This window comes from Hippopotamus amphibius, chromosome 8 (assembly GCF_030028045.1).
Source record: "Hippopotamus amphibius kiboko isolate mHipAmp2 chromosome 8, mHipAmp2.hap2, whole genome shotgun sequence".
Taxonomy (NCBI): Eukaryota; Metazoa; Chordata; class Mammalia; order Artiodactyla; family Hippopotamidae; genus Hippopotamus; species Hippopotamus amphibius.
The window spans coordinates 50,250,427-50,354,410 of NC_080193.1; the positions used below are offsets into that span (position 1 = coordinate 50,250,427).

General features: G+C 37.1%; 1 protein-coding gene, 1 long non-coding RNA gene and 1 other non-coding gene across 4 annotated transcripts; 2 read left to right on the top strand and 1 right to left on the bottom strand.

Moving 5' to 3' along the window:
• Window positions 1-18,959: 18,959 nt before the first annotated feature.
• On the bottom strand, window positions 18,960-81,197 carry ACTR3 (actin related protein 3). 2 transcript variants are annotated; one of them, XM_057747219.1, is made up of 12 exons: window positions 80,838-81,197; window positions 54,680-54,735; window positions 49,213-49,337; window positions 44,314-44,424; window positions 41,037-41,132; window positions 39,069-39,176; window positions 36,349-36,492; window positions 33,935-34,108; window positions 25,705-25,797; window positions 25,403-25,528; window positions 21,306-21,389; window positions 18,960-20,191 (listed from the first exon to the last, which is right to left on the bottom strand). In XM_057747219.1, exons 1-12 carry the CDS (start codon window positions 80,879-80,881, stop codon window positions 20,096-20,098), a joined length of 1,257 nt encoding a protein of 418 aa, XP_057603202.1. In that variant the 5' UTR covers window positions 80,882-81,197; the 3' UTR covers window positions 18,960-20,095. The 2 variants fall into 2 exon arrangements, with proteins under 2 accessions (XP_057603202.1, XP_057603203.1); XM_057747220.1 differs by lacking the exons at window positions 49,213-49,337; window positions 54,680-54,735; window positions 80,838-81,197 and adding an exon at window positions 45,977-46,131.
• LOC130859637 (uncharacterized) lies at window positions 81,191-102,843 on the top strand. The gene is made up of 3 exons (XR_009055234.1): window positions 81,191-81,364; window positions 99,852-99,954; window positions 102,253-102,843. It is a non-coding gene; the product is annotated as an uncharacterized LOC130859637 (long non-coding RNA).
• Window positions 87,223-87,306, top strand: LOC130859710 (small nucleolar RNA Z195/SNORD33/SNORD32 family). The gene has a single exon (XR_009055268.1). It is a non-coding gene; the product is annotated as a small nucleolar RNA Z195/SNORD33/SNORD32 family (small nucleolar RNA).
• Window positions 102,844-103,984: the final 1,141 nt, after the last annotated feature.

The window sequence follows — 103,984 nt, forward strand, 5'->3', positions numbered from 1 at the left end:
AGGTAGGGGCGCGTAGATGGAGAACTGAGCTGTGATGCGGCCCAAGACTAGCCTCTGCCGCCCCCACAGGGAGCTCTGCAGTGTAGACGGCCTGTCGGGGTTGCCCACGTTGGGCCAAGACATCCCGGCCTTTATACCCTCATATCAGTCAGTCACTGGGTGTGGGTCGCCTAGCAAAGGCAGGCTCGCGGAGGAGGAGGCCCTCTACAGCTGAAGGCTGTCCCCGGCAGGCCTCCCAGCAAGGGGGCAACAAGTCCTTCCCTGGGGGTGTCCCCAGTCCCTGAAAAACAGCTGGGCTTGTAACGTGATGCTTATTCCCTTGTTAAGGTCTCATTCCCCGTAGGAGACCACATCTTTCTCCCTCTGTTCTTTCTTACCTTCAGGCAATGAGAAATTGACATGGGCATTTACCTAAAGAAAATTAAACCATCCCCAAAGACCAGGACCTATATGTAAGAAATGTGGGGGAAGCCACCAGCATTTGTTCCCTTTCCACTTTGCCCCTTCTCTTTACAGTACTATTTCTCCCGTTTTTTTGGTTCTCCACCTTCTCTCCATTCCCTCCTTCTACAGGTCAGCGTTTTGTTTTCTAAAAGGATAAGCAGCAAGACAGGCTGATTCATACTATGCGGTGAGTGATGGCTAACTAATCACTCCTGTCCAATGCAGTCTTCTCTATTCCTGCTGTAGTCCAGATGTACATTTCAACTGTGTCTAAACAATCTTTTACTTGGTCTCCCTTCTCCGTTTCTTCCCTAGTCTACCCTCCACTAAAGCCACATGAATCAACTTTAAATATCACTTTGTCACGTCACTGCCTTGCTCAGTGTCTCCTCAACCCCTTACATGCCCAGTCCAAGGACAGGGAGCACTGGGTGAGGAGGACTGGACTGAGGAGCCATGTAGCTCAGAAATGAAGAGCACGTGCTCTGGAGCCCAGCTGTCTGCGATGAATCTCATTTCCAACACTTTCTGGCTCTATGGCTTTGGGCAAGCTACTTGCACTCTCCTGCCTTGATTTTTCCATCTATGATATGGAGCTGTGAGTATTCAATTGGAGAATATACCCAAAGCACTTAGAATAGTGGCTGGTACACAGTAAATTATAATCTTAGCTATTAGTAGCACTGTTAGTACTATTATTACCATCCTCATTCATTATTAGTACTATTATTTGTACTATTAGTACTATTATTTGTTGTATCATTAGTACTAGTAGTAGTAATAGTGCTATTAATCACTGAGTACCAAATAGCTGAGTGACCTTGACCTTGAACAAACCACTTTATCTTACTGAAGATGGGCTTTGGTTTCCCCACCTTTCAATTGAGGGGATTTCCAAATGGCCCTTCCAGCCCCGGAATTTCATTTCTCCCCTACTCTTCGTGTCATTCAAGACCTACCCATCCACACAGGTTACCACATTATTGTACGGTGGTTACAATTTTCAGTTCATCCTTACAGAAGCCTTTGTTCCTCCTTCTGCCCAGCCTAGAGTTGTCCCTGCGCCCTTCTGTGTGGTTTCAGTCTTACTAGATAGAGGACAAAATGTGGTCTCTGTGATCTCTGTGTTTGCCTATAGCATCTGGAGGAGCTCCTCTGACACAGGCATTCAGGAAGTGTCTGTTGGCCAGGTTGATGCCGAACACCAGACGTTTTTGGCCACCTTCCAGCTGTTTGTCTTCCCTGCCTCTCCCCCTCCGGAACCACTCCCCCAGCAGAGAGCCTGGAAACACTCTGGCTTTTTTCAATTGCCAGTTTAATTTGCCACCATCTGTCACAGGACAAGTTCCCAGAGGCCCGGAGCACATCTTCCAGGGGCTCAGCGTGGGGGCCCATCCACCTCCAGGCAGAGGGAGTTTACATACAACAAACAACCAAGACCACAGTGGGCGGGAGGTGGGAGGTGGAGGCTGCTGGAGACACACTATTGCAGCCTCCAGTTTTGAGCTCTCCCCACTCTGTGGGCGCTGATAGAATTTTAGTAGTTGATTTCTAAACATTTAGAAAAACTAGTGTCCTTGAGTACAGATGTCTTCCAGAAAGCTAGCCTCCTATTCTTCATAGGTTAATGCCTGCAGCACCCACCACGAGTAGTTTAAGATTAGGCACTGGTTACAGAAGGAATTGACAAAAAGTCATAAGGTCCACAGGTGTGGGTAATGGAAATGGGAAATGCCTTTGTTCTAGAATAGAAGTATCAATGAAAAAATCCGTAATATCGGACGAGGAAGCCACCACAGTGTGAATGAGCCTTGGACCAGTATCCTCTGCCTAGAAGGTCAAAAATATACTTATGTATATTTCAGTCTGTGTATTTTGGGGCCTGTTGACTGGCCATACTGAGAACACTTGCTAGGGTTTTAAAAAATATACATCCCTTTTAAGATGTAGCCAGATTTCTGGCAACTTCAACCCTCCAGAACACAACCAGGATCCTGGGGTCAATTAAAAACATCACAGCATCACTGCCTCCCTGTACCAACAACTAGTGTGCAGGGGTACAAAAGCACTCTGGCCTGAGTGACCTGTATGCTCACAGCATCACGTTCATTGTCAAGCCCATTCAATCTCTGGGAGCCCCTTTTGTACTGTAGATACAATTCTGAAAATGAATACAAACCAGAAAGACTCCTGAATCCAAAGTCTGGCATTTCCCAGATTCATCTTGTCAGCCTCCGCAGCCAGTGCTAACTAATCTCAATTGGTAGTGCCAGGTAATTCCATCCCTGATTAATCTGATCAGAGGACGTGTGCCCAGTGTCTCTTGTTAATGCACCATGGTGTGGCTCCTAACCTAGAGCTTGCTGCCATCTGCCACAACACGAGGGAGGGGTTGCAGACTGACTCTTGGGAGAGTGATCGCTACCATCTAGCCTTGGGCAGTTGGGAGAGGCCTCCTCTATATGTGCTGCATTGAAATCCAACCTCCTGAACCCTAAGGGAGACGTTTTATAAACTTCACATGTTCAGAGTAAATAGAACAAAAAAAATCTCTTAAGAAGCCATGTCATGCTGAGGACAGGCCACATGCTGGATCATCCTAACCCAGGAATGTCTCACTCACCCTCTCCTCCTCTACTGCTTTCCAAGAAGAGGACCGACCTGCTCCCTCTCACTTTCCATCCCACTATCTCTTACCTCTTCTGGGAACTTGAGTCAGAAACCTCTTGCCCTGCCTCCTTTGCCCAGCCCTCGGGTATGCTCCATACTTCCTGGGGCAAATAAGCCTGCCCAACCTGTCCTCCAACCCCTCCTTCTGCCACTCTGCTACCACGGAACCCTTTTTTACTCCTTAAGGTGCACATTTCTTGAAAAAAGCTATTGAGAATCATTGGGTCTGTCTCGGGACCCTCTCCTACTCCATAGCGCCTCGCAACCTGCTGCAGTTCCCACTGCTCTTCTGAAGTTGATCCTGAGAAGCCACCAGTGATCTTCTAGTTGGGAAATTTAATGACCTTTTATTCAGACTTCATTTTGGTCAGCTCTGCAGCTTTTGGCTTTCCTGCCAGCCATTTCCTTAATGTCCTTGGCTCTCCTGGTTCCCAAGACAGTCCACTCTCCAAGATTCTCATGCTAATACGTGACCACCTCTCCTTCCTCCTTTGACTCCTCTTCCTCCTTGAGCCCTCTTCATGGCATTCTCCAAAGCCCCATCCTTGCCTTGTTTCTCTCCTTTAACTTTCCTTTTTCAAGATTTTAGTGTTCACCTCTTTGTCTATAACTCTTGATCTTCACTTTCAGTTCTGAAGGTGCTACTGACCTGGAAATCTCTATTTACACCTGCCTCATGGATGTTTCTGTTGTTCCCTTCCATACACTCCTCACAATCAATGGGTACCAAAGGGAACTCATCCCTTTCCAGCCTAAACTTACTATATTCCTATTTCTGCTACTGGCACCGACATCCATCCTCACCCTCCACCCAGGCTAAACAACTCAGCTTTGTCCTTCCTCCACCTCTGCCCAGGTCTAATGATGCAGTGAACTCCGTCGACACCCCCTCTGCACCGGCTTTCTCACACCTACTCCCCTGACCCTGTTCCACTCTCAACTCTTAACTCAGGCCCACACTGTCTCTTTTCCGGAGAATTAAGCGGTAGGCTAACTTACTGAGATTAATTTGTGTGTTTTCATGTTACCATTTCCCTCCTCTAATCCATGAAGACAGCTGAACACTTTGTGCATCCTTGCCTCTCATAAAATCCTTTCTGGCTTTTATGGGAGAAAGCACACTTAATGCCTTTGAGGGCAACAAAGGGATGAAAGAGATGCTTTTAAGGAAAGAGGTGGAGAGACAGGGCAAGACTTATGAAATAAAAGAGGTGAATACTGTTCAACAACACAAAAGTAATACTAAGCACCAAAAGTGAATATTGATGTACACAACAATGTGGAGGAGTCTCATATATACAGCGTTGAGTGAAAGCTGAAGGATTCTATTTATATGAAATTCTAGAACAGGTACACTAATTTATAGGGATAGAACTCAGAAGAGTGGCTGCCTTGGGGTATGGGGAGGATTGACTGGAAGGGGGCACAAGGGAACTTTCTAGAGTGAGAGGAATGTTCCGTATCTTTAGTGGGGTGTGGTTGTATGGATATTCTATGTATCCAAACACATCGAACTCTACACGTGACATCTACACATTTCATTGATTGCAAAGTATAAAAAGAGGTCATAGATTGGGAGTCACCTGAGTATTACTGATGGTAGCACTCTGAAGAGGAAACGCCACTCAGAGGAGAAGGCTGTGTGGTCTTTAGGGAACCTGGACCTCGGGTTCCAAGGGTCCTAGACTTAGGAAAGCTCCCCATACATACCCTAGGCCACAGGAGGCCACTCGGCTTTACAGATGTCTGTACAACTGTGATGAAGTAGAAGGTAGGAGTCCTTCCCAAGCTTTTCAGGCACCTCATTAACTTTCCAGATTTGAGAGCATCCTTGGGAAGGCAGAAGTGCCAAACAATGATTGAGACAGAATTTCCTATCAGCCCAGCAGAATGAAGCTGGAAACTCAACCTGAAGAAAAGAAGGAAATGGGTCTTTCTTTTACACTAGACTTGATGGACTGAGAGTCATACCTCCCACAAAGGGGAAGGACCTCTGATTTTTCCCTCAATCAGTTCTCTTCATCCATTCTGATGTCTTGCTAAATCACAGTTGGGGGTCATTTTTTTTCTGGCTAAAGTCTTCAATGACTCCATATTCCTTAGAGAAAATGAAAGTCTATATCCCTTGGCCTGAAATTCAAGGGCCTCCTCAATCTGTCTGCCTTCCCAAACTCATTAGCCCCAACTACTCCTCAGTAAGGAGAGAGTGAGAGGGATGCTATTTACGAAGAGACTGTTAACACCAGTCAGAGGAGTTAAGTTGTCTTGTTGCTAGGAAATGACACTCTTAAAGGCCATGGTTGCTCTACACACCATTTGGCCAATGTTCAGAGAAAGTGAACAAATGTTAATACTTATCCAACCCAAATATAATTACAAGTGTAAATCTCTCAAACATTGGGATCTGTTCCACTCACATTTTTCATAAAAGCCACACACAGTAAGCGTTTATGCACATGTGAGCTTGGGGAGTGCGTGAGGCAAGCCCAGGCTTTGGGATGAATTCCTGCTCTGCTCCGAGGGGAGCAGACATTGTCGGCTGTGTATCCAACATGCACACACGCACCCCTTCCAAGCAGCCCGTTTGTCTCAGTAAGACATGCTCTTCCGCTTGCGCTCACTAAACCAGACACTGAAACCCACTCAACTTAGCATGGACACGTGTTGTAATTCTGACCATGGAGACATAAGGAGGACTCTTCTGGGAGGTGTGTAGGAAATTGCCCTTTATTTTTAAAAAAGATCATCCAGGAGGAGATGTCTCTTCTGCTGCTGGACATGATGATGTCTGGATAGGAGGCCTGAAACAGCAACCTTTCACTGTCAACTGTGGGAAGAGACAGCCCGAACACAGAGCCTCCATGCTGAGAGTGGCACGGCAGAAAGATGGGGAAAATGGGCTCCCTGATGAGGCCAGTGGACCATCAGATTAATCAAGCCTGGAGCGCCCTACGTATGGACTGCTTCCATACAGGATGACATTCTTATCTATTTAGTTAATCCATTTGAATTGGACTTTTCTGTTACTTGTATCCAAATGGATCCTACCTTGGTCAAGTCTTTCATCCTTGCTAAGCTTCATTCTCCTCTGTAAATGGAGTTAGTGATGCCCCATTCATGGGATGATTGTAAGGGTTAAGTGTCCAGTATCTAAAACACTGCCTAGCACAGAGTATGTGCTCAATAGATAATGGTTCTCTTTTGTTTTGTATTGTTTTGTATTGTTTTAACTTGGCCACACCACGCGGCTTGCAGGATCTTAGTTCCGCGGCTAGGGTTTGAACCTGTGCCCTTGGCAGTGAAAGCGCAGTCATAACCACTGGACCGCCAAGAAATTCCCAGTAGTTATATTTTTAAGTACTTGTCAACCTCATTTTCCAGGTGGCAAAAAGTAGAGTCCTTTATAAACTTTCTTTTTTCAACTTTTTTAAATATTTATTGAACAGAATTGAATCTTTCTGTGGAGAAATTATCAACACCAAGGCTTAGGATCATGACTGGGAATCTCTGTTATTTTCTGCATACACGGTACATTCAGGCCATGCTGACGTGTGGAGATTCTTCCTGTCAAATATCAGAAGATGAGCTGAAGACACAATTCAGAGACTCTGGCTACACACGTAGGCCTGAAATGAAACCCGCTCCTGGAGTGATACTGGGGTGGCAGGACTTGGTACTAGGTGTGGAGAGAGCCAACCAGGAAGAACAACCTGGAGACATTCGGTTCAGCATCAGGAAACTCCATGAGGAGCCACCTAAGACAGTGATCTGTGAAGCGGTAGTGGTCAGCCGGGGGGACAAAGATGGGATAAAGGGGGCAGGGGGTTACCACCTCACACAATTTTCTTCTTGAGGACGTGGCTTCTCTCTCTCCTTCCCATGGACAAAGGGACGTGTCCCCAAACTCTCACCCAGGCGGGGGTAACAACTCTAAAGAGAATGTTTCCTGATGTTTGGAGATGTCTGCATCTTATCCTCCAGATGGAGGTTGGACTCAGCTCGTTGTTGGGGACATGGAAGGTGCATGCGGTGGGGTCGGCAGCGCGTCGGGGCCAGCAGCGCGTCGGGGCTGCCACAGCAGGAGTGAGCCCCAGAGAACTGTGCGCAGGAGGCCTCCAGGAACAAGATGCAGCAGACTCCCCAGGAAGTTCACTGCTCGGCAGAGCCTAGGCTGGCCTGCCGGTCCCCCGTCTGGCCACAGTGACTCTGTAGGATTAGAAACCTGATTGGCAGCAACAACTCAAGGAGAGAACAGCAAACTCCCCAGCCTCCCACCCCTCGTGGAGCAGGTGCAGGGGAAGGGGTCCAGGGGAGAGGGCTCAGGCCCTGGTCCAGCATCACGTTGCTGGAGCAGCCCTGGCCAAGCTGAGCTGTGGTAAAGGAAAGGAGCTTTGAAATGACTTGAGACTGCAATGGTAGTAACACGACTAAACCACGAAACAGAAGATCTTGAGGAGTGTAACAGTACACACTGAGACTGACTCTCTCCTGGTTCCTTCATGTGTGTTTGGTGGGGAAAAATAAAACTGTTGCAGGTGTACAGCACTGAAGTGCTCGGGCTTCATCAAACCACTTAGTACATCCAGAGGAACGTGGGGACAGGCACACAGGTAAGTCCCTTGTCACTAGCTCAATATCTAATATACTGACATTCACTAGGGAGCAAACACTTTCAGAGCTTTCAGAACTGCTTTATCAGGCGAGCATGAACTGAGGGGCACAATGTGAGCAAGGAACACGGATTATTCAGAATGCAGGCTTTTACCAAATCCTTTCTGGTTACCCAAAAGGCTTTCTCTATTACTTCCTATTTCTGCTGGCTTTATGAATCCCTGCATACCTAAGTTTCAAAGAAAAGCGTTATTTTAGGCAAAAGATGATCAACTACACAGATCCTGGCGGCCACAGAAAGGCAGAGACTTCGGCTTCTCCACCATCCTCTACAGAAAGGGCAGGGCCTGCCTAGAAGTCAGTTCAGTGAATTGAGACGGCTGTTGTGATGCTGCTGTATTCAGATCTATTAATGTCGTCAGTGGTTTTCCTGGGCTGTTTTTAATTAATAGTTTATTTCAACCAAAGTGGTGAATGAACAAAAGTAAACACGTGAAGATTTGAAAAACAAATCAGGTTGGAGTGAGGAATTGTGCATTTACTTCTGCACATTTTCAGCTACAAGTGACATTCTGTATTTCCTTAGAGTGTAATCTGACAGCTTATCACCTCTGAGTTCCTGTGCATCTATTTTATCTCTACTGATATTACTAACGGGGGGCTTCTTTGCACTTACTTCACATTATGACAAATACATCTCTCCACTGATATTTAGGTGACTGCAGACAGACAGAGCCATAAAAAGCTTCAACTGCACAGCACCTCATTGCCTGGGTAACTTGTACTTTATTAGGCAGAGGTAGAATTGTGAGGAAGAGGATACCAGAATCCCTTAGGTTTCAAACTTGGGGAAAGTCTCAAGGAAATAGCTAAGATGTGAAACTTAAAGCTTTGATTCAATGTGGAAAGTGTTTATTTTTACGTTTTATTTTTAATTTTTATTTTATCTTGGAGTATAGTTGATTTACAATGTTGTGTTAGTTTCAGGTGTACAGCAAAGTGATTCAGTTATGCATATACATGTATCTATTCTTTTTCACATTCTTTTCCCACTTAGGTTGTTATAGAATAATATTGGGCAGAGTTCCCTGTGTTGCAAGCAGGTCTTTCTTGTTTAGCTGTTTTATAAATGGTAGTGTGTATATGTCAATCTCAAACTCCCAGTTTACCCCTCCCCACCAGCTTTCCCCTTTGGTAACCATAAGTTTGTTTTCTAAGTCTGTGAGCCTGTTTCTGTTTTGTAAATAAGTTCAATTGCATCTTTTTTTAAAGATTTTGCATATAAGCGATATCATATGATATTTGTCTTTGAAGGTGTTTATTGAACATCTACTGTATACACAATGCTGGTAAAAAATCAGATGGAATTTTAAGCACAGACTCCACTCTTCCGGAAGAGATATTACTTTGTGGAAGAAAAGTTACCTACACACAAAACCATTAAAAGTAAAAAAAACAAAAAAACCCAAGATATATGTAATTTATATATTATGTAGATACATCACACACACATATATTTAATGCTAAATTGAGAATTGTCAAAAAGGAAAAATCAATTCGGTTTACTTGGTCTCATATCTGTCATATCAAACTGTTAAAAAGTGACATCTAATAAATTATTAATGCAACTGCCTTCTTGAAGCGATTCTGAACAGTCAGTTAAAATCAGTTTCTCTATCCTTTTGTGATTTATACTTGGAATGGACTTCAGTCTTAGCCCAATCAGCCTAATAAGACTTCCAGGAGCCAACCAACAGTCTGACAGAGTCAGTAGTCTGACAACACCCATTACTATGAAGTACCTGCACATGTATTGCACATGGAGGAAATGTGGAAATTACAATTTTGGGGGGAAGGGTGAAATTTAAATAAATCAACATTGTGATAGGCTCAGAGCAGGGCAGGGCTTTGTGTAAAGGGCTGAACATCAGGTCTGGACAACAAACTGGACCTAGGGTTCTGTGTCCTTTGAAATTAAAGTTGACATGTGCCGTGTTGTGTTCCCAAACCCCTTATTTGAAGCTCTGCCCCTCATTTGGAAGCCAAGGCAACTTCTATGTCCAAGTAAACTGCATAAAAGTGGGATATTTCATCTTACTGATATAATTTCAAACAGCAAAACTTCTGACAGTCTATGATATTTAAAAAAGAAAGTTTCTCAGTAAGAAAGCAGCAGTCACTTGAAGAGAGTTATGACACATTACCGCTGCAGCATGTCCATGGGAGAAATACTGTTTCCTGTTAACTCTGAGGCTGGTTTTATCTGTGTCTCATGAAAGGCAATGCAGATTTATATTTTCTGTCTGAGCTAATTTTCGCTCTCTCACCCCCTCTACAACCCGAAACACACACGGCCCTGCATTTCGTTAGTAATGCTCAGGGCTGTCTCCAAGCTAAGCTGTAAATACAAAGTGCCCTGTATCCCTGCCAAGCTCTAGCACAGTGCCTACTATGTGGTGGAGGCTCAAAAACATTTTCTGGACTGAATTTGATTACAAAGAAATAGCAGTGTTTCAAGTGCATCAAAAATGGCACATCAACCCCAAGCAAAGGCAAGATTAGGTTGAGTTAAGCAGTAGGTTAGGGAGCGCTTCTACAACCCAAAGACCTCCCCACGTGCAAAACTGAAGGCAGTCCATTCTTCCTCAGAGGGCAGAAACAATAGTTTCACAGGACGTCAATAGGAATCCATTCAGCAAAGGTGCACCTACAAAAAGGAACTCTGCAGCCATGATGTGGATTAGCCTTCTGTGTAAATCCTACTCACATGAATTATATGATACTCTCAAACCTACATTTTTCACATTTTGCTCTTTTTATGAATGGGAACAGTAATCAGCCTTTTCTTTCTCATCCTACCCTAGGCATACATTAATTGCTTAAAATGGCATAGCCTATCAAGTTTTTACTGCTCAAATGATGTATGTCCCATCATCTCAGCTCAAATATGTCATCACTAGATAATCATGCCCATTATAGAGAACATGACCAGACCATGTGGAGTGGAAACTTGGAAGCAGCTCTTAAGCAAAGGGCTTTTGTGTCATAAAAACACTTTCCACTCACTGCATCATGAAATGTTAACACACTGCTAGGACTTGTCCGTAAATTGGTCTGGTGGGTGTAAACCAGAGATCAGACAGTACAGAAAGCTGTTGTTCACAAGACTAAAGACATGACACTAGAATTTCTCTATGCGTTTAATAATTCTAGGGTAAACTTACTAGAATGTGGTGAACACAAGACTTCCCAGCTGATAAAGCAGTTCTGCTCTGCACCAAATTGCACTCAGGAGTTCATCGGTCAACATTTAGATTACTAAATGAAAACTAGATTGAGACCACTAAGTGAAAACCATTCTTCAAAGAACATTACTTACTGAGCATTCTACCACATCCTGTCAATCAGCCACATCTGGGGGAACTGGCCCTCATCTCAGGATGGACACAGGGAAGGAGCGGTGATGACAGATGTCAGCAAGTCCTCTCTATATAAAAGATGCTTGTTTTCAGTCACTGTGTAGAGGCCCCTCTTGAAACCAGGAGTGACATGATACATGTATTACTACAACTCTGTCATAGAGCCAAGGGCCTCCTGCCTGGTGTAATGGGAAAGTTCCCTCACTCCAGAGTCTCTCAAGGTCACCTATAATACTTAGGCACTGTCAAAACAATACACAAGACATTTGTTCCACTTTTCAAAACATTTGTGTTTTAACCTCAGGCAGCTCTGAACTCAATCTGAAGTGCCAGCCCTCAAACTCACAATAGCCTTAGGCAGCGCAAGGTGGGGGAGACATTCTGTGAGAGTTAGCTAGGCTTGTGCTATTTGAGTCCACTCTGCAGGTTTTATGAGGAAGCTCTAGGAGAACATAACAGCACACTGAGGAAATAAAAATGTTTGCTTCTTTGATAAAGTATAACTTCAGTTCATTTCTTTGCTACTTAGGCTAAAATGGCCCGAGGCCACTTACTTAAGGAACTTTAATCACTTCCTTCTGCTACTGTTGCTCATTTTAGGAATATAAAGGGCCCAAGCAGGAAAGCTGCTTGGGAATGGGAAAGTATCTAGCCAAGAATGTGGGTGACGCAGAGCACACAACCCCTGGTCTCAGAACACCATAAATTCTCAGTTCTTGTTATAATTCTATGACTTCGGTCAATTAAAAAAAACAGTTGAGATTTTCTGTGGGAAATAACTAACCGATTTAAATTATAGAACAGAAGAGGGTATGTGTAGTCCTGAATAAATATACTCTGGAATATAAAACTGAAATCACAATTCTCTACAATGCCAAAGCTCAAGTATCTCAGGATCAGGACATCTATGGTTGGTTCTATGCTAAAATAGGAAGCACGACTAGCCAAACCAATCCATGCTGTCACCTCAGGTTCAGTTTGATATGTGAAAACACACCACTCAGGGAGCTCTTGATCACATGTTGCAAAATGGAAGTAGTTTTGAACTTTTTCTCTGGGTAAGAAACCTTCATTTACCCTTTAGATATTAACCTTAGAAAAATGTGGAACTTAAGTTGATGGGTGTCTCAAATCCATGTGAATTACGGACAGTTATCAAATCATGTCTTTGTAACTTAAGAGACGAAACCGATCTTAGATTTGTTGACTTTGCAATTAACTTGGCATCTTTCCAATGATCCACATCCCTAAAGAGAAATTGTGCAAAGCCTAATAACCTTAAAGAAGTCTCAGGTAGCAAACACCATTTCTGTTTTGCTATTACAGCCCCTGTATCTTCAATAGTATTTAGCATATAGAATGTTCCAAATTGATACTAAAGAGTAAATCACACTGTGAATTACTGAAACAGCCTAAGGAACATTTCATTTTTACTGAAGTCAAGGGTACACTGCTGAAAATGGCATCCTTTAAATGAGAAAGTGAAATGTGTTATTTCTATAACCCAGATCCAAATTGCTCCTGAAAGCAGCAAATCTAATTGAAATATATTCATTTATGAATGGAGAAAAGAGAAACATCTTCCAGTGGATGGACTGAAAGATTAAACTCTGCCACTCCTTCCATCTCTTCCTAAATGTCTTTGAAAAAGTCATTTGTCTTCTTTGCGAAATAGGTCAAAAGCAAGTAGTTACTTCAATTTCAAGAATACTAAAATGCTAACCTTTGAATGCAGTCTTCTACTTGGGATTTAAGAAGTCATATCTTTCTTCTTGGGGGGGGGGGGTGTACTTAAAACCATTTAATTCATTCTTCCAGTGCCCTAAGGATTAATGTCCATAGTTGCAACTTCCATTTTATAAAGGTGAAGAAAGAGAAATAGGTAGGAAGAGAGAGCACTGCTCAGATCAAATAATCATATTTCTTTTGCGATATATCAGGGACAGGTGAATTCAGACATACAACTCAAATGTAATCCAAATGTGAGATCATTAGCAGATCCTTGAAGGTATTAAAATATACATACATATAAGTGTTGAACAACTTTTTCAATGGACCATCTTGCATGGGATGAATTTAATTTGTGCCAAATATGTGAGCTATGTTTAAAACAGACATCACCCTGCCTGCATCATAAGTATTCTTTATAATTACTGAATCAAAACAGTGACAGGATCAGAAATACCATTTCCACAAGTCCATTTTGATCCAGATCTTTTTTCAAGAAATATTTGAGCACTTCCCACATGCCAAGGATTGTATTTCATAACATTATTACAAACTTCACTTGTATTTGTAGCCTAAAAATGCTTTCCCAGTTTTTAAAACCAGTTGAGGTACTTTCTAATTCACAAAAATCCAGTTACATCACTTACAAATTTAAATTTCAGTATTAGTGAGAGCTGAAATATGGTATATAAACTTAGCACCAATTTAGAGACACATGGCCAAAATGTGTCAGAGCTCAAATATGCCACTTGGCCTAGATCAGGACAGTTTAAGGTTCCAATGGTTGTTCTGTATTCGAAGTGTCCTTTACTTTCTTTTTAAAGATCATTGCCTCATAACATCCAATTCAGTCTCAAATAGACTTGCTGAGTTTTAGGCTCTTGCTATTCATTCAGCCATTCAGCCTGGTAATGACAGACATCATGCATGACTTGGTAGGCATATTTTTAGGTCATTTGGTACCTCCCTCTTATCAGCAGCATCCAGCACAATAATGCAGGTATGAGCTCTCCCAACAGGATGGGTCTGAGAGGCTAAGAAATGTTGCCAAGTAAATTTTGGAAAAAAAAAAAAAAATTAATAAACCACATGCTGTTCAGTGTAAACAAAACATAAAAACAATCATTATCGGGCTTCCCTGGTGGTGCAGTGGTTAAGAATCCGCCTGCCAATGCAGGGGACATGGGTTTGAACCCTGGTCCGGGAAGATCCCACATGCCCCGGGGCAACTAAGCCCATGCGCCACAACTACTGAGACTGTGCTCTAGAGCCCTCAAGCCACAACTATTGAGCCCACATGCTGCAGCTACTGAAGCCCATGCACCTAGAGCCTGTGCTCTACAACAAGAGAAGCCACCGCAATGAGAAGCCCACGCGCTGCAACGAAGAGTAGCCTCCGCTCACCACAACTAGAGAAAGCCCGTGTGCAGCAACGAAGACCCAACACAGCCAATAAATAAATAAATAAAATTTATTAAAAAAAAAATTCCACAACAGACCATATGCTTACATACAATATAAATAAATAAGCAAATAAATAAAATCACTAGAAGGAAACAAAATGAAAAACAAAAACAATCTATCAAGTCCTATTCTGCCACTAACTACTTAAGTGGCCTCACATAGCGAGTGTGTTCCCTCATCTGTAAAGTGTGAACTGAACTAGACCAAACTCTGAAAGTCCACAATGTTACTGATATCAATTGTGTGCATGTGTGATTTCAACCTTAACTGCATCAATTTTTAACTCAGTCAGCGTTTGAAGGTAGCAGACATCTTTATCTTATGCCCCATGCTTCAAACTTGTCTACAATCACAACATGCTCACCCCTCTCCCAACTAGTAATTGTTAGACAGGCTGTTTCTTCCATAACCAAAACATCTTCCCCACCTACTCTCCATCCACCAAAATCTTATTCTTCTTTCAAGGTCTCAGGAAAGACCAGTAGTATATCAGTAGAAACTGCCCTGTGAAGCACTACCATCATCTTATAAATGTACATGACATCCCAGCTAAGCATTATGGTACCAAACAAGAAGTCTCAGGTTTTCTTATTGCCCAAGCCTTTGTACAGTGGATTCTTAAGAATTTGTTTGGGAAAGATACCATATACGCCCAGTAAGAGAAAGAATGTATGGTTCTAATTGCAATATCAACTTTCCAATAAACCTCGAAGAGATTAACAATCTACCACACTACTGACTCATTCATTGAAAATGGAGGCAATTTTGAAGTCATCACCTCTAAATTAACTGGTTTAAAATGGGATTTGAACAAAAGAATCAAAATTGATCAATAAAAACCCAGAGCTAGAAATTAGTGGTGTTTCTAGTGTTGATAATGAATGTTACAAAACATTTCAGGGCATTTCAATTAGCCTTGTACAATGCTATGATTTCGAGACACGGTCATTTGCACCATGGAGATTTCAAATTGATCAAAGACCTAGTTAAGAAACTATTGAAGACTGACTTCAGAAAATTTATGATCTCTTAAATAATGCCCCACTGTTTTATGTAAAATGTCACTGTTTTATTTTTAAGACAAAAACTACTAGAATAGAAAAACATAATAATTCTAACTTAGGTTTCTGATATAGATATTTTAAAAGAAAAAAGTTATATACTCAAGTAATTCAAAGTTTTAATTTCAAAGTGAAAAATGGATTTTATTCACGCATCTATCAAACACATTCACCTAACCACTACCATGTGCAGACAATATGTAAGGCACTAGAAATACCAAATGAATAAAACACCCGATTGACTATTGTTGGGTAGCATTTATCAATATTTTAAGTAAGAATTTCAGGCTCACACAAAAGACTAAATTTAAACCATAGCCACACTTTATAACTTTCACCTTTACCTAGCTGAGTTTTTTCCCCTAAAAACCGCTACCACCACCACCACCTTCATGAAAAGAAATGAGACATCATCCTAAGCTAGGATGATGTCTCTCAGAACTCTGGGCAAGATACCCCTCCTCTGAGAGCATCTTTAGTAATGCATTTGCCTCTAAGCTGAGGGCAGACTGTTTTATCCACCTTCATGTAGTGCCTGAACCATAGTATGTAGTCGAGAAATGCCTCTAGGGTTAGAAGCCCCAAACTTGATGCACTATATAGGTCGTATAAATGAGTTGTAGTGTGTGAATAAAACTATTTTAACTCAGCATCTTAGTTTTAATGTAATATATAAAAGTCACCAACAGTGAAGGAACACTGGAAAACAGTAAAGAATAACTATTTGCTAAATCAAAATAAGAGAAAAATACCTCTTCTTCCTAATTTTTAATGTCCTTATTTTCTTCTTTCAGGTTTTTTTCCCCCAAGTTGCCATTTTCTCTAGATCATTCATGTCTATTTTTGTTCTGTTTTTACTGTTCCTGTGACCACTAAAGCAATGTTAATGCAATTCTGAATTCAAATAGGTGTTATTTCATTTCAGCTCCAAGTTTCAAATGCATCAGTTAAACTGGGTTATGGCAAGGAGAATACCAAAGACAACCACAGATTTTAACTTGTTTTTGCTAAGATCTTATCAGGATCAACCAGGTTATAAAGAAAGTTCTGGTATGCTGAAAAACAAATTATGTAGAAGAGGGATGAACATGTTACAGTCTTGAGGAGTTATGAACCATGAGTAGCAGAAATCCATTTCCACTCAAGTCTAAAACCTTGCCATACTCACACGCAGAACCCAGACCTTCTTGCTTAAAAGTCAACTTAGATGTAGTAATGGACCTAGTTACAAAAATAAAGTACTTGTTTTCAGAATTTGCTGTGAAAGTTTTTTTATAAATTCCCGTTCACAATTCTGTCCTTAGCCAACTATATAGACTAAGTGCTATTACACAGAAATGTGTTCTAAGACACAAGATTCCAATATGAATGGGAGAATGTTTTACTCCTACAGTTTGTATGTTAGCTAATATTTAGTGCCCATTAACCTAAGCGGGGATTCTGGGTGCTAACAGTTAACGAAGAGACTGCAAAGGGCTATCCAAGGCACTCAAGTCTATTGATGATGAATTACAAAACATCAGGGGGGTCACAGGAGTCAGACCTGGGGTGGTAAGAAAATCAGAAATACACTGGACTTTATTACTGACTAATCAGTCCAGTATTTAAAGAAGCAACAGCCCCCCTTATTATGACACAAAGGAGCTTTTACATTACAAATAATTTCCTCAATATTGTTACAGGTACTCTGGTACCACCTTTACGGTTATCTGAAATAAAGTTTCTATTTATATAGATATATTCTCTAGGACTTCTCTAGAAATTAAGTAAAGAATAAAGAACATAATAGCCTATTATCCCTATAGTTCATTTTATTATTTCTGAAGATATTTCTAGAAATTGCAAGAATAATTCATTTCCATCTGTTAAAGTAGCTATGAAAACAAACCAAAAAATTGTATTGAGGAACCTAAATAGATAACTGCCTTATCTCTTATCAGAAAAGAAGACAAATCAGAAGAGGATGATTACTTGCAGTGTACACCATTTACTAATGTTTAAGGGTGAAGTTGTATTTACTGAAGAGTAGGCATCAAGTTAGATAGCCACCATCTGTTTTATTTCTGTCCATGAATATCTCCCAATTGATCAAAGCCCTGCCTGTTAAAAAGGAGACCTTCTATAACATCTTTACTACCACAAATGAATTAACTGAAAAAGCTATGCTATATTCTCACGACTCATAAAAATTGCATTGTTAATCCAGATAACACTATTACCTTATACATAAATTGAATTAAGGTCCAGAAAGTTCAAACAATATGTCCATGATTATACAAATATATTTTTCATGTGTTAACAATAACAGAAAAATCAAATTTGGAGGAGTTGTATTATAAATTTGTAGAACCAGAATAAAAATTTCAGCCTCTGGCCTCAGTCTGGTGCTTTTCCAATGTAGCATGCTCCTGCAGTCTGACATCGAATCAGTGTTATAGATTTTAATTCATCTTGGCCAACCTCTACACATATAAAACCAAAGGTGCTATAAATTGAAGAAATGATATACAGAGACAGGAAAGATGTAAAGAAATAAGAGCACTGTTTCTATCATATTATATATCAGGAAACATACAGGAAAGGTTAGTCTTCTTGTTCCCCCAAATAAGTTTAAGCAAAATTTCTGGCCTTCACATTTTCATATCAAATAGTTAAGAACATCTTTATAAAAGAATGCATGAGACTGTAATCTGCAGCTTTGTAAACAATGTCTTTCAAGCTTATTTATTTACTATTCAACCATCCTAGATGGAAAAGACATTTATGACGATACTAATACTACTTTGTTAGGCTAGAAGGATGAAATCTTTAATGCTTATCAATTTAGTTCCATATCAAAAGATCTTTGAAAAAACACAGTGCAGAACAGTATATATAGTAAGCTCCTATTTGTGTTAAATAAGGGAACTATATTCATTTCTATATGCACAGAAAATTACAAGGACATATAAGATAGTCTAACAGTGTAATGATAAGAAAAGGAGACACTAAGGTGGGAAAGAAATCTACTTTCACTATATACTCTTTGGTACTGCTTGAAAAAAAATTTTTTACAATGTTCATTGAATACTTTTTCAAGTAAAAAAAAAAGATCTTTGATCCTGATATTATTACTACAGGACATACAGTATATTCTTGACTTCCACACTCAAAGAATTAAGAGTCACATAAATGATTAATATAACTTTAAATATCCAGATTCACTCTAAATAAAAACTAAAGTTTACTCCCCAATTCTATCTTTATATTAAAAACAAACAACAAAAACACTTAAATTGTTCTTTAACCCTTGGATAGAGGTATATATTAATCCTGTGTGTTATTTTCATGGATAATCAAGTTCAAGTGTTCACTGGTGTTACTGCTTAAGTTCTAAAAGCCTATAAAACATCTCCCATTTTAGTCTTCTACAAATAACTGGTAAAATTTCAAGTTCACAAGAAATTTTCTACCATATACATTATAGAGATTTCAATGAATACTATTTCAACAGAAATAAAAAGCATATTAATATATAAACACTGTAGAATGACACTGCTTCTTAAAAAAAAAAAACATTAGAAAAGGTAATTCAGTTTTAATTTATTTTCATCACTTGTTCTTCATGATCCAGATATTTTAAAATGCAATGAAAATTAACTTCCAATGGTATGTCAGGGACTGGCACTAAAAAAATTTTCAGACTGCAAATGAGTTATACAAATGAAAATATCAAATGGAGATCCAGTTATCAAAATGAAAGCACTCAACATATTAAAAGTTCACAATTATTTGTTTAGAGCACATAAAAAAGTCAGCTTGCTAACCAACTGTTGTGATTTTTAAAGAACTACTGCAGAGGTCTGAAGAAAATAGATTTATTAGTTAACTTATAAAGAGATTAAAGAGCTTGAAACAAGTATTAAAAAGAAATTTGTGCCTTTATTAGAATGGTGTTAGGCTTTAATATACCAATTTGGGTAATCAAATTATTCATTTTTTAATAAGAAATGACACTACAGAACTGCAATACTGGTCCAACAATCTTAGCTTTACTTTTCCTTTAAAGCAAGAAACAGAATGCGAGTAATCAGAAAGCACTAGCAGGCATCGGTTAATCCAAGATACTAGCTTCTTAGTTCCAAAAGCACTTGCAAAGAAAACCACTGGGGGGCACAGGAGGATGGAAGCACTTCGTAATAACTGGAATCCCAAGAGTGTGTGTGTACGCCAAGTCTCATAGGCTATTTTTTGTATTTATCCTTTACTTGGTCACTTTTTTTCCCTCAAATACTAGTTTTTCTTTGACTTTTTTTTCCTCAAAGTATAAAAAGTATGAAATATAAACAAGCTCTTGCATTGCACACTTCGAAGTGTACAATTCAAGCATTATAGAGCTATCTACATACCGATAAATCCCATCAAATCTTGGATAATTCAATAATATACAAAATACCAGGGCACAGAAAGAACTAAAACCCACTTCTTTTTGTTACACATAAGATTCAAATATTCAATCTAAAGAAAAACACAATCATTTTGGCTCTCCTCTACATTCGCATGTTGATATACTTATTAAAATATTCCTGTATAATTATGTTTGGTCTTATTATTTCAAGTCAGGTTTAAAACCTCAAAACCAGCCATCCAGACAAAACAGGTAATCAGAAAGATTATTTCTTCCCCACCTCCCTAACCCCAATAACTATGAAGCCAATTTTACGACATTACTCCAAACACTGGATTGTGACGACAAATGCTAGGTCCAATTTCTTCATAATCCTTTTTGGTGTGGCATACTTGGTAGAACTCAGGCTGAAAATAAAAACGTATTATTTTTGTAAAGGTTAAAAATGTACCACTTTTCCACATGCTTTAAAACATATTTGTTAAATCTAAGCCGTTTATTATTAGTCCATTCATGGTATCTGAACAAAGCACAGAAATTCTGACAACCATGACTCAGAATCAGCTACAAGTCTATAACCAAAACTGAAAAGAAGCATTTAACGCAAGTCCCTCCACCCCCCTCCTCAACACCTGTTTCTCCTGGGATTTTGAAATTTTGAGGAATGGAAGACTGAATCTCACGTGCCCAGACTATTCTGCTAAGGCTTTCCCACATTGTACAATGAATCAAGAAAAGCAGCAGCATTAATCTAAATTAGAGATAAACTACTCCTAGGCATGCTACAAAAACTTCTAGAAGAACCTCCTTTCCTCACTCAAAGCCTGATATAGACAGATTATTCCGTGCTTATTATCTCACTTCTCAAAGGGCAAAGTCACACACTCAACTAGGTTATATGGCACAAAGACAATTTAAATTAAGGAAGAAAATAACTTTTACCTCTTATTTTAAATGGTTTTAAATGCAAAGCTGTATAGTTTTCAATAATTCAGATAAAAGTTCTTACATTTTATTTAATACTCCGTGTACTATAGGATAAAGCACCATTATTTACTAGGCTAATGATGTTAAAATACCCTTTAAAGGGGCTTTAAGATGTTTTCATTTGGCAAGAGGGATCTTAGTAATTCCCTTTATTCAGCTTAGAACATCATACTTCCTCTGTGATGATACATAACTTAGTGCTTTTAAATATTTGCACAGAAAAAACAATGACCTTCTTGTATCTGTATTATCACAGGGTTAAAAGATTTTTCCCTATAGATAAATTTTAAAACTTTAAATGCTCACTCTAAAAAAATGTCTAGCAAGACAAAATAAATAAAGAAATCCAAATCCAAATGAATTCCACTTTTTAAAATACTGTGTACATTTGTATTCAGTTTTAAAACATCTCTGTGCAATATTATATAAAAATTTAAGAAATGTCTCCTGTTTCTTTAAATTGTGTAAGTACTGATAAATTCTTTTCTCTTAAAAAAAAAGATCAAATTTTAAAGTAAGCTCCATCTCACTTACTGTGGAAGCCAGCATGGATCCTCCAAACCAAACAGCATATCGCTGCATGTGGTGTGTAATGACTTGTACATCAATAGGTTTTGGCTATAAAAGACACAGTAAGATCATTTCAAAGGTAAATTCATATAACAATTTCTGTATCATTTAACCTTAGATGTACATACTCAAAAATAAATAAAACTTTAAAAGATGCAGAGGGAGGGGTACACAGGGCAAAACAGAATACAACAGAAACAAATTTAGCTAATTTTATTATTTTTAAAAAAACATAACCAGGGACTTCACAGGTGACACAGTGGTTAACAATCTGCCTGCCAATGCAGGGGACACGGGTTCGATCCCTGCTCCAGGAAGATACCACATGCCGCAGAACAACTAAGTCCATGTGCCACAACTATCGAGCCTGTGGTCTAGAGCCTGCGAACCACAACTATTGAGATCACATGCTGCAACTACTGAAACCCATGTGCCCAGAGTCCATGCTCCGCAACAAGAGAAGCCACCACAATGAGGAGCCCGCACACCACAATGAAGAGAAGCCCCTGCTCACCGCAACTAGAGAAAGCCTGTGTGCAGCAACAAAAACCCAATGCAGCCAATAAGTAAGATACATAAAAACAAAACAAAACAAAAAATTAAAAAAACAAAACAAACCCATAACCACACCAAAGTGAGGGAAAGGAACTAACCCAGGTAACCTGTGAATACAATCTTATGACTATGCCCTCAGGCTTAAGGTAAAAACTAAGCAAACACTGAACCCTAGTTAGTGGGGTCTACATGGTGGTATGGATTAATAATTCTGAAACTATTATATATGTATTCTAGGACTGAGCAAAAACAAATGTGTTATAGAAAATGGAAGCCAGGTTTCTTACTGTCAGGGAAGAACATTACAAATATGGGAAGGTAGAAGGCTAGAATGAACCTTACAATATTCTGGAATTTGCATTATCAGTATGAATCCATAGTTTTTAATTTATATAAACAGAGAACTAGATATAGATGTATACACATACACAACCTAGCTCTGACTTCCAACAAGGCCTAGAAGCAGTGACGACCCCTCAGTAACAATGAACATACTTAGTGTCCAAATCTTGGTTTTTTGTTAATTGAAGTATAGTTGATTTACAATATTGTGTTAATTTCAGGTGTACAGTAAAGTGATTCATATTTTTTGTTCACATTATTTTCCATCAGAGGTTATTATAAGATATTGAATATAGTTCCCTGTGCTATACAGTAACTCCTTGTTGCTTATCTACTTTATGTACAGTATAAAACTTTGTTTCTTAACAGCATTCTCCACCAAAAGGAACAAGGGTACCTTGAAACAAAATGGTTGATTCCAAGACTGGAGAAGAGAAAGTACAAGATGAACCTGCAATACCTTGCTGTTTCAGAAAGTAAAGAACTACCTGAAGAACACTGGGGCCACAACAAAAGGAATAAAAGCCAACTTTGAGTGATTTCTACTGGCCAAATCTGAGAAAATTTGAGCATCAAAGTTAATAATAGTGGGACTTCCGTGGTGGCGCAGTGGTTAAGAATCCACCTGCCAATGCAGGGGACACACAGGTTCGAGCTCTGGTCCAGGAAGATCCCACATGCCGCAGAGCAACTAAGCCTGTGTGCCACAACTACTGAGTCTGCACTCTAGAGCCTGTGTGCCACAGCTACTGAAGCCCGCATGCCTAGAGCCCATGCTCCACAACCAGAGAAGCCACCACAATGAGAAGCCTACGCATTGCAACGAAGAGTAGCCCCGGCTCGTCACAACTACGGAAAGCCCGTGCACAGCAATGAAGACCCAATGCAGCCAAAAGTAAATAAATTTATTTTAAAAAATTAATAATAGTATTAATGATATGTAGATATTATATCACAATATTAATGATACAGAATAACTAAGAAATCAGGAGTCCATAGATATTACCAATTGAATGAATGAAGCAGAAGGAAATACTCTTCCTTATAGCAAAATGAGACTACAAAACATAATATAAAGGATGGAATTTGCAAAATACCATTTGGCAACTACCAAAGTAATAACTATTTTAGGAAAGAAAAATGGGTGTTAAAGCCAGTGGTTAAGAGTTTGATGAAAAACAGGATAGTTACATAGTCTGAAAGTATCTGCCCATCAGATTCTTATTAAATATAAAGGAAAAAACAATAACTTTATAATAGAAAAATCTGACAGACACTTAACCAGTTGATCAAAGTTAGTATATGGGACAAATCATATCATGGGTCTAGTGATACAATGCACTAAAAAGAATACAATATCACTTCTGTGGTATTACTAACAAAAATGCATAATCGGAACCTAATCATAAGGAAACATCAGACAATCCCAAACTGAGAAAGATTCTGCTAAATAAATTACCTGTACTCTTCAAAAATATTAAGATTATAAAAGATAAAAAACACTAGTACTTTTTCTAGATTAAAGAGAAATGATACTTAATTCAAACATGTGGAATGAATCCTAGACCAAAAAAAAAAATGTATTTTTTTCCTTCTGCTATAAAGAACAATAATGGGAGAAATCTGAATCAGGTCTATAACTAGATAATATATTGTGTATCAAGGTTAACTGTGTGATTTTGATAATTGTAATGGCCTATTTTTATGAAACATATACTAAAATATTTAGGTGTAATGGGCCATCATTATTTGCAACTCATTCTCAAATAGTTCAGAAAAAAGGTATATGTGTATATCTGTGTATATACAAATATTTATAAAAACAGAATAATAAAGCAAATATAAAATGCTAAAATTTGGGGAATCTAGAACAATATATAGGAATCTTCTAGATTTTGCCCACCTTTTTAAAGTATGAAATTATTTCAAAATAAAGAATTTTAAAACTTACATGTCATAAAAAGATACGGCTTTTGTTGTTGTTCAAAAAAAGCTATTTGGCTGCCATTTAAAACTGGAAATAAAGCCAGATTTAAATACAGATACATAAAGATGTTATAGAGATCTATAAAAATGACTATTGAGTAAAATAAAAGGGAAGGAGGCAGAGTACTCTAGTAAACAGGGTTTTTCCTGTATCATTAGATATGTCAGCATAATGCTGACATCACTGAGGTGAAAAAAATCTCATTTCTTATTTAGAAATGTACAAGCTTAAAAATATTTTAAACATTTTTACTTTATTGAAATGCATTCAAAAACAGCATTTCTTTTCTCATTTCATGTATCTGTAACGAGTCGTTACAAACTACACAACTACTTTTTACTGTATTCCAAGGGATAAGTTTAATATAATCAAAATTTAGGGGTGAAAACACTCAGCTGTCATATAATTTCTCAACAAGCAGCAAACCCTAAAGTGTTGAAGTTTACTTTTAAGTAATTCTGAGTGACTGTGGTAGTCTCAGATGGAGACCTCATTCTTGGTAACTTTCCAAGTTGAATAAAAGGTGTTTTACTTAGCAACATATATTCTGAATTAATGTTTTGCTTCCATGTCCTATATTTAATGAAAATGAAACATAAAATTTACTGAAAATTTGTCTTATAAATAAATAAAGCAGTCTTCTGAGAATTTAAAGTTAATTGTGATTTTTTGACAGTAAGCCCACAATTATAGGACATATAATAGAAAGGTTATTTTGCTGAGCCACCAAACTGATTTCACACTATGAGGCTGTTTTGGGAAAGGCTAACAACAGTCTGTGAAAGCAGGCCTGACCACACAACAGCCTCTCTCTCTCACCTCTGCTTTGCTGTCCTGCTGTAAAAGGTATTTAAAATTTTATGGACCCATAAAGAATATTATCCCTGGAATATGCAAGGAATCTACAATATATAAATTATCTGTTTGAGACAGATATCAAAAAAACTCTCTCTCATAGTTATAACCAAGAATATTTTCCAGAAATGTAGGTAATATCCTAGAGGAATGGAATGACCAAAAATGTCATGAATACAACTCTATAAAATTAACCACTTTCCATTAGAATACCTAAGGTTCCTCTTAGCTTTCTAAATAAAAAAGTTGGCAGACATTCTGCATTCCTAATACAATAGTCAAGGCACCCTCAACCTTCCCACCAATAACTCAGAAAACCAACCTTCAATCTACCACCGCTCAATTCCTCACTTAATTTCAGCCTGGCATCTACAGTTCTTTTCAAATCTCTTTGCAGGCGACGTCCAAAGTCCCTGAACATGGTTGAACCTCCAGAGAGGACGATATTCTGTATTAGAGGAAAAAAATAAATAAATACAACTTTTATATAAAGAGAAACAAAAAGTTTAGAGATATAAGAAACGGTACTAAAGAGGTGTGTTAAAATTTACATTCACCAATAGAGAGAAAATAAAGTTTTTAAAAAGTATGACCTAGAATAACAATTCTGCTATTAATACTGACCTTGTAGAGCGGACGTCTGACATCAATAGGACAATTCTGAATTACTTCATCTACAACTTCTGAGATAGGCTGAGTAAAATCTGGATTAGCAAACTGAAAAGTAAGTGGGACATATGATACAGATTAGACTACTACTGACAAATATCACAATAAAAAATTAAGAAAATTTTCAGTTCAAAAATAAAAGGACTTCTAGAAACCATAATTTCTGGTCTCTGATCAAATTAAAGACAATGAAATCAGAGATTTCAGAAGAAATCAAAGTAATGATCATATATACCACTTCATAATCATCAGAATAGCAAAAATGTAAAGCCAAACATATACTATGAGCTGGCAAAAATCTGTGTAAATGGTAACACTTTACAATGCTGATGAGAATATACATCGATGTAAATAAACACTTTGGAGAACAATTTGGCAACATCTAATAAAATTTAATATGTACACACTACTAACTCCACTTCTTATAACAAACCCCAAAGAAACTCCCACACATGTGCTGTTACATAAAGGCATATTGAAAGCAGCTTTGCTTTTAAGAGTGAAAACAACCCAGAAGTCCACCAGTAGGGTATGAAATAAACAAAATGCTGTGCCATCAATTCTCGGTATTCACGGATTTGGTATTTGCAAATCCGCCTACTTGCTAGAGTTAATTTTGTAACCCGAAATCAGTACTTGCAGTGCTTTCACAGTCACTCATGGACATGTGCATGTGCAAAGATGTGAAAAATTGAGCTGACTGACATTCACATTCACCACTCAGGTGGAACAAGGCAATGCTCTGCCTTCCTGTTTCAGCTTTTATACTACAAATAAGTGTCCTCTCCATGATCTCTAAGTGCCACCGTTTTCCCACTTTTGTGGATGATTTTGCTACTTAAAATGACCCCTAAGCATAAAGTACTGTCTACTGCTCCTAAAAGCACAAGAAGGCCGTGATGTGCCTTATGAAGAAAATACAGTGTTAGATAAGCTTCATTCAGGCACGACTTATAGTGCTGTTGACCCTGAGATCGATGTTAATAAATCAACAATATATATTTTAAAATGTGTAAACAGAAACACATAAAACAAGGTTACGTTTCAGTGACAAAAATTTTGTAGCCTGAGACTCACAGGAATCTAGCTCCGCACTTCCCCAGGAGCAATGGTTCAGTATTCACTAATTCAGTGTTTACAGCAACTTTATATAACATCTACTGTGAATAACAAGAATGAACTCTATATTCACAAGATGATATAGTCAAAACAAACAATTTCCTAATAGTGACTTATTTTTTTAAAAAAGGTAACATCAAAAAACCTGAATGATTCCATTTATGCAAATTTTTAGAAATATATTTTAATGGATACATGTACATTTAAAACAAAGACTGGATATACACTAAATTCCTGATTGTGATTACCTCAGGAGGAAGAAATGATGAAAAGGAAGTAGAGAAAGGAAAGGATCTGGGGAAGGTACTCTTTCTGTAGTATTTTATTTCATTTAAAAAAAAACCTCAATACGAAAAATGTTAAAATATTAGTATGTGTTTACTTAAGGTGGTTAAGTATGTGTGTTACACAATATACTTTTCAGAATATTTTTTTTTATCAGACTGGTTAGACAGGTAGGTTTGAGACGGAACATTGACAATTTAAACCATTACAGATAATGGAATGGGGTTAAAAATAATAAAAAATTTAACATTTATTTTTATATATAACAAAGAGATCTGATACAAGGAGAAACAATATTAAGGAAAGCTTCCTTTTTACCTATCATTTATTTTTATATGTATGCCTATAGCCCTCTTAAATCAGGCTGTATTTTCCTGAGAGGAAGCACAAAAAAGAAAAACATAAAAATATTTTCAAACACTGGATCTCAGAATTAAACTTGTATTCTGAAACAAAAATCTTATTTTACCAAAACTTTTCAAAAATATGTGCAAGTGGCCATGTTATTATAACTGGAAAGGAAATGCTAGATGAGATTTTTCCTAGATTAAAATAAGAGGTCAGAATCTCGCTCTAATTTGTCAAAAATAATTAGGTTTACTTTATTAAAATGAATACAATTTAAAATATTGTCTAGAAGATGAGCTGCCAACAACTCTCTTGGCCTCTCATTTTTAGAATTAGGTTGTTCTAATGGGAGAGACAATATTCCTTTGTTCGTTAAATTGATTCCATAACTTGATTGTCAATTATTAGGCATGTGTCAATTTTTTACAGTTTTTAAAATTAGTTTTAAGTTATTTAGAGGGTGGGTACACAATGGAGAGATTTAATGTTACCTGAGTAAATGAAGCATAATGATAGAAAATATTTTAATTTACATAAAGTAAAATGCCACTAACAAAGATTCTACTGACCTCTATTACCACAGTAAGAAAAAAGAAACTGGAAGTCAAAATCATATTTTTTGAAGCATGCTGATGAGTGTACACAAGAAACCCTAACAGGGATATACAGCGGTTATAGAAATTTGGCTCATGCTGAGTCTCAAGAACCCAACCTACAGACTAGGGAATGTTTTATCTGTCAGAGGTAGTCTATATTGTATTCTGTGGAAAAATAGAACATAGCTCAACTTGGCTGCCTTTCTATGCCATTTACAGACAAACTCAGGTTACAGGCAGGGAATGGCTTAGTTGATGGTTAACTGGAATGAGGGGCAGAATTGGAATCCTGAAAATTTTATCTTATCAACTTGCTGATATAATGTGGTTCTTTGTAAGCCATTCTCTTCAGTATTTACCTAAAACAATAATACACACACACACACACACACACACACACACACACACACACATACATGAGAGGAACCTTCCTATAATTATTCTTCTATCTTTAAGACAGTTTATCTGCTATACCATGAGCAAGCAAACGGCAGGGACAGGGTCATTCATTCTGTGCTATGTACCTCTGTGCCCTTCTCACAGTAATTTTTAATCAGGATTATACAAAAGAAAAAATTTATAAACCTTTAAGTATTCACATACCTTGGGAAATTTTGATTTAGAGAGAAATGAAGTCTGATTTGAAAAAGCTTTTTAAAAAGCTCACAGACTACTGTGCTGCAGAACCCCAGGTGAGAACAAGTAGAATAATATGTAGTAAGGCAGCAAGCAATGAATATTTATTAAATAAATTTAGGAAAAAAGAAAGAATTAACAATAAACAATAAATTGTTGGAGGTTATTCAATGCTTTAATACTGACAGGCTCAAGCTAAGGTCCCTATTAATATTTTTAGGCCTTTTCTTTCACTTTCAGCAAAAGGATTAGTCCTGCCTCCAAGTGCTCCTTGATCAGGTCTTAATATTAGTGCAAGTAGCTTTCATGGAAGAAATATCTTTTTTCTCTTCTGAAAAATTTATAGGGAATATACCCAACTAAAACACAGCAGCCCAGAGAGGTTTCTCAAAAAAATTTTTAATTTCCTCTTTAAAAAAAAAAAAACAACAAAGTGCTAAACCCACCATTCCTTCTAAAACAGTTCTTTCTACTATTTGTGTTAAATTTAGCGTTCAAAGATAAATATCCCCTTATTCTTTTCACACATTTTATCTTCAGTGTTCAATCAAGTTCAAATGTCCACACTTTCATCTAACCAAAACAAAACAAACTGAGCAAATCCTTCAAATGACAGAAATATCTAAAATTTCAGAAGAAAGAATCTTAAAAAATTAAGTTGGTAAGTGACACAGTTCACCCAATACAAAAAAACAGGTCTATTCTCGGAAAACATAGTGAACTGAATACACGTTATCTTATCTTGCTCTTTCTCTATTAAAAGCACCAATAAAGGAAATTTTTTTTAAAGTATGGAGAGAACAGAACAGGAAACAGCAACAAAATCTGGTAAAACAGAATCTGGAAAGCAGATGGATAACACCATGCACTCCCTCTAAAACACTTAATAAGTCATCAATAGAAAAAGCCCAGAATCAAGCTGTACCACAAATCCCCCAAAGAACTAGCTGTACCTGTTAGCGCTGACACTGAGGTAGAAGGAGGGCAGGGAGGAAGACTGGCTGAAAGTCTCTCTGAGGAGCAGTTAAAGCCCCAGATCCCCTCCAAAGAAGTCTATCAAATATCTCATCATACAAGGAGAAAACTGGCTAACCTATTCTCTAAAGGGAATAAAGCAGAGTGCCAGGACTCTTACACACAGCTGAAAAGAATGAAAGAAGCAGGATTTTAAATGAAGGTATGTACGCAGCCTATTGCTAACAAATAAATACCAACCCCCTTCCCCAATCTGGCTGCCAATCTTTACTGTCTAAGCAGGAGTCTTCTCTGGGAACTGACCTGAAGATACACACACAGCATTTCTCCAAAGAAAAGGCCATAGTCAACAAGTCCTATCCACAAAGCTCAGATTTCCAGCAGGTTTAGTGTCCCTGTCTTAAATGAGTGATCCCCTAGATTCTCTACCATGTTAAATATAGGAATCAAAACAAAGAGAAAAGGCAACTTGAAAGAAGCAGAAACAAGAAAACTTAAAAAAAATTAATTAAAAAGAAAAACCCAAAACAAACAAACAAACAAAACCCCTATGACTAATATCCTCAGAGAGCCATAAGATATGCAACCATGAAACAAGTACAGGGTAGCATAAAAAAGGAATATCAAAAGCAGAGGTAAGGGAAGTTCTTGAAAATTAAGTTTGTTACCAGAAATAAAATTCAATAGAAGGTTCAGAAGGCAAAGTTGGAGAACTCACCTAGAGATCAGAACAAAAGACCAAAGAGCAACTAGAAGAGGATGCTAAGGGACAAACGGAAGATCTATAAGCATCTACCTGGAGAGAAAAAAAACAAGTCCTATACAAGGTTTAGAAATCAGAGCAGTTTTTCAATTATAACTTCAAGTTATAATGGAATGCAATCAAGCAGTAGATTCAAAATACTAAAGAAAAATAATTTCCAATCTAGAATTCTACACTCAAACTATCAAACAAGTGTGAAGATAAAATGAATACATTTTCAGACATGCAAGGTCCATTTCCCATGCACCCTTTTTATCAGGAACTCTACTGGCAGATGATCTCCACCAAAACAAAGAAGTGGACAGTAAGAAAGAGAAAGACACAGTATAGGGGAAAGAGGAATCTAACACAAGAGAGAGGCAAAGGGAATCCCCAGAAAGATGGTGAACTCTATCAGGCGCAGAAGGAAACAAGTTCAGGTTGGGACACATCAGATGCTCTGGAAAATTAAACCGACAAAAAAACCCTATGCATCTGAATATCCTGAGAAGACAGATTCAAACTGAATTAATGACAATTATTTTAAAACTAAGTGTTCAACTTACCAATGACTCTGTGGGAAAACAAAATACTAGACAGGAAAATATTTCATGGTAAACTACATGGCTCAGATCTAAATAAAATTTGTGTTCACCAACATTAGAAGCACTGAATTTTTACCTAACTGAAATTACAATCTAACTATTGGGACAAAAGGTTATGAAAAGGTACATTTGTGGTGGAGACAAAAGGAGAAAAGAAAAGGTAATCCTCCTCTTCCACAGCTAGAAGTTGAAAGAAAAATGCCTAAAACTGAAAAAACCTGAAGTTGCAATATAACCAAAGCAATTTGCAGCTATGGATGCAATCACCAAAAGACTCAACTAATAAAAATATACCTCTAGGAAAAAAATTGGAGAGATATATACAGGGGACTCCTACATTTTGCTAAAATTTAAACAACCAGAACTTTTAAACAATGTGCATATACATAACTGATTAAAAAAATAACTTTAAAAAAGACAAAACATGTCTCATAGAAGAAATTACGAAGAGAATAAAGCTACGGAGACGATGTTTGAAAGTTTTAAAAAACAATGAAGAAAACTTCATATATCAAACAATAAAGATTACTTAAATTAACGGAAAAATTATATATGAAACCTTAAGCAGCAAGATAAATTTTCATCCAGACAACTATCCCTTTCCTAAGCAATATGAGAAAACCAAAACACATTTTATTTACATATCTAACATTTCAAGGTTTTTAAGAGAGTCAAGATGTTAGGTAAAGATATCTGTAAAAAATATTTCACTCAAACACTTCTACTTTTGAAATCCAAGATATTTGCTATCTTCCATGCTATTATCTACCTTGTGGATTCTGTTCATCTAAGACTGGTTCAGAATCTTCCACAATACTCTAATTCCTGCCCTCAACTTGGGGTTTTAACATCTCTCTCCAACATTTCAACTTCAAAACAACTGATGTTCCTCAAGCGACCTTTAATCCACTTCTACTTCAGCCATTCACATATACAGGGCCCCATTGGAAAATCCACCCCACTGGAAAATTTCTGTATTCTTCAGTTTCCTCTGCAGGCTCTGCCTGTCTGTAAAGTGTCACTGTGCAGCAGCAGGGCCCCATTCTTCCACTCCACATTCTCTTCCTGGCCAGTCTCCTCCTTGGCACCATGTATGGAGATGACTTTACATTTAACCTCACTCCAGGATACATGCCCCAGTTCAAAATCCTTAGATCTTGTGTTCATTTTCAAACTTTTTAAAAAGATGCATAGTAAACTCATCTCTTTCTACTTTATCTTCTCCTTCAGTTTTCCTGACTTCAGTGATGGCAAAACATCAAGCTGCTCAAGTCACAAACCTGGGAATCATCACAGATTCTTCATATTCTTACTTCCCTCACATCTATTCAATCAGTAAATCATGTCGATTCTATTCTTTCCCTCACCTCCTTTCTCATTCTCATTGACCTAATGACTTTTCTTCATCTGGGACATTGCAATAAACTCACCTGTTTCCAACACAATTCATTCTGTTCCTATCTATCTAACCCAGTGCAACCAGAGTGACCTTTCTCATACCATACATAAATCTGTGTCATTTCCATGCTGAACCTTTCTGCACAACCACACAATCCAGTAAACTCCTTTGCATAGCACGTTAGTCTCTCATTAACACCTATCTGAATCCATCTCCTACCACTCTCTTCCTTTATACTTTATTATCTAGCTCTCTCAAATCCCAGACCTCACCCAGCTTTTATATACATATTTCTCTGCCAGAAATACACTCCTCTAACATACCTGCCTGAGAAATACCCATTCATCCTTTTTCAGTTCAACTGTTATCTCCTCTTAAGAAGCTTCCCTGATTCTCCCAAGCAGACTTAGATGCTCTCTCTTCCTACGTCCTCACCAGATACATGCATCCATTAAGTAACTACACCATTTTTTAGATATTCACCTCTCATTCTTTCAGTTTGATAAGAGCAAGATAAATAATTTTTCATCTTTAAATATACAATACTTAAACTGAGATCATGAAAATTTTATTTACTATTTCCTGACTGAATAAACAATAAACTATTCTTACTGCTGAAAAGGCAGAATAGGCATTTAATGTTAGTAATTCTACTAATAAAGTTCTTATACTAATTTACTAGAAGAATTTTTCATTATTAAAAGCACATATTTTGGACTTCCCTGGTGGTGCAGCAGTTAAAAATCCGCCGGCCAATGCAGAGGACATGGGTTTGATCCCTGGTCTAGGAAGATCCCACATGCCGCAGAGCAATTAAGCCTGGGCGCCACAACTACTGAAGCCTGTGTGCCTAGAGCCCGTGCTCCGCAACAAGAGAAGCTACTGCAACGAGAAGCCCGTGCACCGCAACAAAGAGTAATCCCCGCTCACCGCAACTAGAGAAAGCCGGTGTGTAGGAACAAAGACCCAACGCAGCCAATAAACAAACAAATAAATAAATATTTAGAAATTTAAAAATAAAATCAAAAGCACATATTTCATTAATTTAATATTGCCTATATGTTGCTAACATTTCATAAAGAAAGAAGACTATTTTGCTAATAGTTAAATATTCTGTTATGATAAGTCAACTGAGGGTTCTTTGTATAATGGTCATTTTACATGGGAAGGTAAAGAGAGAGTTCTAGAAAATCTCCTAAAATATTTTATTTAAATGATCATGAATTTAAGGGCTCCCCTCCCTTCATGACCCAAGTAAGTCACAAATATTAAAGAGACAGAAGTTTCATTTTTCTAAATGTATGAAAACTAGTAACTGTTTACCCAGTTTTAACACAAAGGCAATTTTTTTCTTAAAAAATATGACTCACTATAGCATTTTATGTATAAAAAAGAAAGTTCCTGAGATTAAATCTGACAAAGCTGACTGATATTTTCTGCTGAATATTTTAAAACAATTCCATCTAAAAAAAAAACTTACCTCTGGATGAAAAAAAATTTCAGGTCCCAAGAATCTCTCATATCCAACATCAATGGAAAATTCTTTCTTTGAGATAGCATTGATTCCAGTATACTGTTTAATCCACTTTGATCCATCTGTATCATACTTGTTAAATTCTTTTACTAAATCTGGGCAGACATAACTATAGCGCTCCTAGAAAAAGAAATGAGTAATTGTTTCCTCTCGTTTTAGGAAAAGCAAAACAGAATGGCATATTTTCAGTAAACTAAAATCAAATGAAAAAACATCTTCAGAAAATAAAATAAGGAAATTAAGCTAAAGAAAGTTTTATGTTAGCATGCATCATGTGTAAACAGCTCATTTCCTATACACAACAAGGTTATTCTCACATATGAAGAGAATAAGACAAACTAAAAAGCCCATTTCTACTATTTCAGTGCTAGTTCATGAAAGCACTCATTAATGTCATACAAAATTTCACACTGTTTCAATAAATAAAGGAGTTTATATTTTAGAAAAGAGAAAAAAAATACACAAAACACTAGAGAATAAATAGTTGATGTAGCCACACAAATTAATATTGTAAGAGGTACAAATTATTAGGTATAAAATAACCTTAAGGATATATTGTACAGCATGGGGAATATAGCCAATATTTTAAATGAAGTACAACCTTTAAAAATTGTGAATCACTATACTGTACACCTATAATATAGGTGTATGTATTATATAATATTATGCAACAACTATATTTCAGCAACTAAATTTTTTTTAACATATTATATATCTTTAATACCTATCTGGAACAAAAGATTATGGGCTAAGTGAGCAAAAAAGAAAAGCTGAAAATATAAACTATTCTTTTCCACTATATCACCTGCAAGGCTAAATGCTGCATATTTGGATATATGTCCTAAGTAAAAGTTTCCATCAAAAAAGCAATTCAAAAATGTTATAAGTTATAACTTTCTATCTGCAATTTGTGGACTCCTGATTGCCAGTCTATTTTTTTTTTTTTGGAAGAAAAACACACATTCCACATATCTGTATATATCAAAGAGTCTATCCAAGATAGGTACAAATACTATTACTGATAATCAATACACATGAAGGGAAAGAATACTGGAAAACAAAATATAATTTGAGTTTGTCATATTAGGTCTTCTTTCTCCCAATCTTGGAAGTAGGAATTACATGGAAATGATGAACCTTAAAAGATATAAAAACTGAGCATTAGTATGCTCTAGAACAAATCCTTGGTGTTTTTCTTAATTTTTAAACTCCAGAAATTTCCCAAAGATGTTGAAACACTAGTGTCCATATTAATTTTTTACATATCTAATTTTGATGCCACCTACCTGAGGTGACTTTTGGCAACCATTTACAAATTCCTTTACTACCTAGGAAGTAGTAAATTCATTTTCATTCCTAACCTTCGATAAGCAAGGAAAACATGATAATCATGCAGAGACTGTCAAATATATGGAGTTATTTTTACCTGGAAAGTTTTGCTTTTACATATTCAAAACATATGTGAGACCCGATGACATTTTCTAGGTATGTTACAAATGATAAATTTAAAAAGCAATGCTAAATATTTTGGTATTTTGCATGAAGCCCTGGTGGAGCATACAAATTATTAAAATACCTTACACCGCCCTCACATTTTTCTTCCATCTGCCATATCACTTGAGCCAACCATTGCTTCTATTCTACAGCCAAATGAATCAATGACATCAAAAATTTTGTTGTCAACACAAAACTGTTAGAATTAAAAATAAAGAAGTCAGCGAAAACTGAAATGTGAGGACTCTGAAGTCAGCTAAATTACAGGCACTCCATTTTACCGTGCTTCGCCAATAACGTGTTTTTTACAAATTGAAGGTTTCTGGCATCTCTGCATCATCAGATGATGGTTAGCATTTTTTAGCAATAAGTATTTTTTAAATAAAGTATGTACACTTTTTAATAGACATAATGCTATTGCCACTTAATAGACTACAGTATAGTGTAAACATAATTTTCAAATGCACTGGGAAACCAAAAAGTTTATGTCTTGCTTTATTGCCATATTTGCTTTATTGCAGTGGTCTGGAATAGAACTCACAGTACCTCCAAGGCATGCTACATTTATTTTTACTAAAGAGAATAATCACAAAAATGTATGCTGAAGTCAGTTGGTATAAATGTTCTTATATGTTAGTCCTCTCAAATGTGAAATGTGGTGAGAGCAAGCAAACAGTTGATAATCCCCCAAAATTTCCTACAAGAAATACAGAGAAAGAATACATATAATTAAGAGTAGTGGTTTGCAACTGGTTAACAAAAGCTTTTTTAAAGTACTGTTCTTGAGTTAAGAATTTTTCACATTTATATTATAAACGTGATTTTAATTTCTAACTGAATTATATTCTTAACATTATTTTTTTTACCTTTACTGCCTTAGCAGTTTCCAAGGATTGCTCTGGAGGAATTCCTACTTCTCGGTCTCTCAGCAATTGCTGAATAAAATATGTTATATCTCGTCCTGCAATTGGAATGTGCTTAATACAGCTGCCAATCACATACCCTTCAGCCTAGATGGGAAAAAAAAGTGTCACATTTACTTTCAACATTCTCAAAAATCAGTTATCACCTAAATTAATCATTAAAGACCAATTTCTCAGATTACTGCATATAAGAATTCTAGTCTTTATTCCTAAACTGCATTCCTCACAGTTAACTTAGCATAGAATTTTTAATACTGTACAGATATTATGAACAAGAACGGCCAGCAACTTAGATTTATTCTCCCACTAATAAGTGTTTATAACCAAGACTGAAGTGACTCAAAAACAGTGAATTTCAGAAGTATTAAAGGTTTTAGATAACAGACTTCAAATAGGATATTACTTTTAAATCTTCTATAATTTCAGCAAACAATTTAGATTGCATTGTAGAAAATCTGATCATTAACCCACAAGCCAGCTATCATTTTCCTAATGAAGGAGATATCAACTTCACAAGCCTGAGGTGGTCCATGCACCATCATAATTCCAAATAATTTAATTCTGCAGAATGAACTCACAAATATACTGATACAACTCAGAAGTACAAAAATAATGTAGCAAAATTAAATTTCATTAACATGTTCTTATTTATGAAATGGTAGAATATTATTTGTAGTTAGACTGTAATAAATTAGAGATGTTTACTATAAACCCTAGAGCAAAAACCACCAAAAAACAAATGATAATAACAAAGTATATAGCGTAGCTAATAAGTCAATAAAAAAGATGAAATTATAAGAAACTCCATTAATTCAAAAGATGGCAGGAAAATAACAGGAATACCCAATTCTTAATATTCTTACTAAAACTCTTTCTTTTCCAAGTAGGTAACTTCTTTTTGCAAATCACCTATTCTGATATTAATTACCAAGATAATAATATCACTGCTTAATTGTGTAGATGCTAAAAAAAGATTGTGGTCAGGAAGAACAAGTTCAAATCCTAGCCCCATGACCTATTATTTGGTTATCTTGAGGAATTCAGTTATTTGTATTTTATAAATGAGTAAACTGAGGTCCTCAAAGAGTAATATAATCTACAGCATAGATCTTGAGGTTTAAATGAGAATTTTAAACGAACATTTTAGGAATCTTTATGTATCTCTAAGCAACACACACGTATGCATTATTTAATCCTCAAAACAGTTCTATGACATAGATCACTATTATTGTTCCCATTTTGGGGGAAGAAAAATGGAAAAGAATATGCAGCACAAAGAAAGAAAAATATGCCAACTAAATTATAAAAAGCCATCAAAATGTTGGACACATCCTAATTTCCAAGATATTAAAATATCCCCCAATGGCAACAAAATAAAATGTCGAATATACATACAATGAAATATTATTTGGCAAAAATAAAAAATGAAGTACTATACATGCTACAACATGGATAAATTCTGAAACATTGGGCTATGTGAAAAAGGACAGTCATAAGAGTGTATGACTCCATTTATATGAAATATCCAGAACAAGCAAATCTATACAGACAGAAAGTAGATTAGTGGTTGTCAGGGGCTAAAGTTATGGGGGAGGAGTGAATGCTAAAAGATATAAGGTTTCTTTTTAGAGTGATAAAAATATTTTAAAGCTGACTTTGGAAATGGATGCACTTTCTGAATACACAAAAATACAGTGAATGGTACACTCTGAGTGAACTGTATGGTGTGTGAATAATATCGCAAGAAAGTTTTTATTTTTTTAAAAAAGGGCAATTATTACTATTATGATATCAGAAGGGTAAATTATGACATTTAATTCAAAAGCAGTCACTCTGAGGATGCAATCTTCAACAGAGGTTGCCTGATGCATTAAAAAGAGGAATAAGAATAATGAAGAAATAAAAGTTCAAAATAATTTCATTCCTTACATGATATTTAATATAACATAAACATTATTTTCAAAGATAAACCTTTCTATACATACCCACCCAATAATGATTAGTATGAATTCGAGTAGTCATTTTGAATCTATTAGACACAATAAGAAATCTAATTTGTCATTAAAAATTGGAAGCAGAAAAGTGCTCTCTTTTAAAAATAATCCAACCTGATGCATTTTTCTTAACGTGCTTGATTAAATGCAAACCATAAAGCACAATCACAACTTGAGCTTTTTAATTCAAAAATGCAATTCTCCAAAAGTCATTAATGGTTATGTGTGTTCAACTAACTGCTATTTAGTAGTTAACCTATCACCAGTATGAAATCTGTTAATTAAGGTTAAGAAAAACTATCAACTGGCTAACACACAAACACATCCAAACTGGAAAATTGAGTTCCATGTTTAAGAAAAGAAAGGTATATTTCCATTCCAGATACTCTAATTCATCATTTCCTAATTGTGAATTAGAAACTATGTCTAATAATTTTCTAACTATTTTTAACTGTAGTATAAACCTACAGCAAAAAAAAAAAAAAAATGGAATTTGTTTACAAAATTCTAATAATCTGAGCAAAACACAGCTATAGCTGAACAATGGCCAAATTACAGCAAATTTTTAAGTGCAATATTTAAAATTTTTAAAAGGTGGAATTCATATAATTAAACTTTGGTAGATGTCATCTGATACCCTGTTCGGTAATTTTAAAACATAATCCTTACCACAGGGATGACATGAGTGACACCGTCTCCACTGTCTATTACCGTACCGGTCAACGTCCGTTCTCCTACTTGCCTGGAGGTCCAGGATGCAGCTAAGGCAAGAACAGCCTTGAACAAAAAGAAATATGATGGGCAAAAAAATAACAACAAAGAGTTAATAGAAAAAAAATTTTACTAGAGTACTTTATTCAATTTTAAATATAGTATCTTTGGAAAGAAAATACACAAAATTAATTTGTATTATACAATAAAACTGTTCATATCCTACATATTATTAAGACATCCTAAAGGCTTACATTAGTTTTTAGGGGCATTTTTATAAATTTTCCATATTTTAGTGAGGGCCATCTTCCTCCTATAAAATGTGGAAGACTAACATGAGTAGTACAGTACTAAACATGTGGAAAACTAACATGAGATAATACAGTACAGGACTTAAACTATGTCTATATGGCCTAGCCTGTAACAAACCACAAAGGTGAAGGTAATGTAGAGAAACACAACCACCAATCATCAGTTATTCAATACACAGATGGCTATACACAAGCATCACTCTTATAATTCCAAATTTTCTAACTGCAACATGCATTTAGGAATATGTAACAAGGTATTTAACCAGAAAAGGCCACTGCACACTTCCAAATACTTATGACTTAATGAGGAAAGCAAAGTTGATGAAATAACATCTTTCTACAAAAATCTTGGCATAGGCAATAAAGTATAATTTTTTCTATTAAAAGAAAAAAATTAAGCAAATTAAGAAATTAATGCAGCTAGTTCATTTGAAAAACACCTAAATTTCATACAAATCCAAGCTTCAGGGCTTCCTAGGTTGCGCAGTGGTTAAGAATCTGCCTGTCAATGCAGGGGACACAAGTTTGATCCCTGCTCCAGGAAGATCCCACATGCCGTGGAGCAACTAAGCCCATGCGCCACAACTATTGAGCCTGCGCTTTAGGGCTCGTGCACCACAACTATTGAGCCTGAGCTTTAGAGCTCAAGAGCCACAACTATTGAGCCCATGTGCTGCAACTACTGAAGTCCACACGCCTAGAGCCCATGCTCCACAACAAGAGAAGCCATGGCAATGAGGAACCCGCGCACTACAACAAAGAGTAGCCCCCACTCACTGCAACTAAAGAAAGCCTGCGCACAGAAAAAAAAGACCCAACACAGCCAATCAAATAAATAAAAAAAAGAAAAACAAAAACAAAACCACTACTACAAAAAAAAAAAAAATCCAAGCTTCAAACAAGATAAATAATTAGAAAATAGATTAACCTGGCTTTATTTTACTTGCTTGCAATATAATAGCTGAAAGGGACCTAGAAAGGCAACTAGGCCAACCTATTTTAACATAGGATCACACTATAACTGTGGGCTAACAGAACTACACAATAATTTATATACTTATTAAGCAATTGTGATATGCCAGGTATCACATTTGCTACAGGGCTAAAAAACAAGTTAAGAAGTAAGCTCTGATCCTGAGGGATGGGAGAGAAGCTGTTCCATACAGATAATATATACAAATTAAATGCAATAAAATATTATGGGGATTTGTGACATACAGGATACAGAGGGGCACAAAGGAGACAGTGGTCAAATATATGTAGTGGTAAGTCATTCAAAACAGACTACAAAAAAAGGACACAATGAACATTACAAGGGTAAATGAATGTGTATATATAGTTCCTGACATAGAGTAAATTCTCAATAAATTAGTTCCCTTATTTCTGTTCTATGAAAGGTCTTAATTTATCCAAAAACTATTAACTTACTTCCTTTAACATTTCTCTTTTACTGATTAAATAGCTCCATTCCTCTAATATGATTTCTAAATTATCAATTCAGTAGAAAACTATGATACACTTTGAGGTTAAGAAAAATATACAAATATTTTAAGAGTGAATTAAACCAGATTAAAATTTAAGAGTCAAGCTTATTTTCACTTAAAAACTTGCTTACCTGTACAGCAATGTACAAGCCCGGAACATTGAAGGACTCAAACATTATTTCAGCAGTATATTCCCTGTTTTCTGGAGTATTCAGTGGAGGTTCAGTCTATTAAATTGAATATGATTTTAAATAGGCAATATCAAATTATTTTGATAACTTTACAGACAATTTTTAAGTGGGAAATAATGTATTTCAAACACTGTATTTAAGTCATTAAACTTAGAGGTACAAAAATAAAGTCACACAAACCAAAAAAAACCGTAGAGAATTCAAACAGATCTATATGTAGATATGACTGCAAGAGTATAAAATGGAGATGTTTACACAGTTCTCTTCAGTTTAACTTATGTGACTGCACACATCACATCACTTAGAAACCTGTAGGTTAAGTCTGGGCCAGAACACACCCCAATGAGGCAAGAAAGGACCTAAGGAACAGCACTCAAAACCCTGGATTTAATGTTTCACCTATGCCTCAGGAATACCTATATCATTTTATATTACCAAAGCTTGAAACTATGTAAGACATAGCTCTTATGAATCTGATTTCACGATCCAATCCTTTTTTGTTATCTCAAATATTTAAACTTGAAATGCAACATTTAAACTTAATACAGAAGAATTACCTTTTCAACCTTGAGGTAAGGAATGATTGCTTAAATTTAATGAGCATAAATTCCAAAAGGAAAGACAGATAAAACTTAAATTCATTACAAATAAAATCATTTTTTTAAAATTTTAAGACACCATAAAATTTTTTTGAAAAAATTAACGAGGATTAGACTTTTTCCATACGTAAAACCTTTAACTTCTAAACTACTCGATGTGTTTAAACTTATTTAGGAGGGTTCTGGACTAATGTTCAAGAGTTTGAAGATAATTTAGTAACAGTTACATACAAAATTAAGCAAACTGAAAACTCTAAGAAAAACAGAAATTCTATACAAAATAAAATATAATCAGAAGACCTCAAAAGGAAAATATACAAACAGCTAATAAGCACATGAAAAAGTATTCAACATCAACAGTCATCAGAAAAATTAAAACCAAAATGAGAAAGCTTACATACCCCCCAGAACAGCTAAAATTAAAAAGACTGACACATCAAATGCTGGACAGAACATAAAGTAATCAGATCACTAACATGCAGCTGGTGGGTGTACAAAAAGGGACAACCCCTTGGAAAAAGTTCTGAAAGTTTCCTATAAAATCAATTATGCATCTACCCTGTGACACAGCAACTCCACATCTAGGTATTTACATAAGAGAAATAAAAACATGTCCACAAAAAGACTTAAGAATGTTCGCAATACCCAAAATATTCACAATAATCAAAAACTTGAAACAGCCCTGGTGATTATCAACAGGAAAATGGACAGTGAGGCATATTCATACCATGGAATACAACCAAGCAACAAAAAGCAACCAATTACTTGTATATGCAACAACATGGATGAATCTCAAGATTATGATGAGTGAAGCCTTACCAAAGAGCACATCTTGTACAATTTCATTTACATGAAACTCAAATATAAGCAAAACATATATGTGCTGGAAAAAATTTGAACAAGGGTTGCCTCCAGCGCATGGGGGCAGGGATTAACTAGAAAAGGGCATGAGATAACTTTCCAGGTTAACAGAAAAGCTCTATATCTTGATAAGCGTTTAGGTTACCCAGACCTATACATCTGTCAAAACCAGGGGATGGGCAAACTACATCATGCATCCTGCAGGCCAATCTAGTCCACCACTTCTTTTTGTAAATAGAATTTTATTAGAACACATTCATAGCTACTCATTTAAGTATTGCCTATGGCTGCTTTCCTACTTCAACAGCAGAGCTAACTAAGCAGCTGCGACAGAGACCACATAGTCCACAAAGCCAAAAATATTTGCTATCTAGCTATAAAGAAAGCTTGCCAATGCCCAGTCAGACCCATAAAATGGTATGGTTAAGATGTGTGATTTTATAGAATGTAAGCTTTATACAAAAGAAAAAATGTAAACAATACAGTCTAGTTAATGATAATGTATGTTAAAGTTTTAGGGGTGAAACGACTCCACCTGCAACTCATTTTGAAGTGATTAAAAAAATAAGATGGCATGACAGAAGGATAACCCAATAGACAGACGTCCTAAAACAATTATAGTAAAATTAATTGCTGAGTCTAGGTTATGGGTATATGGAGTGTTCATTGCAAGGTTCTTTCAACTTTATGTTTATGGTCCAACCATAAACAATATTCACAATCACCATAATAAAACACAAAATATTAATTTAACCCAAAATTATGACATAACTATATCACAGAAAGAGGGAGAAGAGGGCTTCCTAGGTGGCACAGTGGTTGAGAATCCGCATTGCCAATGCAGGGGACACGGGCTCGATCCCTGCTCTGGGAAGATCCCACATGCCACGGAGCAACTAAGCCCGTGTGCTACAACTATTGAGCCTGAGCTTTAGAGCCTGTGAGCCACAACTATTGAGCCCATGTGCTGCAACTACTAAAGCCCACACACCTAGAGCCCACGCTCCACAACAAGAGAAGCCATGGCAATGAGGAGCCCGCACACCACAAAGAAGAGTAGCCCGCACTCACCACAACTGAAAGAAAGCCCGCACACAGCAAAAAAGACCAATCACAGCAGTAGAATAAATAATAAATAATAAAATTAAAAAAAAAAAAAAAGAAAGAGGGAGAAGATAAGGATTTTGTGTTAAGGAGGGGGGATAAAAGGAAAAGAACAAAATACTCATCTTTCCTAGTAGGAAGTTAATAGTGTCTAACATTTAAAAACAAACAACAACAACAAAAATAGTAGAAATACATGAGATAACTATGAAGAAAAACTTTTTAAAAATTTAAAGTGTTTGTCTCTGGGGAATCAAGGGTTCAAGGGTAGGGAGAGGTGAGGAAGGAAAGTGCTGGGTTTTTTTTAATTTAAATAACACTTGATTTCTTAAAGTTATGAACATGCATTGCTTTGGTAAAAAAAAAAAAAAAAAGAAAAAAGTTTAAAAATTGAACTATATTGTATTTTGTTACCAAGAATTACAAATGAAATAATAAACAGACTAGTTATTTTTTTAAAAAAAGAAAATGGCATATTTCCAACTTTTTTCCCTAAAACTTACTGTTAAAGATATTTAAGATAATACAGCTTTAAAAGTCTTTAGATACATGACAATTTAATAAAGTATGCCCTATTGAGTACAGATATGATGAAAACATTCTCATTAAATTTCTTCAAAAATTTCCTCACAGAAATTATAATTTGTACTTACCAAAAGAAAATAATGGTCTTCAGGTTCCGCCCTTAAATATTTAAAGATCACTTGTTCCATAAACCTTTCCATCAAGTCCCAATCTTCAACTATACCATGGCGGATTGGCCACTATAAAAACAGAAAATAAAACAGGAATTCAACCTTCACTAATATCAAAAGCAATAAAAAATAACAGATCATTAGTGAATGTTAGATGAGGATAGCATTTCTTAGGTGTGCTAATGACATGCAGATCATTAGAAGATGCCTACTTTATTTAGAGATAAAGGAAATTATTTCTACAACATATTTTCAGATGTTTCAATTAAAAAAACAATGCAAATCTGTCAAAATGTTAAAAACTGTTCAATCTAGATGGAAGGTCACTGTACCAGTCTTTCTGGACTTCTGAAAATTCTGTAATAATGGAAACAGTAACCCACTGAAATTCAGCCTGTGAAAATTACAAGTTATGGCAGTTTGCTAATCTTGAATTTACTAGCTCTTTCACAAATATTTGTTGTGTGCCCAATATATAAAATACAGTTGGTAAGTACAGAGCAAAAATAAACAAAAATCAAGCAAGCAAAATTTTATGACAAGTCATATATCTGTATAGAACCAAACAACCAAAACTGAGCCCCAGGGTACCACAGCAAATTCACGACTCCTCAAATATTTTAAATCTTCCAGGGAAACTTGGTGATACTCAGAATCAGTCTGACACTGCATATCTACTAGTTTAAAGTAGTTCAGTTTCAACATCAGATCATACTATATTCCTCCAGTAACATCACTTCTTTGAAAAGCTTGGTTGCCAGCAGTTGCTATGATGAAAACTAAATACCTCCCCCAAAGAACCTACGTAAAATAAGAAATGAGGATGGTGATGTGCAATCTGATTCCAGGTGTGAGAAACTGTGAAGTGCATGACATGCAACCTAATAGTAACTGTGATTATTTAACAATTAAACAAAAATATTCTCCTTTCAAATAAGTGTCTTATTCTTTTCAAGTGGCTATTAAGTTGCTACTTAACAAACAGAACTGTTAGGAATTTCTGACACTGTAAAAAATTTTACTGAGACACTATGGACACTGAGAAAGTTTGTGAATCTCTGCAATAAAATAGTTTCACAACACATACAACTAAACAAAAGATTAGTATTCTGAATATATGAAGAATTCCTTAAGTAAAGTAAAAACTTAGGCAAAAAACTTCAAAAAAATATACAAAAGAAAAACAAAAAAAATACAGTTCCATGCACATAATACAAATACACTCAGTACCTAAGGCTGAATGCATTACTGAAATAAATATCCCATAGTCATCTACTCAATTATTAAACCTCTTATCTATTAATTCCTAATACCCACATTTCACCATAGATTTCTAGATACTTTTTAAGGCATTATATTTAATAATTTTTATTCCTCACTTTGCTTTAGAGAAGGAAAAAAATGTACTTTACTATATCGTTCATTTTATAACATTACTGGAAGTTTACATATTTTAATGTTCTATGTGTTATTTATTCATTTATTCCTCATTTATTATTGTGCACCTACTATGAACCATTGGCACAAATGCTAAGGACATGAACATCCTGCCACAAGAAGCTGTCTAGTGAAAGAAACAGATACAAACATTACACTATAAGTTTTTAAAGAAATAAAGTACCTAGGACAAGATGATCAACTTGGCTTCAGAGGGAAAATTGGAGGTTCCTATTCCTCTATGAGCTTAAAGGAACAACCTTGTTAATTGTTTGGGGGGGGAGGGGTAAAAGAAAATGTAAATAGAGAATAGAAAAAAATATATACAAACATTGCATAATATACAGACATGACAGTTATCAATGAAAAATATGTGTGCCTTTAGGGAAAGGGGTGTAGATAGATCAGTTCTAGACGAAGGGGACCAGGTTCTCAAAAACTACTATTTGCCTCTATTTGGGTTTTGTTCTATAAGAAACAGGACATCAGTAGAAATTTTCAAGCAGGGTACAACAAGAATAGCTTCGATTTTTAAGATTATTATAGCAGCACGGGGAAAGCTGAAATGAACCTTAAAAGAACCAAGCAAGAAAGAATAAAAGCTGCCAGTTGTGCTGTAAATAATGTTAGGCCAGATTCAAGGCTCCTGTCACTATGAGGAAAAACTCAAAGATATCAATAGGTTTCTAGCTATGAGGTCAGGATGGAAAGGATCTATTAATCAAGACACACAAAAGTTGTGTTTTGTCTTATCTTGGAATAAGCAAGGGTGAAGTATATATAATAAATTTTGCTTTGTATATACTAAATTCAAGACCAGGTAGTAGGTAGGCAACATAGGTAGCTGGAAAACGAATGGAAGGAACTGGAAGTGGAGATCTAGGCTGTGGCTGTAGACGAAGGTGTGAATGAGATTACCTAGAGTAAGTCTTTAACAAAGAAATAAAAGAGAATCGAGGACAGTACCCAGGAAATACTGACATTTGAGCAACAGGCAAAGGAGGAAGAACCAGTGACAGTAGAAGAAAAAAATAAACAGTAACAAATAAAAGCAAAAGTCCACATTAGAAAGAGAACCAGCACAGTATCTTATGAAAGAAAGACCAATCAAGGAGGATGAAGATAGTCACAAATAATTGGATTTAACAAAAAGCTTATCAAATAATGAGTCTAAATAAGAAGTTTGGTTTTAAATGGAAAGAGGAAAATAAAACAATAACTAAAATGCTGAGGAAAGAAGGTAGGATTGAAAGAAGTTTTGTCGTTTGGGTGTGTTTTTTGCATTTGGAAGACTTGAAAACGTGTTTAAGAGAATAGAATCAATCCAGAGGAACTCTGGCCTCTTGGCTCACTAACTTCACCACCTCTGAAGGTGTCTTTTCCATTCTGGCCACAGTGTAGATCATCACTATCATCTCTAAACCCCTGAAATGCAAGTACGCCCTGCTCTGATCACTACTTCTCTCTCTAGCATACTCCAGCGCCTCACTGTATTTCCCTCAATCACAATTAGACTTGCAATCCACTGGCTGTTGTAATTCTTCCCTAGCCAAAAACCATCTCCCTCACAACACACATAAACACACACACAGAGTTTAGATTTTAGGCCCCATCACATTGACTATTCATACTCCCTTTCGTTGCTCCATCTACCAAAAGCCAACTCAGCATGATCCTACCCTAAACTTGCCTATACCCAGAATGCTGATCATACAAATCACACATAACTGGTTGATAAAACTAAGAATTAATAATTGCTCTTCCCAAATGGACCTAAATTTACCTGGCAAGCTTTTGTTTCTCTCTCCGTTCATTTTTTACTCTCCACAGGGATGACTTTAAATATTCTCCCTATCACTCAGATTTCACTTTCTCCCCCTATTCCCTGGGCATCAGAGATAACGTCACCATGTACTTCACAAGGAAAGCAGAAGTCAGGAATCCAATCTTTCTTCACCAAATCTATAAAACTGATTCCATACTTACCTCTTTTTTCTTGTTCACTTTTTTATAATTTAAGAGATCCTCCGTATATCAATTAGATCATCTGTGCTCTGGATTCCACCCCTCTAGCTTTGTCAGAGACCTGTATTATACTCCATCTTTCCTGTTACTTTAATCTCTTTCTCTAATTACTCTTTCACATTAGCATTTAAACATCTCTTCCATCTTAAGCCCACAATTTGTCTCATCTTTCCTTCCCAATCAAAGCCAAACCCTACTGAATATTAGTCATTTTTCCCTCATCATTCACAATCCAATCTACTTTAATCCAGCCTCACTGCTCTTCTAAAACTATTCTTATTAAGGTTATAAATGACATTCATGTAGCTAAAGATAGCAAATAACCCATGGGCTCCAGCTTACTTGATACACTGTTTATCACTCCCTGTTTACCCAGTCTAACTATGCCTTCTACAGTCTCCTCTGTAGGCTTTCCTCCTCCATCCAAACCTAAATGGTGCATTGATCAGGCTCTGTCCTAGGCCTACCCCTAGGGAATCTTACCCCTTCCAGAGGTAACTAATACCTTCCAAATATTTATCTCTAGTTCTGTCTTGTTTCTAAGCTCCAAAAGCCAAATATTTGTATAACTACAAACCACTTATAATTATTTCTTCATGGTTTCCTTTCCACCACATTATAATAGCCTTGAAGTCAGGAAAGCCATTTTTCTTATTTAATCTCAACACTTAGTAAATTATTTATACTTGGTAATTGTTTGTTGAATAAATTACAAGAAGGGAAGAAAAGAGGCACAAAGGGAGAAATGTGCAAATTAGGTAAAGTCTTTTTGAATAGTGTTTACCTTTTGGTGCAGGTGGGGGAAGTGACTGTGGGAGTAGACACAAGAAAAGCATCTGGGTTACTCGATTTGTTCTATATCCTGAACTTTTATGATTACAGTCACAAAAATTTTTAAACTGTATAAGTAAGCCTTACCTATTTTACTGTATATAAAGTATACCTCAATAAAAAGGGAGAGGGAGGAAGAAGGGTAGGGAACAAATAAGAAAGGGGAAAAGATAAAAAGGAGAAAGAAAAAAGAGTGGCACTTCCAGATGACATAGGCTTCAAAAGGGGAGAAATAGTTAGGTCTGAATAAAGATGGGAGGGAAATATCTCTAGGTATGGTGATGTGGAGGCAAAAGAAAGCCAATCACATTGATGATTCTAAGATCAAAAAAGTAAACACCACTCAGTTGAAGGGACTAAAATAAAATCTTCCTCTTGGGGAAAAAAATCAGTACATTTAAAGCAAGGTTGGGAGGAGCCACAGAAAAGAAGAAATTTCTATTGTGAAGAGGTTGAGGGTATTAGGCCTGTAACTGAGTGAAATTCCAGGTGGCACAATTATTGAACAAACTAATTTTTTGAAAGAAAACGTTATTTATATGTATACAAACCATAAAAATATACCTTTGTTGCATATGTAGGTTTTTCTATTGCTTCATCACCAATGAAGAAGTCTAGGTCATCAACACCTTTCATCACCCTCCTTTGAGCTTGATCACCCACTTTTGCTGACTCCTTAATAGCAATACCTTTAAAACAGAAGTTATTTATACATGTCAAAAATTGTATTTTTTTCAAGTTGAGAAGAATTTTTCACTTGTATTTCTTCCGTAATACTTATTAAACAGAACATAATCTAGTATATTTAAAATGTCAAATTAAAGCAAAAAGGTCATTACAAAATTCATTTAACACAATGAAATTTCAACTTTCACCCAGAGACAAGGCAACAAGTGCAAAAAGCCAAAAAAAATAAAAAATAAAAATAAAAAAATAAAAATAAAAAACAAGTACTGCCGTGGGAATGTTTCAGTTATGTTTTTAAAAACTAGGTAAGATCTGAGTAAAATTGTTAACTCCACCAAGTCAACATATGCTTGATGGACAATCAGAAAGAAAAAAAAAGCAGTAATAAATAAAAGTAGGAAAATTGCACAGGGAAATTTTTTTTAAAGCTTTCTTCACATTTCTATCCTATTTGCACTATTATGAACTAGTAATTTAGTTATAACACTGGCATAAGGACGTTAAACTTAAATCACAAATTCAAAAGGAAACTTCAAATAATTTAGGTAAAACCCACAACAATCTCCTTACATAATTTCAGAAATCCAGCATATAGTTCTAGACCTAAAACTTGTATATTTCTTATTTAAATTATAAATTTCTGAATGCTTCAAGTTAAACAGTTCTTCATTCAAAATATTTGCATGGGGACTTCACTGACAGTCAGTGGTTAAGAGTACGCACTTTCACTGAAGGAGGCTTGGGTTCGCTCCCTGATAGGGGAACTAATATTCTACATGGAACAAGGCACAGCCAAAAATTTTTTTTGAAAAACTGAACTGCATTGCACTTAAGCTGATGCAGCATTCAACTGTTACACTGTCATTTAATAACAATTTATATCCTTAATAAGGTGGGTAGAAAATACTGAAGGAAATTTTAAATTCAATCTACTTCTACATGATAGAAAGTTTCTCTAGCAATTTATTTATAATGTACATAGACATCCAGATGGCTCACTATAAATTTCCTAGAAAACAAAGATTATGAAAATAACTTTGAACCATAACCACAGGTTTTTCCAGATCAAATATCCATGCTCATCAGTGGCAATGATTATATCTGCTCATTAAGAAACTACACCTGCAGCATTAAAACAGGCTGGGTGAAAAAACACTCCAAATCAAAAACGTTCTTTCAGTATGTAAATGGATTTTTAACATGCTGCAACTTCTCATAAGAAAGACAATGAAGACTAAAACTGCAAATTTTGGCAGAAAGATGAAACAGAGAAAGGATACAATGGTGATGAGAACCCAAGGTTCAAAAGATCAAAATTATATGGGCTGGGCTTCCCTGGTGGCACAGTGGTTAAGAATCTGCCTGCCAATGCAGGGCACACGGGTTCGATCCCTGGGTAGGGAAGATCCCACATGCCGAGGGGCAACTAAGCCTGTGCACCACAACTACTGAGCCTGTGCTCTAAAGCCCATGAGCCACAACTACTGAAGCCCACACACCTAGAGCTCATGCTCTGCAACACGAGAAGCCACCGCAGTGAGAAGCCCACGCACCATAACAGAGTGGCCCCTGCTCTCCACCACGAGAGAAAGCCCACGAACAGCAAAGAGGACCCAACACAGCCAATAAATAAATAAATTAATTAAAAAAAAAAATATATGGGCTTCCAACAAAGACTTAACACAGCCACTTAAGAACATTAAGCAAAACCAAATTTTGCAAGGATGAGAGTTAACACATCAGTAATCTCCTGAAATAAATGTTTAATCACAACATAATGCCTTATAAAAGATTACAAACTAAGAGATTACAAAATCAGCATTTTATGGGTTGAATTGTGTACCCTCATAAAGATATGTTTAGGTCTACCTCAGAGTGTGACCTTATTTGGAAATAGAGTCTTTCAACTTAAAATGAGGTTAGCAGGATGGGCTATATCCAATGACTGATGTTCTTATAAAAATAGGAAACTTGGACATATCCATGCACAGAAGAAAAACGGTGTGAAGACACACAGGGACAGCCATGTGACTGGAGTGATGCATATACAAGCCAAGGAACATCAAGGATTGTCAGAAAACACCAGAAGCTTCAAAAGACATGAAAGATTTCTCCCCTAGAGCTGTCAGCAAGATGATGGCCCTGCTGACAGCTTGATTTTGGACTTCTAGACTCCAGGACTAAAAGTTTCTGTTATTTTAAGACACCTGGCTTTTGGTACTTTGCTTCGACAGCCTTTGGAAACTAATACAACCACACACAATGGTATAATACTAAACTCAAATATAACTAATATCAGGTACTAGTTCACAAAAATACTTCTATTTTAGTCAGCAACAGAGCCAATATTTGTCATCAAAGTCTTAAAACAACAAACTATCAATATATTTATATGTAAATGTGAGACAAAAGTTTAAAAAAAAAGCAAATCTGTCCCTTAGTGTAGATAATAAATATGCATGAATAAAACATAAGGAAAAAGACAACAGTACTACAAATTAAGACTACTATAGTCCTATGAATGAGCTATTTCATCCGTGTCACCTAAAATCCATTTCAGGTATTAAGGTATTAGACTTAGGTAATAACCTAAATTCTTTTTTTTTGTTTTTAATTTATTTTATTTATTGGCTTTGTTGGGTCTTCGTTGCTGCACACGGGTTTTCTCTAGTTGCTGAGAGTGGGTGCTACTCTTCATTATGGTGCACGGGCTCCTCATTGTAATGGCTTCTCTTGTTGTGGAGCATGGGCCCTAGGCGTGTGGGCTTCAATAGTTGTGGCACATGGGCTCAGTAGTTGTGGCTCACGGGCTCTAGAGCACAGGCTCAATAGTTACGGTGCACGAGCTTAGTTGCTCCGCAGCATGTGGAATCTTCCCAGGGCAGGGCTCGAATCTGTGTCCCCTGCATTGGCAGGTGGATTCTTTACCACTGCGCCACCTAGGAAGTCCCCAGTAACCTGAATTCTTGAGATAATCAATCCCTAGAAAAGTATACCAAAACTATTGGGTGGGCCAAAAGGTTTGTTCGGGTTTTTTCCATAAGATGGCTCTGGTAGCACTTAGTTGTCTTTAACTTCATTCAAAACAATTTTGTTAGATTGTATGTGACAGCTGTCATATCAGCATGCATTTAAAAAAAACATCAAAACCGGTGAATTTTTCTGTGGCCATTTTAATACTGAAGATGGAAGAAAAAAAGCAACAATTCTGGCATATTATGCTTTATTATTTCAAGAAAAGTAAAAATCAACTGAAACGCAAAAAAAGATCTGTACAGTGTATGTAGAAGGTGCTGTGATGGATCAAATGTGTCAAAAGTGAAGTTTCGTGCTGGAGATTTCTCGCTGGATGATGTCCACAGTAAGGTAGACCAGTTGATGCTGACAGTGATCAAATCGAAACAATAACTGAGAACAATCAATGTTATACCATGGGGGACACAGCCGGCATACTCAAAATATCCAAATCAAGCACTGAAAATCATTTGCACCCGCTTGGTTATAAGAATCGTTTTGATGTTTGGGTTCCACATAAATAAAGTGAAAAAAAATCTTCTTGATCATATTTCCACATGTGATTTTCTATTGAAAAGTAATGAAAATGTTCCATTTTTAAAACAAATTTTGATGGGTGATGAAAAGTGGATACTGTACAACAATGTGGAATGGAAGAGATCATGGGGCAAGTGAAATGAATCGCTACCAACCACACCAAAGGTTGGTCTTCATCTAAAGAAGGTGATGTTGTGTATGTGGTGGGATTGGAAGGGAGCCTCCTATTATGAGCTCCTTCCGCAAAACCAAACAAGCAACAAATACTACTTCCAATTAGACCAAGTGAAAAGCATCCAGAATTATTCAACAGAAAATGCATTATCTCGCATCAGGATAATGCAAGACTGCATGTTTCTCTGATGACCAGCAAAAACTGTTACAGCTTGGTGGGGAAGTTCTGATTCATCCGCCATAGTCATCAGACATTGCACCTTCGAATCTCTATTTATTTCAGTCTTTATAAAATTCTCTTAACAGAAAAAATTTCAATTCCCTGAAAGAGTATAAAAGGCACATAGAACAGTTCTTTGCTCAAAAAGGTAAAAAGTTTTGGGAAGATGGAAATATGAAGTTGCCTAAAAATGGCAGAAGGTAGTGGAACAAAAGAGTGAATACGTTGTTCAATAAAGTTCTTGGTGAAAATGAAAAATGTCTTTTATTTTTACTTAGAAAACTGAAGGCACTTTCTGGCCCACCCAATATATCAGAAGTGTAAAAGTCAAATAGGTTTCTAGAGAGTGAAAAAAATATATAATTCCTCCCCTTTAAAGACAATTTTGACACTTCAAATATTTTAGTTTTGTTCTTGCTTTATATAAATGACAAAACATTCAACCTAATCATGTCTGATGAGTACTAACTGAGACTAAAGAGCTGCAGTTTTGGGCAAGCACAGTAATTTCTACCTTGCTCTCAACTTCACAGATTTTTGAATCCTGAGCTGCTTTCACTATTTCTGCATGTTTCTTTTTCCATTTCCTTCTTTGTGTATAAGAATACACAAAAATATTCAAACAGTCACACAAATACTAGTGATGCTTCCAAATTAAACTGTCTAGGAGTTTTAGCGCCACCAAGGAATGGCTCAAAAGGTTTGCCATCAGATATGCTAAAGTCTTAACTTGGCGTAGGTCAGGTAGTTCAGAAATGTTACTATATAATGTACAAAAGGTGAACTGTCTAAAAGTCAGAAGCCCAAAACAGGTCTATCAAGGACCAGATACATAGCCCAGACTAACAAATAAGAGCACTAATAAACCAAGTGTGAGAGTACTTTTTAAAAACTTCTGAAAGACAAACTCTTGAAAGTGGATGGTCAGCTAAAGTGAAGTTAACAAAAAGAAAACAAAAACAATGTAAGTATGGTTATAAGATATTAGAAAACAGCTGAAGTCAACATCTCCAAAGATGAGATGCCATCCTTATTTTGAAACATGGGCTCTTGTCAGGGATGTCAACAGCCACAAGCCCTGCAAATAGCAATCACGTCCACAAACCAAGGGACAGTCTTTGTAGGTGTGTGATGGGGAATGCACTACTTATAGTAAGACACACATTATTAACAGCAATATACTCAGAAAACTGTTTAATTATCAGCTCATTTATTTAAACAGATATTTGGTAGGTTTGGTATATGAAGAGCTAAACAGAGATCTGAAAAGAGGCCACACTTAGAACTTGGTAAACCATGTTTTTAAAGGACTAAATCTTACAGAGTATCAAAAATGATTATTTATTTTAAGAAAAAGATATTAAACCACCTTATTTGTGACTTAAAAGAAATACTTACAGGAAGGGATAATAAACTGTGGTTCCGTATTTCCAGCATATCCTAGCTTTGTATACCTGAAAAGCAAAAATAATTTTATAAGGATTTCACTAATATCTTAGCAATTATGAATTTAATTCTTAGATTTCCATTTGCTATAAAGTGAGATTCCCTTCTGGGTAAATAATATACAAAATTCCATAGTTTCCATTCATTTAAACATCTCTACTTTCAAAATTATATCAAAATTATAAACACCCATAGCTTTTAACCAGAAATTGTACTTCTAGAAACTGATCCTCTAGGGATATTCATATATGTACAAAATAACATATAACAGGGCCTTTTGTGACTATCCTGCTTATAATAGGGAAAGACTAGAAATAAACAATCATCAAATGAGAAACTAGTTAAATATGCTATGTTTATACTATAGAATATTATGCAGCTATTAAAAAATAGATTGAAGCTCTTTATGTACAGATATGGAACAATCTCCAAAATATATTGCTAAATGAACAAAAACAAGGTACAGAACAATGATTCAACTATGTGATATTTATAAAAAAATAAAGCATAGGGGTAAAACATACAAAATATATTTGGTTGTACAGGCACAGATTATCTCTGGAAGCGTACAGATTTTGGTTGTCTCTAGAGATGAGAATTAGGTAGGTGACAGGCAAGGGTGAGGAGATTTCTTTATTGTGTATCATTTCATATCATTTGAATGTATTGTTATTCAAAAAAGGTATAAATTTTAAAATGTTTTGCCACAATAGATTCAGCCTACAGCCTTAAAATAACAAAATAACAACAACAACAACAACGGATGAATACATAAGCTGAGCTTTGACAAGCAGCATGTTGAGGGCTACTTAGGAGACAACTAGACACTTCAGCTATGAGGGAAAACCTATTATCTATGAGCAGGATTTAAAAAGTAAGTATTTATACTATAATATTTTATATTACTCCATATTCAAACCATATTACAATATTTTATATTACTCCATATTGAAACCCGTTAAATAGTAGGCAGGTAAATTGCTGTGATATTCCTGGATTCTAATAATATCAGCAGAAATATTTTTCTAAAATGAAAGGGGGAGGATCTCTCTTTTGAGTATATTTTAGTCCTGAAATTAAGTTCAAGAACTGAGTGCTAAAGAGACTAAATCATCAAAAAAATAAGGGGAGAATGTAAACTGTTCAAAACGTTATACTGCTCCACTGACTAAATCTCTACAAAGATTCCACACTGTACATGTTTTAAAAATAAACATAACTTCTTCGCAGGACATACAAAAGAGCCCCTTTAATATTTGATTCCTGACAACCTCTTCCAACACCCCTGACACCACACCACACTCCCTAAACCATAACAACTGCTAACAATTTCCAAAGACCAACTCTTTTCATGCCACAGAGCTACTATTAACACTGTTGCAGGTTAAATATCACTGCCTCTATGCAAATTTTCATAACTTCCCACATAGTTGATTACCTCTGCCCTTGTGAGTACAAGTATTATTTAATAATAATTCCTAAGTCTTGAGTCCTTCATTTGTTAAATAAGGAGCAGTAGCTCAAGATTGTTCAGAGTATTAACTAAGAGAACAAGGTAAAGCACTAAGCACAGCACCTGGCACAGAGTATATGCTTAATACATGTCAACTCTAGTTACTCTTTTCATGCATTCCCTCAAATTTACCATTCCTCCAATAATCAAATGAAGGCCATGTATATAACTAAACTTTTAAATGCTTATCATTATGATACAAACGATCCCTATATCCATAAACCAAAGTCAGTCTGTAGAAGATTTTCAGATTATAGCTTATATCTGATATCTTTTTTTCCACCCACTCGCTGCCAAATTTTTTTATTCTTCCAAACCAGAGTCTCTTCTTAATGTAAAATCTTCAAATGTGGTAGGTCAGAATTCCTGTAATAGATGGATATCAGCATGACTGAACCGCTCACACCCTCCCTGGTTTGGGTACAGAAAAATGAGAATTAACTCAAATGCACAAAACCACCAACTGATATGAATCTGTTCCCACTGAATTCACTGAAACTAACTGTAACCTACCTGAATTAAAAGTATAGGATCAGTTAGAACAGCACTGGTAAAAGTAGAGGCTACAGTGACACTGAGAGGAAGAGGGCCAACAGTATGCATCACCCCACCCCACCACCAGTGGACAAAAGAAATTATTTCTACGTTATCAAAACAAAGACCTGGTTAAAACAAGAGAGTCTAAAGCCTGAGCCACAGCACCCTAAGAGTCTACTGTCTTTCCAACACTTAGTGGAAAAATTAATACCTCATTATTCCTTCAACTAATCCCTTCCCTTTTATGTCCAAAGCTATTCAAGCAATTATACACAACAGTACCCTAACAGAACAGAATGTCTCGCTTCCAATTCTATGACCCTACAAAGGAGAATAATCTCCCTAAAAATCATCGCCTAACTCAAAAATCTTCAAATGAGGGTCTATTGCCCACAAGATTAAGAACAATCTTGTTCCCATTTCTATAAAATGGTTCATTGTAAACAGTTCAAAAAGTGCCTTTCAGATAAAAAATTATGATTCTGATTCCTTCAGCTAAATATTAAGATTCTTCATAAGCCTCAATTTAACTTTACGTGTCTCCCATCATTTGCTTCCATGAACCCAACTCAAAGCCCACTGCACTTGCTACCCATTCTCCCCTACATGATTTGCACATTGCCCCTTCACACATCATCTGTACTTCCACTGCACCCCCTCAAAAAGCTCTTATCACAGCTTAGGACTCCTCCATGAAGTCTTTCCTGATCATTTTAATTATGAGTCATCCTTCCCTTCAATAAACTCTTTCTCTCAACCACTTGGGAAACATGTATATGTGCCTATATTGTTATTTTTATGTGTGATAAATATATGACAAGCATGATGCTTGAAGTATAAATCACATTAGCATGAAACTCTCTTAAGAAAACTCCATTTAACAAGTTCACCAGATTAACCAATACCTCATTCCCAGTCAAAATAAATTTCCCTAGGTTGAGCATATTCAGCAATAAACTACTCTCACAACAAACTCCAAAAGAAGGATCTAATAAACTTAATACAAAAGTCAAGACATAATCAAAACAAGTATGTTCTTCCCCCAAACACGGAGATAACTACAGACAATATATTAACTATATGGATATAACATTTAACCATTTCTACTATATTTAAAACACACTAGCAAAAAACTTTTCTAAATTAGGGTGGGGGGGGACAGTCAAATACATCTACTAATGTTCTACTGCCTTGGACTTAAAATATAAGTAATATCCTCAAAGAACAAAATCATGTGAAGTCTAGATACACTAGATACAGATCACTAAATTATAATATTTGATGGTTATCAAAGAGAACAATATTTTCACCAATTTTAAAGAAATATTAGGGGAAATGTCCTAGTTTAACTTTACAAGCTGCTTAGCCTCTAAAAATTCAGTTCCCAGCTCAAAGAACAATGTTTGTGGTAAAGAATGTAATCTAAAAAATAGAGAAAGTCATATCCTAAAATCTGGAAAAGACTTGCTGAATTAGGCTGAATCCCCCAAAAAGTCATACCTTCTCTAGTGGAGAGAGAGCAAAGCGCTAGATGACAAAATAAGAATTTGACCTTTTTTTTTTTGGCAGCACAGCTTGTGGGATTTTAGTTCCCCAACAGGGAATGAACCTGGGCCCTCGTCAATGAGAGCACAAAGTCCTAACCACTGGACCACCAGGGAATTCCCAAGAATTTGACTTTTTAAAACCACTTTCTTTTACTACTAGCAAACTTTAAAAAAAATTTTGAAATTGAGCTTTGGAATTAAAAAAATTCACAAGAGTCAAAGTTCAGAAAATATACAGAAAATGTCATAAGAATAAAACAAATCAATATAGGATTACAGAATTCTCACACGTAAAAGACAGTTTAATGCTCATATAAAAAACATCTTAATGTTCATATACAAGCAGAAAAGGGAAGCAATTAAGTAGGGAAAAGAGGAGAGATGAGGAAGAGTCTAAGAAAATCTGAAGGAACTGTTGAGCTAATTTTAAAAGGATGAGCTACAACAGCAGGTACATCTCCAACACTTTACATATCAATGCACACAAAATATGGTAATATTTGAAGAGCACATAAAAATAAACTGGAGGAGATTTGAGAGTATAGCTATAAGAGGTTTGCTTTAAAATGTCATTTAAACGTTCTTTATATAAATATTAAAAAAGAAATTAGGAAAAACTACTAAATTTGTTTAGAGCTTTCAAATAAAAACTTTTCAAATATAAACTAGCTTTCATTAATCTCACTTAATTATGTCAGGTTTTACACCTGAAATGGCTAACTTGTTTAAAACATATTTATAAGGAGCTCTCAAAATTCTTAATAGTCACCATAGAGAAGAAACTGTACAAGCAGAGGGCAAAAGAGCTTCTCTCTTTTTTATTCTGACTAAAAGAAACTCCTTTCTCACAATTAATTGGCATTTGGCAACTTGAACACTATGGATTATAATTTAAGGATGCAATCACTTCATTTAAACTAAAAAGTTCTTGGTTTTCACTGCTATAAAGTTCAATTTTTACAGTAATGCAAACATTTTCAAATCAAACTTTTTCATATTAAGAATTTCTCTACGCATACAAACATGTTCCCCTCTTGGTTATAATACTATTCTTTAGAATTAAAAACTAATATTGACCAAACATCATAGTGAACCATTTTTAACTTTATTTTTCCAAAGTGAATTTTTTTTTCAAATTCATAAACTCTGTCAGCACACTTTATTTTTCCACAGCCCTTGCAATTTTCTATTAAGTTTTCTGGGTTGTTCAAAAAAACACACATAATTGAGCAACTTAGGAAGACAATAGTTAACCAAATTATACAACAAGTCTACATTCCAAACATTCACACACACACACCAAAATCTTCCTAACCTGCCTTTGTAATAGGGAAGAACAAATCTGACTCCATATTAGATCTGTTCCTTTTACTTTAACCTTTGTACTTTGTTGCCTGTGCATGGTCATGTGGGCTCTGCACCTTCTGTAAAAGAAGGTTGCCTATAACCTGAAATATATAGGATAGCCTATTGTCAAGGCTTTGCCCTTTAAGAGTATAACACTGGGCTTCCCAGGTGGCACAGTGGTTAAGAGTCCACCTGCCAATGCAGGGGACATGGGTTCAAACCCTGGTCCAGGAAGATTCCATGTACTGCAGAGCAACTAAGCCTGCATGTCACAACTACTGAGCCGGTGTTCTAGAACCCACAAGCCATAACTACTGAGCCCACGTGCCACAACTACTGAAGCCTGAGAGCCTACAGCCTGTGCTCCGCAACAAGAAAAGCCACCACAATGAAAAGCCCATGCACCATAACGAAGAGTAGCCCCTGCTCTCCGCAACTAGAGAAAGCCCGTGTGCAGCAACGAAGATCCAACACAGTCAAAATAAGTTAATTAATTAATTAACTGAAAAAAGAGTATAACACTTCTCCATTCATATAGAGATAAAAAGACCTATGTGTAGAGCTGTGAACACACCCCTCCCTCACCTTGCCTTTAAAAGTGCTTTGCTGAAACCCTTCCAGGAGTTTGGAATATTTGGGGCACAAGCTACCCATCTCCTTGCATGACCCTGCAATAAACCTTTCTCTGCTCCAAACTCCGATATTTCAGTTTCTTTGGCCTCACTGTTCAGTAACACCTTCCAAAAAACTCTTCATTCACACAGCTAGTAGACACTTTGATAACTTTACCTCCCCTTAAGCTTTAAAAGTGGGATGAAACAGCTTGCATTTTTCTTAAATTTGCCACTTGGATAACATTATTTAGTAAGGATTAAGACATGGGACAAACTTTCACATTTGCAAGCTATTTACTCAAATCAATCCACGCAACTGCTATTAAAATCCCAGCAATGTTTTCTGGGAGAAATAGAAAATCTATCCTAAAATTCATATGGAATCTCAAGGGACTATGAATAGCAAAAACAATCTTGAAAAACAACAAAGTTGGATGTCTCATACTTCTTGATTTCAAAACTTACTACAAAGTTACAGTAACCAAAGCTGTGTGGCACTGACAGACAGACAGACATATAGACTAATGGAACAGAACAGTACCCAGAAATAAACCCTCCCATACAGTCAAATAATTTTTGACAAGCATGCCACAATCATTCAAACAAGGAAAGGATAGTCTTTTCAAGAAACAGTGCTAGGAAAACTAGATATCCATTAATTAATGAACATGGATTTTTATCTTACACCACACACAAAATTTAACTCAAAATGGATCAAAGACCTACATGTAAGAGCTAAAACTATAAAACTCTCTGAGGAAAACATAGGGGAAAAGCTTTATGACATTAAATTTGGCAAGGGTTTCTTGGCTGTAATACTAAAAGCAGGCAACAATAAAAAATAAATTGAACACCACCAAAATTAGTGGACCTAAGGACACTATCAATAGTGTGCAAAAGCAACCCACAAAACAGAAAACACTTACAAATAATATATATGATAAGGAGTTAATATCCAGAATATATAAAGAACTCCTACAACTCAACAACAAAAAAAACAAACAACCCAGTTTTTAAAATGGACAAAGCACTTTAGACATTTCTCTAAAGAAGATATACAAAAGGCACAAGAACATGAAAAGACACTCAACATTATTAATAATTAAGAAAATTCAAATCAAAACCAGAATGAGATACCACTTCACACCCATTAAGATGGCTATTACCAAAAACAAACAAACAAACAAAAATATTGGTGAGGATATGGAGACATTGGAACCCTTGCACATTGCTGATAGGAATGTAAAATGGTGCAGCTGCTACATAAAACAATACGGCACTCTTCCTCAAAAGCTGTTACAAAAGTGTAAAGCAATTATATTCCAATAAAGCGCTTAAAAAAGAAAAAAAAATATGGCAATTCTTCAAAACATTAACCACAGAATTACCACATGATCCAGCAATGCCATTTCTGGGTATATACAAAAAAAAAAAAAAAGCAAGCAAGCAAGCAAGCAGGGGCTTGAACAGATTTCTCTACACCAATGTTCACAGCAACATTATGCATAATAGACTAAAGGTGGAAGCAACCCAAGGGTCCACTGACAGATGAATGGATACACAAATGTGGTATATACATACAATGGAATATTAGCCTTCAAAAGGAAGGAAATTCTGACACATGCTACATATAGTATGAATGAACCTTGAGGACACCATGCTAAGTGAAATAAGCCAATCACAAAAGGTCAAATACTACATGATTCACTTACATGAGATACCCAGAACAGTCAAATTCATAAAGACAGAAGCAGGACTGTGGCTGCCAGGGATGGAGGTGGAGTATGGTTATTACTGTTTTATAAATACAGAGTTTCAGTTTGGGAAGATGAAAAGTTCTGAAGAAGAATGGTGGTGATAGTTGTGAATGTACTTAATGCCACTAAACTGTACGTTTAAAAATGGCTAAAATTGTCAATTTTATGCTGTGTATATTTTACCACAATTTTTGGCAGCCACTGGGAAAAAAATTAAATTTCATACTTATCATACATGTTAAAATAATATAAATCTAAATGGATGAAATATTAAAAGGGGGTGGGGAAGTAAACCATAAATTTTAAAAGGAAATGTAGGATAACTTCTTTATAACCCTGGAATCAGAGAGTCTTTTAACTATAATTCAAAATCCAGATATTAAAAAAAAGACTGATTTTCAATTACGTGAAAATTTAAAACTTTTTCACAAAAACATACCAAAAGTAGCCAAAAGAAAAATGACCAAAAGAGAAAAATTATCTGCACTCAGAGACAAAGAGTTAATCACCTTAATATATAAAAGATATCTAAAAGCTTATGACAACAAGGGAGGAAAATAGGTAGGGAAGAAAGGAAGGAAAGGTAAAAGACATTAACCATTCAAAGAAAACAAAATATACATGCCTGTAAATGAAAAGATGCTCAATTCCACGGGGGAGGGGGGGCAAATTAAAAGTACACTGAGGTAAATTTCATACATTCCTAGTTGGAATGATTCATTTGTAAATACAACTGCCACTTCGGAAAACACTTAAAACGTTCACTTACCATATTACCCAGCAATTCTACTTCTAGGTATATACCCAAGAAAAATAAAAATGTATGTCCACACAAAGATATGTAAACATTTGTTCACAAGAGCATTATTCATAATTGCCCAAAACTGGAAGCAAAGCATATATTCATCAACAAGAGAACAGATAAACAATGCCTGGCATATTCATACAAACCACAATTACTTCTATGAAGAATCAGGAAAATGTAACCCATTCCCCAAGGAAAAGAAACTCAACAGAAGACAAAACAACTCAATGTTGGAATCATCAGATAAAGACCTGAAAGCAGCTATGAGTGTCAAAATCAAATAGTAGTGACAATAGTAAATATCACAGAAACTCTGAAACTGTAAAAAGAACAGAAATTACAGAACTGAAAAATGCAATGTCAGGTATAAAAAATTCTCTGGAGGAGCTAAACGGCAGAACAGAGGCAACAGAGGAAAGAATCAGTGAACTTGAAGGGAGATCAGTAAAAATTATCGAATCTGACGAGAGAGGAAAAAATTAAAAAGAGAGACACAAGAGAAAAGAATAGAGCCTCAGAGACTTGGGAAACAATATCTGAAAGGTGACATACTTAAGTTCCAGAAGGAGGAGAGAGAGAGATATGCAGAATAAATCCAAGGAAAACCATACCTAGGCAAATCAAAATCAAACTACAGAAAATCTAAGATAAAGAAAAGCCTCGAAAGCAGCCAGAGAAAAATGGCCCATTAACAGGAAACAAAAACTCAAATTACTAGCATCTTCTTATTAGAAACTATGGAGGCCAAAAGACAGTGGCATAACATTTTTTAAGTCTGAAGGAGGTGCAAAAATAGTCAACCCAAAAATCTTTAAGTGCAAAAATATCCTTCAGCAATAAAATTGAAATAAAGACATTTTTCAAATAAAAGAAAACCCACTGCCATCAAATCTGAGCTAAAGAAAGTTCTTTAGGCTGAGAGGAAATGATACCAGAGGGAAACGGTGGTATTAATGAAGAACATCAGAAATGGTAAATCTAGCTAGGTAAAGGAGACTTTTTTCTGCTTAAACTTTTGAACATACTTTTGACTATTTAAAGCAAAAATCAAATTATCGGGCTTCCTAGGGGGCGCAGTGGTTAAGAATCCGCCTGCCAATGCAGGGGACATGGGTTCTATCCCAGGTCCCGGAAGATCCCACATGTTGTGGAGCAACTGAGCCCATGTGTCACAACTACTGAGCCTGTGCTCTAGAACCTGTGAGCCACAACTATTGAGCCCATGTGCTGCAACTACTGAAGCTCACGTGCCTAGAGCCCATGCTCCGCAACAAGAGAAGCCACGGCAATAAGGAGCCCGCGCACCACAACGAAGAGTAGCCCCCACTCACCGCAACTATAGGAAAGCACACGCACAGCAAAAAAGACCCAACACAGCCAATAAAATAAATAAATAAATCTATAAAAAAAATCAAATTATCTTGTGGGGTTATAACATATGTAGATCTAATACCTTTGAGAACTATAACATAAAAGGACAGTAGGGCAGAGGGAGTGGCAAGAGAGTTGAGATCTACAGAGATGCAAGGTTTCTACCCTGCATAAAGTTTAAAATTATGAACTCTAAGTAAAAAATAAATAAATAAGTAAAATGGTATACCTAAATCTAACTATACCAATTTTTACATTAAATATAATGGACTACAGTCTCCAATTAAGAAAGAAAGAAAAGGAGGGGGGAGAGGGAAGGAGAAGGGAAGAGAGAGAAAGGAAGAGAAAGGAAGAAAGGAGAAGAAAGCCCCAACTATATATTGCCTACATGATATGCACTTTAAATATAAAGATGGAGAATGAAAAAAGATGGATAGAAGGCAAATAGTAAGCAAAAGTCTGATGTGGCTATATATTGATATCAGATGAAACTTTTTTAAGAAAAAAATAACACTGAAGATACAGAAATTTTATAATAAAAGGATAAATTCATCGAGACGACATAAAAATCTTAAATGTACATGTGCTTATTAACAGTTTAATGTCAAGCATGGTTTAATACTACAAAAAAATCAAGGCTCTGCTTTTAGAACACTTCAGTGAATTTCACTGGTTTGACGACTACCCCTCAACATGATATGTATGGTCTAATTCCTATATGCCTGCCCAGACTCATTTGAGTACCCACAATTCACATTCATATTTCTCAATCCCTGCAATATACTGTTATGTCTGAAGTAGAAAGAATCACGTTGCCTTGATATTATATTTAGGAACAGAAAACATAAATCCTAGCTCTTACAAAATATAAATGCTCCATCCTTCTTTTCACTGTTGTTTTTGTTTTATTTTATCCTAATCCTTTCTTTCCTAAAAGGCCCTTTTCAAATCTTCCATTTTCATCTATCCTTTTCGAAACATATGATTTTCATAGTATGATTCCCAGGCAAAATTAGTAGAACCCTAATACCTTCCAACTTGCTATTCCTTAACAAATGGTGTATGTGCACGTGCGTTCCTGTCTATCTACGTGTGTATATTTTTAATATTAATTACACTACACTTTGTTACTTTGAAATATCTCGAAAATACTTCCAAATCTAGTCCTAAACAGGAAAAATACATTTTGTGAATACCCTGATACCTTCATATCAAATATTTTTTGTCAATTTTAAATAAAAATTTACATATACATGTAGAGTAGAAATAAAACTACACATCAAGAATAATTCTATTATACAATGCTAAAATATACATACACTTTCTCTTCTGGAAGTCTACACAAGAAATAGTAAATTCTGATTACAAATATCAGGATGGGAGAATTTTATTTTTCAAATTAACATTTGTTTTAAATGGTCTAACCATGCACATAAATTATTTTTTAAAAGAATTTTTGAATAGGTAGCACTAGCCTATAAAAAAAATTTTAATAAATAAAACAAAAAGTACTAAAATAAGTTTCCCTACCACATAAAAAGTACTAAAGTAAGTTTCCCTACCATGCCTATCTCCTAGCCACCCTGCTGCTACCCCAAGAGGCAATCACTTACGTATTCCAGAGATAATCCATGCATAGACAGGCATATATATTACTTTAAAACATGTCACTGGGTTATCCGGGCAGTGAAAGCATGAATCTACTTCACTTCTCTATGCTTTACTATACTTAAAAAAGAAAGTGTCATTTTCTAAGTGGTCTTCAAAAAGAAAACATAAAATGAAAAAGACAAAGCTATCATCCTAAGTTTATGAAACTCATACGGGAAATATAATACTTTGAAAAACTAAACCAAATTTTTTCTTTGTGGCCCAGGGAAGCAAGTTAAATATACAGAAAACCTCCCTGGACTGTGGTAGCAATGAGAAAAAATCTACAATGCTGGTTTTGGTCAGCAAGGTTGGAAATTGCTTTGAAGAAGGAATACAGTAAAGGAGAGAATCCAAAAGCACTTTTGAAATTATCAGTGATTAGAAGAACAGTACTGGAAATGTAATAAAGTTAGAAGAAAGGGAAGGCTCAGACTGATAGAAATGAACAGGGGAAAAAAAGAATTTTATACATGAAATTATTAATTTATTGTGGTCCTGACTGCCTCTGGGCAGGGGGAAAGTGGATTTGAGGACAGTCATTTATAATGCTCCTTCATTCTTAAAAAACAAAAAGATGAAAGAAATACAAAATTTTACCAGATGATAATTCTGATAAACTGGGGTACATGTTACATTATTCACTACACCTTTCTAAAAGAAAGAAATTTACTTATGGAAAGAATACCTTTAAGTAGTAAAACCAGTTATGCCTGTAATAAAAAAGCAGTAGCATCTCTCATGTTGGATATTATCTTTAATTCTGCAAATTCATGTTTATTAAACGCATGCAGTTGATTTGACAAAGAGTACTTCTTTTACTTAATATAATGGTTCACTTTTCTTTTTTGCTTTGAAAAACACATCACAGCAAAAAACTACTTGAAGATCCCAATAAGTTACTGATATTGAACCATTAAATGAGAATCTTTAAAAAAAAATCACATTTCAAAAATGAACTGGAATAAAAAGCTAGGACAATAATCATTTCAGAAAAGAACAAACATATACTGAAGCTATTACGCTAAATATGGTGTATGACTACACAGACTACATAAGGGAAAAGCAGCAGCAGAGTTTTAACTTTCAACGTTTCAACAATTTTAAACCATACAACAAAATGAATATAAGACCCTAGATCCTAGAACTTTAGGGTGGAAAGAACTGTAATAATTTAGCACAATCCATTTTCCAAAATTTCTTGGTAGTGAGAACCGCTAATTTAAAGTTGAAAGAATTTTACCTCAATATGACCGACCAGCTTCCACCCCAGCATACTATAAAAACAAAGGAAAGCACACAAAGAGATTTTCACATAATAAGCATATAATTTTCAAATTTTAAATGAAAACGGAGGTCTACAAATGAATCCCAATGCCGACTTTCATAACACCTCAATTCTCAGCTCAGCTATAGTTTTCTTTGTTCTTATAGTGTTAGGAACTTTTAGAACAAGAATGTAACAGCTAATTCAAAGGGAATATTAGCTATAAAGATAACTAGCAATTGTTTAAAAAGCATTTCCAGTTCCCTCCAGTGTTCTTCTCATTACATGAAAGTCACTATTTACCCTGACACAAAAAGACTGACAAGACTGTTGAGTGGAAGAACCTGGACTCCTAAATGTCAACAGAAATATTCTCCCAGTTCTTCTAAATCTAAAACTTAAAATCTAATTCCTTTTCACCCTTAGGGAGGAAAGAACACAGAACATACAATCAAAAAGTCATGAGCAAAGTGTTTGTTCCACCATTTACTATCTTGTGATTATAGACTTTATTCCTAAGGAATAAAACCGAAATTTGCAGACAGTCATGACAATTAAAGAAGGTAACAGTGGATGGCACTAAGTATTCAGTAAACATTTCCTTCCCCACATCATTTTCCTTTATCCATAGTCCTCCTTTTATTCCTCTATCCACTCCTATAAATATTCTTTCAAGGACTCTCTGCAATGTTTTCCCAACCTCTTTGCTACTACTAACCACTCCAAGCATCCACCACTAAACATGCAGATTACAAGTCAACACTCGTCCCATGACAGAAGTCAGTCACAAACGGCCACAAATTGTAGAACTCCATTTATATGAAATAGCCAAACAGGCAAATCCACAAAGATAGAAAGTAAATTAGTGGTTGCCAAGAGTTGAGGGTGAGAAGAATGGAGAGTTTCTGCAAATAGGTATGAAATTTCTTTTGGGGGTGATAAAAATGTTCTAAAATTGACTATGGAGATGGCTGCATAACCTGGTGATATACAGTTAAACACTCTGAAAGGGTAAATTTTATGGTATGTGAATTATATTTCAATGGAGCTGTTCAAAACAGAATAAAATACTAGACTCAGACTAATACTGCATAAATTTAACTTTTATCATTCTTCTGCTTAATGATCTGCACAATCAACCACCCATCAAATCAATCCAAACAATTGTGTACCATCTAAACTCCTTCTGAAATAAGGCAGGATATAAATAAATAAAATACTTGCTGTCCCAAAACTCCTAACAGGAATACCTCAATTCTCGGCAGGACAATCTCCTAACTGATTCCTCCCTTAAATATTTTGAAATTCCTTCCTGTCTTCCTTTCATCAATAAAATATTTGCTGGGCATTATTAAATACTATGCATGAGGCCATAACTTGGAGACTGAACAAAAAGACATCCTGCCCCAACAGAGCTTTCAACTTAGTTTACATTATCTTACCCTGACAAAGTCTTCCTACCCTTCCATCTACCATACCCTATTTACTCTTTTCCAAGGATTTGATCAAATTCATAAACCAACCTCCAAATACTATAGGCCTTACTAATCTCACCAAACAACTAAATATTAAAACGCCATCCTTACTAATGAGAACCTACTATACAGCACACGGAACTGTACCCAACGCTCTGTGGTGAATGGGAAGGAAATCCAAAAAAGAGGGGATATGTGTATACGTATAGCTGATTCATTTTGCTGTACAGTAGAAACTAACACAACATTGTAAAGCAACTATACTCCAATAAAAATTAATTTTAAAAAATGCTGGCAATGCCTATATAACCTGAGGGGAAAAAAAAAACTATTATGGTCATGGGTTTGTGCAGCAGGTCACATTGCTGGTATTTATAACCACCTTCTTTCAATACCCCTGTCCTCACCCAGCAGTCAGCTCTTCATGGTTCTTTGCCTGGGGAGATGACTCAACGTTCATTCTTGAATGCTTTGGCCATTAGATGTTCTGCTTCAATTAGGTTATTATAATTATCCACTGACTTTTGCTCCAGCTTTACTGACAAATAAGATTGTAAGATATTTAAATAAATACATAAAATGCCATCCTTAATTATTTCACATACATTAGTTTCATCTCTGTAACTTCACCTCTGTAAGTTTCAAGTTTAAAACCGTGCCAGAGCTTTCTGTACATACCAGTGTTCAGCACAGAACAGATTGTAATAGTGAAATAAGTACTTAATACCCTTTAATAATAGAGCCACCACTGTTTACTGTATGTCAATTATTTTGCTATGCACCTTACATTATGTCTAATATTTATCATTACCCTGGATGTTCTCTCTTTTTACATGCTGGGAAACTGCAGCTTAGAGAAGAATCCACTTCAGAGAAATAGCAAAGTTAGATTTGAACTTAAATATCTATCAATCTCCAACAATGATGGTCTGTACTGTCTCCCTAAAGCATCAATGATTACATACACAATAAAACCAGAGAAAGAACTAACAGCATAGTTTATAATGCTACCTATGTGACCTCTGGCAAGTAATTTACACTCTTTGTGTTACAGTTTCATCTGTAAAAGAGAGTAACAGTAACTATCTCATAGAGTTAGGTATCTAATATATGTAAAGCAATTAGAACAGTGTATGGCACATACACAACTATATGACTGTTGGCTATTATTTTTATCATCATAAATCACCATAAGGAAGTCATCAAATATACTTCCTACTCTCATAAACCTGGTTTATAACAGATTATGGCTTCATACTACCTACAATATGAACAAAGAGCAGAATTCAAGGCCTTCCAGACTACAACATCTTTCTACTTTAATTCAACCCAAGAAGCACTTACTGAGCACCTACCATATATTAAACTCTTTCACTGTTTCCCTGTATCATATCAAACATTTCACTACTTCTCTGTACCATCCTAAACATGACTACTTCCTCATACTATATCAAACCTAAAATACCCAAATTCATCCTTTACACTTCCCACCTCACTATTTCCTCCCACTGTTCTCTCACCTGGTACACTAGTCTTATTTCTGCCTATCAATACCTTACTTATTCTTAAAGGCCTACTTCAATTATTATCCTTATCAGGAAAATTTTTTTTCATGTTCCCTAGAAAATGTAAATTTTCCTTCACCTATGATTCCAAAAGAATTTCATTTATACCTACCAGAGCATTTACCATACTGTCATAATCATTTGTGTACATGTGAGCTTCCTACAGGCAAGCAGCATTTCCTGTTCATCTTAATGTTCCCCACAACAAAAGTCCTGCAAAAGCATTCATTTGCACAGTTGATGCTTATTAGCTATTCAATGAAAACCAATTTCTCCAACTATAAACAAACTAATGTATAACCTATTTCCTCCCTTCCAAGCTATATATATATATATATATATATGCATGTACATGGTGTGTATGTGTGTAGGTATATATATATCTCCCATTATCTCCTGGGGGAAAAAAAGACTGTAGCTCAAATTCTTTAAATTATAATCCTGGTTTACAATAAAAAAAAAAAAGAAAGAAAGAAATTAAAGAAATAGCCTGTCAATATCAAGTAGGTCCTATTTTCCAAAATGCTCCATAATCCCAAATTACTAGACTATTATACCTCTGTTCTAAGGAAAAATCCCATACTATTCACACCGTCATCAATTATTCTTTTAAAAAAAAAAAAAAAAAAAAAAAAAAAAAGCTCTTTCACATGTTTAGGTTGAACACTGTGAAACAAGAATTTTTGCACTTCTGGAAAAAGTATTAATTCAAATGGCTAGTTAGTAATGGATTAAGTAGTCATTAAAGGGAAATAAGGAATTTAAGGTAACATATAGAAAAATGGGTAACTTACTTCTCCATACTCATCTTTTCCCCTACAGTGAACACTTATTTTTTCTGCCACAATTGAATGCCCATTCCCATTCTGAGGGACCCACAGGAGGCAAAATCCCACATCACTTAAAAGAAGGAGGGAACTGGTGCTGACCTATCCCTTCCCTGTCAGCTACTACATATCACATGATCTATGTCTAGCTAATCTGAGCCTAGATCAGAACTTTCAACCTTGAATGAATAACCAAGAAATGAAGAGACGGTTTAGCATTCATATTGCTAGTGTCTAGTTGCAGCATCCTGCAGACTTCCTGTAGCATGACTGGTGGCAGACTCTTGCTACCTGACCTTCCTTTTTTCTCTGCTTTTCTGGGCCTGGTTCTTCAGCCTTCTCATCAATTTTGTGATCTACATCATATCCCTTCAATAACCCCTTTTTTTGCTTATATTAGCTAGAGTTATTTGGCTGTTTGCACCCGATTTCTCATTGATATAACCACAAGTTACATTTCTCTCATTTCTACTTCTCAAGAGTCTCCTATCAATTTAAAATACTGTTTCATTTTATTAAAAAAAAAAAAATCAAAGTTTCCTTTTTAAAATAACTTTCCTGAGAGCAAGGCAACTTATACAAACAAGGCACACATCCCTCTGAAAGGTATAATGGAAGCAATAAAATTCTCAACTAGTCTTCTATACAAATAACAAATTAACCAAGAAAAAGTAGGAAAAAAAGCCCTCCAAAGTCTCTTTCTTTTGCTGTTACCTCTACCTTTTTTGACCATTATGAAGGAAAATTTTAAAAGAAATACTTTCAAACAGGAAACATACAAGCTCTTACTGTGTGCTTTTTCAATAAAATGCATCTAAATTCATCATATACTCCAAAAATAACAATTCTGTTCATTCTAGTTTAGAAAAAAAACCTCTAATAACCCATGTGTTTCCTTTAATCTATATATTCATTATTTGCAAAGTCTAATGTCGAATGTATATTAAGTCCTCTGAGTTTAACATAAAAATTATTTTTTATAATCCTACATTCTTAAGTTATTTTTATTCTTAGGTTCAACTGTTTCATTTCTGTGTTTCATGCAATCATTAGCGAGGAATGACTTTTTAATACATCAATTACTTATTTTCAAATTGCAGCTTAACAAATATGTACACCTTCATTTTAAAGTTATATGTAATTAAACATCATTTCCTTAATAGAGCTATCCTGAATTGACCAGCAATTGTCAGTTTTACCATGTTAGATACAATATATGTCCTTATAATATTCAAAGGGCTAAATAATTCTATGTCATTTAACATACATGTGTTTCAGGTTAATAAAAATCAATGAATTGGTCACAAAGACCTTCCTATATATTTCATATTTGTTAAAAATTACCAGTTCTAAAAGTAGAAATTTATTTTTCTAAATATGTAGCTTAAAATTTGAACACTCTTCAAAAATTGGGTTAACAATTTAACCACCCTGTTGAATATATCCCAAGTTAGGGTAGTACAGGAGTGAGCCCTGGAGTCAGACTGCCTCAGGGCTCAAATTCTAGATCTACTACTTAACTATTTACTGCTTGAGCGAGTTACTTAAGCTCACCTCATCTTTAAAACGGTAATTATACAACAGTACATATCCACTTTGCAGAGTTTCTGAAACTGTTAAACTCTTAAAGGGGCTTGAAATGGCCGACTTGTACACATTCCACGCAGTAAGTCTTTAAATAACTGAAATCCAAAACCTAAAATAAATGTACCTAAGATTTAAATGCCTAAAACAATAAAAAAGCACATTTCCATGAAAAGATCATCAATTTTATGAAAACGGTTTCAAACGTTATATTGGGTAACATAAAATCACAGGTTTTCATTTGTGCCTTATAGTACTCATTTTTATTACAAAAGAAACACTAAACAATCCAGATGCATGTGTTGCACCACCTCTCAGACAAAACTACTATAAGTAACATACATGTTACTTCAACTATTAAGAAGAAATTTCAATTACTATGACTCATAAACATGAACTCCTAAGAAAACTTAAAAGAATTCAACAATGCTATTGACACCTAAAAACACTCCTCAAAGACATTTCTCAATTCTCAGACCTCTGTTTAATTTGTAAATAGAGAGGATTAAATTATTTCTCAAATTCTTTTTCAGCTCCATGATTCTGTGTGTGTAATTAGGCACTTCTTTTAATTCACTAAAGTCTTAGTGTCACAAATACACATTAAATACTATTTTTATAGCCTCAAAGTAACCAAATTTTTTAAAAGCCTATAAGCAGAAGAATAGCACACTGTACTTAATGATACTAAACTCTAAAGCTTAAAGTAAGCAAACACTTGTGTTTTATCATAAACCAATATTAAAAACATATATTTTTACACAGTTTCCAAACCAACCCTAAACTGCAAAGTATTCTGCATCCTAGCTGCCCTTTATAAGCCTTTTACCCTCCTTGCAGCAACCCCTCATTCGCACTAAATACTATAACTGAACAAGTGCTAAAGACATCCTTCTCAAGAGTACTGCATTTTCACAAAGGGCAAGAAGTCTTAAAGGCGAATGTTTAAAGATGAATGTTCAGCACCAGAACAGAGGAAGAAAATATTCTTTGAGGTATGGGTTGGGGTAGGGAGGAGATAGAGTAGGAGGGAAAAAGAATATATGTGACCACACAAATTCAAGGCTATTCCCTTCCTGGTTGCAAGGAGTATATAAGAATGACTTGTGTTTAAATGAACAGTTTGGAAAGGTTTTGAAAAAATTTTTGAAATAAAATTATTAAAATTCCACAAAATAGTCCTTTGGAAAAATTAAGATATTTGTCTTTCTGCTCTGATATTAATCAGTTATGCAGGTACCTTTTACATATTTTATGATATAAAAGCCCACATAAAGATATAAAACAAGCAACACACAAAATAGCAACACACAAAATCAGTATCCTATTTTGCAGAACCAAATTTAAAACATTAACCAACATCACCTTATCTTGCACCGTCACTTAATAATTCATGAGTTTATAAGTGCTTGGTAAGCTATAAAGCATGTTAATGTAGTGTTATTCTTACTTAACTGCTTTGCTCTTACCTCTTTATGCTAGTGGCTATTATAGATCCATAGTGTCATTAAAGAGGCTACAAGTTTCAAAAGAATTACAGGTGAGCATTCAAATGTTTTTATTACAGGGGAATCTTGTTTCAGAAAACATATTGCCTAAAAGTACATTTTAACCATCCCAGACTTCTGCCCCTAGTCCAAGGAATTAGCTGTTTCCATATGTTGGAGGAGGGGGAGCATTTTGGACAGGGAGGAACACTGTGGAGGAAAACATAGTGTAGTACCTAGAAGTAAACTCTCCTAAGAACTTTGCCTCTTAAAAACTGGGAGGAGATCACTCCCCACTTCAAGCCACAGTGCTTGTTCATTCTTCTCTTTGTCATGCTCAAGAAACCAGATCACATACCCAAGATGTTTTAAGGAAGGAAGATTAATATCCAACCTTTTTGTTCTCTCTTTAAATTGTCATTTTATTAGCTTCAATTTATAAATCATAATGATGACTGTCAAATCCCTACCTTCATTCCTGAAGCTCTTAAATTTTCAATTTCCCCTAGAACATTTCCAATCATAGATCATTAATCCAAATTCCAATCTTACTCAGCTTCTTAAAACCAACTCCTTATTGTTCCACTGAAACTCACAATCTGAAATTTTCATTGATTAGTATTGACAATACACTAGAAACAACTGCCAAGTCCTAGCTGTACCTCTGTCTCTCAAATCAGCAAAAACATTTTGACTGAGCAAAGAACTGTGGTAGACAAAGCCTGCAGGAAATAAGAAAATAAGCATAAAACAATGTGTTTCTTTCCTTAAGAACTTTTTAAGTCAATAAAAAAAGAGCTGATAATAGTAATAACTACAATGTATTGAGCTCTTTCTATGGGCGAAGCACTGTGCCGAACCATCTTCACGCATTATTTCAAAAAACAAAAAACGAAAACCCCATAAGATAGATACTTATCTCCAAATTATAACCATAAGACCTGTAGTGTACAAGGTCACACAGCTAGTAAATGGTAGAGCTTAAACTCAAAAACACCTCTGACTACAAAGCCCTTGCTAACCATAAATAAACCATACGAAATAATATAATTGCCAGAAGAAAAGTACAAACAAAAGAAGCAACCTTTCCCAAATTTATCTCTTCTGCTCCATTCCCACTGCCAACACTCTATTTCAGAATTTCTGCAAAACAGGTGCTGAGAGGGCTGCTTAAAAATCATCTATGAGGGACTGGCGCAGTGGTTAAGACTCCACACTTCCAATTCAGAGGTCCCAGGATCGAGCCCTGGTCAGGGAACTAGATCCCACATGCATGCCACAATTAAGAGCTCGAATGCACAACTAAGGAGCCAGCGAGCTGCAACTGAGGAGCCAAACCTGCCACAACTAAGACCCGGTGCAACCAAATACACATAAAAAAAAAAAAATCATCTAGGAAGCACATTTAAATGAATATTCTTAGGCCCAACCCATGAGATTCTGAATCACTGGGCAAGGGGTGTTTCTAATGCAGTTTTTTTTAAGCCATACCACTAATCCTTGCTCACTCATTCAGTCATTCATTCAACAATTCGAGTTCTTACAACGCAAGTTCCATAAGTTCATCCCAAATATCTCCCCTACACCTGATCCTCATGCATTCCATTCCACAAATACCCTATTTTCAGCATTTTACTCGTTTGTGTACTAGTGGATTTTTATTCTCTGTCAAGTAAAATGATTTTGATTAAAGCTTTCCTGACATATAATGAACATCTGGTACACAATAAGTGCTCCATAAATGTTAGTATCTTTTCACATTACATAATCTAGATCTGCATTATGTTATTACACAGCCTTCAATTCATAAGGTAGGGGAACGGTGCAACATATGCTAAGAGGGCTAAACACAACCAGCTACTCTCCCCTCTCCCCTGTATATGCTTTTCCTTCCTCTGCCTCCATTTAAATCCTTAAAGGGAAAGTTTATATCCTATGTTCACCAAAACTTCCTTGACTCTTCCTGACCACAAAAAGCTTACTTTCCTTACCATGTATGTACTATTATTACTGTCAGAAAAGTCATATCTTAACATTTAATTAAATGCAATCTTACACATCCTCTAATTTCTTTTTAATGATTTTTAGCCCTTGTCTCTTTAAGATTCTTGAGAGCCTATTATATTATACATTTCATCATAATTCCAAGAGTACCTGGCCTGCTGCTAAGTATATAGTCAGCTTTGATGTGACAATACCACTTTTTCCACCTGTGCAAGTAATCCTTAAGTTACATTGCTTTCCGCCTTTATAACAGCATATACTTCTCTTAAAAATACCTAAATGATTCAAAATTGTCAAAGGCTCATCTTCTATGTAAGGAGACTATTATATAGTGAATGTCTCTGCCACAGTTATTTGCTACAATACTCTGGTCAAGTAGTTTAACGTCTCTAAACCTAAATTTTCCAGTCTAAAAACAGAGATAATACTTCTCAGGCCAATATGAAAAGTAAATGAGATAACATAAAGCATTTAGCACAGGACCTGACACATAATTCTTGGTAAATGTTAGCTGTATTTCCTGATAAAACGGGGAGAGTAAATTTTTTCTAGAGACTGAATTTAAGCAAAGTGACAAGGAAATAAGTCTGGAAATTCACATATCCAGAAAAATAATCTAAACCAAGTCAGATGTTCACAGAAAGGGTCCCCTAATTAATAAGGCTGGGATTTTTCAAATAAGATTACTTTAAACAAGAATAAAGAATTAACCTTACTAGCATAAATAAAGTAACATGCATAGTTCTGAAAAGGAGTCCCCATGGTGTAACAGAAAGAACACAGGGCTTAAATAAAAAAATTTTAAAAAAAGAAAAACAAAAACAAAAACAAATAGCAACTCTCACAACCTAACTACATTAAAAAAGTAATTTAAATTCTCTAATCCTGTTTTCTCACTTGTAATATGAGGTAAAAATAGCTGTCACAAGATTAAATAAGTTAAATAAAAGCTTCACCAGCAGGTCCTCCAGTAGTGGATCCTTCCCTTCTGTGCTTAAAAGCAAAATTTCCAAACTCTTTTACAATAAGGCTGAAAAGTTCATTAGATTCAACATATACCCAATCCAAAGTCAATATTCCAACACAAAGCTGGCAGGCAGGAAGAGACTGGCAGGAAAGGAAAGGAGAAAGATATTTTAGGCAAGACTAAGTAAGAATCTAACTTCTCAACAGGAGCATGTCTGCTATACTTAGAGCAAACAACATGCAAAACAAGACCCATGATGGAATAAATGTTTTAATGAATGTTTTTTGGTAAAAACTAAATACTGTGAATGTTTCTGCCCTTGGAGACAACTGGAGAAATAGCAATATTATTACAAATTATGTACAAAATTCATGTAAGAAACATGAACTTTCCACTTATATCTTCTCCCACCCTCTCAGCTCTTCCCCACAGCTCTCAAACAAGATCATCCTATCTGTACTAATAGCTTGAATGTGACCACAGGATGAATAATATAAGCTCCTCATCCACTGAATCCAACAAAATATTTATGCCTACATTTTAAGACTGCTAAGAAGTTTAACTCAATTATGGAAATTCCTTAACTCTTTCTAGATCTGAATATATCCAAGAGCTCTTCATTAAGGCTATAATAACTCTGCTATTACAATCAATGGAAATAATTTACCGATGCAGTACTTATTAGGAAAAAAAAGGAAAGACATAAAAGGGAAAAGGAATTCACACTGCAAAGCTCTGTAAACAAGCTACAATATAATAAAAGTACGTAAGGAGTTCCTTCATATGGCTTGAATGTTGAAGAATTCTGAGGGAAAATTCAAAAGATAACTTATGATAATCTTAACTTTACAAGTATTACAATCGTTTAAAAAATGCTTTAAAAAAAGTTTTCTTCACCACTGGGAGCCCACTTGAGTCTGTACTTTACTTAAACAACATGCTCTATCAATAAGAATCTCTGTCCCCAAATCTTATTCCACATTATTATTCCAATACAGATCCCCCCCAAAAGTATATAGATACGGTATCAATATGAAAGAAGTATTTTTTTCTACATTCTTTTCAAAAGGAGTTACTTTCTTTTATGATCTGAGCTGGTGATTCTTTATCTTATGTTGAAATTATGGATCTTTGATAGAGAATCTCTAATTTTAAATTTGGGAATTAAACTTCACGTTTCCTAACCCTTACAGCTCTTCTTACCTAAGACCACCAAATTTCACAGATGGCCACTTTTTTCAGTCACCTTTTGCCTAACTTATATAATGAAATGGAATGAGCAACTTGATTCCAGTTATAATTTTTCACATATTAAGTGGGTAACTGCGATTGATGAATACATTCTCTAAAGCACAAAGGAACACACAAATTATAGGTGCACAATTTGCATCTGGGAACTACAGTATTCTGGAACATAAAATTCTCCATTAAGGTCCCATTTAGAGATGCTTATCACAGGCCCAATTTCAATGAGCTATCTGCTATGTGCTAATAAAGTTGAAGGTGTAACTTTCCAGTATCTGCATTAACAAGCAACAGGAAAGACCAAAATGCCTTTTGAAAACCAAAATAAATGGATCTGTAAAGGCGGAATTTCAGAGAGTGACAGATGGTAAAAGAAAATGAGAAGAACCCTAACCAGTTCCATTTAAATCATGAGTGTCCAGTTAATAATCTCTCCTTGTGAGATGAAACTAATGTAATAAGGTAAAATGTAATAATGTAATAATACCTGATATATTAAAGCAAAAATATCCTAAGTATAGACTGAACCCTTCTCCCCCAAGCCTCCTGGTCATTCAGTCTGTGTTTTAAATTCAAGGTTGCCCTATTAGAAAGAGGTCACTTAAGGACAGTTAACCTCAATGAAATATCCGGCTTACTAACTCAAAAATAACCAAAACTATTTCAAAAGGGAAAAAAACGAAGTGAGAAAAAGTTAACACCCTACGTAAGATGTTACCATGTTATTTATTAGGGCAACAATTATCTACACTAATTTTATTCACAAGGCAATAATTACTAAAGCATGGAATATTAATTATGTAGCAATATCTTTCACTTTTAACAAAGCACAGTTGAAAATTCTTTCTCAGTCATGCTGCCAAATCTAATTTTAAAACTGACCCTAAACATAAAACTACTCACCAACTGGACTAAGAGAAGGCAGGGAAAAATAAAACACTGGTTCGGGGAAATGAAATTGGATTAAGAAAAAGAAAAAACTTTATAATAAACTGCTCAGCGAAAAACTACATATAAGTTCCAAGGCTAAATGAGGCTGGTTTTTCCTAAAGGAAGGTATCAATAAATCGGTGGTTTTATTTCCCTATACATGGCTGGGATTTTAGAAACTGCCACACTTGCATAAAGGTATGATCATGAAGATTACAGAGAAATTCTACAGAGAGCAAATAGAGTGAGGAGCATACCACCCTTTAAGTAACAATAGTTTGCTGAATAGTACTAAAAAGGAGGAAAAAAGGCTGGCAATCCACTTCTTACACCTCCCTCCAAAAAGTATTTGGAGTATTTGGGGAATTAGAGAAGTAATAATATACCAGCACGGCATACACACGCGCAAAACACTTCCAACACTGTAACATAAAGCAGTCACTCTACATTAAAATACATGCAATACTTTCTAGGTAAGCACAGTGTGCTATAACTCTCCAAAATGCTATTAATACAAAAGGAACGACCACTTTCACGCCATCCTATATTTGAGTAAACTACACTACAGATCCAACTCCTTGAAAAGTAAGCACATCCCTTTACAACTCGATTACCTTCCTTCCTGCCTTAAGATACCGTCACAGAATGAACATATGCAACTTAATTTTCCTGGATGCTTCCTTTCCTCCCCCTCCGTGGAACACAAATCTATTTTTTAAGTTCACATAAATTGATACCCAGCACCAGTAACTCAGCCCATCTGAAAACTGCTTAAGTTTGAAAGTTCTAATAAGATGTGTTCAGGTTGGAAACGAAAAACTACCTTATAAGGGTATAAAAGACTGAAAGCAGGAAGCGGCTTTGACAAAACTAAGGAAGTTGCAGCGCGCTTGCTCACTGGGGGACTTTTTTGAGGCAAGAGAAGTAACACATGACATCTTTCTCTCAAATTAAAATGTGACTTGGTTGACCGGTAGGAACCTAGTGGGAGACGGAAAAGCCCGGGACTCGAAAAGGCAGAGGAGGTGGGTGGTCAAATGAAAGCCCCGATCTAGGTTCCCATTTTCCCAGCCCGATTCTTCCCTTTCCCCACCCACACCCCGGGCAGAGTGTTGTCACAGCAATCTTGCAAAACCTACAAGGAGCGCTTCTCTTTTCTCGCTCCTCTGCCAGGCCAGTCGCCGCGCTCGAGTCCCCTCCGTCCCCAAACCCACGGGCAGGAGGGGGCACGGGGGGAAAGGAGGGCCGGGCGCGCCGGGCTCCGCGACCACCTCCACGCGACCGCGGGCCCCAGGGAGGGGACCGTCCCCGCAGCTCCTCGGGCGGCGCTGCCCACTGAGGTGGGGGAAGGGCCGGGAGGGGTCTCGCGGAAGAAGCCGCTGGGGTGGGGGGGGTGGTTCTCGGGCCGGCGCCCCCGCCCGGCTCCCAGAGGGTGAAGCGCAGGGGAACGAGGGAGGCCCTTGGCTCCGGGCCCCACCCCTCACCACCCGGCGGGGCCGGGGTTGACACAGCCGGCGGCGGCAACTCGCCGTACCATTCATCTCCCAGCCTCCTCCCGGCCCCGCCATTTTCCTCCCTCCGCCTCAGTTTCCCCACCCCCGCCCATCAGCCCCCTTACCCCGTGCCACAGTCCACCACACAGGCCGGCAACCGTCCCGCCATCTTCCTCCTCGCCTGCTGCTGCCGCTGCCGCCGTCTGCTCCGTGCTGGTTGGGGCCAGGGATGGGCGGCGGGAGGTAGAAGCTATCTGACCATCCACGGCCGGGCCGCCCTCTCCGTCCTGGGGGGAGCCGGGAAGCCAAAGCAGTAGCGAGACAGCAGCAGGCTCGGTCAGCGGCTACCACTTCCGCAACCCGGGCAGGCAGGCAGTCCCCGCCCTACCCCGCCGCGGCCTCCTCCCCCTCTCTCTCTCCCCTCCTCCTCACTCCTGCCCCCACCCTACAACTTCTTCCCCTCACGCCGCCTTTCCCCGAGAAGCCAAGATGGCCGCCGGTGCCGACGCCCCGGCCAGGCCAGGCCCAGGCTGCGAGCGCTCCCCCTTCCGGCTCCGAGCGGGCGGGGCGACAGAGCATGCGCAGTGAGGTGCGCCGCCGGCCGCTGCTCCCATCCCGACGGTGAGGAGGTCCACTTCGGGTGTTCCTCCAGGTAGGGGCTGGGCAGTCCGCCCGAGCCTCCAGTTCTCCTTCTGAAGCTAGAAGGGGCTTATAGTTTCAATTACTTCTGTGCTAGGTTGAGGGAGGGGTGAGGCTACATACCGCAGCCACGATATCGTCTCCGCTGCCCCGGGGAAAACGGCCTAATTGAAAACGTTGTCAGCGGCATACATCCATTTTTATAACTTGAGTGGCTGCTTTTCTGGGTAGAAAAGAGCGATATCAGACCGAGGGTGAGCAGTCGGGGGAGGGATGAACAAAGGCTTGCGCTGCGGCTCCTCTGCCTTTGTGCGGTTTGTTTTAGTTACCCTTGTGCGTTGTTACACCGTCTCACGTTACATGTGTTACAACACGGTTTAGATTGTAGGCCCTCCTGAGGGCAGGCCTGTGCCCACGAGGAAGGCAAGCCTCCCGGGAATGTGTTCCACGTAATGCGCTCTACACGTATAAGCCTTTGACGGCTTTGGATGATGACAAAGATTTCCCCCTGGAGTAGTTTAAGATTCTGCTGTTCTACTTACAGGATGAAACTAAGGATTAAGGACCAAACATTTTAATTTAAAAAAAAAGTTAAAAACTGGGAAGCCTAGAACAGTGGTTTTCAGACTTCTCAAAGTGTGCATCAGAGTAACGTGGAAGGCTTGTTAAAGCACAGAATCCTGGGCCACACCCCCTCAGTTCTCTGATGAGGTGGCCTGGGATGGGGTCTGGCAATTTATATGTCTACCCAGTTCGCAGGTGATGGCCTGAGACACTCCCCCCACCCCAATCGGGGAAAACTATAAAGTTAATAGGTTTTTTCTCCACCAGGCTTATCTTCTGATAAAACCATGTGGATGTGCTTATATGTGACTGAAATAGAAATAGGATGTCGTTTTACTCCAGAAGATCACACAGTGTGTTGGTAAACCAGTCCCGGGTTTTTCATTCATTTGCAGATAAGGATTGCACACCCACTCTATTACGACAGGGACTATGCTGACACTGAGTATTCAGTAGGCACAAAATAGATAAGGTCTCTGTGCTGTAGAGTTTACAGTTTGTGTTAAGAGCAACAGAAATCAGAAAGCAGGGGAGGAAATGGGGAGGAAAAGTGGAAGAATCAGAGGGAGGTAGAAGTTTGAGGACGCTTCTCTGCAGAAGGAGCATTTAAAAGCTGAGGGCTGAAGAATAATAGGAGATGGGATGAGGAAGAAGGGGAGCCCTCCAGGAAGTAGGAACAGCAAGAGTCAAGGCCCTGAGGTGACAAAGAGCTTGACTTCTTCCACAAGTTGAAGGAAGATGTAAGTGGTCAGCGTGAAGTGAGCCAGGGAAGACAGAATGGGAGATGAAGCCTCAGAGGTAAGGAAGAATCCAATGATGCAAGGATTTGTAGACTTCTCTAAGCATCCTAAAATTTAGCCTAAAAGTAGCTTGGAAGCCATCAAAGAGACTTAAGCAAGGAAATGTTCTGGCTGCTTTGTAGGGAATGGATCCCACAAAGTAAAGAGTGAAGTGCATGGTCATATATCATACATGGTGCTGGCGTTCAGGGATAGAAACATGTGAGGTGTAGCATCCAGATGGGAGTGGATATATGCAAAGGAGACTTACTAAAGACCAGTTATTACCATCAATTGGTGCCCAGCACATCCACAGCTACTCATAGAAAATAAATAAACAAATAAATAAATACTCTTCAGGGAAGGCTGTCCTCAGAGATTGTCTTCCAAGAAGTCAAACAGAAGTGGTTTTTCGTTCAGATGCGTTGTTTCGTTTCATTTTGTTTTTCCCTACATGTAGAAGATGCTGTATGGGAATTCACTGCTCCCTTTTCTACCATCAGGTGTCGAAGGTCATTTGGGAGAGCAGATGCCTAAAGATTGGCTCTGACAGAAGAGAGACATGTGGCTTGGTTGGGATAGAGCAAATAGTTGTTTCCAGCATTGCACATAGTAAGTCAGGACTAAAGGAATCTTACCTAGGTAGTCCCAAGGACAGAGGTTAGGAACTTGAACTCAGGGAAGTTCCCTTGCTCAGGGAAACCCACAGTGGTAGATCCTCAAAATGGCTGCCCAAATGAGGGCCGTGGGTGGGTTGTTATGAAAGTAGTTAGATCAGTGTTCAGAAAGTAGAATGCTCCCATGGCCCAGGCAGGCAACCTTGTAAATGAAAAGGGCAATGAGGAGGGTATGGCCATGTGAAGAGCCCGCAGAAGACAGTAGAAGACTGTTGCCATGTAGGAATGTGGGCCCAGTGTTGCCAAAGCCTCCCTTTTTTCAAGAAAAGTAAGAAATCTATGTTTTTATCTGTTCATAACTAATTCTTTGAAGGCTATATCTGACCTGTGGACTGCTAGTTTTCAGCGTTTGATTTCAGGAGCTGTTTAATGTCTACTTGCGTATTACATTCAAATATGAAGTTCATGTTGGTACTTGGTGCTGTATCTCACTTCACAGGCATGAGGAAACCTGCCACAGTCTCTTTCACATAGTCAAGACTGTCCTTTATCTATAAGGCTGTGACTGTTAGAAGCATTTCGAAGCTTCCAACGCTTGTGAGAAGTGTCATTTGTGGAGGTTCCTCTTAACTTGTCTCCCCAAACGCTTTGCTTGCTCAAGACCCCTTCTACTTCCTGCTTCCTACGTGCCACATTGGTCAGCCTCTGTACCGCTGCGGTGGCTCAGCCTTCCTCCGCTGTGCAGGGCCTTCGGAGGCACATCCGGCCAAAGCATTTCTGACAGCCCTGTTTGCATATACACCCCCCTTCCTGCTCACCCTTCTCCAAATACAGTGAAGCAGAGGATGTCAGAGCTAGAAGCCGTTTTGGAAGATGATCTTGTTAGTTGTGGAAAGGAAAGCAGTGATGGATGGGTGGGGTTTGTTTGACTGCCCTAAATCCATTACTCCCTAATAGCACCCTGATTTTCCTTTTAGTTCAGGTCAACAAGGTGCTTGGTTCTTGTCCATTTCCAAGCCCAGTTCCCAGCCTCTCAAGCATTTGTACATCTTGCAACATCCTTATAATAAATCCCCTTTTGCCTAAGTTAGCAGCAATCAGTTTCCATTACTTGCATCAAATTTAAGAACCCTAAGTGATACAGAAGCCCAGAGAGTTTGACTTTCCCAGTATCTTAGAGAATCTAGGGATGGAGTCCAGACCAAAATCCAGCTCTTACCCCTTTTCAGGGCTCTTTAGTTATAATGCCACAAGGATTGTTTAATTTTGACTGATATACTGGTTACCAGTTACCATGAGATTTCCTAGGTCATTCCTGTACTTTAAGGCCAATTTAGCAAATGTCTCTGAATCTTAAAGTGTCCAAGAAATTCACATGTCACTCAATCTCCATTATTTTAAAGTGGGAAACATTATTATTTTTTTAAAAAATCACCTTAAGTACTTGCTGCACAGGTGACTATTTGCAGACCAATCACATCTACAGAGAGCATCAATTAAAGCAGATAGATAAATGGTCAAGATGTCCATGCTGCCTAGTAGTCATAGGGGATGATGGCTGTGAATTGTGGCTTCTCCTTTCTCAAGTTGTGTGATCTTAAATAACTTAGTATGTAGAGAGAGCACTGAACTTGGAATCAAGAGACTGGAGTTGAGTATGAGCTTTTTAAATTAATCTGTTTCTTCATCTGTAAAAATAGCAGGAATACCTAACCCACAGGGTTGTTGTAAAGCTTGGATTTTTAAAAAGCATATTACATATTATAAAATGGTTTTATGAACAGATCAAAAGGAATATGGTTGAATTATGAAGTAATGACTCTTTTACTAAGTACTTATACAGACCTAAACATCCAAAAGTTTGTCCTCCTTTTCACAGAATTTATCTTCGGGGCCTGTGTGCTTACTCTTTTAACGCTACCATCGTGCAAAATATTTTTAGAAGGTTTCCTGTAGACTTGCCTTCAGAGCCTGTTGCACATTCCTCTAAATATCTTCTTTGGTGACAAATCTTGGCCCTTTATGGGTAGATTTGATTTTTAGAATTGGCCAAAAAATTATTTTTTCAGACAAGTCCAGTGCATAAAATGGCCAGTCAACTAGGGCTATGGTTTTGGGGTTTTTTTGGTTTGGGGTTTTTTATTTTTAACATTTTATTGAATTGAGATGATTTTAGCAGTGCACACTTTGCATGGTTTTTCAGTGTTCATAGTTCAGTTTTCTTGTGTTTTTTTGTTTGTTTGTTTTTGTTTTCTTTGGCATTGCATCTTCGTTGCTGCACTTGGGCTTCCTCTAGTTGTGGCAAGAAGGGGCTACTCTTCATACCAGTGCTGGGGCTTCACATTGCGGTAGCTTCTCTTGTTGCAGAGCATGGGCTCTAGGCATGCGGGCTTCAGTAGTTGTGGCACATGGGCTCAGTAGTTGTGGCTCTCGGGCTTAGTTGCTCCACAGTGTGTGGGATCTTCCCAGACCAGGATCGAACCTGTGATCACTGTGCCACCAGGGAAGTCCCAGGGCTATGGTTTTTGATCAAACTTTTGTGTGACTATAAAATACTAAAACTGATTTTTGAGATGACTTAAAAACTGCTTCTGACCATGTTTCCAAAAAGTAGTTCTAGAAAGATTTTACTGAATGGTCACATCCGTGGTATAAAAATGTTACACTCATGGGGACTTCCCTGGTGGTCCGGTGATTAAGACTCTATGCTTCCACTGTATGGGGCACAGGTTGGATCCCTGGTCAGGGAACTAAGATCCCACATGCCAGGCAGTGCAGCCAAAAAAAAAAAAAAAAAAAACACCAACAATAAAAACAAAAAACATATACTCATTCTATGTTTAACTTCAATTGAACATATATTTCATATAGTGATGATATCTGTACAGTGTTTGAAATGAAGTGAGATTCTGTGGGATATCACCCTCGTCCCTGCCCCCACCAGCTACAAATGATGAATAGTTTATTTAAAATATAACTCTCAATTTGAAAGAAAATAAATGTTAGACTCCACACACACATACCACATATAAAAACAAAGTCTAGATGGACTACAAATCCTCAATGTAGAAAAAAATCTATACTCATTGGCCTGCTAAGCCCGCGGTGTTCCAGTACCTGCCTCCATCTCCAGCGTGTCTCCTCAGCCTGAGGCACTAGCCACATCAGCCTTACTGCTCTTCACATACCCCAAGGCCATTCCCACCTGCATCTCTCCCGGGACTTCTCCCCAAGTCAGTAGTTATTCCTGAATCAGTTTAAATCCCACCACCTCAGACAAGCTTTTCCTGACCGCTCAATCTGAAATAGGCTGCCTCACCCTACCATGTCACCATGTTTTAATTTTCTGCTGAAATGCCTTGCTTTTTTATCGGTTCATTGCATTATTATCCATCTTTCCCAACTAGAAAACATCCCCACTAGAATTTGAAGAGGATCTGGTGCATAATAAGTGGTCAACAAAGAGTTGACTGAATGAGTTGAGTAATAAAAACAAAACTATAAGTATATTAGAAAATTAAAAGGAAATTTAGGAAAATATTTGTATTATCTCAAGGCAGGAGAGACTTTCTTAAGTAAAAGTACAAACCCATCACCATTCATGGAAAGATTTGGTTACATAAACAAATTTCCAATGGCCAGAGATTGTTTTAGAAATTATTGATTAGAAGAAAATATTTGCATCACATATGACAAAGGTTAACATCTCTAGTAGTTGAAATGATAAGAAAAAGGCAAATAATCCAGGAGAAATATTGGCAAAGGGTATTAACACAAACTCCCTGCAGAAGAAATTTAAATGGGCAATTAATATAAGGAAATTAGGCTTTTCATTGCTGGTAGTAAGGGAACCACAAATTAAACAATGACAGATATCATTTTTTACCCACGATTCACAACATTTAAAAGGAGAGGTCAGTGATGAGCGAAAATCACCATCGTTCATTTGAGTCTCACGACCGTGAGATCAACCTCGCGCACTGCTCTAAGACCTGCCAGAAAAATAAATAAATAAATAAAAGGAGAAAAAATATCCAATGCTGAAAAGTGTCTAGGAGAACGGATGTGCACTGAACACTGTTCCTGAGAATGAATTGCCACAACCTCCTACAACTGTCAGTATCTATTAAAACAAACTTGGTTTACGCCAGTCTTAGGAGTCCCATTTGATGAATCCTAAAAAAATAAAAGCACCGATGTTGGAGAGAGAGAAGATTGTGATCATGAAGAATTGTTTAAAAAGTTGATTCAGAAATCTAGGCTTCATTTCAAGTGCCTCTGTGATGAGATTAAATCTGAGGTTTCTTTTAACTTAGAAGAAGAGGAGTCTGGATCTTGAGGGACCCTTGCAGGCTCTTCCATATGTCTGTGTTAACCTGCAGGGATATGGTGCAGAGATTGATATTTGTATCTTCTCCTTAATAACAGTACTTGGATTTTACCCTGGTGCCTATGTGCCCAGCCAAAGGGCAACATTTCTCTGCCTCACATGAAGCTAGGTGTGGCTGTGTGATAAAGCTATGGCCAGTGAGATCTAAGTGGAAGTATTTGAGTAGGACTTCTAGGAAATATCTTTAAAGGAGGCTGACTCAGGAAAGGCTGACCATTTTTTTTTATAAATTTATTTTTTTATTTATTTTTTGGCTATGTTGGGTCTTCGTTGCTGTGCACGGGCCTTCTCTAGTTGTGGCGAGTGGGGGCTACTCTTTGTTGCAGTGTGTGGGCTTCTCATTGCAGTGACTTTTGTTGTGGAGCATGGGCTCTAGGTGCTTGGGCTTCATCAGTTGTGGCATGTGGGCTCAGTAGTTGTGGCTCGAGGGCTCTCGAATGCAGGCTCAGTAGTTGCGGCACACAGGCTTAGTTGCTTTGCGGCATATGGGATCCCCCCGGACTGGGGATCAATCCTGCGTCCCCTGCACCGGCAGGCGAACTCCCAACCACTGTGCCGTCAGGGAAGTCCCAATGCTGACCATTTTGTTTTTTGCCCTCCACTTTTTTTACTGTTGGAAACCCAGATCAAGTGACTAGAGCTCCTCAGCCATTAGAGATGATTAACTGACCTTGAGACTAGAATCCACATCCCAAGGAAGGTGGAGGGGAAAAATAGGAGGAGCTCAGGTGCCTTGTGACTCTGAAGTGCCATATAAGCTGTGGACCACACACTTCCAGACTTATTTTCCATGTGAGAAAAAGAAACCCTTGGGGTTTAAGCCACTGTCATTTGGCATTTTCGGTTATATGCAGCTGAAGTTGATTCTAACTGATAATACCATGACATGATGTTAAATGCAAAAAGTAAGTTGCTAAGTAATATCAGGAGGGTGTAAACTCATATGCTTATAGGTAATAGGCCGGTAATATAAAAAGGTGGATTAGTGGAGGTATGAATAATAGGGAATGGAAAGGACCATGTTAAATTGGAAAGCCTGTGCAGCATCAATAATGTTTTACTGTGTAGGCATGTGAGTCCAGATCATTCATGTTAAATTTCCCTAGTGTTTTGCCAACAAAATATCTTCCCTGACTGTGGGTCGTCAGTTTGCATGACCTTTGATTTGTAGTGTGATCTGATATTTGGAAAACTACGGGAAAAAAGTAGGAGTAAGGGTGGGCCCTGTATATGTATACGTTTATATGTGGTATAAACATAGAAACTATATGGAAGGTTGCACAGGAAACAGTGGAGACCTAAGAGAGATGAGATTGAAGGAAGGAGATTAACTTTTTCATTACAACTTTACAACATTATAACTCTGTATTTTTGTCTCGTTAACAATGAATATACATTAATTTTGTAATAAAAAATATTGTCTAATAAGGTAGGAGGAAAATTGCTGAGAAGTTACCTAGACTGGAAATCCAATGCAAATGTCACAACATAGTCATAGAAAACTTTTAGGATGATTCAGTCTGAGCAAATTCAGTGTGTCTTAGAAGCAGGTCATTAAGTATTAACACCTAAAACTAGAAAATAAAAATTTGAGAAAGAAAACACAAACACATTGTAGGTAGCAGTGACTTTTGTTAGGTGTCAATGAACAGGAAATCATATAAACATATGCACCAGCTGGAGAAGAAAAATGGAGGAAAAAAAATGTTTCAAGAAATGGAACCGTGATTATTTTTTAAGTAAAAGATAAGAAGAAATGCATTCTGAGTTCTTTGAAGTTTCACTGTGATCCAGTGTGTGATTACATTTAGTTTAACATATCATGTTGGTTTTTATTAAAACTAATTCTGGTTTTAGAGCAACCCAGATTTTTAAATAGTCATTGCTTTTTTCTACTTCTGTCTCAGGCACGTCTTCAAAACACACATCTGAAGAATGTTTAGGCTTCTCGTCTCACTCTAAAACTGTGTATTTGGTTCCAGTTTGATGAGAATAAACTGAATTATGAATATATTTTTTTCTGACACATCTATTTTCAACCTTTGATAAATTTGACAACCTGTGACAGTTCTCACATTTCCGGAACTCATCTCCCAATGCAGAAGAAGCTAATGATGATAATATGATAAGTAATAAATTAGGTGGCTGTTTGGGGGTTATCTAAAATGAAGTTTATCAAACTTTCTCCTCCTGCTTTCTCCACCCTACCTCCTATCCCCAGCCCCTGACACTTACTGTATGCCATGACAGCATTTATGGTCGGGGAATTATGATCCTTAAATAGCAGTCATTGTCCTAACATTGTGTCACTGTTTTTTTCCATAGAATAATAATTTTGCAGAAGGGACTTACTGTAACTCCCCAGTCTAGCAAATGAGGAAACTGGGATGAATTAAATCACTTATTTAGGCTCTCACAACAAACTAGTAAGTTACTTCTACTTAAATATATCTCTAGAGATTTTTAGAAGAGAAGAGCTTCATTGAAAATCCACACAATTCCTGTGTAATATAACAATTCAGTGACGCTATAAAATCAGACATAATGTCTGTACTAAATGAGAGAAAGCAAACTCAAACCAGCTTAAGAATAAAAATGAATTTTTTTCTTTAGAGTGGAGTGGAGCTCAATAAGTATAAATCCCAAGGGGTGAACTGGGTTCAGTCATAGCTGGATGCAAAGGTTCAAAAATGTCATCAGAATTTGCCTCTCTTTCTCTTTTGGCTTTGCTTGTCACTGTGTTGGCTTCATTCTTAGGCACCTTTACTCACACTGTGGCAAAAATGGTTTATATGCTAACAGTTTATCTATCACAGTGCAGAGAGTACATCTTTCCCAATGGTCCTGACAAAGGAACTGGGACTCTCATTGGCTGCATTTGATCAGGTGTCTTACCTGAGCACTTCACTGTGATTCCTGTTGGCCAAGGTTGGGTCACATGCCCCACTTCTCCAACCAGTGCCACAGAAAAGAACCACATGGACAGAAAGTGGAGGAGGAGTAGTCACGGGGTGGGGGGGAAGTGTTTATTTTCCAAAGAGAGGTAATGAATGTAAGACAAGCAAAAACAAATGAAGTCTATTAAAAATTCCATTTGCATTTACATTGAGTTGTAAAGTGATACAACTAAGTGTTAATTTCTTGCTTAGTGTTTGGGGATTCATGATATGTTCTTTGAAACAAAAATATTACCAACATTAAAAGCAGGAAAAATAGAAATACACTGAAAAATATTTTTGACTTTGCAAAAAAAAAAAAGATTCATTGCATGTGTGTGTTTATATTGCCAGCCCTTAAATGAACACAAAGGCAAATAAAAAATAAAAACATTGGACATGTGCCAAACAATACATTAATCTAAATGTTTAATGATTCCCTTAATCCTGCACCAGGAAAGCAATCATTATATTTTTGCAGTAGCATTTATTTTGGTTTCCATTTAATCTCAAATGCTGATGAACCTCTGTTAGCTTCACTTAATAGTATTCTGTTGGAAGATATATAATTATTTAGTTCAGAAAGAATAAGGGTCTACACACAGCCAATTTCTACTGTAGTGTAACTAGAACTCTGCTCATTCATTTATCCAGGGGTTCATTTATTTATGTTATGTGCCAGTTACGAATCCAGGAACAAGGCTGGACACTAAGATTAAAGAGATGAGTAATTTGCAGTCCCACCCCTTGAAGAAGTCAAAGTACAGTAAGGCAAACAGCAGGGATTTGCACAGGGCTTTTAAAAGCAGAGCAGGACACTTAGCTCACTCAGCTGAGAGATCAGGGAAAGCTTTAAAGAAGAATGTTTAAGGAATGCTTTCCAGGGTAGAAAAGGAGTAAAAGGCAATTCTGGAGAGATCAGCGTGTGCAGTGACACAGAGGCTTAGAGGAACCCTGAGAGTTTCAGAGATATATTATAACCGTGGCCGTGGTATGGGGTGTGTACCAGGGAAGAGTCAATGTGAATGATTTTGTGTGCTAAGTTTGGACTTCATCTTGCAGTTCCAAAACCCTGGTCCTCTGACTAAAACCAGGCTGACAGTAAAGAGCCATCTGAAGAGCTTGTTAAAAACATAGATTGCCCAGGCCCCCACTTTTGGAAATTTTGATTCAAGAGGAATCTGTTGAAAAAATAGTTCCCTAATGTGATAATGGGGCACCTCCAACTCAGAGCCACTGTATGTGGAGGTGGGGATCTATCAGAGGGTACTAGGAAAGAGAATAACATGTTTTACAAAGATAGCACTTTGCCAGTGGAAAGTTGCAGTAGAGCAGATCAAAACAGGAGATGGAGAGACCGGATAGGAGACCGTTGTAATAGAACAAATTAAGAAATGGCAGGTACTTGCACTGTAGCAGAGGCAGATGCTCAGAGATACTTCTGAGAAATGTAATCGGCAGCACTAGACGATCTGTTTGATGTGGGAAGTGAAGTGTGTGTGGGAGGCAGGGGGTGGAATTAAGTTTGTAAAGGGTGCCCTTGAGAACTGGGAGTGAGAGGTAAGCAGGAGGCGTGGCTGTATGTACAGCAGTGTGATGTTAGCTGAAGGTGGAGACCAGGCTGGAGCTTGCCATGGGCAGGAGGCCAAGGCTTGGAACTGTGGTATCCAAGATCCAGAGCCTCAGATTTGCAAACTTGAAGTTGAAAACTTATGGGTGACTCCTTGCCTTAGAGACACATCCCTTCTTTGTGCCACCTGTGGTCCCTGCCAATAGTCACCTCTCATAGCTTCTGTAGTAGCCTCTTAGACTTTCTCTCTAGCTTATAAACTTCCTGAAGCTAGGAATTATATGTATCTACTTGTTCTCAGAGCCTAGTTTTGTGCCTGCACATATTTGATGCCTCCATTTCTGAGTGAATGAATTTTTGAATTATCTAGAGAATTAAAGCTGCAATAGCCTCATTATATCTACATAGGCTTTGGGCCTCACTTGTGTGTGTGTGAGAGATTATATAAACTAGTATTTTTGAAATTCTACATGCTTCCTTTATTGCTTTCCAAAATGCATATTTTTATGACAAGAGTATGCAAAATACACTGCTTTCTTCCAAACATTAATTACTACCAGGTGCCTGTGTAATTACTGAACCAGGCATCTAGTATGGATATTAATTTAGATTCCACCAAAAAGAGCTTGGTTAATAAAAAAAAAAACATGTTTTTTAAAAACATTCAATCTAATTAATTAAAGACAAGGAACAATCTTCATTTCAGTCATCCAAATAAGCATTTGTGGATCCAGAGAGGTTGTTTTTAAGTAGGATAGTATGATCACTTTAAAGCATCTATTTTTTTCTCATACAATGCAGTATAGAATAGATAAGAAGAGCTTTACTCAAGCCCATGAAAGATAAACGAATAATATAAGGACAGAAAATGTAAGATGAACCTGACGGCTACATTATGCTTTACGTACAAGCCTTCATTCTGTTCATTAATTGGGTGATCCTTTCTTGTTTATTCCCCATTATCTTTGCCTTCCTCACTGCAGATAAGTGACTTCTGAATACCTAACAGGAACATCCTACTTACAGAGTTTGAAATCAACAGAAAACTCAAATATTTACAACTTTTCTTTCTAATTTACTCTCACAAGAAAGCTCAGTGGCAAGCTCAAACCAAGAATGGCTTTAAATCCATCCCTTCCAAAATTGCATTTAGCCAAGCTAATATCAGTGATTTCAAAGTGCAGTTTCCCAGCGGATGTGGGAATTAACTTCGGATAACCAGAAAATGTAAAATAATAGATGTTAACAAACAGAAAAGTCTGTTTTGGATTCTAATGTCTACCTTTCAAACTGGTTTTGGAATGGATTCCTACATACAAATAATGAACTGCACCTCTCTAAACCTATTTGACTCTTTGTTACTACCCTGTGTGTGTTTAAGTTCTATCCCCATGATATGGCCTAATTATCATGAAAATCTATGATTCTCTGTTGCCTTTGATCTCTAGGAGACTGTTTTATATGTCTTTACTTATAATTTATGATGTGTACATGCTAGTCCCCTCTATTGACTCAACTCCTGTTTATGACCCTATATTCTGTATGTAATATCCATCATACCTCACTGGCTTTGCCCAGTCTCTGGTTTTGGCTTCTCTGACCTGCTTTGACCATTTGCTACCCAAAGCCAAACATAACATACTGCACTAAGGACTTAATGTGCTGGTCATTTGCCTGCTTGGTCTCAAATCCATTCATTCCTTGCTGTTCTCTTATTCTTTGTGGAAGGAAGCTGATTCCTGCCAACTCCCACTTCCTAGACTCACTTGCCCATGCCAAAAAGGAATTAGGGCAATGAAAGATAGAAAGATAAAAATTAAAACACGGGCAGAAGAAGAAGAGAAGCCAAGTTATTTCCCTCTGATTCAGGGAGCTTCTCCCACAGTGACTGCTTCTCCTTTGTGATTCTCATTCTACGTCCATCTGGGGACAGTGGTTCCAGGCCTCTGTTAACCTAGGCCCTCTGTTGGTCTCTCCAACCCTAGGGGTGGAGGGTAGAGGTTTCCTGCTATTGCTTCTCACCGGGGCTCCCCACTTTGGCTTTCTAGCCCATCCAACATCTTTGTAACCAGTTCCCTGTATTAAATTCCCTCAACTAAACTACCTAACTTGGGCTCTGGTCTCTGACTGGTCTCCAGAGACAGTACTTGGCGAAATGTTAGGCAAAGAACCAAATGATCATCATCTTCACAGAAGAGCTTATGTTGGTATTCTGAGGTTCACATCCCAGAATATCCAGCAGAGGTATAAAATAGCTAATGAACATGCTGTTGGAAATATATAATGCAGTGGAAACAAGGTCATTTAATTTTTTTAAAAGGGACTTTCATTTAGTTCTTATCTTCATTCATTAGTAATTTCCCATCAATAGGGAAACCATGGGGAATAGAACAGAGTGAACAAAGAACCATGCCCACGCTGAGTCCAAAATAATTCCAAGCAGATTTGCCTGCACAGAAGAAAGAAAGATGTAATCAGCACCCACCGTAGGTAACAAAATACATTTAGCACTGTTAGTGTTAAATTACAATGGAGACTTCTGCTGCTCTCCCCCCAGAAACTCTCTCTCTCCCTGCATTAATTTAATCTTTCCTTGACACAAAAGCAGTCATGCTTATTGCATGGAAGAAAGAGTCCAGGACAGTTGTCAGTGGCCCAGATGGCCTAGAAGTGACCCATCCTTTGAGGTAGGTTTCAAAATCAGAGTTTTGTGCTCTGGGAAAGGTTGATGCTGTGGTTTCATGACCTTGGGTAGGATTCAGTTCATTATGTCTAGCTTCTAAGTAAATTATTCTCTGGTTTTGTTGAAATGGAGCAGAGCTGGAAGCTACAAAGGGGCTAGTTTTATTCTTCAACCAGTGATGGGCCGTATGTTAGATTCCTGGCACCGCTGTAACAGAGGATCACAAACAACAGAGATATATTGTCTCACAGTCTGGCAACCAGAAGCCTGAGATCAAGGTATTGGCAGGGTTGCTTCCTTCTGAGGGCTGTGAAGAAAGGATCTATTCCAGGCCTCTCTCCTAGTTTCTGGTGACATGCTAGCAATCTTCAGTGTTCCTTGGCTTGCAGAAGCATCACCCAGATCTCTGTCGTCGTCTTCACAGTCAAATCTCTACCACCTGGGGGCATTTAAGGTCACACATATGTAAAGAAAGTTAAACATTTCTTGTACATTTACTTTTATGGCCTGAAATGTATACCTGCTGCTCAGTGGAAGCAGGAGATCTGGGTTCAGGTCAGGAGTCCCTCTTGCAAGCTGTGTGTGTCACTGGGCAGTTACTCGGTGTTTGTGAACCTTGGGTTCCTCATCATTAAAATGGGGATGTTAACATTAGGTTGAACGTACGAAACTGACATTTTTGTAGGTCAAAAATCGTTGAATTTGTATGATTCAACTTAACACCTACTTCACAGACATAAGGAAAAAAATTGAATAGAATAATATTCTAGCACTGTCCCTAGTGTTCAGTAAGTGCCTAATAAGCACATGATTTATTAAAAGACATATAAACAAAACCCTGTGGCCTAGTGGTCATTGTATAATCTGAATTTAGAATATCTGCCCCTTGCCATATAGAACATGAAATGCTTATCAGGAGTTCTCTTTTCTCCTTCCCTCCCTCCTTCCTTCTTTTTTTTCTCCTTCTTTCTTCTTATTCTAAAAGTTTAATTCTTATTCTCTGTCTTCGTCTTCGTTTTAGTATTTAATTTTTTAAATAGCTAATATGTTTTCATGGTTCAAAAACCAAAAGGCATGGGACTTCCCTGGTGGCACAGTGGTTAAGAATCCGCCTGCCGATGCAGGGAACACGGATTCAATCCCTGCTCCAGGAAGATCCCACATGCCACAAAGTAGCTAAGCCCATGCACCACAACTATTGAGCCTGTGCTTTAGAGCCCGTGAGCCACAGCTATTGAGCCCATGTGCTGCAACTACTGAAGCCCACGCACCTAGAGCCTGTGCTCCACAACAAGAGAAGCCATGGCAATGAGCCGCCTGCACACCACAACGAAGAGTAGCCCCCACTCACTGCAACTAAAGAAAGCCTGAGTACAGTAACAAAGACCCAACACAGCCAATAAAATAAATAAATAAATTTTTTTAAAAAATTAAAAAAAAAAAAAATCTGCCTGCCAACGCAGGGGACACAGGTTCAATCCCTGGTCCGGGAAGATCCCACATTCCCAGAGCAACTAAGCCCATGCGCCACAACCACTGAGCCTGGGCTCTAGAGCCTGCAAGCCTCAACTACTGAGCCCACATGCCACAACTACTGAAGCCCACATGCCTAGAGCCTGTGCTCTGCAACAAGAGAAGCCACCGTTCTGAGAAGCCCACACACCATGACGAAGAGTAGCCCCCCACTCACCGCAGCTAGAGGAAGCCTGTGCACAGCAATGAAGACCCAACACAGCCAATAAATAAATAAACAAATTTATTTTTTTTAAAGGCAAAAAGAACATCTCCTGTAACATCACTGTCCTCCATCTGTCCAGAACACTTTCTTACATATTTTCATAATGTTAAGTACATTTAAATATGTTTTGTTCTGTGCGAGTTCTAAAAATAGCTTTAAAATATCTGTATATGAATATGAATATATATATATACACAGATATATATACATATGTATTTGTAGTCCAAGACCATCAGTTTATGAATAAGAAGCTGAGGCCCACAGAAACGCAGCCTCTTTGCCCAGGGTCACTCTCACAATTAGTAGCGAGGCTTGGACATTAATTATACTTAGCACTCTATAAGGCCTCACATTACAAACATTAACTTTAAATGAAATAACCTATTTTGTTAAGCAAATAAGACCTTATTTATTTATTTGGTTTATAGGCAGTGGAAGCCAGGTCAAAGTACCTCATCATTCATGGCATTGTATTTGTGAATTCTCCTACCTGCTGCAAATTTACCTACAACCCCAAAATCAATATCCATGGCATTTTCACCACCATTCCCAGAGATGAGCAGAGGGGCAAAATTTGGAGTTGCTGATAATACATGTTCCCAGGTGGGGTCAAACAAGGTGACACTTGGCCTTGTTTCAGATCTCATACTATAAACTAGTGTCCTTTTTGTGGTCTATTCAGTGCTGTGTTTTTCACATTTCTGTGCTTTTTTGAGGATTTTGCTATTTAAAATGGCCCCCAAGAATAGTGCTGAAGTCCTGTCTCCCACTCCTAAGCATAAGACAGCTGTGATCTGCCTAATGGAGGAAATACAGTGTTAGATAAGCTTCTTTCAGGCCCAAATTATAGTGTTGTTGGCTGTGAGTTCAATGTTAATCAACAATATACATTGAATAATGTGTCTTTAAACAGAAACACACATAAAACAAGATTATACATTCATCTGACAAAAATTCTGTGACCAGAGGCTCACAGGAACCTACCCCTGTATTTCCCATAGGAGCAGTGGTTCAGTATTTGCTAATTCAGTGTTCATAGCAACTTTATAGACTTTACCATGAATAATGAGAATTGACTGTATATTAGAGTATAACACATAAAATCAAGTTTTCCTGTCTTTTTAATTCCTAATGTCAATTTGATTTAAATACTTTTTAAATATGATAGCTGTGCAATCATAGCCCACATGGCTCCTAAGTGAAATTTTGGAAGGCATGGATTTAAAGCCATTGTTGGTTTAAGCAGCTCAAATATCTTGCTAATTTCATAGCCTTTGTACCACTGATGAAATAGCAGTAGCTACCAAGTTTGCAGTTCCTTTAGGAGTGTTTATATATCTTATTAGTGTTAAATAAGAAATTTACAATAATCTTTAGTCAGGAATTATGAGTGCATATCATTGTATCAACAACATGGAATTCAACCCTGTTTTGCCATTAATGGAAAATACAGTTTTTATGTTAATTGTAATAAAAATCAAGTCTTGCTTAGCACGTTTTTACTCATTATCCCAAGTGTAGCTATGGTTTATGTTATGGTATGTAACATGTATGTTGTATGTTGTGTTGTAGAGAAATGAGTAAAATTCCTTTATTAAAATGTAGATATTTCTAGGAGAGACAACATATTAAACTTTATTGATTTCTTTTTGTTTCTTTATATGACTTTGGACAATGGTCCTTTATAAAGACAATTTTGGCCAATTATACCCCAGTGTAACTGAGATTACCAGATGTTTTCCTAACCACAGATTCTTCCAGAAGGCTTTGGTGGGAAGAAGTGGGTCAGTGGGAGTGGAAAGATGAGTTCAGCAAGAGATAGTGAGCTAATCTGTGTAGTCTGTTATGGGTTGAATTGTGTCCTTCTCAAAAAGATATGTTGGTGTCCTAACCCACAGTACCTCAGAATGTAACTGTATTTGGAGAATAAATTCTTTACAGAGGTAATCAAATTAAAATGAGACCATCAGGATGGGCACTAATGATTGGTATTCTTATTAAAAGGGGAAATCTGAGGACTCCCCTGGTAGCCCGGTGGCTAGGACTCCACGCTCCCAGTGCATGGGGCCCAGGTTCAATCTCTGGTCAGGGAACTAGATCCCACATGCCACAACTAAAGAGCCCACACACAGCAGCTAAGACCTCACACAAAAACAAATATTGTATAATAATGCATATATGTGGAATCTAAAAAAATGGTATAGATGATCTTATTTGCAAAGCAAAAATAGAAACACAGACATAGAGAAAAATGTATGGATACCAAGGGGAAAGGGCTGGGGTGGAAGAAATTGGGAGACTAGAATTGACACATATACATTATTGATGCTATGTATAAAATAGGCAACTGATGGGAACATAGTGTATAGCACAAGGAACTACCTAATGCATTGTCATAACCTAAATGGGAGGGAAATCCAAAAGGGATTTCCTGTATGTGTGTGGCTGATTCATTTTGTTGTGCAGTGGAGGCTAACACAACATTGTAAAGCAACCATATGCCAATAAAAATAATAATTATAAAAAAGACCCAATGCAGCCAAATAAATAAATATTTTTTAAAAATGAAAAGGGGAAATCTGGATACAGAGACAGGCACACACACAGGGAGAAGGAAGATGTTCTTTTCTCTCCACTTTCTTAGAATTGTGCCCGGGAGGTGCCTCAGGCCCAGCTGCCCCAGTTCTCCCCAGTCATTCCTTCCTTGCTGGCAGGGGATGGGCACTCTGGGATCTCACTACCTTTACCTCAGCTTGTGGGGATCACATCCCTCTCTGCTCTCTGGCAGGATGTATACCTCACAGACCACTTTCTCTGAAACCTTTAAGTCTACTCACCACTACGTTCCTCACTGCCTCCCCTGGATCCAGATCTTTCCTAGTCTCAGGAAACGGAAAAGTCTGACTCTGACACACTTCAAGTCTCTAGTCCTTTGATATTTCAGAAGCTTAATCTTTTGCCTTCGGTAGACTCTTCTCTTAAACTCTTCCCTCCTTATGATTTTGAAGTCTATTTTGAAATGCAAAAATATCAGGAATCCACTCTCCATTTCCTTTCATCCTTTTCTTAAGGCAATAGAGGCAAAATAATGAGTAGCCTGATGGGTGAGGGTGTGGGGAGGGGTAGAGATAACAGGAAAGAACAGATGGGAAAGAGGGGAACGTCAGTTAATGTTCACAATACTGTCCTACCACATACATTTGTTGTTCTTTTCCCACCACAGCTTCTCAGGTAGTTCTCAAATGTGAGGATGTCCAAGAACTATCCAGTACAGTTGCACAGACCCCATTCTCTTCGAAGAAGACTACTTTGGACCGATGGAAACAGTTAAGCTGTTATGTTACTTTTCACTTCTGGGCACATCCAGATTGAAATAAGAACCTGCAGTCTTATAAGTAGAAGGAAATTATTTAGGTAAATAAGACTGAAATTTATTTTTCGACCAAGAGTTGAATAGCAACCTTGCACCTGCTAAACAGCAAAGCCTCTTGTGCCTGCAGCTCTGTGGCCCTTTGGCTTTGCCTGGGAAGTAGTTCTTTTAGACACTAATGGGCTGCTGGGCCCTTATTGAGGCAAGACTCACATAAGACAGAAATCCTTCAAAATGACATGACAGATCAGAGAGGAGAGTCAGGCCGACTGTTCTGCTGTGCTGCATCTAAATTGCAAAGGAGAAGAGAGACGGGAAATGGTGTAATTAGAGGCATTTTAAGCTCCCTCGTAGGAGGAACAGCAAAATATTCTATATTTGAAATTGTAGTGGGAACTTGAAGTTCTAAGGTGGTAGGGACCGGGATAGAGAACAAGGAGAAAGGGAGAATAAAAGGAAGAAGGCACAGTGTGCTCTCAGACTCAGAGGGAAAGTGTTTGATCAGACACTTCAAAGAATCTAAAGGCAAAGTTCTAGGAGAAAGGAATAGTAAAATCACATTTCTCCTAAGGACGATGAGAGACATAAGGCTAGAGAAGAAAGAAACCAGAGATTGAAGGGGAGGGGTCAGGGACAGGACTGACAGGGCAGAAAGAACTAGAATGAAAGCAGATTGAATATTTACAAAGCGTAAAGTAAAAATTGATTTTTTTAAGTAAAAATATTTCACTGTACAAAGTCTCTAGGCGTACCATTAATGTTTAATTTATTATAGATTATACTGCTTTATCACACTATGTATTTTTTTCTAAAAATACTCTGAAAAGTGCTAACCAACCTTCTTGGCCACAGTTCAGAATACAATTGTGGAGGCTCACAAAGAGTCCCCTCCTGAAGTCTAATTTTGTTCTCTACCTGATCCTGCCAAACTGAGAAAATAAGCATGAGTTGTTTCTTCAACAAAGAGCAACTCTCAAAACTGCTCTGGTTCTTAGAGGAGAGGCAAAAACATCAATGTTTCAAGTTTCTCCTCTAAAAGAAAGTTTCTTCCTTGTACAAATAATCCCTCAGAGTTGTATAGCACTTTATGCTTTTAAAGCACCTTCAGATGCATTGTCTCATTTGAATTTTAGTGAATTGTATCATGAAGGGCATTTTCTATATCATATGTTTTTACATACTGCTTTTTCTACCATAAAAACCAGAAAAACATTAGACATGGTTAATTAGATTCTTATACCCTAAATACTCTCAGGCTTTCACTATTTTCACTTAGTTTTAGTTTTTGTTTCCTCTTTCCTTCTAACTAGAGAGCATTTTGTGCTGCTGGTCAGTTCTCTCAACTGTCCAAATTTCTAGTCTTTCACTTAGCAAAGTAACACAAGGCCTCTAAGACCTAGGAACTAAAGTCCGGGTTGGGGTAGATCTCTGGGGCTCCATGTCATAGCCAACTGCCCAGTTCATTCACTGTTAGTGAGAGAGCCACTGTGGCCTGTTGATGCTGTTGAAGGACATCAGAGGCTATCAACCAAAGTTTCAGAGCCAGACTAGACCAGGCTTTGAACGCTGGATTTACCACTTAATAGCTGCATGGCATCCTCTTTAACGTGGTGATGTCTTCTTCATGTCATTTGTAAAGTTTCTAAGTGCAGTAGAGTTCCTGCCATACAGTAGGCATTGAATGAATGTTCATTCTACTCCTTACTTCAGAGAAGGAAGACTGTTGAAAAGTGGAGTCACCCATAATTTACATGACAAGGGCTGGGGTTTGATCTTCTTGACAGAAGTAGAGATGGTAAGGCTACCCGCAAACCCCAGGGTAATCGCGTGCATTGCTAAACTCTGACCAGTCCACCAAGCCTGCTGAAACCAGGGCATCTGCTGACACCCCAGTGGATGCCATAGTCCCCATCAGGCAGGTCATGAGGTACGTAATGTACCATAATCCCAAAATGGCTCAAATGCATACCATAATCCCAAAGCAGACCAGTCCAACCAGCCCCATAATTATACAACAGCGAGTGCAGATATCACCAGCCAACCAACATTAGTCAAGACATTTTGCTTTCCTGATGTAGGACAGAAACAGTTTGAGTGCTTTTGCTTTAAAAGATATAACTCCTTTCTCCTTCCCTAAACCTCATCCCTGAGGGGCTCCTAGACCTGTACCTCTGTCTGGGTCAAGTTCCCTGCTTTTCCACTCAGCACTGAGTGTTAGATCTCCAATAGTCTTTTTTTTCCCCCCTTTTAACAGAATATATGAAGAACTAGTGCCTTAGCCTCTGGGGAAAATCCCTGGCCTTTATTCCCCTATGGAAGAAAGCAAACAGAAGCCCTCTGCAAACTACTTTGATAGATGTTGATTCTCTGCCTAAAGGAGAGAGCCAAGCTGTGAGAACTGGACTGGAAGGTCAGAAGAATTTGCTACCGTAAGACAAATGATCACTCTGTGACAGACAGTGGCTCAGGTTCAACAGGCATGCATAGAGTACATACATTGGCCAAATACTGCATTGGATGCCAGGGTATAAAGGTGAGTAGAACACAGTCCTTATCCGAGCCTTCAAAGCCTACTTGGGAGAACAAATGAGACCTATGATGCAACCTGTCATGATTGCGACTGACGCAAAGAAAGGCTCAAAATGAAAAGTGCTTTGGAGTCATAGAGGAGAAGTCGTCAGCTCTACTGGGAGGAAAAGGAGCTAAGAGAAGGCTTCACACAAGGGGTAACACTGATGCTAATTGGAGTCTCCAGGTTGGTTCTAGCTAGCAGTTATTTTGTGAAAATGAAATAAATTACAGAATTTGTTGACATTTCTGGTTCATCTTTTTTTCATAATGGTCTTTTCAATTTATTTATAAATTTCTGTTTTCCATATATATGTGTGTGGATGCATATATACATACATGAGTGCATGTCTATGTGTATATATGTATGTACATGAATATATTATAAATACTTTGCTTTCTTTAGTGATCCTTGGTCCTGCCTTTCTCACATATGTTCAAGCATTAAAATATGCTTCTTCTACATAGTAGATATTAATGATGATTTCTTCTAAATAAGCTGAAACTAGGTTCAGTATGCATCATATATATATATATACCTCTCCTGACATAATCCCACAAATACCTTTTTTTTTTCGTTTTGAAGACTTCCATCTTTATTTTCTGGTCCATATTTTCTTCACCATGCTTGCTGTATAGTTTGCCAGCATCCTGCAGCCTGTAACCCAGCAACATGCCCCAGGATCCCTTACAAGAAATATCTGCAGAGGCCCAGTATTGTGTGGTCTTGGTTTGCAGTCCCAGTTGTTACTTTCAAAGCTCCGTGCAATTCTGCATCTTCCAAACAGGTTTGTACTTTGGAGTGAGTTGCCATCTTTATTGTGAGGAGATGCTCTATGCCCTGCAAGCCTCTCTTGATTGCCCTTAGGAGTATTTTCTGGGGCTTCCCTGGTGGCGCAGTGGATAAGACGCCAGACTCCCAATGGAGGGGGCCCGGGTTTGATCCCTGGTCAGGGAACTAGATCCCACATGCATGCTGCAACTAAAAGTTTACATTTCACAACTAAGGAACCCGAGTGCCAACTAAGGAGCCCGCCTGCTGCAACTAAGACCCTGTGCAACCAAATAAATATATAAATATTTTTTAAAAAAAGAGCATTTCTGTTAATAGAATATTTGCTGAAGCTTTCAGTTTCAACCTGTCTACAGCTGTCTGTCCTTGAGCTGTCTCTGAGTCACACTGATCCAAGGAGGAGGGATTTGTCCTGCCCACGTTTTCATTGGAAGAGAGCTTGAAGTAATGTAACCTGGTAAAGATTCCTTAACTGAACCCAAAACTCTATTTCCTGTGCAATTCCTGTAAGCGCCCTCCCTAGCTACTGCTGCTTCATCATTTGATATCCATTCTTGGGGAGTGAGGCAGCCTTGGTCGAAGCTTACCTCACATCCCTCTATTATGTACGCCACAAAAGCACTTT

Coding starts and splice junctions, on each gene's coding strand:
- ACTR3 (XM_057747219.1), bottom strand. CDS start 80,881: ATGGCGGGACGGTTGCCGGCCTGTGTGGTGGACTGTGGCACGGG. Junction 39,177..41,036: donor GCTTGTACATTGCTGTACAG/GTAAGCAAGTTT, acceptor TTTTTGTTCAAG/GCTGTTCTTGCCTTAGCTGC. Junction 21,390..25,402: donor TGAGCGGTGGTAGATTGAAG/GTTGGTTTTCTG, acceptor TGTCTTTTATAG/CCAAAACCTATTGATGTACA.